The sequence below is a fragment of the Pituophis catenifer genome, unplaced genomic scaffold (assembly GCF_029215685.1).
Source record: "Pituophis catenifer annectens isolate HBS135680 unplaced genomic scaffold, rPitCat1.0.hap2 SCAF_18, whole genome shotgun sequence".
Classification (NCBI taxonomy): domain Eukaryota; kingdom Metazoa; phylum Chordata; class Lepidosauria; order Squamata; family Colubridae; genus Pituophis; species Pituophis catenifer.
In genome coordinates, this window is record NW_027256898.1 from 804,013 (window position 1) to 942,297 (window position 138,285).

A 138,285-nucleotide genomic window follows, 5' to 3' on the forward strand; every position below is an offset into this window, starting at 1 on the left:
AGGTCATGCTGCAGGTACCTTTAATCAACCCAGGAATTATTGCATAAATATATGTAGTAAGTGAATGAATAAAAAAATTCAGAAGAATCGGCCTGGGATTTTTTTATTTTTTTTTATTTTTAATTTGATTTATATGCCGCCCTTCTCCGAAGACTCAGGGCGGCTTACAATGTGCTCAGCAATAGCCTTCATCCTTTTGTATATTTATACAAAGTCAGCTTATTGCCCCCACAAACTGGGTCCTCATTTCACCTACCTTAGAAAGGATGGAAGGCTGAGTCAACCTTGAGCCTTGGCGAGATTCGAACCCTGCAGTAATTGCAGGCAGCTGGTCTTAAGCAGCTTAATAACAGGGTGCCTTAAACCCCTGTACCACCAAGGATGGGAGACCACAGGGAAAGCCCAGGAAAAAAAACTAGACTATCAGCCTTCCTCTGCCCAGTTGCACATTTGGTCTTCTGACTCTGGGCCAGCTCTGGGTTCAAATTCAGGTGTTGAAGAGCACAACAGCAAGCTGGGCTCAAGATCTTCGCTTCTCCCCCTCCCACAATTGAGCCGTCAGTGTGGCCTGGGGGCGGGGATCATTGAGGGAGGGTCTTTTGTGCTGTAGAGACCCTTCGCTTCGCCTCAGACCCTCGAGCTCAATCTGTGGCACGTGCTACAGCCAACCTTCTGTTGCTCCAACGGCCTTTTTCACAACTGGTAGTGGGCACAAGTGGGCGCAGCTGCCCCAGAGGGGGGGAGGTCTTAAAGGCAATGCAAATGACTGCTGGCCTCTATCAACAAAGATGGGTCGGGGGTCTGGAGCCTTGGTGGCGCAGCAGACTAAAGTGCTGCTAAATAGCACCAGCTGCCTGCAATTACTGCAAGTTCAAATCTCACCAGGTTCAAGGTTGACTCAGCCTTCCATCCTTCCGAGGTAGGTAAAATGAGGACCCGGATTGTGGGGGCAATAAACTGACTTTGTATAAAAAAGGACACCGCTTTGGGGGGGGGGGCAAAAAAGCCCTACTGGACAGTCATTTGTCCAAAATGGTCTAGGGTCTCCTGCTTGAGCTGGGGGTTGGACTAGAAGACCTCTAAGGTCCCTTCCAGCCTTGTGTGATTCTATGAATTGTGGCTGGAACTGTCTCGGTACAGATGACTGAAGCCACTAGCTTGGGTGTTCTTAAGAGGCTGGGCATACATATTGAACTGTTCTTTAGGTTTATTTTCTAGGCCCTACCTGATTTTTGCAAACCCCCTCCCCTACTTCTTAACAGGGACCACCCACCCAATTGGAAAGGGAGGGGGCGTGTCTCTTAAAAACTTTGCAAAATAAAGGAAGGAAGAGAACTTCTAATGAGCGAGGTGGCTTTTAATGGACGGTCTTTAGCGCCACCGTGTGGTCCAACCCAAGTATTGAAGCTTCCCTAACAGATTCCCTTACTGGATCTTTTGCAGATCGGAAAAATATTCCTTTCCTTCCTTCACCCAAGAGAGAAAGGGGAAAAAAAGAGGGGACCTTTCATTCTGGATCTTGTTTTGGGGAGACCTCGCTCCAATGGCGCGTTTCTCGAACTTTGAGAAGGGTGGACTTCAACTCCCAGAATTCCCCGGATATGGCTAGTCAGGAGAAGGTTTTAAGCCCAAGTCTATATTATAATTAGATAAAATTAATAAATGAATAATAAGATAAAATAAAAGGATGGAGTGAAATGAAATGAAATAAAAAGGTATAATATAAATATAATATAAATATAACTAAAATTAATTACATTAAGTTAAATTAAATTAAGTTTCACTTCATGGCCAGTTTTGCAAATTGGATTTTGCGTTCCTTCTAACTAAGCCAGGATTAAACCATTTTGCCTTATTATTCTTGCAACGGTCTGCTGAGTTTCTTTCTTGACTGTGTGCTCTTATGTCTCCCTCCCCTTTACTGCCCTGAGGATTCTGGGAGTTGAAGTCCATGCATGCTGGCTGGAGAATTCTGGGACTTGTAGTCCTTACCTGTTGGCTGGGGGATTCTGGGAGTTGAAGTCCACCCATTTTAAAGCAAACCAGCTTGAGGGTGGGGGGGAACCGCTGCCCAAAGGCACAACCGTTTGCCACGTTTCCGCTCGGAGTCCCTTTCCACCTCCCCCTTTAATCCTGCCCTGCATCTCCTCTTGGTCCCCTTTCCCTCCTCTCCTCTCCTCTCCTCCTCCCTCGCCAAAGCAGTTCCACCCCCTGCTGCGACCCCAGGACCACTTGCAAGGAAGGCGGGTACCCCCTGCCGAAGAGGGGGAGCCTCGGAACCAGCATTTTTCGATCCAGCTGCTCCCGAAGGGATGCAACTCTGTGTATGCTCAGACGCCGGAGCATCCAGGTGCTGAAGGACAGCGCCCGGAGGTTGCGCTAGTAGTCGGAGCAGGCATACAGGAGGAGGGAGGGGCCGGGTGGGTGGGTGGGTGGCCAAGGAGGGGCGTGGCCTCCCTCTAGTGGGCGGGGCCAGACCCCCACCCCTCTTCCCCTCCCTCCCTCCGGCCGAAGCTCCCGCAGAGCCGGCCGGGCGCCAGGCGAGCGCCATGGCCGGGGAGCGCGCACTGCTAGCGGCTCGCCAGGGCGATTTGGAGGCGCTGAAGGCGCTGCTGCCTCCGGCGGCCGAGCGGGGGGTCCCGCTGCTGCCCCCCGCCGCCCTCCGGGACCCGCTGGGCGCCTCGCCCGTCCACCACGCCGCCCGCGCCGGGAAACTGCGCTGCTTGCGCTACCTGGTGGAGGATGCCGCGCTGGGCGCGCAGGGGCGGGCGCGCAACGGGGCCACCCCGGCCCACGACGCCGCCGCCACCGGCCACCTGGCCTGCCTGCAGTGGCTGCTCGGGCCCGGCGGCTGCCGCGTCCAGGTGAGCCTCTGAGCATGGGCAGAGGGCGGGCGGGGAGGGAGGGAGGGAGGCAGGATCGCGGGAGAGGGGATCGCGGTGTGGGCGCTTCAGGGGACCCCAAGAACCGAAACGGGGGTGTCTCTTTCTTGTCCCCCCGCCTCTGTCCACCTGGCTTGCATGGGGTGGCTGCCCGGCCCGAGTCCAGGTTAGCCTCTGAGCACATACAGAGGGCGGGGAGCGAAGCGAAGAGCCAGGATCGTGGAGGGATCGCCGGCGCGGGCGCTTCAGACTGATGGGGACCCCTAAGAGGGGAAGTGGGGGGTCTTTTTCTCCACTTTTGGGGCCTGCGGTGGCTGTTCGGCTTCGGTCCAGGTGAGCCTCTGAGGTCGTGCAGAGGGCAGGAAACGAGGCGGAGGGTCAGGATCGCGGCGCGGGCGCTGGAGAAGGTTGGGGATGAGTGGGGGATCTTCCCTTCGTTTGCCCTTCTGTCCACCCAGGCTGCCTGCAGTGGCTGCCCCGCCCGGGTCCAGATGAGCCTCTGAGCACGTGCAGAGGGCAGCCAGGGGGGCGGGGCAAGAGACGGGTCGCGTCTGCTTCAGCCTCCATAGCGGGACACTTGGGCTCTCTACCCGGACAGGCCGGGAAAGGGGGATTCTCCCTCCCGCTGGGCTTGCACGAAGGTTGGCCAGAAAAGACCCGTGTTGGATTCACACAATCTCTCAACCCCGACTCTGATCGCAAGCCACGTGGCCGAGATCCCGTTGGGACGTTTGCTTGGGGAAGGAACCTGTCACAGGTCGCCCCGTTCCCAAGACACGGGGGAGACCCCTGGCCCAGATTCTCACAACACTTTGACCCGCATTGTGGCTTAACTAGCCTGTGGGACCAGTTCAACCTTCGGGCACCAGAGTGAAGGAGCAGAGCAAATATCCCCCCCCTCCAAATGTAGCCTATTGTAGAAGGCAAGGAGACCTTAGAGGTCATCTAGTCCAGCCCCTCCGCTGGGCCATTTTTTTAAAAAAAAAAAATTTAAAATTTGATTTATATGCCGCCCTTCTCCGGAGACTCAGGGCGGCTTACAATGCGTTAAGCAATAGCCTTCATCCTTTTGTATATTTATACAAAGTCAGCTTGTTGCCCCCACAAACTGGGTCCTCATTTCACCTACCTTAGAAAGGATGGAAGGCTGAGTCAACCTTGAGCCTGGGGAGATTCGAACTTACAGTAATTGCAGACAGCTGGTGTTAATCACAATGCTTTTAGTCTGCTGAGCCACCAGGCCCTTCCTTCCTTCCTTCCTTCCTTCCTTCCTTCCTTCCTTCCTTCCTTCCTTCCTTCCTTCCTTCCTTTCCTTTCCTTTCCTTTCCTTTCCTTTCCTTTCCTTTCCTTTCCTTTCCTTTCCTTGTCATGCACGGCCCACGTTTTGCTAAATCGCCTCGGAGTTGTGACGGTCTCGCCATATCCGTTCGTGCAGGATGTGGATCATTCGGGGGCCACCGTCCTGCACCTGGCGGCCCGCTTCGGCCACCACGACGTCATCGAATGGCTCTTGCGCTTCGGGAACGGCGACCCGCTTGTGCCCACCGAGACAGGCGCGTTGCCCGTCCACTACGCTGCCACCAAAGGAGATTTTCCTTCCCTGCATCTGATCCTCGGACACTGTCCCAGGTAAGGGACCGCCTCGCTGGGCCGGCGTTACTTTCCCAACGCAGAGTTGAGCGTGTGGGTGTTAAAAAGTGAAGCATCACAGGTAGTCCTCGAGTTACGACCGCCACGGAACCCCAAATTTCCTTTACTAAGCAAGGCCCTGTTTTACGACCTTTCTTTTGACACCGTTAAACGAACCGCTGCCGTTCTTAGTCACTCGGGAGTCAGCTGCCAAGGATCTGAATTTTGATCACGTGACCACGGGGATGGCTGCGACGGTCATAAGTGTGAAACACGGTCATAAGTCACTTTTTTCTTGGCCGTTGTAACTTTCAACGGTCGTTAAACGGACTTCTGTAAGTCAAGGACTGCCTGTCTCTCTTTTATTTTGTTTTTTTATTTTATTTCATTATTTTGTTTCAGATTTGGTTTTATTTTATTCCTCTATTATCCATGGTGGGTTTTGCCTCGGCATCGGGGGGGGTTTCCTAACCCCGGGGGCTTTTTAAAACCTTTCCGAAAGTTGAAAATTTTGTCCCTCTTCGAAAACCTTTTGGCCCCGGTTGGTAAGTGACTCAGTGCAGTTAAATCAGGGACACGGTTGTTAAATGGATCCATTTTGCTGCTCTCAAGGTCGCAAAAGGGGACCAGGTGACACTGCAACTGTCATAAGTCCATGCCAGTTGCCAAGCCTCCGAATTTTGGTCACGTGACCACAGGGATTTTGCTTCAGCAGGGGGTAGAACTCTATGATTCTGAGACAGATGGATAAGATGCACGACAGATGGACGGAAGGAAGGAAGGACGATTAGAGGAAGGAAGGAAGATTAGAAGAAGGAAGGGAGGAGTAAGGGAGGGAGGGAAAAGGGACATTAAAGGAGGGAAAGTGGGAGGGAGGGAAGGAAAGGAAGGGAAGAAAGAAGGAAGGAAGGAGGAAGCGGAGGAAGGAAGGAAAGAAGGAAGGAAGGAAGATTAGAAGAAGGAAGGGAGGAGAAAGGGAGGTGGAAAAGGAACATTAAAGGAGGGAAAGTGGGAGGGATGGAAGGAATGGAAGGAAGGAAGGAAGATTAGAAGAAGAAAGGGAGGAGAAAGGAACATTTGAGGAGGGAAAGTGGGAGGGAGGGAAGGAATGGAAGGAAGGAAGATTAGAAGAAGGAAGGGAGGAGAAAGGGAGGGGGAAAAGGAACATTAAAGGATGGAAAATGGGAGGGAGGAAAGGAAGGAAGGAAGGAGGGAAGGAAGATTAGAAGAAGGAAGGGAGGAGGAAGGGAGGGGGAAAAGGAACATTAAAGGAGGGAAAGTGGGAGGGAGGGAAGGAAGGAAGGAAGGAAGGAAGGAAGGAAGGAAGGAAGGAAGGAAGGAAGGAAGGAAGGTCTTCCAGAAGACATTGGACAGCCTTTATCCAGAATGGACGAGGGTTGGACTAGAAGACCTCCAAGGTCCCTTCCAGTCTGTGATTCTGGGTTCTGTCTGACGGATGATTCAATGTGTTATGTTGTCACGATGTTCTGCTCTCACGTACATGTTGGCACCCGGGCAGAAAATGCGTCTCCAGATTTCTCTGCGCGAAAGAGGGTTAGGCTAACCACAATGCCTTTTGTGCAAAGGAAGTTGGGTTAGGTCAGGTGCTCTGCAAACCAGGTTAAATGCTGGCCAAGCGAGGCCTTACACCCAGCCTCAAGGACTGGCCCCGTGCCTCAGTGTCCCCATTGCAGAAAGCCACCTCCCTTGGGGTCACGCTGCAGCCTCCCCCCCGCAAAGGATGTCACAAGCGTCTCGGGCACAATCCTGGCCTGGTTTTGCCCCCATCCTGGTTTGCCCGTATCATGGCTAGAATGATCTCTCCTTGGTTCGGATTGTTTTCGGCATCTCTGACAGCTTTATGGCGGGGGAGGGAGGAACGGGGGGGGCGGGGGGGGGGCTTCGGAGTCCCGATGGAAATATAGCCCATGGGGCTTTGCAAAGAGCTGATAACACAGCGGCCTTTGTGTCTGCGGTGTTGTGTAAAGGGATTGTGTGCCAGGCAGGGGCGGGAGGGCTCTTTGGATGGGGAGGACAGCCAAAATTTGGGTGGGCAGGGGAGGGAGGGGGAGGGCGGTCGGAGAGGGGGAGGCCTGAGGGAGGGAGATTGATGGAGCAGCTGTTTTCCTGAGAGGGTGGAGGGGTGTGTGTGAGCTGTCATTTGGGTGGCTTGAGAGACACACAACTTCCTTCCTTCCTTCCCCCTTCTCTTTCTCATCCATCCCTCTTTCCTTCTTTCCTCTCTCTCTCCTTCTTTTTTCTTTCTTGTCCATCCCTCTTTTCTAGTTTTCTCTATCTCTTTCCTTCCTTTTTTCTTTCCTAAACTCCTTCCTCCCCTTTTCTTTCTCATCCATTCATCTTTCCTTTTTATCCTCTCTCCCCTTCCTCCTTTCCTTCCTCCCTCCGTCCCACCCTTCCTTCCTTCCTTTCTCATCCCTCCCTTTTTTCTTTCCTATTTCTTCCCTCCCTCCAATCCTTCCTTCCTTCCCTTTTCTCATCTGTCCCTCTTCCCTTTCCTCTCTCTCCTTCCCTTCCTTCCTTCCCTCCCTTCTCTTTCTCATCCGTCCCTCTTTCCTTCTTTCATCTCTCTCTCTCTCTCCTTCTTTCTCATCCATCCCTCTTTTGGTTTTCTCTTTCCTTCCTTCTTTCCTTCCTAAACTCCTTCCTCCCCTTTTTTTCCTCATCCATCCCTCTTTTTTTCTTTCCTCTCTATTTCTTCCCTCCCTCCAATCCTTCCTTCCTTCCTTCCTTCTTTACTCATCCATCCCTCTTTTTTCTTTCTATCTCTTCCCTCCCTCCCTCCATTCATTCTTTCCTTCCTTCCCTCCTTCCTTCCTTCCTCTCTCTCTCTCTCTTTCTCTCTCTGCCTCCTTCCTTGCCTGCCTGCTTGTCTGCCTCCATTCTAATATATATATATATATATATATATATATATATATATATGTATGTATGTATGTATGTATGTATGTATGTACGTACGTACATACATACATACATACATACATACATACATATATATATATATATATATATATATATATATATATATATATATCGGAATGCAAGCCGTGGAAGGGAACTGAGAGGTCATCTAGCCCAACCCCACCCTCTCTGCCCAGGAAAAAAAGAGCACCCCCATAGCTTTCCCAGCCTCTGCTGAATACCTTACTTAAAATTAAACTCCAGCCGAAGAGCTAATATAAAATCACTCCAGCTGGGAAAATTAGGTCAGCAGGATCCTTTGGAACCACAAAAGTACAGTACATGACAGATTAAAAGGTTTTTAATCTCATTTGCCACGGCGAGCCGGTGTGGTTCGACCACAAATAGCCTTCGGAGCGAAGACGGCTCCTCGGAAGGGTAATTAAAAACCTGCCAGATACGTTATTCCTGCCAGCCAGAAACAGGCTTTTTTTTAAAAAAAACACAGGGTCTCTTGTAAACTTTGCAGCGTGGAAAGTCCAGTTTGCATCCAGCAGAAATCTCGTATTTACCCAAGGCCTCCATCTGCAGAATTAATTTTGGGGACGGTGGCCTGGTTTTTGCTCTTGATGGAGAGTTGGGAAGCCAAGCCTCTTTTAAAAAAAAAAAAGAATTCAAAATTTTTGGGGCGGTGTTAAACACGAGCTTCCCTCCCACCCCAAAATGCTAAGCAGCTTTTCAAAAAAAAAGTTTCCTCCTTTTTGGCTCACGGAAAACCAGCAAAAGGAGAAAATGAAAGCTGCAAAAATTATTTTCGGCTGGTTCTGCAGTTAGCTTTATAAATATTTTGCAATTGTCCAAAAAAAAAAAACTTTCTGCCATTTTCCTTGAATAGAATAGAATAGAAAATAAATAATAGAGAATAGAATAGAATAGAATAGAATAGAATAGAATAGAATAGAATAGAATAGAATAGAATAGAATTGAAAATAAATAATAGAGAATAGAATAGAATAGAATAGAATAGAAAATAAATAATAGAGAATAGAATAGAATAGAATAGAATAGAATACAAAATAAATAATAGAGAATAGAATAGAATAGAATAGAATAGAATAGAATAGAATAGAATAGAATAGAATACAAAATAAATAATAGAGAATAGAATAGAATAGAATAGAATAGAATAGAATAGAATAGAATAGAATAACAGAATTGGAAGGGACCTTGGAGGTCTTCTAGTCCAACCCCAAACCCTTCTTATGACCGTCATCTTCCTCGCTGGAGGGCTGAGTCAATCCAGAATGTGACGTACAGTTAGTCCTCTACTTATGACCATCATCTGTGGCTGAGTGGCAGTTTTGGGACTCGCGTCCGATTTTACAACTTTTTTGATAGTTAAGGGTTAATTGCTCCCCGTCATTAAATGAACCTGACTTTTTCCCCATTGCTTTTCACAAGGTCGTTAAAGGGGGAATCCCCTGACCCCTGGACATTTTGCACATACCGGGCGGTTTCCAATTTTGATCACGTGACTGCAACAGTCATAACTGCAAGGACATCAGTCACTTTTAGAACAAATGGTCCTAAGTCGAGGACTTCCCGCATCGATGCCCCAGATCTTTGAATTTAGGGCAAGGTTTCGAAGGGACGTTAAGCAGCCAAGCAAATTTCCCCCTTTTTTTCTCCAAATGTCTACATCCTTTCGCATCTCTCTCTTTTTCTCGTAGGAGATCTGAGGATTATGTCCGTTCAAAATCCGGCAAGAATTTGTAAGACCTTGATCAGATTAGCGAATTTATTGGCACGCCATTCCGCCGCGGTTCAAACTATCTTGGATTGAAGGTTTGCAAGTTTTAGGATAGAGAGATCCAGGTTACGTCGGTTTGCTTACCTCGTCTTCGTCGGGACGCCACATAATTACTATTTAAGAAAAAAAATAAATTAAATAGGTGATGTTAGATTTACTAGAGTGAATTTAGGTCCCTTCCACCTCTGTTTTCTATTCTATTCTATTCTATTCTATTCTATTCTATTCTATTCTATTCTATTCTATTCTATTCTAATTAGACATAACCGATTCCTGCAACCTTTCTTCGTCTATTTTATGCTCTAATTTGAATTTTTCTGAATGCTTTTTTTTTCTGCGACCATAAACCAACATGACTCCATTCCTCCCATGTTTTTGCCTGTCTTAGTTAAGGAACAACATGAATTATTTACAGCTGGGCAAGAACGATCTTTCACCGTACCTCCCCCGCACCCCCCCCCCCCAGTGACAGCTTGATCCCGGGCTCGGTTACCGGTTAGTGCAACCAGATCCTTCCAAGACTGCCAAGAAACACGGATGGTGGCTTATACAAAGAAGGTTTAGCTAACACAAACCGCCTTCGATTCGCCTTCACTTCTTGGTTTATTCTACGAATTTATGTATTATGTAATTTTATATATTATTGTGTTTTCTCCTATAACTATTGTATTTTATCCTATTTTCATTTTAAAATTTTATTGGTAATATGTGTTAGAACCTGTACGTTGATATGGCCCTATAATAAATATATATATATATATATATATATATATATATATATATATATATATATATATATATATATATATATATATATATAATTGTATATATTAAATTATAGATAGGGCTGTAAAAATCTCCCCTTATCTAAGAGTTGCAAGTGGTCCTTGACTTGTTGCTTCCTTTAGTGACCGTTTGAAGTGAACAAAGTGAATAAAATAAAATAAACAGAGTCGGAAGGGACCTTGGAGGTCTTCTAGTCCAACCCCCTGCCCAGGCAGGAAACCCCATGCCATTTCAGACAATGGTCCAATCTCTTCTTTAAAAAATTCAAGTGTTGGAGCACCCACAACTTCTGGTGGCAAGTTGTTCCACGGGTTAATTGTTCTCACTGTCAGGAAATTTCTCCTTAATTCCAGGTTGTTTCTCTCCTTGGTTAGTTAAGACCATGAGATGATTATAGGACCATTTTTTCACACTTACGACCGTTGCAGCATTCCCCGTGGTCACATGATCAAAATTCAAAGGCTTAGCAACTGGCAAGGACTTATGTCGGTTGCAATGTCCTGGGGACGCGACCTTCAGACCAGCAAAGTTGATTCATTTAACAACCGTGTGTTCCTGACTTAACTGCACCGATTCACTTACTCACCGGGGCTAAAAGGTCGTGAAATTGTGGGTGGGGGGGAACTCAGCGGACAACCGCTTCCCTTAGCCGCAGAAATGCTGCGCTCAACGGCCGTCACAAGTCAAGGACTACCTGCACAATAGAACTCAGGGATGGCACTTGGTTCTCTACGTCAAGCGTTTAGGCGGCTGGACTGGATGCTCTTCGAGACCCCCTTCCTAAACTTCACACCATCCTGGGCTTTCACTGGCAACGTGCCTTGGGTTCGGGGTTGGACTAGATGACCTCCAAGGAGCCCTTTCCAACTCTCTACATCCTTGACTGCAATTTTCTGCCTTCCAGCCGGCCTGGTAGCCACATCCTTTACTCCCTTAAAAATCATATTTAATTTTTTTGGCTCAAACTCACCAAATGTGCCAGGGAGGGGAGGGGAGGGGAGGGGGGGGCAGGCAGGACCAGCCCGGGGGGGGGAAGGAGGAGGGAAGGTGGGGGGGAGAGAGACCACCAGGTGTTCCATTGTCCCTGCCTGCTTTTTTTATCGCTGTGTCCTTTTCTTTGTTCCTGTAGCTAATTTGCAGCCGGGCACAATAGCAGCTGCCTGGAGGGATCTGATTTACGACGAAGCCCGCCTCGCCAAGCGACGGCCAGCTGCCTGTCTCCGGGGCACAGATAGCCCTTATCGCTGTCTTTGCAGCTTCCTGGGGAGGGGGTGGAACCTGGAAGGCCAGCCCCTCTGCCCAGGGGAGGAAGGACAGAAGCGCCTGGGAAGAGATTTGCCTTCGCCAGGTAGTCCTCGAGTTACGACCGCCACCTGTTGCACCCAAACTTTCCGTGGCACAGTGGAATGGGGAGGAGAAAGGTCGTAAAAGGGAGCAAAACTCACTTAACAACTGTCTCGCTTAGCAACGGAAATTTTGAGCCCAATTGTGGCCGTAAGTCGAGGATTACCTGTACCGTCCCTGTCCAGTCTCTTCTTGAATGGATGGATGGATGCACCCACAACCTCTGGGTGGGGAAGTCGTTCCACTGATTAATTGATCTGCGATTACAGAATGACGGAGAAGGAAGGGACCTCGGAGGTCATCTAATCCAGCCCCCTGCTTGAGCAGGAGACCCGGCCTAGACTATTCCAGAGAAATGGTTGGTCCAATCTCTTCTTAAAAACCTCCAGGGTTGAAGCAGCCGCAACTTCTGGAGATAAGCTGCATCATCCATCCATCCGTCCGTCCATCTATCCATCTGTCCGTCCGTCCATCCGTCTGTCTGTTCATATGCTTATCATGCAGCCTATCTCTATCAATCAGCTAGATAGCTAGATTGCTAGATGATAGCTAGAGATGATATCTATATATAATATCTATATCTAATCTATATCTATATCTATCTATCTATCTATCTATCTATCTATCTATCTATCTATCTATGTAGGTCTTTGGTTATTTGGGTTTTCTCCCGTGTAAAATTGGAAGCGTCTTGGCGACGTTTCGACGAAGTCTCATTCGTCATCTTCAGGCTGGTGTTTTCGGCTTCGTGCTTCTAGGAGCAATGTGTGATCGCAGCTGTTTCTTCCTTTTAACACATTGCTCCTAGAAGCACGATCACACATTGCTCCTAGAAGCACGAAGCCGAAAACACCAGCCTGAAGATGACGAATGAGACTTCGTCGAAACATTGCCAAGACACTTCCAATTTTATGCGGGAGAAAACCCGAATAACCAAAGACCTACATACAAACACCCGCGAAAACCTCAGAAAACAAATATATATATATATGTATCCTCTAGCTTTCTAGCTATCAATCTTCTACCTATCTACTTATCTAGTGCCATCCTGGACAAATGGTTCTCCAATGCAACTCCTCAACTTTACTCTCTCAATACAGGATAACGGGCTTGGACGGGACCTTGGAGGTCATCTAATCCAACCTTCTGCCTAAGCAGGAAACCCTACACCATTCGGGACAAATTATTGTGTAGTCTCTTCTTTAAAGCCAAGCAGTGATGAAGGACCCACAACCCATCATGTCAATCTGCTCCCTGCCCTCCGATCCAATGAAAGCACTTCCAGATCTCTCATTACAGCTGGAATAAATATTGTTTATTCCGTTTGAGAGGCTGAAGTTTTGGGACACACAACGCAGTTGTTTGTTCAGTTTTTGTGTGTTGCAGGCAAGAAAAAAAAACCCCTCACATTTAAGAGCGGATGGAAAGAGAATAAGGTTGCAAAGAACTCGGCATCTCCAAGAGATGCCGATCAATTATTAAAAAGCCCGGCTGAGTTTTTCTTAGGTTGCCTTTTTGAAATATTCAACAGGTGTTTCCGGAGAATTGAAATCGGCAGAGGGCATCCGAGTTGTGTGCGAATCCGGATTTTTCGGGGTTAAAAAATGAAACTTTCCAGCAAGATTAAGGCAGGGAAATTCTTTGCTCAATTCGTTTGGTTAGAATATTTACGCGTTGCAGGAAGTCCTCAGGTTACGACCGCCATGGAACCAGAAACTTTTGCTGTTGCTAAGTGAGACGTTTATGAAGTGAATTTTGTCCCCTGTTTCCGACCTTTCTTGCCACTGTTGTTAAACGAATCACTGCGGTTGATAAGTTAGTACAATTGACGGTGGAAAGGCTTAACGACTGTAATGGGGCAGTCTCTATTACGGTCGTTTGTTGAGGACTAGCTGGGAAAAATGATTTATTTAGTTGGAAGAAGGGAGGGGAACTCTAGTGGAAAAATGAACTTTTTCTCAGTTTTTCATCAATATTTGATTACAGATAGTCCTTGACTTACAATGGCTCACTTAGTGATGGTTCGAAGTTACATCACTGAAAAAAAGTGACCATTTTTCACACTTACGACCGTCACAGCACTCCCCAGGATCACGCAATCCCCTTTGGCGACCTTTGGACCAGCAAAGTCAATGGGGGAAGCTGGATTCGCTCAACGACCGTGTTTAAGAACATTTAAGAATGGCAGCAATTCACTCAATGACAGTCCTAAATCACTTTCGTGGGTGCCCTTGTGACTTCAAATAATCCCTCAATGAATGGTTGGAAACCGAGGACTGCCTGTATCGGGGTGTCGGGGAATCATTTGAGCGACTCCCTTAACCACGGTGGCAAGAAAAGTCTTTAAACGGGGCGACACGTCACTTCAAAAAAAAATGCCTCGCTTAAAGGCAGAAATGTTGGGCTCAGCTGCGGTCGTAGGTCGAGGACCCCCCGTGATAGATTCGATCGTTTCTCCAAAAAAAAAAAAAAAAAAAAAAAGGAACTTATTAAACATATTCAACAGATTAGCGTTGGAAGGGACTCTGCAGGTCATCTAGTCCAACCCACCGCCCAGCAACTTGATTTGAAAAATCTGAATTTTTTTCCTTACTTTTTTTCTCTTTCCAGTTCGGTCAACGCCCAAACCAAGAACGGTGCCACCCCACTGTATTTAGCCTGCCAAGAGGGTCACATGGAGATTGTCCAGTATTTGGTCAAGGAGTGTGGGGCTGACCCTCACTTACGCGCCAACGATGGCATGACGCCCCTCCACGCCGCAGCTCAGATGGGCCACAACTCCGTCATTGTCTGGCTGGTGAGCACGGGAGGCGGGGAAGTCACGTCGTGTGTGTGTGTGTGTGTGTGTGTGTCAGGAAGCTTTCCTTGCCGTCGTTCACAAACCCACGCAGACCCCATGGAGGTAGTCCCCGACTTACGGCCGTTCATTTAGCGACCGTCCGAAGCACCGAAAAAAGTCACTTAGATCCGGTTTTTCGGGTTTTTTTTATACCTACCTTGTTCATGCGACCAAAATTCGGACAGCTTGGCTGCTGTCTCGTATTTACGACGGTCGCAGCGTTCCCCCGGAGGGGGGGGGTCCCATGACCTTCTGACAAGTCGGTGGGGAAACCAGGTTCGCTGAACGAACCGCGGCACGAAGGGTCGTTAAAAGGGAGCGAAACTCACTCGGACCGACGTCTCGCTTCGCGGCGGAAATTCCGGGCCCCGTTGTGGTGGTCATAAGTCGAGGACCGCCTGCAGGGCGTCCTCTCCGGATGCGAGACTCCGGTCTTGATCGTTTATTTATTTTAATTTTTTTTTTTATCCTTCTGGCTACGCAGATGAGTTTCACCGACGTGAACCTGTCGGAGCAGGACGAAGACGGGGCCACGCCGATGCATTTCGCGGCCAGTCGGGGCCACGCCAAAGTCCTGAGTTGGCTGCTCTTACACGGAGGGGAGATCGTGGTGGACCAGTGGGGGGGGACCCCCTTGCACGACGCCGCGGAGAATGGGGAGCTGGAGGTGAGCACGCGGAGAGAAGATCGGGCGGTGAGGGATCGCCTCTTGGTGCCCTTTCCCTCGCGAGGAAGGAAGAATTGGAGCCAGCCGCAAGGGAAGGACGTGCTGGGTTCGGTTCAGCTCAGGGGATGCGAGGGCCCTCGCAAGTGGCTCTGCTGGTCCTTAGGAGTGGGAGAACTATAGAAAGGTTGGAAGGGACCCCAGAGGTCATCGAGTCCAACCCCCTGACTGGCGGAGGAATCCAAATTGAAATATAGGAGTTTAGGGTTGAAAGAGGCCTTAGAGGTTGTGTAGTCTGAATCCCTGCCTGGTGGAGGAACACGGAAGCCTAAGATTGGAAGGGAGACCTCGGGAGATCATCTACTCCAACCTCCTGCCCGGTGGAGGAATCCAAATTGAAATACAGAAGCCTAAAATGGGAAGGTTGGGAGGGGCTTCAGAGACTATCCAGCTCAACCCCACTGCTTGTGCCGTAATCTCAATGGAAATAGAAGGAAGAGAAGGGCTGAGAGGGGCCTCGAAGGTCATCCAGTCCAACCCCATGCCCGGTGAAGGAATCCAAATTAAAATATACAACTGGAAGGGTTGAGAGGGGCCTTGGAGGTCATCCAGTCCAACCCCCTGCCGGGGTATCATAATCCAAATTAAAATTCTAGATTCTAAACCCAAATTAAAAGAAGGATGCCTAAAACGGAAGGCTTGAGAGGGCCCTCAGAGATCATCCAGCCCAACCCGCTGCCCGGTGGGAGGAATCTCAATCAAAATGTAGACGCCTAGAATGAGTGGGAGGGAAGGGAGACCACCTGAGGTCATCTAGTTCACCCCCCACTCCCAGTCTTCCCTCTCTGCTCACCTATGTCCTCTTCTCTCCCCTCCCTCACAGTGCTGTCAGATCCTCGTGGTTAACGGCGTCGACCTCAGCCTGCGCGACCAAGATGGCTACACCGCCGCGGACCTTGCCGACTACAACGGCCACTCGCAGTGCGCCAAGTACCTGCGGACGGTGGAAAACATGGTGCAGAGGCGTGGCGGGGAGGGTGGCTTAGCCTTGCCCACGGGGAGGGGGGAGGGGCATGAAAAGGGGCTGGGATGAATATGGGGGCTCCTAAGGGGCATCTAGAGGGGTTCAACCTTGCCTCGGATTTATCCTTTCATCCCCCCAATGCGCTGATTGGAGCCACGCCTCTTAGCCTTACGACTGTAATCGGGACCAAAAAAACTTCAGCGTTCCAGTCTTTAAGTGAGGCACCCCTGATTTTAAAACCTTATTTTGCCATAGTTGTTCAGTGAATCCAGCTTCCTTTCTGTCTGTCTGTCTGTCTATCATCTATCATGTCTCTATCATCTGTCTGTCTATCATATATTAATCATCTATCATGTCTCTCTACATCTATCTATCTACTGTATCACTATCTATCTATCTATAACTATCTATCTATATCTATCTATATCTATCTATCTATCTATCTATCTATCTATCTATCTATCATCTATTGTCTGTCTGTCTAAGATAGATAGAAAGAGACAGAGAAAGAGAGAGACAGAGACAGAGAGATATGATAGATAGATAGATAGATAGATAGATAGATAGATAGATAGATAGATAGATAGATAGATAGATATGAAACATTAAATAGAGAGATATGAAACATTAGATAGGATAGACAGACAGACAGGCAGATAGATAGATAGATAGATAGATAGATAGATAGATATGAGATGATAGATAGATATGAAACATTAGATAGATAGATAGATAGATAGATAGATAGATAGATAGATAGATAGATAGATAGATAGATATGAAACATTAAATAGAGAGATATGAAACATTAGATAGGATAGACAGACAGACAGACAGACAGGCAGATAGATAGATAGATAGATATGAGATGATAGATAGATATGAGACATTATATAGATAGATAGATAGATAGATAGATAGATAGATAGATAGATAGATAGATATGAAACATTAAATAGAGAGATATGAAACATTAGATAGGATAGACAGACAGACAGGCAGATAGATAGATAGATAGATAGATAGATATGAGATGATAGATAGATATGAAACATTAGATAGATAGATAGATAGATAGATAGATAGATAGATAGATATAGATAGATGATAGATAGATAGATATGAGATGATAGATAGATAGATATGAAACATTAGATAGATAGATATAGATAGATAAATGATAGATAGATATGAGATGATAGATATAAAACATTAGATAGATGACAGATAGAAAGATAGATAGATATGAAGCATTAGATAAATAGAGAGATATGAAGCATTAGATAGAAAACAGATAGATAGATAGACAGTCAGACAGATAAATATAGAGATATGAAACATTAGAGAGAGAGAGAGAGAGAGATGCTATTTACATTATTGTATTATTTTTTCTCTGTTTTCCATTTAATTTTTGGTTTGTTGCTTTGCTTTTTAATCTCTTTGTTCTTGTATATATTTTTATGTGTTTTCTATTTCTGTTATGGCACCGATTGTTAACATTTCCGTTCCTCCTTCATTTCTTCCTTTCTCTTCCTTTCCTTTCTTCTTCTTGCTCCTCTTTCTGTTCTATTTATGTTCTGCCCTTGTTCTTTTTTCCTCCTCTTTTCTTTGTCCTTTTCCCGTTTTTTAAAAAAAACACATCTTTCCTATCTTCATTGTTCATTTACTTTTTCCTTTTATGGCTGTCCTGTTTTTTCTTTCTCTCTTTTTGCTCTGTTTTTCCATTCCTTCCCGTTTCTCATCGCCCTTTTATTTTATTTCTAATTTTTTAAACCTGTGGGTTATCTTATATTTTTCATTCCCATTTATTTTCCGTTTCACCTGTTATTTTTTCCCTCTGCTTTCCTTCCCTCTGTTTCCTCCTCCCCTCTCCTGTTGCATTAAACAACTCCAGAAAAATAACTATCGCCACAATTTTAAAAAAACGCCGGTCTTCCAGAGAAGCTGGGACAAGGCCACGGATGCCCTCGTCACTTACAAGGACCCCGTGGTACGTGCCACCTCTATGGCTTCCGTCTGTGCAACCATCTATTCTGTCTGTCTATCTGTCTGTCTGTCTATCATCTATCTTCTATCAATCTATATTTATCTATCATGTATATATTTATCTATCATCTATCTATAATCTATCTATCTATCTATAATCTATCTGTCATCTATCTATCATCTATCATCTATCAATCATCTATCATGTCCATATTTATCTATAATCTATCTATCTTTAATCTATCTGTCATCTATCACCTATCAATCATCTATCATGTCTATATTTATCTATCATCTATCTATCAATCATCTCTCTATGATCTATCTATCTATATATATATCATGTCTATATTTATCTATAATCTATCTATCTATAATCTATCTGTCATCTATCTATCATCTGTCAATCATCTATCATGTCTATATTTATTTATCATCTATCAACCATCTATCTATCAATCATCTATCTATCTATCTATATATCATGTCTATATTTATCTATAATCTATCTATCTATCTATAATCTATCTGTCATCTATCTATCATCTATCATCTGTCAATCATCTATCATGTCTATATTTATCTATCATCTATCTATATTATATCATGTCTATATTTATCTATCATCTATCTATAATCTATCTATCTGTCATCTATCTATCATCTATCAATCATCTATCTATCAATCATCTATCATGTCTATATTTATCTATCATCTATCTATAATCTATCTATAGCTATCATCTATCTATCATCTATCATTTATCTATCTATCTATCAATCATCTATCAATCATCTATCATGTCTATATTTATCTATCAACTATCTATCAATCATCTATCTATCAATCAATCCCGTGGTACGTGCCACATCCGTGGCTTCCTTCCGTGCAACCACTAAATGTTGCTTTGCAAACCAATGTGGCATTGATCCCGGCTCACCTAAAACAAACCGACGAAATTTCTTTGTCTTTTTTAATTTAATTTTAAATTTTGCATGGGTGACTTATTTTTTTTTTTTCTCGCCCATTCCCCATGCTGACTGGCAGTCTACCTCTTCCATTTTCAGGTGTTTCTGGCCCGTTTATTTCAGGGGGTGGGGGGGAATGTGCTTTTTGAAAGCTCCCCAATGCCAGGGGGAATTCACCAGCTGCTGGTTACCCAGGGCACCGGGTGTAAATCCTGCCAGGGCGACTGTGATGTCGCGCATCCCCCGGGGAGGTAAATAAACCTGTTATTTTACGCTGGATGTCGGTTGAGCTTTGGGCTGCGACAGAAGGAGAAGAAGCCTTTCCCCCGGCATCATGGGCAACGTAAGAGGGGTCCCTGGGTGGGTGGGTGGCCCTTTTAAGGAGGGGAGGCAATCTGCAGGAACGACTTGGGGGCCGAGGTGGCAATTTCGTAGGCACCCATCCTCTCCTTCCTTTAAATCCGGAAGGGAACCTGGCTTGCTTCCAGAAATTGTGAGTGCTCCAACATTGGAGGTTTTTAAGAAGAGATTGGACAGCCATATGTCTGAAATGGCCTCGGGTCTCTGGCTTGAGCAGGGGGTTGGACTAGATGACCTCCAAGGTCCCTTCCAGTATTCTATTCTATTCTATTTTTTTATTTTTTTATATGCTGCCCTTCTCTGGAGACTCAGGGCGGCTTACAATGCGTTAAGCAATAGCCTTCATACTTTGATTATACTATGATTCTATGAGAGATAAGAGACATGATAGACAGAGAGAAGGGAGAAAGGGAGGGAGGGAGGGAGGATGGAAGGAAGAAAGGAAAGAAAGAACGAAGGAAGGAAGGAAGGAAGAAAGGGGAAAGGAGGGAAAGGGAGGAAGGGAGGAAGGAAGGACAAGAAGTAACAGACGGAAACTAATCAAGTAGAGAAGCAATCTAGAATGAAGGAGAAATTTCCTGACAGTGAGAACAATTAATCAGTGGAACTGCTTGCCACTAGAAGTTGTGAGTGCTCCCATCGCTGGAGGTCTTCAAGAAGAGATTGGACAACCTTTGGACCAGAATGGTCCAGGGTCTCCAGCTTGAGCTGTGTCTTGGATTAGAAGAGCTGAGTGAAGAATCCAGACCAAAGTAGGAAATCTTAGAAGGGAGGGGACCCAGGAGGCCATCTACTCCAACCCCCTGCTCAGGGCAAAGAACCCAGACCAAGGCACGGAATCTTAGAACGGAAGGGATCTGGGAGGTCATATAGTCCAACCCCAACCCCTACAGAGTTCCAGTCCGGCAAAAACTGACATCCCCATGTCCCTTCTCCTCGGGGACCCCAAATTCCCCACTCAACCCGTCGAAAAGATTCTTTGAAGGAAAATCCTGAAGGCTGGTCTGCCTCTCCTGAAAATTGTATAGGGGCGCAGAAAGTCCAGGATGAGTTTAACAATCATTTCCGGGGAGGTTCTGGGTTCGAGTGAAGCCACCTCCTGCTTCCCTTCCTTAATCCTTCGTTTCCCCGTAGAGCGTGGAGCACCGGGTGTTGTCCCGAGACCCCTCGGCCGACATGGAACTCAAACAGCCGGATTCCGGCCTGTCCTCGCCCCACACCACCGTCTCGGCCCCCCAGACCCATTTCGACATGGGGTCTCCGAGCAGCATCTTCTCCAACTACAATTCCTCGCACTCGAGTCAATCCAGCACGGGGGAGAAGAGGAATTACACAGGGCCGCGTAAGCAACCGTCGGGGCCGCTTCCACGCTCAGCCATCCGACACGACTGACCAGTCGCGTCCAGAGCATGACACGGATAGCTTGTGACGTAAATCACTGGGTGGTGCCCTTTCCGATCGATCTTACAAAATTGCAAGAAGTGGGGAGAGAAAATCTTGCTTTTTAAGGAATGGTTGGCATACTGCCCTGTCTCTGTGCATCTGAAGGTTCCCCCGATCCCCCACCCCACCCCGGTGCTCTGCCAGTGCAGGCTGGGAACGAGGGGTTTTGTAGTCCAGCTAGGGCACCCGCTTGGGAAAAAACTGGTGCGGTTTTAGGCTCAGCGACTCTTTAAAGCAGCATGTGTTAAACTGAAAAGCAGCAGGCCTCATTCTGTGAAGCCAGCCAAAGAAACTCCTGCTTGTTATGAAGCAGAGCTCGCACGAGCATGTGCAGAGTGCCTTTTAGTGCAGAAACCTTGAAAAAAAAAAAAAGGCAAGTACTTACAAAAGGTGGTGGGATTTTCCCAAAGAAGCAAACGGGGCTTTTGCGACTGGCCAGAACAGCCCCACACCTTTCAAAACAACAGCCAGTCATCCAACTGGTAGAGTTCGTTTGCAAGCTGCTCTACCTGTTGAATATCAGTCAACTCCTTTTTTTTTTTGTTGTTGTATTATTCCAGGAGTCCCCGAAACGGCGCTCACCAATATGCAGACCTATATGGACATGCTAAACCCAGAACTGGCCCCGGGTCCCGCAAAGACAGGGAGCCAAACCTCTCCACCCCCACCTCCAAATTTCCCAGCGCCTTCTCCCCCCTCTCGCCCCAAGGGCCTCCCCCCACCACCAGGCTACCCGGCACCGAACCCCCCCGAAATGCCGCACACCGCCGAGATTTACGTCCAAGCCAAAAATAACCTTCGACATGTGGACAGTGAAACCCTCAAACAAGAGGTAAGGAATTTAAGGGGAGGGGCTTAGATGCCCCAGGGGGATTCTGGGACTGGAAGTCCGTCCCCCCCCCAACCCGGTTTTCAAGTTGCCATGTTTTGAGAAACATGTCCTCGACTTACGACCAAAACTGAGCCCGGAATTTTTGTTGCTAAGCGGGGCAGTTGCTAAGTGAGTCTCCCACCATTTTAGACCTTTCCTGCCACCGTTGTTAAGTGGATCGCTGCTGTTGTTAGGAACACCGTCGTTGAGTGAATCGGGCTTCCCCGTCGACTTTGCCAAAGGGGATCGCGTGACCCCCCCCCGGGATGCTGCGACCGTCATAAATATGGGTCAGTTGCCGAGAGTCTAAATTTTGACTCTTGTAAGTTTTGAAAACAGTCCCTGTTTTCAGTGCCGCGGTAACTAAACCGTCACTAAACAGACAGTTGTAAGTCGCTGAGATGTCCTGCCTTGAGGCTGGACAGCTCCGAGTTGTACGAAAGCAAAGAGGCCAGACAGGCATTGGTCTGGAATGGATCTCCTGTTTGAGCAGGGGGTTGGACTAGATGACCTCCAAGGTCCCTTCCAACCTTGTGATTCTGTCCTCCAGAAGCTGTGGGTGCTCCATCATTGGAGGTTTTAGAGAAAAGACCGGACAGCCATGACACAGAACAGTACACGGTCCCTTGCTTGAGCAGCGGGTTGGTCTACATGACCTCTGGGGTTCCCTCCAATTGTACGATTCCGTTAAACTTAGAAAATCCTTGGGTTTTTTGTTTTTAAAAAGAATTCAGCCTTTCCTCAGTCGGTCGGTCGGTCGGTTGGTCTGTCCGTCCAGCCCTGTTTGCAACTTTGCCAACTTTCATACTGCTTTACGCCGGGATATATAAAAAAAAAAACTGGTACGGACTTTGCATTTTGATTTTTTTTTTCCCCCTCGCGCGACGCTCTCGCCATCCCGACGCCGGAGTTGTGAAGCTGGACTTTGCTTGGGTGTGCGAGCAAACCAGACTCGCCCAGGATCTGAACCCAGATTTCTTTGGGGTCAAAGAAGGAGAATTGGGGAGGGGAGGAGAATCCAGAATTCCCCTCCCGTGAAAATCTCTTGGGATTTTCCCACGACTTGGCGGAGACAGACAGACAGACAGGTGTACGCTAGACACCCTACAGAGCTGCCATTGGTCCTCCCATCCAGGTGATGTCACCGGGGGGGGCAGCGAAGGGGTGTTGCTAATGGACTCGAAAGTCCCTGTAACCAGAGAGGCCGGCTCACCTGTCTCAGGTGTGCCATAGGCAGGTATCAGGTGTCTTCTGTCTTTCAAGGCAGCTGGAAAAGCAACTCAGAGGGGCACGTCGCTCACCTGCCCAGGTAAGACAACCTGCAACAGCAGAATTATTCATATGGTTTTAAAGAAAAAAAACATATATTTTCTTTCTGGCTCGCTCAGGTGAGAAGGATCGGCGATGCAAAAGAGATGCAAACTTTTGAAAGCAAGGCAGAAAAATACATATATATATATTTTAAAAGTCTTGGAGGCTTTTTTAGAGCTTTGCTTGGGATTAGAACGACGGGGGAAAAAAACACTTTTGTGGCATTAGGAGCGGAATCTGGCAGGGATGATGTGCGAAAATGGAAGGGTTTGAGCGCAAAATAATTTGCAAATAAAGGAAATGGCCACATGGGTTGATCTATTGAGGCGCTTCAATTGATCTGGGAAAATAGGCAGGGGACGAAGGCGTTGGTGGCTTTTGAAAAGGAGGTTTTTTTTTAAAAAAAAATAATCCACTTTTTGTGCTTTGCCAAGAGTTTTTTTTTTCTTTTTTAAACATGGACGGTCTGAGTGTCTTTTGCAAAAAAAAAAAAGAGGAAGGAAAAACGGAGCGTAGAAGGGATGGAGACGGAGGGCTGCTTGCAAACGGAAAAATGGTAGCTCAAAACACGGCGAATTTTATTCCTTTTATTGGTTCGGTTTTCCCGGCAAAGGCTGCCGAATGGAGCATGAGTGTGCAAACTCCCACTGTTTCACTATTGTTCACAACTAGTCTTCAACTTACAACCGTCCGTTCGGTGACCGACGTTTTAGCGACTTAAGTTCTCACACGTACGACCGTCGCAGCTTCCCCCAGGGTCACGTGATCAAAATCTGGCCGCTTGGCAACGGACTCATATTTATGACGGTCGCAGAGTCCCGGAGTCATGTGATTCTCTTTTGCAACCTGCGGACCAGCAAAGCCAATGGGGGAAGCCCGATTCGCTTAACAACCGGGGCAAGAAAAGTCACAAAACGGAGCAAAGCACGCTTAACAACTTAGCAATGGAAATGGGTGCCAGGGCTGCAAAGGAGAATAAATGACACTGCGGCCCAGGGCCTCAGTGCGAATTGTGCTGAAAAGACAAAAATGAAAGGGCAGAAAAATTGCTTTCTGATAACAGAAGGTGGAATTTGGCCCTGCGTGTGGAGAGAAAGGACAATGCCAGCGAGGCTTTTGTTATTGGCATTTTCTCCAATAACATTTGACATATAATGGTAGAGAAACTGAGGGAGAGAGAAGGATTGAGAGAGAGAGAGAGAGGGAGGGAGGGAGGGAGGGAGGGAGGGATATTGTATGGGATTATAAACTACGGAAGGTGAAGAGAAAATCGGAAAGGGGGGGGAAATATGAAAAGATAAAAAGTGGAAAACAGTACAAGACAGGAAGGAAGGAAGGAAAAAAATAAAAGAAAGAAAGAAAGAAAAAGAAAGAGGGAGGGAGGGAGGCAGGGATGGAAGGAAGGAAGGGGGAGGGAGGGAAGGAAAGAAAGAGAGAGAGGGAGGCAGAGAGGGAGGGATGGAAGGAAGGAAGGGGGAGGGAGGGAGGAAAAAAAGGAAGAAAAGAAAGGAAGAAAGAGGAAGGCAGAGAGGGAGGGAGGGAGGATGGGAAAGAAAGAAAAAGAAAGAAAGAAAGAAAGAAAGAAAGAAAGAAAGAAAGAAAGAAAGAAAGAAAGAAAGAAAGAAAAGAAAGAGGGAGGGAAGGAACGAAGGAAGGAAGGGAAGGAAGGAAAAAGTAAAATATGTCCAAAAAAATATCATTTGGTGCAAATCTTTGCCAACTGCCAAAGTTAGTTTCCCTCTCGGCATCCGGGATCCAACTTAACAAAGCTGGTTATTATTATTATTATTTTTTAGCTCACCTGCCAACAACTGCAACGGACGGATTCCAGCAGGAGATCCAGAAGATTCAGCAAACAGCCGAGTACGGGGGATTACTACAAACGTCTGGATAACGGCGGAGGTGGAGAGCAGAACAGGAGAACGTCCAGGATGGCCCACAGCGAGGAGGTGAGAATCTGTTTTTGGGGATCCAGTCAGAACCACAGACAGACGGCCCGGGAATTCTGCAGAACCAGAACGGATCCCAATTCTCCACTTGAGTTTTTCTCCAATCTGGCAAAACTGCAATCTAGGCCACGGTTAGATAAGAGGCAGCTGAGCCCTCAGAAGGAAAAAAAAAGGGCCCAGGAAGCATCTTGGAAGGAACCCTCCCTAGTTTCTTGGGCTGTAAAGAGGAGGGGGCAGAAATATTGTAATGGTCTGTGGGAAAGACCTTGAGAAATAGGAGGAAGAGACACAGACTAGACAATAATCAGATAAGAGGCAGCTGAGCCCATGGATGAAAAAGGGACACAGGAAGCACTCAGAAGGGATCCTCCCTAGTTTCTTTGACTATAAAGAGGAGGGGGCAGAAATATAGTTGGTGTGAATGGCCTTGGGAGACAGGAGGAAGAGACTCAGACTAGACAATGGTTAGATAGAGGCAGCTGAGCCCCCCAGAAAGAAAAGGGTGTGTGGGGGGGGTTAAAGTTAGGGTTGTGGGGTGGGGGAAGCACCTCAGAAGGGACCCTCCCTAGTTTCTTAGGCTGTAAACATGGGGGCGGAGAAAGGCACTTTCAGAATTGTGAGATTCTCTCAACGCAACCTTACATTAAAGTAACAACTAGTACTTCCGAGCGTGTGTTTACTCAGGACTACCTCGCAGGGCTGATAGCGGGATATAGATATATATAATTTAAATAAAAGCAGATGGCTTGATTGGTTAAATGGGACCGGTGGCAAGCATTTGGGGGGGGTCTTTTCATTGCTGATTTTTCTTTTCATGCCCCCCCTCCAGGCTCCGCTTCTCTCCAGCCAGAAAGTACACAACGGAAGCACGGCGGAGAAGACGCCCACCGGAGAGGCCCCTCCCCCGCCTCCCCCCCTCCCCGAGGGGGGCTGCTCCCCGCCTCCCCCTCCTCCCCTGCCTGCGGAGCACACACCCCCCTCAACCGGCCAGCGAAGGTCCTCTTCTTCCACTGGAAGTAAGTCTTTTCCCTTCAGACCCCCCACTCAAAATCTTAGAAGCGGTCCTGGGTGCAAATTCAGCCACCCAAAAGTCCTCAACTTGCAACTCATTCATTTGGTGAAAGTTCGGCACTGAAAAGAAGTGACTTATGACCTCTCCTCGCCCTTACGACCATTGCAGCATCCCTGGGTCAAATTCTGCCCAGCCCAGCGTCTTTTGGCATGTCAGGTAGACTGCTCCTAAGAAAGAGGCTCGATTTTGTGCTTTCTGGGCCAGTGATAGGTTTGGTTTTCCGTCATTTGATTTGGGGGCAGGTGGTTTCCAGGAACAGAAAGATGAGAAAATGTCTGTGGGTTTGTTTTTTTTTGACTGGCTGAGTCATCTTTCTGGGTTTTTTTCCCTTCTCTCTCTTTCGCCAAGCAGTCTTGATATGCAAAAATCAGAGAAATTGTTGATGAAGGAAATTATAAGTTTCATTTTCTTAAAAAAACAGCCTGTTGGCCAAACCAGAAACATTACCATGTATTTAAGGTAAAAAACCTCAAATGAAAATCTTTTTCTTTCTTTTTCTTTCCTTCCTTCTTCCTTCCTTTCCTTCCCTCCTTCTTTCTTGTTTCTTTTTTACTTTCTCTCCCTCCTTCATTTATTTTCTCTCCCTCCTTCCTCCCTCCTCTTCCTTTTTTCTTTCGTTTGTCGTTTACTTTTTTTCTTTCCTTCCTTTCTTCCTCGTTTCTTTCTTGTTTTGTTTACTTTTTTCCTTCCTTCCTTTCTTTTTTTCTCTCCTTTTCTCCCTCTCTCCCTCCCTTCTTTTTTTCTTTCTCTCTTCCCTCTTTTATTTTCTCTCCTTCCTTCCTCCCTCTTCTCCTCTTCCTTTTTTCTTTCTTGTCTTGTTTACTCTTTTTTCTTTCCTTCCTTTCTTCCTCCTTTGTTTCTTTCTTGTTTTGTTTACTTTTTTCCTTCCTTCCTTCTTTTCTCTCTCTTTCTCTCTCCTTTTCTTTCTTTCTCTCTCCTTTTCTCCCTCCCTCCCTCCCTTTTTTTCTTTCTTTCTCTCTTCCCTCTCTCCTTCCATTGAGCCAGAACCTCCAATCCTGGGTGCCCTTTCTGTTTTCCACCCAAACCTTTTTCTCTTGTTTCTCCACCCAGGAGAAATTCAACCAGGGCTCTTTTCAAGCGTGCACGATGCTCAGCCGAGGGCCCCCACGTGACTTTCCTCACATTTGTTTGGTCCCCAGAGCTTCCTGGAGGTCCCAGCTTGGCTGGCATCCCTGCCGTGTGCCAATTAGCCCTGGAACCCAGCCTCGGTTGGCATCTCTTAATGGCATCTCGTTTTCCCAAAGTAGACTGTTAATGCCTTCCCCTTTTTGCGACTCCTGCTCTTTTCAACCTCTCCCCACAGGAGGTTTTGACACTTGTCAGTATCCTGAGATCTCCCCCTCCCTGGCCCAGGAGGATGGGCTTTGTTGCACTCCCTTGGCAAGCCTGAAGATTGCCATTATAAATGGAGAAAAAGAAATATTTCCCTACCCTCTTATAAAGGGTTGATGTTCTCTCTGGTTCATTTTTTCTCTTTCATCATTTATTTCTTTTCCTTTGTTTATTTTCTTTATTCATTTCTGCCTCTGGTCTGGGCTAAGAAAGAGGGATTGGCTCAGAGTCTCCCAGCTGGCTTTCATGCCTAAAGTGGGACTAGAACTCCCAGTCTCCTAGAATAGAATAGAATAGAATAGAATAGAATAGAATAGAATAGAATAGAATAGAATAGAATAGAATAGAATAGAATAGAATAGAATATTAGGATAGGATAGGAATATAGAATAGAAAAGAAATAGAGAAATAGAATAGAATATAGAATATAGGATAGGATAGAAAATATGGAATGGAATGGAATGGAATGGAATGGAATGGAATAGACTAGACTAGACTAGACTAGACTAGACTAGACTAGAATAGAAGATAGGATAGGATAGGATAGGATAGGACAGGACAGGACAGCAGAATAACATACATAATAATAGGATAGGATAGGAATATAGGATAGAATAGAAAAGAAATAGAGAAATAGAATATAGGATAGAATAGAATAGAACAGAATAGAATGTTGGAAGGGACCTTGGAGGTCTTCTAGTCCAACCCCCTGCTCAGGCACGAAACCCTGTCTCATCGATTGACCCAAAGTCACCCAGCTGGCTACAGAATGGAAACTGAATTCTTGGGAACTCGGCTTTTAAACTTTGCATCCCCGACGGGCTGATTTTCCAACTTCCCTGCAGGTCCTGAATCGGCCCAATGTAGACAAAGGTTTCTGATTTGCATAGGTGCCAAACACACACACACACACAAAGGTTTAAAATTTGCATTGTTTCCCAGCTGGACCGATCAGCCTGCTTAGCTTTTAAATTCCGTGTTATTGTTTTAGGAAAATATATCTTTGGCCTTTGAGACAGCCACAAGCCCAGCTGCAGAAAAGCAGATTTTAAAAATGTTGTAAAAAGGGACCCATAGATAGTCCTTGATTTACGTCATTTAGTGACCGTTGAAAGTTATAACGGCTTTGAAAAAAAGGGGATTTAACAGATTAACAGAGTTGGAAGGGACCTTGGAGAGGTCTATTCTATTCTATTCTATTCTATTCTATTCTATTCTATTCTATTCTATTCTATTCTATTCTATTCTATTCTTATTTTCTATATTCTATTCTATTCTTATTATTTTCTGTTCTATTTTCTATTCTATTCATTATTTTACGTTTTATTTTATTTATTTATTTTATCATATGACTTTAGTCTATTTTTATTTATTTTTATTTCTATACCTGCCCATCTCAGCAAACAACTCCGGGCAACTCACCATTCAGAAACATACATTATAATTAAAATCTTTAAAAACACTTGAAAGCAATGAAAACCATCATTTGAATTGCAAACGGCCAGTTTTCTGCATTTTGTCTTTCGTTTCCCCCGTGCTCCTTCCCGTCTCTTTGCCCGCGTCCTTCCCAAGTGCCCTGATGTCAACCATGGCTTCCTTTCTTCTCCTGCCCCACAGGCACCAAATCTTTTAACATGATGTCCCCGACGGCCGACAATTCGGAGCTGCTGGCCGAAATCAAAGCCGGGAAGAATTTGAAGCCAACCCCTCAAAGTAAGGGATTCACCACCATCTTCTTCGGCTGTGGCCAAGCGGGCACCAACGTAAGTTCTGCCTGGAAATTGGGTCCCTCTTCATCCGGTCTGTTTTTATTTCTCTTCCTTGAGCCTGGAGTAGAAATAATTCCTGACTTGCAATCCTTCGTTTAGTGACTGTTCGAAGTTCCCTGGCTTCCATGGCTAAGGCAGGAAGGTGTTTGTAAAAATAACTAAAGGCAGTTTAAGGTATGAATGAATGAATGAATGAATGAATGAATGAATGAGAAGAAAGAAAGAAAGAAAGAAAGAAAGAAAGAAAGAAAGGGAGAGAGAGAGAGAGAGAGAGAGAAAGGCAATAAGCCAGAAAGAAAGAAAAAAAGAAAGACAATAAACCTGAAAGAAAAAAGAAAGAAGGAAAGAGAGAGGGAGAGAAAGAAAGACAACAAACCAGAAAGAAAGAAAGAAAGACAATAAACCTGAAAGAAAAAAGAAAGAAGGAAGGAAGGAAGGAAGGAAGGAAGGAAGGAAGGAAGGAAGGAAGGAAGGAAGGACAATAAAACAGAAAGAAAAAAGGAAGGAAGGAAGGAAGACAATAAGAAAGAAAAAAGAAAGAGGAAGGAAGGAAAGAATAAAAGAAAGAAAGAAAGAGATAGAAAGACAATAAGACAGAAAGAAAAAAGAAAGAAGGAAGGAAAGAAAAGAAAGAAAGAAAATGTCAAGCATCCAAATTGTAGTCACATGACTTCAGAGAGAAGTTGGGCAGCCATCAGAACTTCATATCCATGTCAAAAGTTCCTCCTAGGTAGGTCCATCCTAACTTCAGTCACTAAGTGAGCAGTTGTAAATTGGGGGCTACTTTTAAAGATAAAAGCTAGAATTATTTCCAAGCTCTGCTTTTCGCTGACGCCGCCCACTTTTTCCCCTTCTTCAATAGGCTGAGTTCCCTACAGCTTCCTCGTCTCCCGCGGGGACGCCAACGCCCCCCTCTACTCCCGAGGAAGCCTCCGGATTCAGAGCTTCCGGCTCGCCCAAGCTGGAGATCAACGGTTCTATGAGCCCCTTCGGGACCCCAACCGGCCACACGGACCTGGAGGGCCTGATCCCCACGCACGATGAGCAGGGGAGGCCCCTCCCAGAGTGGAAAAGACAAGTGATGCTGCGTAAGCTACAGATGAAGGTCCAGGAAGAGGAAGAGCAGAGACGCCAGGTAAATGGCTCAGACACGGGGCGGTCGCTCAGCGGCATGGTGTGATGGTGTGCTGTGACCCCATTTCCGTGGTGTGTGGATCCTCAATCCGGACCCCAAGAAAAACATAAACCTAGATCTTGTCTTCAAAGGCAAGAAGATGGTCCAGTAGGAGCACGTGGGGGGGGGAGTAGGGTTTCAAGATCAGTTGGTTCCGTGGCCAGACTGTTGATTCCACTAACGTACACTTGACTCCTGCTGGTTCTGTGGGGTCCTTGGTGGTCTCTGAGTTTGGGGGTTTTCTTGAAGAGGTTTCATTACCCAGCTAGGTGATGTCATCAGGGCTAGAAGGGAGTGGGGTTTGCAGAGAGGGGGAGGGAGAGGAGGAGGTGGAGGAGGAGGAGGACGACGACAATGACAACGATGATAATGGGAGTGGCGGTGACTGTAGGGTTTTTGGTGTTCTCTGAGCTTGGTTGTTTTCTTGCAGACGATTTATTACCCAGCTAGGTGATGTCATCAGAGCTAGAAGGGAGGGGGGTTTGCAGAGAGGGGGAGGGAGAGGAGGAGGAGGAGGAGGAGGAGGAGGAGGACAACGACAATGACAACGATGATAATGGCAGTGGCGGTGACTGTAGGGTTTTTGGTGTTCTCTGAGCTTGGTTGTTTTCTTGCAGACGATTTATTACCCAGCTAGGTGATGTCATCAGAGCTAGAAGGGAGGGGGGTTTGAAGAAAGGAGGAGGAGGAGGAGGAGGAGGAGGAGGAGGACTGTGGGGTCCTTGGAGCTCTCTAAACTTGGTGGTTTTATTTGCAGACATTTCATGGCCCAACTAGGTCACATTGTCAGTGTTAGAACTGAGTGGGGTTTGCAGGGAGGAGGAGGAGGAGGAGGAGGAGGAAGGCTGAAGGCTCCTTGGTGTTCTCTGAGATTGGCAAGGTCTGTGGCCCCGTAAATGGAGATTCACAGTCAAAAAGTCTTTTGCAGACCCTGAAGGCCATATTGAGAGAAAGTGGGGTCCTTCCTTTCTGACTTGTCTCTACTTTGCTTGCGGTGCTCCGGCGTGTTCTCTGCATGGCTGTGTGTGCTGACCTGGTGTGACCAACTCTGAAGCTCATTTAACCTGCACTATGGGCCAGGCGAGGACTGGTATCACTCTGCACAGCGGTGGTGGCGGTGAAAATGTCCGCCGCAGATATTCGGCGACTTCCCAAAACCTTTCCCACCAGATTACCGAATTCGACCTGTGCATCCAAAAGCTCTCTTCGACACCTTGCTGCCAGATACTGCAGGAATTAAATGCCTTACATGACCGCTTCATGGTGTAACGTGTGAATGCTTCTCGCGGCACCTGCCATTAATGCCGTGGTGTCCTTGCGCGATTCTCTTGCATGCCTATCCACCCGATCAGACAAGTATTGGTCTTTCTCTCCCGATACGGCCGTCCAGTTTTCCACTCACCTTCTCCGGGCAGGCTTGTCTCACCCGCACGGAGTTTTTAGCCAAGCACTCCGTTCTCATTACACCACGAAGTAACATGTAAGGCGAAGAGGGTGTGCAGAACGCGGATGATGTAGTGGCCCGTCCTGAGGGACCCTCCTCGCCCTCTGGGTTGTGCTTTCTTTTTGTCTTGCGTAGCTACGATCTGGGAATTGCTACCCCCAGGAAGGCTGGCGGTATTCCCATGCTCACAACGCCATTTTGGGACCTTTCGGGGAACTGATGACCGAAGACGACATCCTTCGTATCGAGAAGCAGATCCAGAACCTTCAAGTCGTGCACAAGGTGCAGAAAGTCGAGACCGAACTGGAACAGCTGGAACAGGAGCTGCAGCAGCTGTTGCCTGTCTCGGCTGCCTTAGTGAAGGAACACTTCACCGTCAACCCCAAGTGCATGCACGGCCGGGCGGAGGACCTCCCGGGTTGGTGCAACAAGATCTCCATCCTCTTGAAAAGCATGTCCATCCTGCTGGCCACGCTGGGTGGCAAAGCCACCAGCCTGGCTGACATGGTGACCTCTGAAGTGTTGGCGCAGAAGACAGAAGATGCCCAGGCGCTCCCCTCCGCAGCTCCAACGTTCAAAGACGGCCCGAGCCACATAGCCCGTTCTCAGTCCTTCAGTTGCACCAGGGAGGAGGTGGAGAAGGAGATCATGCAGTGGGGGGTGTCGGTGAAGAATCTGAAAGCCAACTACGAGGTCCATGTGCAGGCGCAGCTGATCAGCGAAGCAACCAATCGGGTGTACAAAAGGAAGCGTTCTCTGCCGGTGGGAACAGCCCAGTTCACTCTCGGATGCGAGCCCATTTTGGAAGAAGACTACGTCATGGGCCTGGAGCCATTCACTGTCCTGGAAGATGAGGAAGCCTCCATCGGTGGTCTGGAACCCCCCATTCAGCTGTCCCATGCGCCTCTTCTGTACGAGGTGAGACCCAGCTCGTTCTCCAGAGGAGACTCCTTCGCAGAAACCATGTTCAGCCCTGACCACATGACTAGGAGCCTCCCAGTGCAGACGGACCTGAGTTGCATCCAAGACTACATCGACCTGAGAAAGGAACGGATTGTCTACCTTTTCCTGGAGCACTGGAAGAGGTGGACCTTCATCTATTCGAGCAGGCAGGTCCAGCCAAGGAGGATAAGGGAGATGTCGGGTCCTGATTTGGAGGTAGACGACCAAGCGTATAACCGGTCTGCGTTGATAGTCTCAGAGCCGAAACCCAGTGAGGACCACCAGCTCTTGTACTTCATGAAGCAGCGTCAAGTGGTGGGCAAGCTGCTCACTCACTGGAGAAGTATCATCAGCCAGGTTCCTACCAGACAGATCCGCCGCCTGAGCCACGTTGACATTTTCTACTGGCCCGAACATTTTTTGCCGCACGTCGACGGCTCACCGGTGGAGTACGATAGCCTCACCTTGGACCTCTTCATGCTAGGTTACTTCCAGCTGCTGGAGATGGACATGAGCCGGGAGGAACGCAAGTTTCGCCACCTGCTCTGCTACGAGATGTTCGACCGTCTGGGCAGCCACAGCTGGGACTTCATCCGCCACTTTCACAAAGTGGTGATGGAGGAAGTGGAGGCTGGGAAGCGGGATTGGCTGGATGGCTTTGAGGACCTCAAGCAGAGGTTCTTCAGAGACAACCTGGTGGTGGATCATGGGACCACACCCAGTGTGGATGTCCCGGCCGAAACCCTACATTCTCCCCCTATTCTCTCCCACCAGGAATCCTCTCAGTCCTTGATCAGTAGCACCCAAGAGCCCACGTCCGTTGCAGATGAGCTAGCTGTTGTTCCAGCTCTAAAGAGTAGGAAGAATTCCATCCAGATCATTTCAGAGCTTGGAGAATTCAGCAACGATGACATTTGCCGCTATATAGACCGTAGCTTCTCGTTTTGGAAAGAGAAGGAGGCCGAGATGTTTGACATCTGAGGCTCCAGCTTCCTGGGTGGTTGGAGAATATATTTGCAGAAGATAGCTTCTTAAACACGGATCTGTTCAATCTAGAACCGGTCCTTCACCAATCCAGAAAGCTCCCAAATAACATTGGTAAGACGGTTAGGTTCTCCTAACTAGGACTTTGGCTGGTCTTGGTGGACCATGCGAATGGACCACAGTTGAGTTCCCTCAAGATCTGCTGCACCCGATTCTCAGATCAACCAAGAACATCACTACCGTTCCAAGGCATACGTAGAGCTGCAGCCCTGAACGGAACTCACTCTTCATCTTTGTGATGTGCTCCTTGCACATACAACGACAGCAGAACTTGTGTGGGACCTTTGGGCAGGTGGAAAGAAAGCTACCGTAATCCACTTTGCTACTCAACTCTTGAGTAGAAGGAACAACAAATAGAAGAGTTGTACTGTACAAGGACGCTTAGTTATTGGACAATTTGGGAATCAAGAAAGTTTGAAGCAGATAAAGGCACAATCAGACAGGGAGGGCGTTTAGGACCAAACAGGACCCCATATCTAGGTTTTTTTTTAAAAAAAATCAATTTATGCCAGATGTGCAACACACTCAGTCACCAAAACTGATTAGGTAGCTCAGTGACTAAGACACTGAGCTTGTCAATCAGAAAGGTCAGGAGTTCGAATCCCTAGTACAGGTGTCCTGCGCGAGCAGGGGGTTGGACTAAATGACCTCCAAGGTCCCTTCCAACTCTGTTACTGCTACTAAGCAGGATCCATTGTACCTTAGCCATGTTGTGCAGATTCAACGCATGGGATTAATGTGTGGTGCGTAGAGTGTGCATGGACAAGCTTCCACAGGGCAGGAAACTGAAGCTTTGTGCACCGTGATGCCAAATGACATCCGTGCCTCATCCACGTAGCTTGCGTGACGATCACGTGTTCCACGCAACGTCATTCAGACGTCACGGTAGAGTTCCAGCAAGTCATTTTGCAGCGAATGAGGTGGTTTTAGAGTTGATGGTGTGTCAATGTAATTTATTTCAGAAATATTGATTATCCTTCCCTTAATAGTTCCATCAATTCTCTTTTCAACCCCTTCCCCCCCCCCACCAGAGAAGGATGGTAGGATCCTGAAACTATTTACTTTGCCACAATTTTAATGCGAAGAGACAAATTAACATCTCTTTGGCCCCCGAGTGTGCGATTTGTTGGCGTGCTCTCCTATCCTGGCCAGAGTGTAATGGCTCCTTTTTGTGTGTGTGTTATTATGCAAGTTTTTCTAATTATTTTCTTATGATTATCATCACTTACTACTAAAAATAGGGGGACATCCTCAATTAAATTGGGGAACCGGCTTCATTTTGATGGAAATTTGCTTTTTTTTTTTTCCCCTGAAGTTTGTCTGAAGAAATAAAATATTGTTGTGTGCAAAAAAAAAATGGGCATTTTTTGTCATTGCAGAGAGAGAGACAAAGGAGCTAAAATGCATCAGGGTATTTTCATTTCTACGCCCTGTGTTTGTTTAGACTTTACAAATCTTGATCCTAGCCTCCAATCAACGATTGAAGAGCCAAACACCGCATAAAAAAATAATCTGAATAATTCATTTTTGACTCTGACTTCCAAACACAATGGAAGCAAATTTTAGTGGCACAGATTCTCGACGTTTTAGAGATCTTTTTTATTCAGGGATAAAAAGCGAACGAATTAAAAAAGCAGCTCTTTTTTGTCTAAACCTTGAACCTCAGTGAAATCGATAGCTTTATGTCCAGTGGGAATTTTAATTTCATTTACCATTGTATCAGATCGTTGTACAGCGAAGTTTTAAAAGTACCCAACATTAGAAGTATTTTTAAAGTGAAACGGGGGCTCCAACTTGCTTTAAAATAGCATTTTACAACCTTGGCAATTTTAAGAGGGGTGGACTTCAAACTCCCAGAATTTCCCCAGCTCACAGATCAATCCAATTTTATGGCCTTTTTGCGTGGTGGTTGTTAAACGAACACCGCAATTGTTAAGTGATTTAACAATTGTTAATGATTTGTTAGGATGCCTCTGAATTTTGATCACCTGCACTGGTCATAAGCGTGCAAAATGGTCCTAAGTCACTTTTGCAGTGCAGTAGTAACTTTTGCTTTTGCAGAATAGCACAGTTGGAAGGTACCTGGGAGGTCATCTAGTCCATCCCCCTGCTCGAGGCAAAGGGGATGTGGATTAGCTAGAAAATCCACGTAATTCGAAAACGGGTCACACCCCTTGAAAAAGTTGCAGACGAACGAGCTACAGATAAATAAGAAGAAAAATAGATTTGGGGTTACCCCACCACTGTCGGCCGCCCCGTGAAATTTATTTCCACCCCCATCTTCCTCTAAAAAGAAATCCTTCACCCTCCTACCCATTAAAAGATACTGCTACACAGGTAGTCCTCGACTTACGACAACAATGGAGACCAGAATTTCCCTTGCTAAGTGAGTCACATCCAATTTTTTGACTTTTTGTGTGTGTGTGTGTGTTATGGGAATGGCTGCCGTGGTTAAGTGAGTCACATGGTCGTTATACGAATCTGGCTTCCCCATTGACTTATCGGAAACCGGCTGGGAAATCGCGAATGCAACCAGAGGAGGGTTTCACATTTTGTTACTACTGGTTGTAGTAGTAACGGTTGTAAATACATGCCCAGATTTGACTATGGGGATGCGGCAAAAGTCATAAGGGACGGTAAGTCACTTTCCCCAGGACTTGTAAAGGTCGGTAAACGAATGATTATAAGTCAAGGACTACCTGTATTTTATTGAGATTGGTTATAATGAGAGAACAAGCCTAATTGTGCTGAATTTCACCCCCTTATACTTCTGCAGAGTAGGGAGGTGTTTGTCCGAATCGCCTCCAAAATGTTATCCTTTTCTCTGGACCTAAAAAACGTTTCATCCGTTTTTCATTTACTGAAAGGTAATATTGCATATTTCCAGCAAGGTCACCGCTCTCTTTCCTTCCGGCATCTCCCCGTCTTCTTTTCTCAACGCCTTCCTACTCGGTGGGTGTTGATTCTTCTTCTTCCTTTCTTCGTCTTGTCTCTCCAGGAAAGAGAAGATGAGGCCCGTCTGGCTGGCATGCCAGCTTGGAGACGGGATATTTTCCGGAAAAAGATGGAAGAGGAGAGGTAAGAATCGATAGGAGAGAAGATTTTGTAGCTCGGGGTTGAACTCGGCGGGTCCTTGGTCCTCTCTGGGCTTGGTGGTTTCCTTGCAGACGTCTTATGACCCAACTAGGTAACATCCTCAGTGTTTTGGTGCTTCTTCCGAAATTGATCCGGGAGAAACAAAGAAGTGTGCGATTGTTGTTCCCGCATTTTGCGATAGCATCGAACCTATCAGTCTGTTCGGCGTGGTGTGAAATCACACAACGCACTTCTACTTTTCAAGACTAACCTGTCTGTTGTGGTTTGTTTCTTTCTTTTGCAGGTTGCAAAAACGGTGAGTCTCGGCAAGGCGGCTAAATGTTTTGGTTTGCGTGCCCGTTTTCTCTGCATAAGGCGTCTGAGTCCCTGGACCCATCAGGCACAGCCTTAGGCTGGATAGGACGTGGATCCAGATGAAAGAGCGTTCGAGGGTTGGAAAACATCACCGCTGGACGGGAAGAAGATAATAAAACCTGGCCAGAGTCACCTTGTAGGGGTGATGGGTGCCATAAAAATTTAATTATATATTCAATTATACATTATATTTATATATACATATTGCAAACTATTCTAAAAATACGAGTTCCAGGTATATTTGTAAAACAAAGAAGTACAGCAAAAAGACATTTTGCGAGCTCCGGAACTAATGGCATATTATTTATTTATTTATTTATTTATTTATTATTTATTTATTTATTTATTTTGTATACCGCCCTACTCCCGAAGGACTCAGGGCGGTGAACAGCCATAAAATAAAACATATAGATACAAAATTTAAAATAGAGATAAAACAAATTAAATAAATTTGGCTGAACCATTTTAAAATCCCAATAATTTAAAACCAAAATTTAAAATTCCCATTTAAAAGAGGAAAATCTAGGTCAGGCCAGCTTGATGAAATAGGAACGTATTATAATATACGAATATAAAAGCAGAGATCTCTGTAATGGTAGTTTAATACTCTTGACGATGTCAGCAGATGGCTGAGGAAAGCTTAGTAGAGTAAAATTTGAATTATTTTAGTTCCAGAGCTCGCAAAATGTCTGTTTTTTTGTTTTACACACATATATATAAATATAAATTTGGTGTAAAATGGTTTGTCGTGAATGCGACTGCTTGAGGGTTCCTGCATTGGAGCTGAAAGGCGAAAGGGAAGCAGGATGCTCCCTCCCACATGCTGGGGTAGACCAGGTGCCTCGATAGAAAAACACATATATATTGAATTAGCTTGTCGGAAGGTCATAAAAAGAGGATCACTCGGGACACTGCGACCGTCATAAATATGAGCCAGTTGGTTGCCAAGTGTCTCAATTTGGATCACACAACCCTGGGGATAACTACAACGGTTGTAAGGGTGAAAAACAGCCCTAAATTCCTTTTTCAGGACTGTTGTAACTTTGAATAGTCACTAAACGCTGGGCATGTCACTAACTCTATCGGCCTCTAGCTTCTTTTCTTTTTTTTAAATAAAGTTTTATTAATTTTCTACTATTACATGCTTTCTTTAAAAAAAAAAAGTTTTTTATTAGTAATACAAATTAAAAACATTGGACATGGTGTGGCGTCTCCCGTTTAACCATTTTCGTCAAGTTTTGCCTTATAATTAATACAACGCCTTATCTCTATACAAGTTTATACTATTTATCACGTTTCAAACATGTAGATTCTTACATCTGTGAAAGTTACATTGCATATTACATGCTTAATAAACATTTGTGTTGTCTGGGTTGTATAAATAAAATAAAATAAAATAAAATAAAATATATTCCTAATCTTTACCCCTTTTTTCCCCAGCCATTGATAAAATAAATTCCACGTTTGGTAGCATTCTGTATCTTCTTTCTGTTTAATCTTCTGTTTCTTTCTTTCGTTTCTTTTCCGACAGACAAGAGGAAGAAAAACTGCGACGGATCGAGGAAGAGAAGGAGAAGGAACAAGTGGAGAAACTAAAGACTCTCGGCTTTGACGAGAACAAACTGACCCCGTGGCAAAGGCAGATTATCCTCAAAAAAGGAGATATGGTGAAATATTAACCCTTCTCCGCACTTTGGGGGATGCCCGTTTTGATCCTGGAGCCTGGCAGCTGCGGGAAAAGCAAAGATCCGTGTCTTCTGGTTCGCAGTCTCCAGATCTTCTACGCTTGTCACCGGATCCATCCAGGGTCTCTCCCTCTCGATCAGTCGTTCTGTTAAATTTTCATTTGTTCAACTCCAAATTCTTTTGGGATCTGTCCCTCTCGATCGCTCGTTCTGCGAAATGTCCGCTTGCTCAACCCAAACCCAGATCCACCAAGGATGTCTTCCTCTCTATCACTCGTTTTGTTAAATTTCCATTCGTTCGATCTCAAATCCTTTTGGGATCCGTCCCTCTCGATCACTTGTTTGGTTAAATTTCCATTTGTTGAACCCCAAATCCTCTTGGGATCTGTCCCTCTCGATCTCTCGTTTTGCGAAATGTCTACTCGTTCAACCCAAACCCAAATCCTTTTGGGATCTGTCCCTCTCGTTCACTCGTTTCGCTAAATGTCCGTCAACCCAAACTCAGATCCTTTCAGGATCTTTCCCTTTCGATTCCTCATTTATCTAAATTTCTTTTGTTCAAATGCTGGTCTTTTGTCCATTCAATACAGGCGACTTTAATCATGCAAACTGCAAAGATTTAATTTTAAACCAACATCTGGTCTGTTCTGAAGATCGACCCTGTCTTAAAGCAAATTCTGGGGGAAAAAAAGAAAAAAAAATTTGCAAATGGCCCAAATTTTCCATAGCTGGCACTGCTGAGCACCGATTGGCCAATGCTGGTGAGGTCACTACAAGTAGTCCTGGACTTACAACCATTCACTTAGTGGCTGTTTGAAGTTACACTGAAAAAAGTGACTCAGGACCATTTTTCACACTTACGACCCTTGGGCATGTGATCAGAATTCAGGGGCTTGGCAACTGGCATGTACTTATGACAGTTGCACTGTCCCGGAAGGTCATGTGATCCCCTGACCAGCAAAGTGAATGGGGAAGCCAGATTCAGTTAACAACTGGGTTACTAACTTAACAACGGCAGGGATTCACTGTGACAAGCAAGGTCGTAAAACGGGGGCAAAACTCACTTCACAACCATCTCGCTTAGCAACCGAAATTTCGGGCTGAATTGTCGTAAATCGAAGACTACCGGTATGTAAAACTGACTTCCTGGAAACATCAGCCTTTAAAGCAAGATTTGTTTGCATGCAAAGCACCGGCTTAACTACGATTCAACAGCCTGCCTTAATTTATCAATTCAATTTTATTTATTGATCAGCCCTTTGGGCCATATCAAGTGCAGAATTACAAAGACAAATCATTACAAAGGTTTGGTAAAACCTTAATTTATCACCATTCTTAATTGTGGAACTCCAGGCACCTTGCAGATCAAAGAATTCACAGGTGGGACCAGCAAATGTATTAAAGTTTTATTATTATTATTATTAAGTGCATGAAGAGGCACTCCAAAAAGGCTGGAGTTAATACACAGAGACACACACACACACACAAACATATATATACACACACACCGTGTTTGTCTCTAAAAATTTTTTTGTGATTCACAGTAAGAAAAAACTGCTCTCCAGAATAACGTTGCCTTGTCCTCCAGGAGGACAGATTAAACGTTGATTTAAAAAGTGACATACAATGTCTACTACACCTGTTGCAGTGCCTGAACCCACCAGAGCGAGCAAGCCTCGAAACCTCGTCACAACAGCCCTGTGAGGTAGGGTTGTTAAGCTTTTCGAATGTGAGCCAGCGGGGTTGTCGCAAGGCGGATCAAGGACTACAGATTCACATTTAGAATGGTTCTACGTCGAGAATTACTTGCATTCTGGCGTTCAAAACAGAAATGCCGTAATAAAATTCAAGTAATACCTCGAGTTGGCTAGCGTTATATCGGACTGATCTGTCTCAACGGCAGTATTGACCCTATTTGGTAGGCAAAACAAGATTGTTGGCTCTGCCAGTAAGGTAGTGAGTTGCCCTCCGGCAGGCAATATGTTTTTGATGGCTCGGTCGATATCGGTAGCGCGTCGCCCGCTGTCCGCTCGTATTTTCCCTTCACAGGGAGAGCTATGGGGTATTTTTTGCACAGAAGACGAACGAGCAAGTTGTGAACGAGGCCGAGGGTTCAAGCAACTGGGTACCGTCCATTGGAGTTCAGTCCTGAACATTTCCAGCTTGGAGCTGTACGTCAGCAACACTACGCTCGTGGGTCTAGGACAACTCACCACGGAAAAATTCCCCGCAGGATAACTCAACGCAATAAGTGTTATCCACTGTTTCTTCGACATAATTTCTATTTTGCCCATTACCACAAAAATGGAAATAATGTTCAAGAAACAGTGTCGGGTAATATTTATCACGTTGAGTTATCCCGCATAGAATTTTCCCGCGGCGACTTGTTCTGTGGTGCGTTTTCTGCACCAAGTTGTCCCATGGTGAGTTGGCTGCGGCAAGATGATTGTGGCGAGTTGGTTGTAGCGAGTGGACTGCGGCGAGATGGTCATGGCTGCACGAGTTGTCTCATTCCGCCACTCGTACACCGACTCGACCGCGAGGTATCTTCCCGTATGAGGACAGCCTCCCCGTTACCGTCAGCCCTTAGGAGTTGCACCACAGATGCTCCACCTGCAGCTTCTCCCTCAGTTCCTGGGCGCAGCCGCCCAACTGCATGGCCTCCAGGGTGTCCAAAATGGCCTCCAACGAGGCGCCCCGCTGCTGACACCAGCGTTTCAACATCTCGTACTGCTGCTCGCGGAACTGAGAGTGCTCCAGTTCCACCAGCTCGATTTCGCCGTCCTGCAGCCCCAGGCCCCTCACAAACTCTTTCCACCGTCGGACGGGCACAGCGTTGATGACGGTGTAGAGATTCCGCCCTTGTTGCAGTGAGCGGGACGGTGGGGGCGCTTTGTCCATCAGCAAGACTGTCTCGGGAAGGGAGGAAACGGGACTGCCTGGAAAACAGCAGGGAATCAGTGCCATTGATTTACGGAACCGGGGGCCCCAGTCTAACACCCCCAATATGAGTCCCTCCAGACGGGTTCGATTACAGATCCCATCAGGCTGGCAGAAGGGTGACGGAGGCAGGGTGGGATCTGGGAACAAGCCATGAATACCACTTGATCTCCGCTAGCGAAGTCAGGAGCGTTGCATTCTCAAGAGCCACAGGCAGTGCAAAATAGGTAATCCTCAACTTACAAGCATTCGTTTATTTTTTCTAATGTTTTTTCTTTGGTCATTTAATGACTCTGTAATCTCTTGTGGGGTGGAGACGAGGCAATTGAATGGAGCTGAGTGTTTACTAGCTGGATGCCCTTCCTGTCACCAATGTGGAGTTCACAGCAGATATATTCTCATCGTGCCCAGAGAGAGAAATATCTGCCTCTGCCTAGGATCGAACTCACGGCCTCCTGATTGTGAGGCGAGAGCTCCACCACTCGTACAAGCATTTGTTTAATGACCATTCGAAATGAGAACAGCACTGAAAAAAAAGTGACTTAGAGTCGTTTTTCACACTTATGACCGTTTTGATCAAAATTCGGATGCATGGCCACCGACTCGTACTTATGACGGTTGCAGTTTTCCCAGGGGGGTGTCATGCAATTCCCTTTTTATGACCATCTGACCGGCAAAGTCGGGGGGGGAGGGAAAGACAGATACACTTCGCACTTAACTTGCAGCGATTCGCTTAGCAACCGTGGCATGAAAGGTCGTAAAACAAGACAACCTTCCCTTAGCAACTGTCTCGCTTAGAATAAAATCTAAAATAGAGTAAAATCTAAAATAAAACGAAGGCAATGCTGGGCTCAGCTGGCGGTCGTAAGTCGAGGACGACCTGTAGCGAATAAACAGCAGAAGGACAATCGAGAAAATTTACCAAAATGGGGTTTGCTAATGTAGATATTCGGAGGAGGGATTGGCTTCGGAACAGAAGTAATTTTCCTCTTCTTAAAATAGAGAACCAGAGCTCCGGCCAGGATGAAAATACACCCACAGGCACCTACGGCTGAGACCATAAGAAGAGCGAAATCAAGCAAAAATCAATATTTTTCAGATTTTCCAGGAGCGATGGGTCAGCCAATTCACACCGTATTCGGAATTGGCTTCTTTGCATAAATGCAGAAAAATTAAATATCAGATCAATTAAGCAAACGCATACGGGGTTTTTTCCCCCTTAAGCTTGTTTGCAAGACCCCGGAGTTAAAACGTGTCTCGTTTCCTCTATGAAATTAAAATAAAATAAAAGCACAAGGCAAGGGCAAGACAATGAAACGAACATCTAAAATAAAATTCTAAAATAGGATAAAAATCCAAAGCCAAATAAAACCCAATATATGAAAAGTAAAAATCTAAAGTAAAATAAAATAAAAAAAACTAATATAAAACATAAAATAAAATCTAAAATAAAGAATAAACATGGGGGGAAAAAAGTCTAAACTAAGAAGCTAAAGTAAAATAAAGTAAAAATCTAAAATAAAATAAATATCTGAAATAAAACAAAGGTCTAACAAAATAAGAATCTAACCTAAAGCAAAAAGAAATATCTAAAATAAAATAGAAATCTAAAATAAAGTAAAAATCTAAGCTAAAATAAAATAAAAATCTAAACCAAAAGGAAGTAAAAATCTGAACTAGAATAAAATGAAAACCTAAGCAAAAATAAAAGTGTAAAATAAAATACAATAAAAAACTAACATTCGAAGGTGTTTTTCAGCTTCAAAGACTTACCTTCTTCTCTGGGATCTCCTGGTGGTGTCCCATCCCAACCAGACAAATTCGCCTAGGCCTTTACCCCCAAGCCCTGAATCTCGGCTCTCTTCCTATCTCCGTCAACCGCGGCTTCGGCGTGCCACAAATGGGAGGGAAAAAATAATCACCGAGACTACGTACCGATTTTACAGACTATGTTGCACTGCTCATTTTCGGGGATCCCGCTAGGAGAGAGAATGGAAGGTTAGAAAAGGTAGCGTTGCTTTTCCACGGGGTGAAGTGGACGGGGTGCGAATCCTACCGCGCACGTTGGGTGAAGGCGGGATTTGCATCCCAGAAAGAATTAGGAGGTTTGCAGGCGGTCCTCGACTTATGACCACCATTGGGAACCAAAACTCCTGTTGCTAAGCGATGCGGCACTTCAATGAGCCGGGCTTAATTTGCACATCTTGTTTTCTGCTCCGATTGCTAAGTGAATCGTTGAAGTTGTTCCGTGAACCCTGCGGTGTTTAAATGAATCACCCGCTCGGCAACTGACTCGTATTTACGACGGTGGCAATGTCCCAGGATCACTTGATTCCCCCTTTGGTGACCTTCCCACGAGCCAAGTCAAGGGGGAAATTCACTTAACGACGGTGTTCTTCACTTAACAACTGCAGAGATTCACTGAACAACGGGGGCAGGAGAGGTCATCAGATGGGGCAAAACTCTCTTGATCACTGTCTCGTTTAGCAACGGAGATTTTTGGCTCAGTGGTGGTCGTATGGCGAGGACCATCTCTAGTAAAATTTAGTGAATTTAGTAAAATTGCAGCTTGAGAGCCAGGTGTTTAAACAAGGATTCCTCAGGCTGGGGGGACCTTAGGGGGACGAGGGAGGATTGGTTGGTCTGGGCAACATGGGGGGGGCGGGTGAGGGAAGATTGGCGGGGTCTGGAGAAGATTGGGGGACTGAGGGAGCATTGGAGAGTTAGGGGAGTTTGAGGGGGCTGAGGGAAGATTAGGGAGTCTGGGGGAGATTGGGAGGGGCTGAGGGAGGATTGGGGGTCTGGGGGAGATGGGGGCTGAGGGAGATTGGGGGGGGGCTGTCCATTTACCGGGGAGTCAGGCTGATTCTATCAGGAGCCATCATGGAGGTGAACACTTGAACTCTGCTCTGTGGTCTTTCTCCAAATAAAAGAAATACATTATTAATAAATAAAAAATATTATTCTGAGCTCAGGGCACCCTAACTCCTTCTTCACCCCACCCCAAATTGGCTGAGGGGCGGGGGGGGCTTACGTCAGACACGGCCCGCAGGTCTCTCCAGATTCGCAGAAGCCGGAAAAGCAGGATCCGCACTCGGCGTCGGCGTCTCGGCGACCTTAAAAGATTTAAAAGGTTCGGCCACATTTTCTAGCCGCTTTCCCTTAACGACCTGGTGACTCAAGGCAGGGATTCGTTTAACGACCGTAGCAAGGAAGCTCGTAAAACGAGCTTAACCACCCGTCTTGCAAATGAAACGAACTTAAGCAGCGATTCGCTTAACGACAGGCGGCAAGAAAGGTCGTAATGGGAGGCCAAAACTTATTTAACGACTGTCCCGCGGGAAAATTTGGCCCTCAGTTGTGGTCGAACGTCGAGGGCTGCCTATACCTCTAATAATCGTTAAATTATTATTTATTTTTTTAAAATCTAAAAAAAAAATCTAAAATTAACGCCGTCCGCATGTACATACAGGCCTGCAGCGTCTCCCTGCGCTGAGAGCTGCAGTTGGTGCATTTCATGCAGTTTAATAGAGAGGGAACGTTCTCTTGGTTGAAATAGCCTTCCGCGCAGCCGCACTCCGTGTCCTGGTTGTCTCTGCACTCCTGCACCAAAATTGTGTTAGCGCCTGCAAAACAAAGCATTTTTCGACGGGCGAAAACCATTTACGCCTCCTAATAACTGCGGGGAGTGGGTGGCATTGAATTGGGGAGGGAAGGAGCCAGTTTCCCAGAATCCCCCTCCGCCTTTGCAATCGGCATGCGTGCACACGGATGCCAACACACCAGTGCCACTTTTTTGTGTGTGTGTGTGGCTGGGAGGGGTGCAAAGTTTGGGAAAACTGAGCACGCTCTCTCCTGCCAGTCGCCCAATGCCCCCCCACCCCCCCACCCAGGTCCACGCTACCCGTTCTCCTCACCTGTGCAAGATTTGCACACTGAACAGTTCTCACTGTCGAAGTGGTAGCTTCCTTTGGGGCAGGGGACGGGTTTCGCTGCGCTATCGGGAGGCCTCGAGGAGGAGGGTCCTTGCAGGGGGGGAAAAGGGGATGAGGAGCGAGTGAGAAAGATGCTTTCCCCCCCCTGGAATGGTTGCAGTAAGAGTAATGCATACTTTAAAAGGCCTGAAGGTTGCCCTATCCAGCTTTCTTTCTTTCTTTCTTTCTTTCTTTCTTTCTTTCTTTCTTTCTTTCTTTCTTTCTTTCTTTCTTCTTTCTTCCTTCTTTCTTTCTCTTTCCTTCCTTCCTTCCCTGCTTCCCTCCTTTCCTTCCTGTTTCTTCCTCCCTCACTCCCTCCCACCTTCCTTCCATCTATATCATCTATCATCTCTTTCTCTCTCTCATCCATCTATCTATCCATCCATCCATCCATCTTTCCTTCCTTCCCTCCTTCCTTCTCTGCTTCCCTCTTTTCCTTCCTTTCTTCCTCCCTCCCTCCCTCCTTCCTTCCTTCCACTTTCATCTATCATCTCTCTCTCTCCCTCTCTCTTATCTATGTATCTATGTATCTATGTATCTATCTATCTATGTATCTATGTATCTATCTATGTATCTATGTATCTATCTATGTATCTATGTATCTATCTATGTATCTATGTATCTATCTATCTATGTATCTATCTATCTATCTATCTATCTATCTATCTATCTATCTATCTATCTATCTATCATCTTTCTTTCTTTCTATCTTTCTATCCCACCTTCATTTTTACAAATAACTCAAGGTAGCAAACCTATCCAACATACATTCCTCCTCCTATTTTCTCCATAACAACAACCTTGTAAGGTTGGGCTGAGCTGAGAGAGAGAAAGGGAGGAATTGGCCCAAAGTTACCCAGCCAGTTTTCATGGCTAAGGAAGGACGAGAACTTGCAGTCTCCCACACTTACCCAGCATTCATTTTTATGGACTCTTGTTCAAACAGAACTCAGAGATCATCTAGACCAACCATGTTTTGTTTAATGGGGGGGGGGGAAGAAATCACATGACTTACCAGGGTTGCTCTGATTTTCTGATCCTACAGATCTCAAGCTTTTTTTCCTCCTAAAAGCCGATCCTTCCACTTCTCGGAATATCTTCTTGGCATCCTTCATGCCATCCAGGACTTGTGATCCAGCAGAGAACAGCAAAAAAATCACCAGGAAGATCTAAAAGGAAAGGAGGGGAGATGAGAAGTCCTGTCTGGGGTTCGGGGTTGGACTACATGACCTTTAGGGTTCCTTCGAAACCCTCATGACTCCATGAGACGGGAAAGAGGCAGACAATAATTTTTTTTGGCCCAAAAAGAGGTGTTTGGAGATTGTCTAGACCAGCTTTCTCAATCGTAGCAACTCTTATGATGAGCGGACTTCAACTCCCAGAATTCCCTACTCAGCTGACTGGGGAATGCTGGGAATTGAAGTCCACCCATCTTTACAGTTGCCAAGGTTGATAAATACGAGGTAACCCTCGACTTACGACCACAACGGAGCCCCAAACTTCCATTGCAAAGCGACACACCTTTGTGAAGCGGGTTTTAAGCCCCGTTTTACAACTTCCCTGGCTACAATCGTTAAGCGAACCATTGCCGTTGCTAAGTGAGTCACACCGTGATTAAGCGAACGTTGACTTTGCTTGTCGCAAAAGGAGATCGTGTGACACCCCCCCACACCCCCCTAGGATGCTGCGACCGTCATAAATACGAGTCGGTTGCCGAAATGTTAAATCACGTAATCACGGGGGATGTTGCGATGGTCACATTTGCTTACGCTTACATGACGGACGCAATCAAAGGTCATTAAATTTGGCACGATCACGTGAAGAAGACCCACTTAACGACCGGCATGGCTTACGGTCATAAGTCGAGGGCTCCCTATCTTTCCCATGAACTCCGCTTCAAAACGGACATGGTTTTGTACCTCGCCGAGGATACTCGCCTCTTTATCCATGCGTCTCCCTAAAATCGCGCACCTTCCAACGTCTTCTTCCTCTCCAGATTTCTTTTATCGAGACTTTTCTGGAGAAGAAAAAAACAAGACCAAATACAAATAAGGACCCTCTCCTTCCCAAACACAGCTAGTCCTCATCTTACAACATCTTGGGTTTATTTTTTTTAGACCCTCGTTTCTTTTGTTCCTCGAGGGAGGAACGCCTGCTGCCCATCTCGCCACGAGACGAATATGTTTTCCTTTCTGGTTTTTTACATTGATTTAATTTTTGCCCTTTGGTCACATCCGGTATTCTTCTTACCACATTGAACACCTGTTGGCATGAACTTCGACTGCAATTTTTCAAAAAAAGAACCCGGCAGGATATAAAATGAGACACGAAAAGACTTTTAAAAAGGACGAGTTCTTTCCAGGAAAATTCGGAGCAATTTCGGTCAAGCGGAAACTTTTAGCTGGAGCCGCTCAAAAAAAAAAAAAAGCTATTAAAAAGCTGGTATTCAGATTTGGGTTTTTTTTTTTTCTTTCCTCATCCCTCCCCGTCATTTTTCCTTTAGAGCTAGGCCTTCAGAAGCATAAACCCAATTTTCTAACATCGTACCAAGAATTCAGAGTTTTTAGAAGACATTTTTTCCCCCATTTCTGCCCCACCCTGAGCAATAGTTTCTAGAGCTATTCACCCTGCTTTGAGCATCAAAGCTATTTCCAAAATAGATTACCTCGTAGTAGCAGCAGCGTGGGCCCTGCCCTAGGAGATTCTTATCGGGGGTACAGTCAGCTCCAGATTAAATCTACTTCCTTTCCCGAAATACGATCTCCTCCCCCGTTTAACCCTTTCCCGCTCAGAAAGGAGGAGGAGGAGGAGGGCACTTTGCACATGGTTTTTTTACCTCTCGTGCATGGAACCCAGAGTCTTGTTTTTGTACTTATATGATCTTCACGTGTTTGCCGGGTAGGGCAGTCCAAGCCTATCTCACTCTGCAAACATTTGAAGGGCATGAAGTGCAAAAAACAGCAAAAATATGAGGACTAGCATCTTGGCCAGGATTAACAGGGCAGGTCCCCCCATGTGTTACAAACTCCCCATCTTCAATCTCAGGCTGGGATCTGAAATGCCTCTGATGGTTCTTTTTTTAAAAAAGAGAATAGGATGGTTTCAAATCTCGGCTGCATTAATCCTAGATGACCACCAGGGGGCCAACGGATGCCACTTCGATGGCCCTCTAGTGGCCCTCGGCAGAATTGCAACTCCAATCTTGCAATCCTAGGGGAGAAAAGCTCATTATCAGGGCACCCTGGTGGCCATTGGAGGCCTACGCATTAACAATGGCACACACAACATACAACATGCACGTAATAATTGTGCGTACAAGCACAACCTACTTCAGGAATAAAATACACAAGCTTTTTGCAGGCTCCTGAATCCAGGAACCAGGTTTAGCTGATACACCCGAGAATCTCAAAAACAAGGTTAACAGTATGTGTCCTTTAACAACTTAACCTGGTGGTTGAAATTAAGCTGCCTCTCAGGTTGTCAAAAGACCTTGACATGTGTGTGTGTGTAATTGTGTGATCAAATATCTCTACCTTCCTGACGTTTGATTATCCAACCATCTTTGGTAGCTTGAGAGAAACAGGACAGTCCCTTCTTATGGAGGGGTTACTGGGTGCCTTGCATGCTACAGAGGGCTGGACTAGATGATCCTTGGGCGTCTCTTCCAGTTGCACTGTCCTGATTCCCATTTCTCTGTCCTGCTTCCACTTCACAAGATCTGTCTGCTTCCTTTGCCAAAAAACCCCAAAGTTTTCAGAAGAGATAGTGGCCTTTAAACATCACTTTCTGTGCATTTATTAAAATGCACCAGAATTCTCCCAAGGTGAAAAAAAAAAACATTAATATTAAAAATCCCCAAACCAAACCCTCCAGAAATGAATTTTTTGAGAGATATTTGAGAGTCTTCAAAAAATATTGTTAAAAGATTTTACAAGAACTTTAAAAAACTTCTTCCAAGGTATTTAAGATTTTTAAAGTTTTCTTTTAAAAAAAGTTTTAAAAAGTTTTTCAAGATTCTTAAAAACTTTCAAAGGTTTTTTTTTTTTTAAAAAAGGTTTTAAAAACGTCTTTAATAGTTTTTAAAGATTCTTAAAAACATTCGAAGGTTTTTTTTTTTAAAAAAAAGCAAGCAATTTTTAAAACCTTTTTCCAAGGTATTTAAGATTTTTTAAAGTTTTTTTTTTAAAAAAATGGTTTTAAAAAGTTTTTAAAGCGTTAAAAAAAGTTTTTAAAGGTTCTTAAGTTTTAAAAGTTTCAAGTATTTTCTAAACGGTTTTGAAAAAGGATTTTAAACTTTTCTTTTTTATTTAAAGTTTTTTTTTTTAAAAAAAGATATTTAAAAAGTTCTTAACATTTTTAAGAGAGGGTGGTTTTCAAGATTCTTTTTTCGAAGGAGGAAAGTCCCCTCCAATTAAATTGGGACAGATGGAGAAAACAGGGAAGAAACACAAACTATCAGAGACTCCCCATTCTCAAGGCTCCTGTTAGAACGAGGCAGGAAGCCTCTTTGCAAGAATCAAAGTAAGAAGTGACAGCAAAATCTCACTTACCTTTATGAATGAAGACAGCTGAGCCTCGGCTTCATCGACCAGGTGCCTCGTTGAGAATTAACCCGGCAGTTTTCCCCGTCTGCGTAAATGAAGTTTTGCAAAATCGGGACAGCCGCTGGTACTTACCGCAGCAGCTGATGCCATGAAGAGACCCCACCGCGCATCGCTCGCGTTAAAAGTTCAGCCACCGCCACTACCAGAAGGCTCAGGAAATCAGCCCCCCACCTCAACACCTGCCCCCCAAGCCTTGTCCCCCAGATGTCTTCGAAGGAAAGTGAATACCAACCGGCAGAAGCAACCTTTCAAGTCTGTACGGCAGGAAGGAAATGCAATTTTTTTTGAAAAAAAAAAAGAACAAAAAAAAAAATAATAATTAAAAGTGCAAGCTCTTTTTTTTAAGCCGAGGGATCCAGCGGGAAACTTTTGAAAAAGTTGGGGAAAGGGAAAGAAAGAGAGAGAGAGAGAGAGAGAGAGAGAGAGAGAGAGAGAGAGAGAGAGAGAGAATTAAAAAAAAATTAAGGGATGGGTGAGGATGATAAAAATTTCATTCCTCCCTTTCTTTTCAATTTTCTTGAAGATCGAATTCGGGGAGGAAAAAAACTCGGCCGCTTTTAAGGGTTCCAGAGGAAGATTATTAAAAAAAAGTTAAGAGTGCCGGAGTTTTTTGTTTTGTTTTGAGAATGTGATTTGGTGAACTTTGCTGAAGAGCTAGCTTTTTTTTCTCGACAAAAAAGGGAAAGAGAATGAAAAAACAAAAAACAAAAAAACGACACCGCCTTTTATGCAAATGGATCAAAGGCTCGGTTTGCAACGGGGCTGAAAGACAGATGGGAAATTATGAGTGGAGGCAGTGACTGACGCACAGGACTTGGGGGGGGGTTTCCCCCTCCCTCGTAGAAAAAGAAGGGGGGCGGTACGGCGATCACCCCAGATAACTGTGGTTAAAAAGGGGCACCGGATTGACAGCTATGGTTACAGGTGGTCCTCAGTTTATAACCAAAACCGGGAGCAGAATTTCCATCCTTCTAAGCAAGATGTTTGTTAAGCGATCTGCGTCCGATTGTACTTTTTTTTTGGCCACTGTCGTTAAATGAATCAGCTCAGTTGTTAAGCAAATCAGACAGTCGTTAAGTGAAGTCTGTCTCCCCCATTGGCTTTGCTCATCAGAAGGTCGCCAAAGGGGAATCACGTGACCTCTGGACATTGAGACGGTCATAAATACGAGCTGATTGCCAAGCGTCTGAATTTGGATCACGGGAGAGGCTGCGATGGTCATAAGCGTGAAAAACGGTCCTAAGGGGGCTTTTTTTCAGTGACGTTGTTAAACCCGGTCACTAAACGAATGGTCGCAAGTCGAGGACTGCCGGTCCCAAAGCAATATTGGCAAGGAATTCCACCAAAGGAAACAGGCAAATGCCCCATCTGCGAAAACTCACGCCGATTGTGTTTCGTATCCATATCCTGGTTTGTGGAGCAAGCCACCATGGGCTGCATTTCCCACCCTAACCCAGCAAGCAATGATGGTTTGCTGTCACGCCCAAAACTAGCAACAAACCCCCACCACCACCACCACCACATCCCTCCTCCACAATTCCACCCCAGGACAGGAAAAAAAAATATCATTAAGATTTAATCGGCCTTTAATTACGCCAAGCAATCACATTTGCAAAAAAAAAAAAGGGGGGGGATGTTTTGCAAAATCAAGACCCCTCCCCACAGCGTCTCTGGGGAGGGCAGCCACAAGAGCCACGGCACGCCACGGTAGGGAAGAAACTGAACTAGTTACACCCCCCCCTCTTCTCCTGCCCCATTGAAAAATGGGGCCCGGGGAGGGGGTCCGCGAGAATATAAGCGTAATAAATAAGCAATGTTATAAGCCAACGCAAAACGCAACACACCCTGATTTTAAAAAGGGGGGGGGAGGTTGCTAGGGAAAAAAATGCATCGTTTCGGAGTTACGTCCAGTGGCCGTATATTTATATTTGGGGGTGGGCTTTGCTTCCGCCGTCCGAGCGGGGCCCCATTTAGTTTTTCGTTCACGGAAGAAGTCAGCTTTGGAATCAAACAATTGTCATCCCAAAACTGTAAGGGCCACGGTGTCCCCGACAGAAGGGGGGGGCAGAGGGGCACCGACGTCCCGAAATATGGCCTCGATTTCACAGTTCAACTCAACAGGCTGCTGTTCCATTTTTCCTTTTTCCGATACACCCGGCTTGCAAAATTCGGCAGAAACTTCATCCTTTCCGCAACTGTCTGCTTTCCCGTTCCTCCGATCCCTTTTGTCGTCCTTCTTTACTCGTTTCCCTTCTCCGACCTTCCGGTTCTTTCTCCTTTCTTTCTTTCCGAAAAACAGCCCAACCTCGGCTTGAACCTGTTCCTTCCCTCTCTCGGGATGCTGGGGTTGGATTAGATGACCTCTACGTTGTTCTGTACAATGCTTTTCTGGTTTGCTGTGTGCACCTCCTCGGCAGGGAAAAACACTCCCAAGGAGAGGGAAGGGGAGTCTTTATTTTTCTCCTGCTGGATGGGAAGACCCCATACCGCAACGGGAGTAAGACAAGGATGGGGCGGGGGGTTCGTACCCATTGCCCAGGCAGGATAATCGAGGCTGGAAAGTCTTTTTGGTGCTCCGCTGTGCATGGCATGGAGCGAGCACGAACGAGCAAAATTTAGGTCGACTGGAAAGTGGATTTGGGGAGGGGTGACAATGGCTGTTGGGGCCCACGTCCAAGAGGGAGTCACGAGGCTCAATTTCTGACATGGGGAGATTTGGAGTAACGGGGGAACCATAGTTAAGAGGGAGGAAGAGCTGAGTGAGAAAAACAGAGAGACAAAACATTGCACGGAGATCCATTTGAATTATCTTTCTCCATCCTTTGTCCAGAGAGGAGAATTGAGCAAGGAGGAGTGAACAGTGCAAAAGGTAAAACTTGGGGTTCAAATTCGAAGTTCCTGGGAAGCTGTTGTTGCTGGGGGGGGCACCCTCTGGCCCCCCCACTTTTCCTTTGTCTGTCATGTCCTCGGGCCAAGGGTGCACAGTAGCCGCAAACACATCGATTGGGAGCACACACGTACAGAGAAGTGGTACCCGTTTGGGATGCTGTGCTCTGTCCTTGTGCCCACCCCCTTGGGGTGTCTGGGTGGTCTTGATGCCCACGGGGGGTGGGCGGGACCGCAAAACCGGTCCTTTGTCTCGCACTCGGTTCTCTTCCTCCGACGCTTCTCATACCTCCCTGCAAGAGACGAGAATGTGGGATATTACAGGTAGTCCCTGACTCACAATCATTCATTTAGTGACCGTTCGAAGTTACAGTGGTACTGAAGAAAGTGACGGATGACAATTTTTCACACTTACGACCATTTCACACTTACGACATCGCAGGTCATGTTAAGCAAGACAGTTGTTAGGTGAGCTTTGCCCCATTTTACGGGCCTTTCTTGCCACCGTTAAGTGAATCACTGCAGCTGTTAAGTTAGGTCGTTAAGGGAATCTGGCTCCCCCCCTTCACTTTGCTCGTCAGGTCACAAAAGGGGAATCACATGACCCCCGAGACACTGCGACCGTCATATATATGAGTCGGTTAACAAGTGTCTGAATGTGGGATCACATGACCGCAAGGATGCTTCAACGGTCATAAGTGTGAAAACCGGCCCTAAGTCACTTTTTTGTTGTTGTCGCTTCAGTCACTAAACCAATGTTTGTTAGAGAAAGTCTGTTAGCGAACAGAACACAGAATAGCCTTGTAACTTCGAACGGTTGCTAAACGAATTGTTGTAAGTCAAGAACGACGTGTAAAGAAGAAGGAATTCATCGGGGCATGTTTCCTGCCTGACTACCCTACCACAATTCAGTATCCTGTCTCCCCCCCCTGCCCCCCGCCTTTGAGAACAGCCCAGGGGTCCCCTCAGCCCGGCTCAAAGTCCCACCCGCCACCCACACTCACGAGGCCGTAAGCGTGGAGTTGAGCAGCAGCGTGGTGTGGAGGCGGTACAGCTGGCCCAGAGTCAACTTCCGGTGCTGAATCGTCGGCGGGTCCGAAAACGCCTGCTGCTCCTCCGACAGCTCCTCGCTCGTAGCCTCCTCGTCCGGCCAGCACGGCGACCCGCTCGCGACGGTAACCACCAACCCCGGAGAGACGCAGATCCCCAGCGAGGACGTCTCCTCCGCTTCGGAGAGCTCGGAAGCGCTGCTGTTATTGCTGCTGCTGCTAAAGACTCTGCGGAGGGGCTGGCCTTGAGGCTCCTGCATGGGGGGACCCCCGGACACCATGCCCGGAGGAGAAAGTTCGGACAAACTTTGACTCTGGATGAGGAACAGCGAGGGAGATAGCACCTGCGCGAGGTTGGCTTCCGATTTGGACTTCAGCACCTTGGTCTTGGCGGGGAGGAGCTGGACGGGGGTCTGGCGGCGCAGCTTGGGGGAACCAGTCTTGGCGACATCCTCCTCCTCCTCTTCTTCCTCCTCGGCAGCCGCCGTTCCCCCCTGCGGCAGCGAGGACTCCGCCAGTTCGTGTAGCGAGCCGAGCGAGAGGGTCCCGTAGGCGCTGTCGAACGACGAGCAGCTGCAGGGGCTGGGTTCCGGTTTCGACAAGGGTCCGGGGGTATCGGGGAGCGGGTCTCCCACCTCCAAGGAGGGCGTGGCGGAATCGGGGAGGGGGCCGATGCTCAATTCCTCCGCTGGGGGGAGGAACTGGCTCCCGTCGAAGGAAGGCGAAAGGAATTCCTCGCCGGTCTCAGCCGCGATCACGGAGATGGTGTCGGTGGAGCCGTCGGAGAGGCTACAAACCAAGAGAGGAGTTGGGTGAGGGTCACCTCCAGTGATTTTTTTAAACCCCCAACTCCAACCCCCGGGGACTTACCACTGCTGGGAGTCCAAGCTGCTGGTGCTCTTCCGGAGGGTGGGAGGGGAGCTGGCTTCCGAGGAGTCTCTGTTGTTGCCTTCCTCCTCCCCTTCTACTTCCTCCTCCTCCTCTTCCTCTTCCGCCTTGGCTTCCATGACCTGAGGAAGCCGCTGGTGGCGTTGGAGCTCCTGCAGACGCAGCTGCTGCAGCTTATTCTGTGGGAGGGAGAGCAGAGCAGGGTCGCCAAGATAGACTGTCTCGGGATAAGGGAGATCCTCTGGACCCAGAGCCAACGGGTGGGTTGGCTCGAGAAGGGAGCAGAGGACAGGAAATACGATCGCTGAACAGGGGGGGCTCTTGGAAGGGATTTTGAAAAAAATAAAAAAACAAGACGAACACAAGAAAAAAAAGATATATATAGCCTAACGTATATATACAGGAAGGAAGGGAGGGAGGAAGGAGAAAAAAGTAAAGGAGGGAAGGAAGGAAGGATCAGAAAGGGAAGGAAGGAAGGAGGAGGAGGGAGGGAGGAAGGAAGAAAGGAAAGAAGAAAGGAAGGAGAAAAAAGTAAAGGAGGGAAGGAAGGAAGGATCAGAAAGGGAAGGAAGGAAGGAGGAGAAGGGAGGGAGGAAGGAAGAAAGGATAGAAGAAAAAAGGAAAGGAGGGAAGGAAGGAAGGATCAGAAAGGGAGGGAAGGAAGGAAGGAGGAGGAGGGAGGGAGGAAGGAAGGAGAAAAAAGGAAAGAAGGGAGGGAAGGAAGGAAGGATCAGAAAGGGAAGGAAGGAAGGAAGGAAGGAGGAGGAGGGAGGGAGGAAGGAAGGAGAAAAAAGGAAAGAAGGGAGGGAAGGAAGGAAGGATCAGAAAGGGAAGGAAGGAAGGAAGGAAGGAGGAGGAGGGAGGGAGGAAGGAAGGAGAAAAAAGGAAAGAAGGGAGGGAAGGAAGGAAGGATCAGAAAGGGAAGGAAGGAGGAGGAGGGAGGAAGGAAGGAAGGAAGGAAGGAAAGAAGGGAGGAAGGAGAAAAAAGGAAAGAAGGGAGGGAGGGAAGGAAGGGAGGAAGAGGAGGGAGGAGGGAAGGAGAAAAAAGGGAAGAAGGGAGGGAAGGAAGGGAGGGAGGAAGGAGAAAAAAGAAGAGAGGAAGGAAGGAAGGAAGAGAAAGAAAGAAAGAAAGAAAGAAAGAAAGAAAGAAAGAAAGAAAGAAAGAAAGAAAGAAAGGACTGTATTATGCTAATCAGCGTTCAGCTAGAGGGGATGTTCTGTGCATCCATGTTAAGACTTCGTTTTGTTTTGTTCTGAGCTCCCTGGGGAAGAGCCTCCAGAGTCCAGCAGTGCCTACCTGAGCGTTACAGACAGCCTCCACCCAGCTCCGGCACAGTGACTGCCCGCTGGTCTGGAAGGTGTAGGCACACACGGCGCAGCCAAACTCGTTCAGGTAGATGAGCAGGAAGGATCCTTGGGGCAGGAACAGATCAAAAAAAAAAAAGAAGAAAAAAGCTTATAAAAAACCAAACTACAGGCAGTCCCCAACTTACAACCTGTGGCAGGAAAAGTCGTGACATGGGGCAAAACTCGCTTAACGGCTGCCTCGCTTAACAAACATAAATTTTGGGGCACAATTGTGGTCGTAAGTCGAGGACGAGCGGGGATCAGGATCTCGAATACGACGAATAAAGAAAAGTTTCTTAAAGTTGGGAATTTAGATGGGGAGCCCGGGAGAGCCTTATTATGCTCCCATTTGGGGGGGGGTGTCTTACCTGGATCCCTGAGTGCCCGACACACCAGCTTGTCGATGAGGAGGGGCTGACGGACGACCCGGGTGCGTTCGGCCTTCTTGGCCGGCTTGGTGATGAGGAAGAGGTCGGTGAAGAGGAAGCAGTAGACGTCCATCTGGCCAGAGAGAGAGAGAGAGAGAGAAAGAGCCAAGAGAGGGGTGAGGAGAAGCAGGCGGGGGGGGGGGGGAATCTCCTTGCCATGGAGACCCCTGAGGAGGGACAGGACCCCGGTGGGTTTGGGGATGTCTGTGGATGGATGGATGGATGGGAGGGAGGAAAGGAGGGAGGGAGGAAAGAAAAGAAAGGAAAAGAAAGGGGAGGGAGGGAGGAAGGAAGGAAATAGGAATGAATGAAAGAAATATAGCAAGGAGGGAGGGAGAGAGGAAAGAAGGAAAGGAAGAAAGAGGGAGGGAGGGAGGAATAAGAAAGAAAGAAAGAAAGAAAGAAAGAAAGAAAGAAAGAAAGAAAGAAAGAAAGGGAAAGAAAGAAAGAAAGAAAGAAAGAAAGGAAGGATGGGTGGATGGATCAGAAAGGAGAGGGAGGGAGGGAGGAAAGGAAGAAAGAGGAAAGGAGGGAGGAATAAGAAAGAAAGAAGGAAAGGAAGGAAGGAAGGAAGAGGGATGAAGCAGAGAGAGAGAGAGGAAGGAAGGAAGGAAGGAAGGAAGGATCAGAAAGGAGAGGGAGAAAGAGAGGAAGGAAAGAAAGAAATAGGAAGGAATGAAAAAAATATAGAAAGGAGGGAGGGAGGAAAGAAGGGAAGGAGAAAGAGGGAGGGAAGGAGGAAAAAGAAAGAAAGAAAGAAAGAAAGAAAGAAAGAAAGAAAGAAAGAAAGAAAGAAAGAAAAAGGAAGGAAGGAAGGAAGAAAGAAAGAAAGAAAGGAAGGAAGGAAGGAAGGAAGGAAGGACCGACAAGAAAATGCCAATCGCAGCTAAATTATGCATTTGAGACTTTCTCTGGAAGGGAGAGAAGTTTGGGGCACTTGGGAGACCTGACATGTTCCCATCATCCCCGCAAGCAGAAAGCTAGCACGCATATCCCTTCCCACAACTCCTCCTTTCTCCCGTCAGCCCCAAAGCGGAGCCAGCGCCCCCCTCTCGCCGGCCCTTTGCCAGCCCCCCCACAACCCTTTTCGGGGACCCACCTTGCTGTCTCTGCCTTCCCTCATCTTGAGGGGCCCCTCCAGCAGCAGCTGTCGCGTCTCCTCTCGGGACGTCCCGGGGATCGGGCCCGTCAGATCCAGGTGCTGGAACTCCTTCAAGATCTGGGGGGGGGGGGGGAGAAAGAAGAGGAAGCAAAGGGGGGGGGTGTCACTTTTGGCCCTGAACCCCAAAAGCTCCATTTGCAAATGAGAGAAGCAAAGACAAACACAAACCGAGTTGGGTTGGGATTAACCATGGTTAGTTTCAAGCTGGATCTCGGCTTCTCCTCCCACTCAGATGGCTCCATATACAAATAGTCCTTGATTTACAACCCATTCTAGTCTAGCCTTGGCCATGAAAGCCAATTGGGTGACTTTGGGCCAATCCCCAGGCGACTGAGAGTTATAGTTCCTCTTTAATCATGAAAGCTGGGTGACTTGGGGCCAATCACACCAGGAGACGGTGAGTTCTAGTCCCTCTTTAGGCACGAAGTTTGACTGAGTAACTAGAACTCCCAGTCACTAGGAGACTGGGAGTTATAGTCCCGATTTAAGCATAAAAGCCAGCTAGGTGACTTCGAGCCACTCACCAGGAGACTGGGAATTCTAGTCTTGCCTTAGACCTGAAAGCCTAGTGGGTGACTTTGGCCCAATCACCAGGAGACGGTGAGTTCTAGTCACTCCTAGGCAACCCGTCGTAAGTCGAGGACTACCTGTGTAAGAGCTTTGGGGCTGGTCTTCCTTGTGCCCCGCCCACCCGGTCCCCGCCTCACCTTGTCCACTTCGTCGGTGCTGCCCTCCACCACTTCATAGGCGTCGATGCGGTTGACGGTTGTGGCCAGGCGCTGCTGCTCCTGGTGCTGGCGCATCCGCGAGTTGACGTGGTTGATGAACTGCTCCACTGCGTTGATCTGCGGAGAAAGAAGAGCCAGATATCACTCGTTTTGTCCTCAGGAGTCTGAGCAGCAGGAAACCTCGCTGAGTTTCTCTGAGGTAGACTGCGACGGAACATGGAAGCTCTGCTAAGCTTTCGGGATTGATCGGCAGGGAGCTGGAAGGGGGTGAAACCGAGCCCACTTTTCGAATGAGATTTCCCCGATGTTCTTGCTGTACGTATGTAGGTATGTATTTCTATTTTTATTCATTTGTATCCCACCTTTTTTAATTTTATTTTTACAAATAACTGGAGGTGGTGAATGTATATAACGCTTCTTCTTCCGCCTATTTTCCCCAAAACAACAACCCTGTGAGGTGAGCGGGGCTGAGAGCTTTCATGGCTGAGGCAGGACTAGAACTCCCAGTCTCCTGGTGACTGGCCCAAAGTCACCCAACTAGCTTTTTATGCTTTAAAGAGGAACTATAACTCCCAGCTTCCTGGTGATTGGCCCAAAGTCACCCACTTGGCATTCATGCCTCAGGAGAGACTAGAATTCCCAGTCTCCTGGTGAGTGGCTCAAAGTCACCCAGTTTCAACTCCCTCCGAAATATTCATTTCCGTTGCTTAATTGCATTTGGCCTCTTCAATTTTTTCCCTCTCAGTGTTCGGAGTACAAAATTGCCGAAAACAGAAGTTTTTCCCCCCCCCCCCCGATTGAAGGCAAAGAGAATTGAGGAACTTTTTTTTTTTAAAAAAAAATAAAAAATAAAAATCAACCCACTCTCAAAATTGGTGGCCAGTGGCAGGAAGTTCCCTAGGTTAACTCGGGGCGGTGAGAAAATCCAGGTTTCTCACCCCGCCCCCTTACTTTCTGAATTCTCACCGGTGGACCTTCCGTTCTAACCGAGAAAGTCGGCTTATCAAAGGACAGTAAGGCTTTTTCGTCTTTTCTTATCAGTCCCTCGCGAAAGAGAAAGATTGAAAGGAGTTTTGAGCACAGATTATCTGCTCCTTTATCTGATTTATTCATCTTATTTCCGGGTAAGAGGAGATCGGCCCTGTTAACGGGTGGGGTGGATTGCAAACGATTCAGACTTTTTCTCCTATTAAGCTGCCCAAGCTTTCGCAAGGACACCACTTCTCTCGGCTGTGGGAAATGCAGATTAAGGAATCACAGAGTTGGAAGGGACCCGTGAGGTCATCCAGCCCAACCCCCCCCCTCCCCGCTTGCTCGGGCAGGAGACTCTCTACAATCCAGGGCAAATGGCCTGTCCAGTCTCTTCTTGAAAACCTCCAGTGATGGAGCATCCACAAGGCAAGACGTTCCACAGATTAACTGATCTGGGATTACAAAATCACAGAGTTGGAAGGTACCCTAGAGGTCATCTAACCCAACCCCCTGCTCGCACAGGAGTACCTTGTACCTGATCCATTCTTGATCCTTGGGCTTGCTTGCGTTGGTGAGTTTCGTTAAAACGGGGGTGCAAAAGGATCCCCCCCCACCCCACCCCACCCAACTCTCTAGCCATCATCCGAGAACTCGGTTTATCCGCTTACCATGTCGATGATGGCTTCTCGCGCCTCGGGGTCCTCCGTTTTCTTCAACACGGACTTCAGGAGCAGAGGGTACTTGGTCAGGCGCTGGTGCGGCTTCACCAACATGTCGCTCAGCTTCAGGCGGTTGCACTGTTTGTGCTTCTCGGCCCACTGCGAGAGAAAGGGATTGTAAGAGAATAGTCACGAACGGAGCCACCAAACAGGGAGACCCCGCCAGTTCGGAGTCCCGAAACGGGGGCAGATTCTCCGCTGCATTGGAGTCGTAAGTTGAGGACTTTCTCTACTGGCCCGGGGGGGGGACAGGATGGACGGATGGGGGGGACATCCAGCCTCGCTTCTCCTTACCGTCACATACAGGCGAAAAAGTTCGTTTTGCCGCAGCAAATTCCTCATGTATTCCATGCAAGCTTCTTCTTCCATACAGTAACGGACGTAAGGCTGGAAGTGGGAGCCGAACTGTGGGGGAGGGGAGAGAGACCCAGAGTTAACCATGGACGAGGTCAGAAGCTGGGATTATCTAGCATTGGCCGAGCTTGGTGGTTTTCTTGCAGACGTCTTGTGACCCAACTAGGTAGCATCATCAGTGCTTAAAAGGGAGTTAAGATTTGCAGAGAGGAGGAGGAGGAAGAGGAGAAGGAGGAAGAGGATTGTGGGGTCCTTGGTGCTCTCTGAGCTTGGTGGTTTTCTTACAGACGTCTCGTGTCCCAACTAGGGACCATCATCAGTTCTAGAAGGGAGAGGGGTTTGCTCTGTTTATATACAGTAGTGGCCAAAATTGTGGAAACCTTTTGGGAGAAATATAATATAATAACACCACTTTTTGGGGGAGTACTACCATAAAATTATATATCCATGGAAAGACAATTTAATCAAGAATGTAACGCCATAGCTTTTATGAAGGATTTGCTATTAGAATAGCCGTTACGGTATAAAGTAGAAAAGTGAAATATGTAGGAAAAAACAAGACAAGACAAAAATGATCCCCACCGAAAAAACGAGATATGCAAAAATGATCCCCATGTCAGTTAATCCTTCGTTGGGTAACCTTTAGCATGAATGACGGCCTTACAACGTCTTCCCACGGAGGGAACCAAGCCTTTTGACTTCTGCAGCTGTTATCATGTGAAACCAAGATGGAATGATGGCTTCTATTAACTGGGTTTTATTGCTGGGTCGCTTCTGACTAACCAGTTTCTTGAGTCACCTCCATAGATTTTCCATTGGGTTCAGGGCTATTCCCAGGCCATTCCAGCAAGTGGAATAGAATTATCTTAAAACTCCAAAAAAAAAAGTGGTGTTATTAACCATCAAACCTCAAAAATATAACTTTTCCCAAAAGGTGTCCACAATTTTGGCCGCTACTGTACTTGACTCTTCTCTTCCCCAGGCCCGACATCTGCTTCCAAGCTCAGCTCCAAATGCAGAGGTCCTCTGAGCATACTGTAAGGGCCTGGAAGAGCCTACCCCACCGTCTAACTCTTATGCAGCCCTCTTTCCCCCTCACCGTCTTAAAGCCCTTGGAGAAATCGGTGGGGTCCAGCAAATTTTGCGTCAATCGGGCCTTCTCCAAAATGGGGGCCATGACAGTCCTCCAGAGGCTGCGATGAACCCGAATAATTTCTTGAATGTTGCTGAAAAGACGCTCGGCTTCCACCTGAAAGAGACACCCCACCCCGCAAAAAAAAAAAAGCAGCTTAAGGCCAATTCGTTTTTCCTTTCTGAAAAAAAATTAAATTAAATTAAAATCCTTCCTGGCTATTTTTCAAATCTTTGAAATCCCTTCCCCACGCTCAGCCCTTCGAGGTGAAGATTTTCAATCTCGATCAATGCAATAATAGACGGTTAAAAGAAGGATTTGAAATTTCAATCTTGTCTTTTTTTTTTTTTGTGGTTTCATTTAGTGACGGTTTGAAGTCACAATGGCACTAAAAAAAAAGGGGGGGACTTAGAACTGTTTGTCACACTTACGACCGTCGCGGCCATCAAAATTCTGATGCTTGGCCAATGGACTCATACTTATGACGGTTGCAGAGTCCCCGGGGTCACGCAATCCCCTTTTGCGACCTACTGACCAGTAAAGTCAAGGGAGAAACCGTATTCGTTTAACGGCTGTGTTGCTGACTTCACAACTGCAGTGTTTCACTTAACAACCCTGGCAAGCCAGGTTGTAAAAAGGAGGCAAAACTCACTTAACGCCTGTCTGGCTCATTAAGACAAATTTTGGGCTCGATTGCGGTCGTAAGTCGAGGATTACTTGTACTAGATGCCTATAAGCACGGATTTTGTGCTGAACGCAACATTTCTGTTCTTTAATCCAAAAATTGGAAATCTGACTTTTGAGCCCTCTGTTTCCCAGCTGAGTTTTTAATTGGGGAGGGGGGTGGGGGGCTTACCTCGCACAAGAGACCTGAATCCTGCAAATTTAAAAGACAGCACAGGAAGAGCTGCAGAGAGAAAGAAAATAAATAAATAAATGTATTAATCCGTTAGAAGTGTTTCTCCAATTTAGCAACGTTTAAGGTTTGTGGACTTCAACTCCCAGAATTCCCCAGCCAGCTGGCTGGGGAATTCTGGGAGTTGAAGTCCACACAGCTTTAAATGGCGGGAATGGAGAAAACCTGTGGTAAGATTTGCACTGGGCACCGGAAAGGTTCTGGAGGAATAACTCCGGACTTACATCCGTGATCACTTTCAGTTTCTTGATGTAAGACGCTTCGGTGTGTAGCAACTCCCAAATCGCTTCCTGCTGGTGACACTGACGTCGCGTCAAGGCCTGGAAACAAACCATGATTAGATTTAAATCTTAGTTGTTGTGTAGAAAAAAGGAAAGGAACGAAGGAAGGAAGGAAGAGAAAGGAAGGAAGGAAGGAAGGAAGGAAGGGAGGGAGGGAGGGAGGAAGGAAGGAAGGAAGGAAGAAAGAAAAGGGAGCAGAGAGAGAAAGGAAGGAAGGAAGGAAGGAAGGAAGGAAGGAAGGAAGGAAGGAAGGAAGGAAGGAAAGAAAGCCCACCTCGGTGCCCTGGATGATCTGCTGCCAGCTGTCCTCCATCCGAAGGCCGGCCTCGTCCTCCTCCTCTCCATCCTCCCAGGAGTCCTGGTCGAAGCGCAGCTGGTCGGGCAGCCGGGGGAGGCCGAAGAGGCCGTAGGACTGCAGCTTGCTCTCCAACTGTTCCGTCTTGTCCAGCTCCTGCGGGGGGACAGAGAGAGGGGGGGCTGAGAGAGAGCCATACTGGAGGAGGGATGGAAGAAGGAAAGAAGAGAGGGAGGGAAGGAAAGAAGAAAAAGGGTATGGAAGGAAGAAAGGGGGTAAGGGAGGGAGTGAAGGAGGGAGGGAGGGAAAAGAATAGGGAAAGAAGGGAGGACGGAAGGAAAAGGATAGGGAGGGAGGGAAGGAAGGGAAAGAATAGGGAAGGGAGGGAAAGAAAGAGGAAGGAAGGAAAAGAGTAGGGAAGGGAGGAAGGAAGGAAGGAAAAGGATAGGGAGGGAGGGAGGAAGGGAAAGAACAGGGAAGGAAGGAAGGAAGGAAAAGGGTAGGGAGGGAGGGAAGGAAGGGAAAGAATAGGGAAGGGAGGGAAGGAGGAAGGAAGGAAGGAAAAGGGTAGGGAAGGAAGGAAGGAAGGAAGGGGGGAAAAGAATAGGGAAGGAAAGGAGGGAAGGAGGGAGGAAGAGAAGAAAGGAAGGAAATTCCCTTCACCTAGAAACTAAATTCCTTTTCCCTTGTATTTCCCCCCCTTTGCCTAATTCCCTTCCCTTCTCTCGTCTCCCTCCCTCCCCTCCAAAAAGCCCAAAGGACCCAATTCCTCCTGCCTCCAACTGCACTTCCCCAACCCATTGCTATTTCCTGATAGACTGCTCTTGCACAGGGAGGCTCTATCTCAGGGGAGGGGGGGAAGACCCAGGCAAATGCCTTCCAGGAAGGGATCAAAATCCTTTTTCTTTTTCTTTCTTTTTTTCTTTGGCAGCGGAATAAACTTGGGGCGCAGGCTGGCAATAAAGCGGGGGACGCACCCTGGCGAAGGAGCTGGCGCTGTTGCCCGACCCGAAGAAGCCGCTGAAGCGGCTGGCCCCTCGGTTCTTCCGCGTGTCCGGCCCGTTGGGGACCGGGGAAGGGGCTGCGGGAGGCAAAAGGTCCGGATTTGGGATCCTGGCATCACCGAGAAATTCATTCATGTTCTTCCTTTGACGTCCAGGGCCCTGCAAAGGGGGTTTGGGTGGGGGGGCAGAAAGAATTAAGTGGGGGGATCAGAGGCAGACAGATGGGGGGGGGCGGGGGCAAAAATGGCAATTAGAAACGAAAAAAAAAATCAAACTTCCAATCTGGGTAGCCGCATCTTTTGCAAACCGGAGCCGATAAGCTCAAACCATCATTGTTGGTTTGTTTGGATGCTGGCGGGAAAAAGCGCCCCTCCTTTGCTAAGCCTACCTTTCAACCCACGATGATGGCTAGTGTGTTACAGCTCCAAAGCCAGACACCGCTCCAAAGTGGAGCATGTGCAGTTTCTCTGCATTTTAGCTTTTTATTAATTAATCTGACATTTCCCCCCCACCCCCGCTCTCTGTTGGTTGGTTGGTTGATTGTAAGGGAAGAACAAATAAAAAAGAATTTTAAAAAAGGAATAATTGTAATGCATTGGTGCAAAGCTTCTTTTAAAAGGAAACATATTGAAAGTGTCTTTATTAAAAAAAAGTGTAAAAGGAAACACATAACAGAAAAAGAATATAATATTGTTATAAGTTACAATTCTGCCTATAACTTTATCTAATGTAAATATTATTCAAGTACGCAGGAATTTGTTTCTTTAAAAAATATATAGTTACAACAGTTACAATTCTGCCTATAACTTTATCTAATGTAAATATTATTCAAGTACGCAGGAATTTGTATCTAAAAAAAATAATATTGTTATAACAGTTACAATTCTGCCTATATTTATCTAATTTAAATTTTACTCAAGTACATAAACATTTGTTTCAAAAAAAGGTATATTACACATCACAATAGCATTTATGTGTTTATTTATATATACATTTCATATATTTATCTGATGTAAATTTTACTCAAGTATAAACCCATTTGTTCCTAAAAATAAGATTATCTTTCTTTCTCTTTTTCTTTCTTTCTTTCTATCTAATCATCTATGTATCTATCTACTATCAATCATCTATCTATCTATCATCTATCTATACCATCTATCTATGTATCTATCAATCATCTATCATCCATCAATCATCTATCTCTAACATCTCTATATCTATCATCCATCTATCAATCATTTATCTCTATCATCTCTCTCTATCATCCATATATCTATCAATCATCTATCTATCTATCTATCTATCTATCTATCTATCTATCTATCTATCTATCTAATCATCTATGTATCTATCTACTATCAATCATCTATCTATCTATCATCTATCTATACCATCTATCTATGTATCTATCTATCAATCATCTATCATCCATCAATCATCTATCTCTAACATCTCTATATCTATCATCCATCTATCAATCATTTATCTCTATCATCTCTCTCTATCATCCATATATCTATCAATCATCTATCTATCTATCTATCTATCTATCTATCTATCTATCTATCTATCTAATCATCTATGTATCTATCTACTATCAATCATCTATCTATCTATCATCTATCTATACCATCTATCTATGTATCTATCTATCAATCATCTATCATCCATCTATCAATCATTTATCTCTATCATCTATCATCTATCATCCATCCATCCATCCATCCATCCATCCATCCATCTATCTATCTATCTATCTAATCATCTATGTATCTATCTACTATCAATCATCTATCTATCTATGTTTCCTATCTATCTACCTACCTACCACATAACATTTATATGTATCTATTTAAATATTGATTTCATTTAGTTATAAATACATTTACAAATATATAACCTACTTAGATATTCAACCAGTTATATAAATGATAGTTTTTCAGTCTCAAAATTTAAATGTGAGGACTTCAACCCCCAGAAATCCCCAACTAGATTATAAAGACTTCCGTTCCCAGAATTCTCCAGCCAGAATGCTTGCAAGAACCTCAACTCCCATCATTCCCCAGCCAGCCTTGTGTGAATTCCCCTCTCTTATATAGGATCAGATGTAATTTCAACCATCCTTGCAAGCAGAAGATGAAGTGGCTGGAGAAAGAGGATGCAATGCAAAGACTCTCCTTGCAGAGCTAGCTTTCTACATGCAGGGTTCCCAACCATCCTGCAGGGAAGTTTTCCCTCTGCCTGGGTTCCGGTCTCTGAATTTTCGGGGTTGATGTTTGTTTGCTTGCCACGTCCCAAAAAAAAAAAAGAAAAAAAAAAAGGGTGTGCCCCTTTGGTTTTGCTCCTTCGACAAATTTACACAGCAAAGTTTATTTCATGCCTGGATCAATACAATCGTGCAACTGAACGCAGGAGCAGAGCGAAAAAGAGGAAATATAAAATTATAACGTTATAGAGATGAAGTCCTCTCCGGAAAAAAAAAAAACCCTCCCTTTATTTCCAAGACAAAAACGTTTACGGGGAGTCCTCGCATTACGACCACAAGCGAGCCCGAAATTTCTGCTGCTAAGCGAGACCGTCGTATAAGTGAGTTTTGGGAACTCTCTTGCCACGGTTGCTAAGCGAATCACTGCCGTTGATAAGTTAGGAACACGGTTGTTAAGTGAATCCGGCTTTCCTGTTGACTTCGCTTGTCAGAATGTGGCCGAAGGGAATCACGTGACACCCCCCGGGACGCTACGACCGTCATAAATGTGAGCCAGTTGCCAGGTGTCTGAATTTTGATCATGTGACCATTGGGATGCTGGAACGGTCGGTCGTAAGTGTGAAAAAACGGTTCTAAGTTACTCTTTTCAGTATCGTTGGGGGTTGGACTAGAAGACCTCCAAGGTCCCTTCCAACACTCTTCTCCTGTATTCTGAACTCAAAGGGTTTCAAAGAACCATAAAATGATAAAAACCGACAGGTTGACAAGTTGTAAAACCATCCGTGTTTATCTAAAGAACCATAAAGCAAACGGAACGAACTATGTCCTCTGACACAAACGAAGACAAGAAAAATTATATCACACGGGCCCAGAGAGAGAGAGAAAGAAAGAGAGAAAGAGAGAGACAAAGAGAGAGAAAGAGAGAAAGAGAAAGGGAGAGAAAGGGAGAGAAAGAGAAAAAGAAAAAGAAAAAGAAAAAGAAAGAGAAAGCGAGAGAAAGAAAAAGAGAGAAAGAGAAAGAGAGAGAAAGAGAAAGAGTGAGAGAGAAAGAAAGAGAGAAAGAGAAAGAGGCCCAGGACGGATGACGGGTGGTTGAAAAGAGCACGGGGGACCACAAAATAAAATGTAAAAAAAATGTTTTAATCAGCTTGAGTTTTATTTTAAAACGATTTGATGTGTCTTTTAAGCTTTGATTCAACCAACCCAAACTTGGTTGAAAAATGGGTGGATGAATGAATGACAAGGAAGGAAGGAAGTGAAAGAGGAGAGAAGAGGATAGAAGAGAGGAGGAAAGGAAAAGAAAGAAAGAAAAAGAAAGGAGCGGGGGAGGAAGAGAAAGAAAGAAAAAAGAAAGGAAGGAAGGAAGGAGGGAGGGAGGAAGGAAATGAAAGAAGAGAAGAGAGGAAAGGAAGGAAGAAAAAGAAAGAAAAAGAAAAGAAAGAAAAGAGGGAGGGAGGGAGGGAGAAAGGGAGAGAGGAGGAGAGGAAAGGAAGAGAAAAAACAAAGGAAGGAAGACGAGGAATAAATAAATAAAAATACTGAAACTATCCCAGTGATGAATAGGAAATTGCAATTTGCACAAAGCAAGTCAAATTTGGCTCATCCTTGATTTAAAAAATAAAAGAGACGGTGACATGGGTCAGCCCACGTAAATTGGATTCACACAACGCCCGTGACCAGCTCATTGAAAAACCTAGAAGCCACATTCCCCTGTGTCATGCAAAGCTGGTTTAATGTCGGTTAACTTTGTAGCAGCTTCACGACACTCGGGTTCTGCTGCAGTAAGCAAACTCAGGTTTCCGATCTCTTTTAGCCCTAAACGGCCCAGGAAATACAGACTTACATACTGTTTGGGTATCCAACATCCAGGCTGACCGTGGGGATTGTCCCGGGATGGGCACCCTTGTCCCTCGGGCTCCCCCTGACTGGCTTCTTCTGCACCGTGGCAAAAATCCCTGCTTGGTTTTGCTAGCCGGGAAGGAACTCCAGAAATCTTGGATTGAGAATTATACTGCTGTATTCGAGCAGCGACAAACCCCGGTGTGACGGTCAGCTTTCGGCCAAAGGGCTCGTCCAGTAGATGTTGGAAACGGGCATAATGCAGCACCGACCAATCGCTGTTTGTCGGAAGGTCCCACCTTCTCCACTTGGGACCGAACATGGCCTCTAATCCCGCATGATTTTCGACGAAGGAATTTGTTTTTCCAGCGTCCAAACAGCGGAGAGCAAATTGTCTTTTTGAGAGTTTGGGCGGAGACGTCGCAGCTCTGAATCCGAACTCAGCCGAGGGCGATAATTCAAAAGATCTTAAGTGGGGAGGATGATGGGCTTTAGCAGCCTCGTTTTACTCAAAAAGGCATCCGATAGAGTAGAGTGGCTCAGCTGCAAAACGATGAGAAGCTCACCTGGCAAAGGCTCGGTCGATGCAGGCGGAGTACAGATTTTCAAACGGGCACCAGGCTGGCAAGGTGTTGGCACTTCCTGGTTCTTGGGGGAACTGGGCAGGGTGGAGAACTTGTAAACGACTCCAAAGTTCAGGCTTTGGAGCAGTGATAGGGATCTGATATACACCCATCAATCAGTCAAAAGAATTTATTTACTGTCCAAATAATAGGAACCAAACGGCTCACCTAAGAGGCAACGACAAGTAACTTCTGAATATATATGTTTTTTCTCTTGCACTAGATTGTAATTTTTGTCCTTTTGGCTTGAATCACAAATAATCAGAAGCCTTTTAAGTAAATGGACAATAGGCTGAATTGTAACATTAAGCCAAGCCCCAAAATGTTGGAGGTCACCAGGAGTTGTAGCACAGGGCAAGCAAAAAGCTCTGTTTTTAAAATAAAATAATAATAATAAAAAAATAATACTAAATGTCAATCAAAAATAAAGGTTAAAAAGTAAAAGTAAGCATAAATTAAAAATAAAAGTAAAAAATAAGTGAAATATAAATTAAAATAAAATATTAGTTAAGTATAAATTAAATATAAAGAAAAAGTGAATTAAAAAAAATAAATATTAGTTAAAAATGAATAAAAGATAAAATGAAAGATAAGTTAAATACAAAGATAAATTTAAATATATTGAAAATCAAATGAAAAAAATATAAATTGAAAATAAAATTAATATCAATTAAAAATCAAATCAAATATAAATTGAAAATAAAATAAAATATAAACTCAAAGTAAAATCAAACAAATTAAAAAAATCAAAATGAAATATACGATAAAAGTCCAATCAAATTTAAATTCAAAATAAAATAACACCACCTCTCTTGAGTCGAACTCTGGGACCCACCCATCCATTTTAGGAATCCTAAGGAAGTGAGTTGTCACGGCTTTCTTTTAACCTCCTGGCCCAGGTCTTCAATTAAGGGATCTCCTGTTGGTCTTCCATCCCAGCATTTAACAACTTCCTGCCAGTTTTCCAGAATCCATCAAAGTTGGTTGTGTGCTGCCACCTGCTGGCTGGTGGTAATAAATAACAGGCATAAAGAGCAACCTTCCTTTCTCGTTGGGGAGGAGTGGTTCCATCCTGGTTTGTCCAGTACAAAGAAGGTTTTTCTCTCAGGGAGACGCAAAGTTCAACCAGCGCATCCATTTCTGCCACTTTGCTGAAGGAACAGTCGTAAATCGAGGACTACCTGTATGGTTCACCTCTCATTGCTCCCTTCCCCAATGAAGCTAAACAGATGACTGCAACTCATGGTTTCTCTCCCACCACCTTGAGATTGTCCAATTTGGGACCAATTGTAATCATCTGAAACATGATCTAGTCAGTTTCACCACGCTGGTAGAAATTTCCAGCTTGTTTTTCCTCACTGGTAGAGCAGTTTCTTAACCGCGGCAACTTGAATTGGACTTTTAACTCCTGAAATGTTTGATAGATCGCCCCAACGGAGGCATTCTCCACCTCGGCCTGAGAAGGGAACAACATCCAGACAAGGTAGTCCATTCCCCAGACAGCAATCCTGCATGCAACTCTTTCTCCCTGGCGGGTCAGTCCCTGATTCATCTGCTTCTAGACATGGGGAGGCCACCCCACACCTGTCCCCCAACTCACCCCGGCGTCCGTACTCTCTCGTCGAAGCGAGATTTGCTCCAGTCGATCCAAAGACGGGGTGGCGAGGAAGGAGGGGCTGATGCCCGCTGGGCGCAGGATGGGCAAACTCAGGGATTTGCTGTCCTTCACCCCCTCTTCCACCTTGAGATCGTTTCCTGGTTTGGCTGAAACAGAGAAAAGGAAAACATGGTTTATGTGGACCACTTCCTAGCGGCCTACTTAGGGGCAGCTGCAAATATGGGTGCTTGTCCTACTCGGTTCTCCAAGCAGATTCCCTCCGGATCTGTCCCAGGGGGAATCATTCAATATTGTGGTGACGTCGTTTCTTCCGGCAAGGTGAAACTGACTAGATCACGTTTCTGTTTGGGCGAAAATTGGAAAATACTGAGGCGGCGGGAGAGAAATGATGATCGACAGTCCTTGATCACAATCCTCTGACTAGAAATGGGCTGTAAATCCATCGTTTCTCTCCCACCGTCTCTGGATATTTCCTGGTTTTTGGGGGCCAAACAGTAACATGATCTAGTCAGTTTCACCACGCTCGGAAAAACATCCAGCTTGATTTTTCCTTCCTTTTTGTAGAGCAGTTTCTCAAAACTTGGCAACTTTGAAGATGGGTGGAATTCAACTCCCAGAATTCTGGCTGGGGAATTCTGGGGGTTGAAGTCCACTCTAAGCGACCCGTCGTAAATCAAGGACTACCCGTCATGAGGTTAAGCTCGTGGATCGAATCCCGGTGTTACCTTTCACACGCAGGTAATGTCCTCCGAAGCGATAGGCTTCAAAGTTGAGCGACAGTGGGGTGTTGGACTGGTCCAAATAAATGTTTACTTTCGACAGGTCGATGCCTTTCCGTTCGAAGACCGGAAGCAAAACCTCCCTGGATTGTCCAAATAGAAACAGGCAGAAATTCAACAGGTGACAACGCTTGACAGACAGATATCTGCCCCCCAAAGAATATCGGACTCAAACTCCCGTGTGAAAACATGCACTTTTCACTTATTATTATTTTAAATGTATTAATGTATTCATTTTATTTATCGCTCATTTATGGGGTAATCGATGCATATTTTTTATCCATGATTAATTAATGGATTAGAGTCATTTCGATATGAGATGGGCAGCAAAGACGTTTAATAAATATTTTATTTTATTTAGGAAATGTACAAGCAGTCCTCGACTTAACGACTGCCACTGGGGCCGGAATTTCCGTTGCTAAACAAAGCCAAATTTCTTGAGCAACTTGGACCTTTCTTGCCCCCCGTGGCTGAGTGCAATCGCTGCCGTCGTTAAATTAGTAACGAGGTCGTAAAGCGAATCCGGCTTTCCCGTTGAAACTTTGCCTGTGGGGAGGTCAGAAAAGAGGCTCGCTGCCACCGTCGTAAATGCGAGTCAGTTCCCAACTGTCTGAATTTTGATCCCGTGACTGTGGGGATGTTGCAACGGCCATAAGTGTGAAAAACGGTGCCAACTTATTTTTTTTTCAGTGCCGCTGTAAGTTCGGTCACTAAACGAACGGTCGCATGTCGAGGACTACCTATAGAATCATTCGGAAATATTTGACGGGGCAGCAGGTCACGGAATTACGACACGGAAACCGTTCTCACCCTAAAGATTTCTTCTTCATGGCTGGGGCAATCTCCGTTTCGACGTCCACGTTCAAATCAAATTTCAGAGTGAAATATTCCCTGCTGGGATCCTGGAGAAGAAATATAACTTTTTTTTTTTTTTTAAGTTGGTAAGTTGGGTTTTTAATGTGTTTTTAAATTGGGTTTTTAAAGTAGTCTTTTTTTTTTTTTTTTAAGATGATGTCTTACACAGATTCGTTTAGCAGAGTGTTTTGCAAACGTGGCCCCTTTAAGACGGATGGACTTCAACTCCCAGAATTCCACAGCTGGCTGGCTCGGGAATTCTGGGAGTTGAAGTCCACCCGTCTTAAAAGTGCCCCACTTTGAACAAGCAAGGATTTAGCGCGGAATTAAACTTCAAACGATCTGCTTCTTGAGCAGGGGGTTGGACTAGAAGACCTCTGAGGTCCCTTCCGACTCCGTGATTCTGTATTCTGTTTTTTTACAGGCGACTCAGAAGCTGAAAGATTCCCCTGCCCATCTGTTTGAGAGGTGACAGACATTACAGGAGGAATAGGTTGGACTGAGCTGGGGGGGGTTGGACTGGATGACCTCTGAGGGGACCCTATCGACAATCTTGCGAGAGCTGCCGTTTGGCCTCTGGATCCCATTCAAAAGTTGCCAAACGGTATCTATTTAATAGATTCTGGATAGAAGCAAGGTACGATCGGCAGCCTTACGTCCGTATGTCTCCTTGTTCCTTTCTTGGGCTTTCGAGCTAAATTTCGTTTTTCTCTGCAAGAAACAAGGAAGAAAACGGAATTGGGGTTACAACACAGCGTCTCTGCCCATCTGGCAGAGAAATATATAGATATATATAGATCACCATCTTTCCATGCCTTCTGAAAGCTAGCTCTCCAGGAAATGAGATCGGTTGACCCTGAGGAACTAGCTTTCTGAAGTGCGGGGGTGTCTGCTGAATGGCTCTTCCCTACACTCACCCTCTCCCGTCAATCAGCGGTTCATCATCCTCTTCCACATCGGAGGCGGGGCTAGTGCGTGGCGGGCAGGACCGGGTGGAGACGTTACGCGCCAGGATAGACCCTGAGGATTAAGAGTTATGGGCCGGTTAATCCCTGCATTGGGACTCGGAGTCCCTTTCACACGTTACTCTTCCCTCCGAGAGATTCCCTATCCAGCCACATTACTTTCGACTCAGTGAGCCGACGAACGGCGGCTCACTTCTTCCGAGGCATGGGCAGAATTCTGCATCGGGTGCAAATCCTGCATCGTACAAATTGGCATCTCTACATCAGTGCTTCTCAACCTTGACTATCTTAAGATGAGCGGACTTCAATTCCCAGAATTCCCTGGTGATAAATGCATTCCTTTCCTTATTCTCTGGTAATCCCTTCCTCTGCAATCTCGCCACTGCAGGAAGTGGAGACATACTTATTCTCTTGTAATCCCTTCCTCTGCAATCTCGCCACTATAGGAAGTGGAGACATACTTATTCTCTTGTAATCCCTTCCGCTGCAATCTCTCTGCCCTAGGGAGTAAGAAACAGAAAAAACGGGCACAGCTGGCTGGGGAATTCTGGGAGTTGAAGTCCATCCGTTTTAAAGCAGGCAAGGTTTATTTATTTATGTGTTGAATGCCTTTCTCGTAAATTAACAATTCTGGGCGGATTAGTTGAAAAAACACCGCTCTCTGTGGTCACTTAAAAATCACTTAAAATTGGACAAATCAATAAGTAGAGAGTGCCGTGCGTGAGAACCAGGCCCCGCTATGCCTCGGTGGTCACCTGGAGGCGGAAGGTCGAAGCGGATATGTCGGTCAAAGTGCATCGCCCCGTGGATCTGCCCGTCGCACTCCTCGCACAGGTGCAGGGGGCTGTGGTGATTGAGCTGCTCACATTTGGCGTGGTGACAGACCTGGAGAGGAGGGGCAGAGAAGAGAGGAGAGAAGGGAAGATGGCGGTTTACGAATTATAATCCTCCCGGAGTGGGGCGGGGGGGACGACGACTTATTTTTAGACCCCTTTCCAAGTTAAGGAAAAGTTAGTTATAGAAATTTGGCCCATGGATCTGTTTGGTCTATAGCTTCACATACTGTCGCAACCGGTTTGCCCGGCACCGGAAATGTGACCATGCGCCATCCACGCATTCGTGCAGCATCACAAAACATGGCAATTCGCTCACACACGCCGTCCGGACATGCATGTGACGTCAAAACCACAGCGATATGGGACGGGATTGAGCCTGCAGGTCGCCACTACCGATTCCTCCGAACCGGCTGAATTCCACCTCTGGTCTATAGGGATAAACAGAGCAAGGCTTCTGAAGGGTATTCAAATGAAGGAAGAGGCATTCTCTCGCAGATATAAGAAGAAAGAAGAATGATCTTGCACAGAAGTGAACGGAGAGGCATTCTCTCGCGGAAATTAGAAGCAGGAGAAATTATTTCGCAGACACAAGAAAGAAGAGGCATTCTCTCGCGGAAATGAGAAGCAGGAGACATTATTTCACAGGCACGAAAAAGAAGAGGCATTCTCTCGCGGACATGAGAAGCACGAAAAATTATTTCACAGGCGCGAGAAAGAAGAGGCATTCTCTCGCGGAAATGAGAAGCAGGAGAAATTATTTCACAGACACAAGAAGGAAGAGGCATTCTCTCGCGGAAATGAGAAGCAGGAGACATTATTTCACAGGCACGAAAAAGAAGAGGCATTCTCTCGCGGACATGAGAAGCACGAAAAATTATTTCACAGGCGCGAGAAAGAAGAGGCATTCTCCCAGACATAAGAAAGGAAATTCTTCCCGCAGAAAAGGGAAAAGAGAGGCATTCTCTTGCAGACATCCGAAGGAGGAGAAATGATCTTGCAGATGGGCGAAGGAGGCAAAATAAAATTGCCGGCTAGTGAAGCAAGAGGCATTCTCTTGCAAGCAAACTATGGACCTCTGTGAAGGAAGCGGCTTCCCCCGATGTTCAAATAAAGGAAGCACTCCCTTGCATACAAGTCAAGGAAGAGGCATCTTCTGGCAGAGGTCCATCCACTGATCGCGCAGCCCTCGAGAACTCAGCTCCAACCTCTCGTGTTTTCCACTACTTAGAAAGCACCCCCCCAACCATAAGCTGGGAGGAACCTCAGAGGCCATTTAGTCCATCCCCATGCTCAGTGCAGAGCCTGCTTCAGGATTTGAAGCGGTTGTGTCCCAATTTGTGGCGTTTGCGAGTTTGATCCCCACCCCCAACCCCTCGCTTCACCCAGCTCTCTCTAATCCGACACTCGACACTCAAGACCTTTGTAACTGCACCCCTGAGGCCTTTCGTTGCAGGTCGTCCTCGACTTATGACAGCGATGGAGCCCAAAATTTCAGAGCGAGACCATTGTTAAGCGAGTTTTGCTCCATTTTACGAACTTCCTTGCCACAGTTGTTACGGGAATCACTGCAGTTAAATTAGTAACTGGTCGTTAAGCGAATCTGGCTTGCCCCCTTGACTCCGCCTGTCAGGAAGTTGCAAAAGAGGATCACGTGACCCCGGGAATACTGCAACCATCATAAATACGAGTCGGTTGCCCAGCGGCCGAATTTTGATCACGCGACTGTGAAGATTCTACGACGATTGTTCAGTGTGAAAAATGGTTGTAGGTCACTGTTTTCAAGATCCATTTAACAATTGCAGTGTTTCACTTAAGAACTGCGGCAAGAAAGGTCGTAAAATGGGGACAAAACCCACTTAAGAAATGTTTCACATAGCAACAGAAATCTTGGGCTCAATTGTGGTCGTAAGTCGAGGACTGCCTATAAATGAAGTAATATAAAATATGCAGTGGTGGGATTCAGCCGGTTCGCACCTATTCGGGAGAACCGGTTGTTAACTTTCTAAGCAGTTCAGAGAACCAGTTGTTGGAAGAAATCTTATTTTGTGTTTCCCCACTTTACAGGGCTAATCCTGTAAGGAAGGCAGGACGGAAACATTCTGCTGGTGTTTCTAGCCTAATCTTTACTGCCCTGCCTACAGAAACTGCCTCTACGGCTAACCCTTATTACATTGTAACAGCTCAGGCGAAGCGCCCATCGACTTGAGTGACATTGAGTTGCCCACGCCCACATGGTCACATGACCACCAAGCCATGTTACCCAGCTGGTCATTAGGGCAGAGAACCGGTTGTTAAATTATTTGAATCCCACCACTGAAAATATGGCAGGATCAAGATATATTTTTGGCCACATTTTAATACAAAATAAAATATAGCATAGCATAGCATAGCATAGCGGAATGGAATGGAACAGAACGGAGAACAGGACAACATAGCATAGCATAGCATAGCATAGCATAGCATAGCATAGCATAGCATAGCATAGCATAGCATAGCATAGCATAACATAACATAACATAACATAACATAACATAACATAACATAACATAACACAACACAATACAACACAACACAACACATTACACGCAGGGCCAAAACACTTTGCTCAAATTTCTATGGAGATTCTCAGTCATCCAGGTCATCATAAGCACCTTTTGCCAAAATTCCTCCATATTTCCCCCCCCTTTCAAAATTCAGTTTTTCCCAGCCAATCCAGATCAGACAGCACCCCCAACCCCCGATTTTGGAACTTAAAAGACTCCCCCCCAAACGGAGAACATTCATCCTCCACCCCCTGGCACTCTTGTAAAATCTGAAACAAAATCTGAATTCTTGGTTGATCCTCCAATTTTGATTTTTTTTTTGCTTTTGGTTTTTCCCAGCCGGCTGCTTCCTTCTTCGGAAGGAGATTTTTCAAAGCAGCCTGGGCAGAATTCCCAAAACCCATTCTAACAGAAAGAGGGAGGGGGTGTCTGCTCTCTTTAGTTGCCAATAAAATCTGAATTCCTCTCCCCCCCACACACACACCGGGCTTTAACCCTGTGGAGCAAAGGGTGGAGTGGAGGGCACCCCTGGCTCTCCAACCTGCCCAGACAGCCTCCGGTGGGTGACGCTGCCTTCCTTCCTGCCAGCCAGCCAGCCTTGAAAGACCCATCTAACCCCCACTCCTCATTTCAAACCCAGAAAAAAAAATTGGGGGGGAGGGGGTTGAGAGACAGATTGAGGTGTCCAGAAGGAGACCCCCCTTTCCCAGCACCCCAAAAACTCGCGTTTCCCCCGACGCCCGCGATAGGTGCAAGGGAGCCCCCTCTCCACGACCCCCTCCCCTTGCCCGGCTTCTTCCTCCGCTGGGGTGGAGGAGACCCCTGTCTCCCCAACCTGTCCAGACAGCCTCTGGTGACGCTGCCTTCCTTCCTTCCTGCCAGCCATCTAAACCCCCCTCCCCATTTCAAAACCCCATCCATGCACGGGAAAATCCAGGTTTATTTGAGGGTGGGTGGGAGAACAGAGACCCCCGTCTCAGGAAACCCCCCCCCCCAAAAAAAACCTCCCCGGTCTGCTTCCTTGCGAGCTCTGAATCGCTTCTCTCCAGCTAACCCGCGTTCCCCCGACGCGCCTGATCTTGGAAGACCCCCCGCTCCTCCTCTCCACGACCCCCTCTAGGCCCTCCGCCACCCTTTCTTTCCCCCCCTCCCCACCCTTCCCGGCTTTCAGCGCCGGCGAGCCTATAGCAGGCCGCGGGCAGGCGAACAAAGGCCCGGAGGGGAAGCGGAAAGCAAGCAGCCCCCAGACTCACCTGGCCCGGCAAAGAAGCGGTGGCGCTTGGCCAGGGGCGCGCGCGGGCGCAGCGCTCTGGATGGGGCTGCGGCTTGACTCAGCGGCGGCAATTGGGAATGGGGGGGGGGGGTAGGGGAGGAGGCAGGCAGGCAGGCAGGCAGGGCAGCCGATAGCTGAGCCAAACGGATCTCCGCCTGCTTTGCCTGCCCGAGCTTGCAGCCGTCTCTGGCCGGGTGCCTTAATCGCACCCGGCCCTTGCTGCGTTTTTACGCGCCGGCTTGCTGGCTCCTGCCGCTGTCTCCGGTGCTCCCCCAGCGGCCGGCTTGGGAAGCCCCCCTCCCCCTGGCTGGCATGCAAAGGATGAGTGGGGGGGAGGCTGGAAGCTTGGCTCCGGGGCTTAGCAGGGATTTTAGCTGGTGGAGGGAGAAAGGGGGGGAAGAAGCTTCCGGAGGCAGCTGGAGAGGCTAGCTGGCCGTGGGGAGGCGCTGCGCAATCGTGCCAGCTGTAGCTGGGGGCGGTGGGGTGGGTGGGAAACCGTCTGGACTGTGCCCTTGCAAAGCCAAGGCTGGGGTGGGGTGGGGGGGACTCAGAGCTGGAGAAAGCCAACCCCCCCCAAGGGTATTTTATGTCTCCCCCGCCCCCGCTTCCCCAGCAAGCGCGTATCGGCTTTTGCATTCACACAAAACAAACGCTGCCCAACATACCCAACGAGACAGACTTGGGCAGCGAGTGGAAAACTGGGGGAGGGGAGGAGGATGGGACCACCACAAGGTGGGGAATGGCAAGACACCCCCTCCCCCGGATCAGGTTTGGGGGAGGTGCGGGGAGGGGGGATGGAGAAATGGAGAAATGAGACACAGAGAGAAAATTTATTATACTCTTCTAAAGGTGGTTTTGAAAAGAGATTTTAATGGGCTGTTTTAGTTTTTAGGGTTTTGCTTAGATTTTTTTAAAAACGTATTCTTTAGATTTTTTTCTTAAAAATGTTTTTTAAAGGTTTCTTTTAAAAGGCAGGTTTTAGATTTATTTTGAGAAGTTAGTTTTTTCAGGTTTCTTTAAAAGATACAGATTAAAAAGTGTTTTTTTAATTATTAAAAATTATTAAAAAGATTTAAAAGTATTTAAAAGGCACTGGAGTCGGGAACGACTAGCACATACGTGCAAGGGGAACCTTTACCTTTAAAAGGTACAGGTGGTCCTCGACTTCACTTAGTGACCGTTCAAAGTTACGACGGCGCTGGCAAAAGGGACTTAGGCCTGTTTTTCACACTTAATGACCGTCGCAGCATTCCCCACCGTCACGTCATCAAAATTTGGGGGGGGCTTCACAACTGACTTAGGTTTATGACAGCTGCAGAAACCAGGAGACAGGGAATTAATAGTTCTAGCCTCAGGCACGAAAGGATCCCCGTGGTCACGGGATCCAAATTTGGAGGCTTGGCAACTGGTTTCGTAGTTATGATGGTCACTGTGTGTGTGTGTGTGTCCCAAGGTCACGTGATACCCTTGTGCGACCTTCTGACTTAGCAAAGTCAACGGGGAAAGAAAGATTCACTTAACGACTGTGGCGAGAAAGGTCGCAAAGTGGGGCAAAACCCGTTCAACAAGTGTCTCGCTTAACAACAGAAATGTTGGGCTCAATTGTGGTCGTAAGTCGAGGACTTGCTTGTATTTTAAGAAGCCCAGCCCTGTGAATCCGGGGAACAGCTGGGATGAGTAAACCTGGCCAGTTGAACCGATAAAAAGCTCAGAACAGTGACTCATGCAGAGAGTCAACAGACACTCCCGTCCTGAAAAGCCTGTAGGAGCACGCTCAGTCTACACCTAGCCTCCTTTGTTGTTCTCCGTTGCCACGGCAACGTTCAAAGGGGTGGGGTGGGGCTGTAAAGCTCCATTTCGGAAACAGCTGTCAAGGGTTCAGAGGCCAGCTTGAGATTTTCCCACAATCCTTTGCGCCTGGAGATGCCAAGAGAGCTCTGAGCGCACAGTGCCACCTGTGGGTGCCAGGAGGGAAATGCAGCTCTGTGTCATCAAGGAGAGCTCGGTGGCGGAATGATGCCATGAAGTTGTCATGCGGTAATGATGTGACAGACAGGCCTTGGGAGAGAGGAGAAGAGACGCCGCCGACGGGACAGTCTGATAAGAGTCAGCGGAGCCCAGGGCTGGATAATAGAAGGGGCGAGAAATTCAGAGGGGACCCTCCCTAGTTTCTCAGGCTGTAAAGGAGACGGCGGGAGAATTGTAATTTCAGACTTGCAAGGTTCTTGTAATAGTATGTGGGAGATAGAGGAAAAGAGACACAGCCACGGGGAACAGGCAGAAAAGAGACAGCGTAACTCACAGCTGAATAACGGGCAAAGAAAGTAGCTCAGAAGGGACCCTCCCTAGTTTATCAGGCTGTAAAGGAGACGGCGGGAGAATTGTATTTTCACACTTGCAAGGTTCTTGTAGTAAGTGGGAAAGACCTTGGGACACCAGGGAAAAAGACACAACCAAGGGAACAGGCAGCTGAGCCCGCAGCTGAATAATGGATGGAGAGAGAGACTCATAAGGGACCCTCCCTAGTTTCCCAGGCTGTAAAAGAGACTGTGGGAGAATTATACTTTCAGACTTGCAAGAATTCTTTTAGAGGTAGGTGAGAAGGACCTTGGGGGATGAGAAAAAGAGACACAGCCAAGGGAATGGTCAGATAAGAGACTCCATATTCTGCCCCTGGATATCGAAAGGGGTAAGAAGCTCAGAAGGGACCCTCCCTAGTTTCTCAGGCTGTAAAAAAGAGAGGGGAAGGATTGTATTTGCAAAGCTCTTCTTGTGGTCCATGGGAAAGACCTTTTGAGATAGGGAAAAGAGACACATAGCCACCTTATTAACAGCTGCAGCGATTCACTTAACAACCGTAGCCAGCAAGGTCATAAAATGGAGCGAGGCTCCCTTAACAACTTTTTTGTTTAGCAGCAGAAACGTTTGGGCTCCATTGTGGTCACAAGTTGAGGATGGCCCGTCGCTAAACAAATGGTCATAAGCCGAGGAGTACCTTGTCTTCAACTGAAGGCTCCTAAGGGGAGAATCCTTGAGCAGGCAACCCACAAAGCACCACTGGGTTAGGCAGATCGGAAGGAAATATAAATAATCGAATTAATAAAACAATTAGCAAATAATTCGTAATTCACAAATAAATGCCGATCAGTAAAAGAGGAGAGAAAGGGGAAATTATGAGCCAAAGCGATGTTTTAAAGCAAGGGGGGAAAAAACAGAAGTGAGGTCAGGAAAGGACTTAAAGCGTCACCCCCCAAAATTTAAGAAAAGCCACCCCCCCAAAACTTCCAACACAGCTGAGTCTTCATCCAGGGAGAATAAAATGCAGTTTTATTACGGGAAGAGGCGGTCCGATTAAAGCAGGGGAACAGACAGTCTTCCCCGCGGCTAATTTGCAGGCAGACACACAAATTACGATCTGGCGGCAGAATCCGCCAGGAAAATTGTGGGTATCAGCGCTGCGCCTGGGTCTGGCCGAGGGAAGGGCTGGCGTGCAGCCAATTCACACATTACGAGAGGGTTGACCCGGGTCGGACGTCTGCATTTTGGCAGGAGTCCGCAGACGAGCCCGGGGAATTGCCGCTTTTGCGGAATGCTTAACACGCCGCCACGTCCCTTAGGAGAGCAAGATGGGCCCTAGCTGGGGAGGATGGGCAGGAGGAGGGGGTGTCGAGAAAAAAAATCACCCCAAGGAATGGAGCAGGGAGAATGATTCGCTTAAGAACGGCGGAGGGAAAAGCTCACTTAACAAAGGCTTCACTTAGCAGCGTAACTTTTGGGCTCGGTCGTAACCTGAAGGCCACCTGTTATTCCTTGTTGGCAAGCGGAGTTCTTCCATGCTGCAAATTGGAAATATCCCATGTTTCTAAATTTGGGGGAGAGGGGTTAGAAGTGACATGATAGCATCTTCCAGTATTTGAGGGGCTCCCCAGAAAGAAGAGGGGCGGGGGTCTACCTATTCTCCAAAGCACCTGATGGCAGGACGAGAAGCAACGCAAGCACTCAGTTTTAGAATGATGATGAACCTATCTGGCCAGGATAGATCCCAAAGCCCATGGGGCACTGCTGGTGGACAGGGGAATTACCTTGACGGCCCCCTGGTTCTCCGTACAGCTGGGATTTTGGCACTGGGGGAGGGTCTCCTCCACTCCGGCTTCTTCTTCATCTGGAATTGAAAAGAGAAGAGGGAGAGACGGTTTAATCGGTCTGGAGACAGTTGGTCTCCGTAGACACAGGGAGTCCTCAACTTAAGGGCCACAACTGGGCCCCAAATTTCTGTTGCTCAGCGAGACCGTTAAATTGAGTTTTGCTCCGTTTTGCAAGAGAAAGAGAGAAAAGGTGAGAAAGAGAGATAGAGAAAGAGGGAGGGAGGGAAGAGAAAGAGAAGGAGAGAGAGAGAGAGAGAGAAGGCGAGAAAGAAGGGAGAGAAGAAGAAAGATGGAGAGAAAGAGATGGAGAGAGGTGAGAAAGGGAGAGAGATGGAGAGAAAGAGGAGGAGGGAAGGAGACAGAGAGAGAAAGGGAGGGAGGGAGAGGAGAGAGATGGAGAAAGAGAGAGAGGAGGAGAGAGATGGAGAGAAAGATGGAGAGAGGTGAGAAAGGGAGAGAAAGAGATGGAGAGAAAAGAGAAGGGAGGGAGACAGAGAGAAAGGGAGGGAGGGGAGAGAGATGGAGAATGAGAAAAAGAGGGAGGGAGAGAGGAGAGAGATGGAGAGGTGAGAAAGGAGGGAGAGATGGAGAGAGAGAGAGAGAGAGGAGGGAAGGAGACAGAAGGAGGGGGAGAGAGAGACAGAAAGAGAAGGGGAGAGAGAGAGAGAGAGAGATGGAGAAAGAGAGACGGGCTGCCCACGCTTCCAAATTTTTCTGGCCAAACCCCCCACCCCTTCAGACAAAGGCCCCTCTGTCTCCATGTCTATCCTCAAGCACTTAGTGACAGCCTCGCTATTGGCCAAACGGCCGGGCAAAATTATTTCTGCCCGACAATCTATTATGAATAACAAGGAAAGTGGAAATGGGCAGCTTTTCAGCCAAGAAAAAGGCCACCAAATGAGGAAATCCAGTTTCAACACTGGGATAAACTGGGGGACAATAGGAGAGGAATGGGTGGGGGGGGGAAAGAAAGTTCCCTAAATTGTAGCCAACAGTGTGGTGTATTGTGTGTGTGTGTTGCTTCTCAATATTGTGGATATTTCTTTTTAAAAAAACAAACAAACACCATTGAGGTCATCTAGTCCATCCCCGTCAGGATACGGGTCAAAGTGTGTGAATGCAGCCACGAGCACTGGGTACAAAACACAGGCGACTTTGCAGCTGTACTGAGCGGAACAAACCTAAGATAATTTGGTTTTTTCGATAGATGAAGACGGATGAATTTGGCCTTCGGTGCACAAGGCCGGTTTTTTTTAAAAAAAGTGAAATTCACCGGTCAATTTCCTCAGATGTGGTCAATTTCGCCAGATCAGTTTTCCCAACTTTTTTTTTAACAGAGGCGAGTCAATTTCATCGTCTCTTCCTATAGATAGCCTTACAACCATTGCTTTGTCACTCACCTGGTTTTCCTGCCTGAGGCAGGACTAGAACTCACTGTCACCTGGTGATCGGCCCAGTCACCCAGCCGGCTTTCATGCCTAAGGCGGGACTAGAACTCAACGTCTCCTGGTGATTGGCCCAAAGTTACCTACGTGGTTTTCATGCTTAAGGCAGGACTAGAACTCCCTGCCCCCTGGTGATTGGCCCAAAGTCTCCCAGCTGATTTCATGCCTAAGGCAGAACTAGAACTCACCATTTCCTGGTGATCGGCCCAAAGTTACTAAGCTGATTTCATGCCTAAGGCGGAACTAGAACTCACCATCTCCTGGTGATCGGCCCAAAGTTACTAAGCTGATTTCATGCCTAAAGCGGAACTAGAACTCCCTGTCCCCTGGTGATTGGCCCAAAGTCTCCCAGTTGATTTCATGCCTAAAGCGGGACTAGAACTCACCATCTCCTGGTTTCTAGCCTGACGTCTTTAACCATCAGTTCAGACCCGCCGCATTAAATGCATTATTAAGTCAATCAAGGACCACCTGTACGGTCGGTCGTAGGTCGAGGACCCCCTGCATAAACCCCGCAGACCAAACGCTGGCTTCATCTCACAACTGCGTCTCTCCCTCGTCGAAAAACCAGAAATCTCCGAAAAGGTTTCGCATTTCAACCGTCCCACAAACCCAGATCGCATAATTACGCCATTATGTCTTCCTCAGAGGAGGAGGAGGAGGAGGAGAATATAATGTTGTAAAACAGAAACGGCCTCCCAGCTGGGCCGAAATGCACGAAGGGGAGGGGGGAGGGTGGCTGTCCCGTCCTTTTCATCTCCCCCCCCCTCCTTTCCGACGCAGACCCCAAGCAACAAAAGAGGTTTTGTGACGCCAGCATCTGGAACGGAGCACCAAACGTACAGAATTCTACAGAATGGGGAAGGGACCTCAGGGGTCATCTAGACCGACCCCGCCCCCGCTCGGGCAAGAGAGCCTATCACGAGGGAAGCGTTCTGCACTCTCCCATTGGTCAGCCGGAGAGAGACAGGGAGACTGGCCATTGGTCCCAGGAAGGTAGGGTGAAAGTCTGCAAGGTTGCCTTGGAAACGCTTGCAGCCATCTTGACTTTTTTGACCTCTCCTTCCCACCCACCCCCAAGCAAGGATATTCCTGCCTGGAGATCCCATCACACACGGCCTCGTTTCCAAACCCAGCAAGAATCAGACAATTGTGCAGGGGAAAAAAAAAAAAAACCTGTTCAATTCTCACAATGGATAAACTTTGTCCTGTGAGATTTCTTCCTGCACTGCCGACAGTCCTCGACTTACGACACTTCGCTTAGTGACCACTGGAAGTTACAATGGCACTGACCCCAACTGTGGGCGGCATCCCCTGTGGTCGCGAGATCAAAATTCAGAACGCTGGACCACGTTAAGTGGGCCGGGTCACTTTTTTTCAATGCCGTTGTTAACTTCGAACCGTCACTAAACGAATGGTTGTAAATCAAGGACAATCTGTAGTTCCCCTACCACCACCACCACCTTTGCAAGAAGAGCGGGAAACCAGTCTTTAGGGCGCTGGAGGTTTTGACTAAGAGACTGAAAAGACTATTTGTCTGGAATGGTTTAGGCGCTAGGGTCTACGGTCTCTCCTACTTGAGCAGGGGGCTGGACTAGATGACCCCCAAGGTCCCTTCCTACGCCGTTATTCTGTAATCCCCGATCAATTAAGCAGTGGAATTGGCTTCCAGAGGTGGTGGGGGAATCCATCCCTGGAGGTTTTCAAGAAGTCCCTTTGAGTCCCTTTGGGAGAAGGACGGTATATAAATTAATTAATTAATTAATTAATTAATTAATTAATTAATTAATTAATAAATAAGAAGCAATTGGACAATCATTTGTCTGAAAATGGCCTAGGGTCTCCTGCTTGAGCAAAGGGTGGTCAGACTAGAAGACCTCCAGGGACCCTTCCAACTCTTTGTCCTTCTGTTAAAGCCGTCCCAATTCTAGCCGTCTCCCTCCCTCCCTAGCGGACTTACCCTCCAGATCCTGGGCAATGTTCAGGGTGGAACTCCAGGAGAACTTTTCCACCAGGCTTGCCTCCAGATCCGTCAAATCGGGGGGCAGCGCCTCCAACTCGTAAGCCCCCCTCTTCTTCCAGTAGAGAAACATCTCGGAGCAGCCGAAGGAAGGAGGCGCCGACTTTTTGACGTTCTTCTCCTTCGCAATCGTCCGAAGCGGCTTTCTTGCTAACCCACTTAGGTGGGTCGCCCCCCCCTCTCCCAAAGACGAGACACCCTCCCCCCCTCACTCAACGTGGCCGTGCCAAAGAGCTGTTTTTTTGGGGGGTACAAGGAGCCCCTTCAGCCCCTGCGAGCCGAAGTTTTCTGGGAACCGAGTCGGACTCGCGAAGAAACCCAAGCAATGTTCGTCAACTCTTGTCTGGACAAAGAGCCCTTTTCTTTCGCCTCCTACGGACATCGTCCGTCCGTCATGAAAGGGATCTCGAGCCCGAGACAAGACGGACAGACGGAGGGCGGGCGGGCGGGTGGGTGGGTGGGGGGTCTGGGAGACAGACCGGATGGGGAAGGCCTGATCCCCCCACTCCCCGTCCGAGGAGAGGCAAGAGCAAGCCACGTTCCTTTGATGGGAGTTTGCAACGACTAGCCACCATGGGCTGGCTTTCCGAGCTTGATTAAAAGAGATTAAACCACCATACAAGCCAGCATACAAACTTCAGAACGATGGGCGAATCTGAGAACAGGCAGTCCTCGGCTTAACGACCGCAGTTGGCAGAATTCCCACGCTGCTAGAACACCGACAGCTAAAACGAGTCGACGGTGATTTTTACGACGGTTTTTGCTACGGCTGCTAAATGCAGCTGTGGTTGTTAAGTGAGTCACATGGCTGTTAAGTGAATTTGGCTTCTCCACTAACTCGGCTTGTCCGAAGGTCGCAAAAGGAGATCACCTGACCCCCTGGGACACTGTGACCGTCATAAGTATGAGTCAGCTGCCAAGCATCTGAATTTCGATCACGTGTCCGGCGTGGATGCGGCGACGGTTGTAAGTGGGGAAAAAACGGTCCTAAGTCCCTTTTTTTCAGTGCCGTTGTAACTATGAACGGTCACTAAATGAACTGTCGTAAGTTGAGGATTACCTGCACATCTTAAATTCTAATTATTTTAATATTTGGAGAAGCCAGTCTTGACTGTGTGATTCCCTTCGACAACTCGATCCACCCCAGCAAGAGAAATTTCCTCTCCGGCCTCACCCCAGTTTACGCCCGACCTCGCACAAGACGCGCCGTATATCGGACGAAGCGAGCAGCCGCCCATGAAATTGGGAGGTTTTGAAATCGGTCTGGTGGGCCGGAAAAAATCAGAGCGGGCTCCCGCTGAATTTTTTGTCATTGTGGATTCTGCTCTCTTGCACCATCAAACCTGAGGAATTTCAGCTGGTGGAGAGAGAGAAGGACGGGATAAATATCTCCAGGTCAATTAAAAGGCACCGGGGTAGAAACTAGGAGATGGCGAATTCTAGTTCTGCTTTAAAGGTGTTAAAGGCGGCTGGGTGACTTTGGGCCAATCACCAGGAGACGGTGAGTTCTAGTTCTGCAATCGGTATCAAGGCTAATGGGGTGACTTTGGGCCAATCACCAGGAGACGGTGAGTTCTAGTTCTGCAATCGGTATTAAGGCTAATGGGGTGACTTTGGGCCTATCACCAGGAGACGGTGAGTTCTAGTTCTGCAATCGGTATTAAGGCTAATGGGGTGACTTTGGGCCTATCACCAGGAGACGGTGAGTTCTAGTTCTGCAATTGGTATTAACGCCGACAGGGTGACTTTTGAGCCAATCACCAGGAGACGGTGAGTTCTAGTTCTGCAATCGGTATTAAGGCTAATGGGGTGACTTTGGGCCTATCACCAGGAGACGGTGAGTTCTAGTTCTGCAATCGGTATTAAAAGCCGACAGGGTGACTTTTGAGCCAATCACCAAGCGACACGATAGATGGGGTATCCATGAGGTCCCCCCCCCAAAGGAATGAAGCTGGGGAGGGGGGGGGAAGGTGTCAGGTGACCCAGAGGGAAAAGTGGAGCGTTGTGCAGCCCTTCCAGCAACAGGAAAGCCTTCTGGGATTAATTCCTCCAGATTTGGCACATTTTCAACCTAAATTTTGCTGTTTCTGCTTAATGTTTGTTTTCTTTGCTTCGGGGCAGACGGCCGGCCGCTGGACATAATCCCTTTTTCCGATGATGGAGAGAATAAAAGGGATTATACATTTTAAAAAAAAAACACCCAGCGTGGCGCTATTGTTCTGGGCATCGCACACCGAACCCACAATTTCGCGGCCTCCTTAACAAGCACAATTTAGCAGCCGATTGCACAAGAGGGTGTGTGCAAAGGAAAGTCAATGTGGGGGGGGCGGGGGAAAGCCGGATTCATTTAACAACCACGTTACTAATTTAACAACTGCGGTGATTCACTTAACAACGGGGACAAGAATGGTCGCAAAATGGGGGAGACAACAAATGTCTCACTTAACAACAGAAATGTTGGGCTCCATTGTTGTCCATAAGTCAAGGACTGCCTGTATAACAGTCTCCAATTAGGGGGTATAATACGTGTATATGTGCTTGTGTTCATTTTTTTATGCGATTCTTTTAATCTTGTTTGTTTTTGTTTCTGTAAAAAAAAATCTTTTTCGGAGTTTCGGTTTATCTTTTTTTAAAAAAAAAATACTTTTTTTAAAAATAAAAAATACTTTTTTAAAAAATAAAAATACTTTTTTTAAAAATAAAAATACTTTTTTTAAAAATAAAAAATACTTAAAAAAAAACAAAACAAGTTTTCCAATTTTGATTTCACAGCCTTCCAACGTTGCTCAAAGCCGACACGGAGAGTGAGATACCCGTCAGGTTTGTACAAAATGTTTTTAATTTGAATATCGTGATAAAAAAAACAAAAAACAAAAAACAATCCCACTAACTGGAGAAGGGAGGATGCAAATTTCGCCGAGGGGGAAGACACCACGCCGGTTCAAAACAAGAGAAAGTCCGCTGGGTCCCGAAGACGAAATCTTCCGAAGGAGGAATTCACGGGCAACGGTGCTCTCGCCTCTGCAGATGCTTCTTAATTTTTAATTTCCCAGCACCGGAGATGTCGTAGTTGTAATCCGAGGTGACGTATGGGATCTCCCCATCGGTCCTGGCCTGGAAACAGAGAAAGGTATGGGGAGAATGGACCAGGACGCTGTTACGGGACGCTCGTCCTTAAGGAGATGCTTCGAGACGCTGAAAATCCAGGAGACGGATTCCCAAATGCCCTCAGAGACCCCTTTTATCTGGCAGGGAAGGGGTGGTACGGGATGCTATGGGGCAGTTTGTCCCCCAAGGCTACTGATCATCTCAATCCGTAAGAATGGAAACTCATCAAGGAGAGGAACAACCTAGAATTAAGGGGGAATTTCTTGACAATCAATGGAAGGGATTGCCACCAGAAATTGTGGGTTCTCCATCACTGGAGGTCTTCAAGAAGAGACTGAACAGAGACTTCTCTGAAATGGTCCTAGGGTCTCCTGAATGAGCAGGGGGTTGGACTAGAAGATCTCCAAGCTTCCTTCCAGCCCTATGATTCTGAGATAGATAGATAAGATACATGACAGATGGATGGATGGATGGATGGATGGATGGATGGATGGATGGATGGAACAGCTTCTCTCCAGAAGTTGTGCGTTCTCCATCACTGGAGGTCTTCAAGAAGAGATTGGACAGAGACTTCTCTGAAATGGTCCTAGGGTCTCCTGCTTGAGCAGGAGGTTGGACTAGAAGATCTCCAAGGTCCCAACTCGGTTATTCTGAGATAGATAGATAGATAGATAGATAGATAGATAGATAGATAGATAGAGATATTGGATGGATGGATGGATGGATGGATGGATGGATGGATGGATGGATGGAAGGAAGGATGGATGGATGGAACAGCTTGCCTCCAGAAGTTGTGGGGGCTCCATCACTGGAAGTCTTCAAGAAAAGATCGGACAACCGTTTGACCCTGATGATATAAGGTTTTTGTCAGCACTTCAAGCTGCATTTACTCTAACGCTGACATAAGGAGGAGAGGCGGAGGCGTCTGGAAAGGGACGTTTGACTTTTCACCTACTTATTTTCCCTGGAGATAATATCCCCTAGGAGATGGGATGGGAGGGGGGAAATTCCTTTGAGCTGGAGCAGTAGATTAGGGGTAGAGTGACTTGGAAGATGGCCAATGAGTGCAGGGGAGTGGGGAACGGAAAGGGAGGGTTTTGGGGCTGGAAGTCAGTGTTGGCTTCGTTTGGAGTCGGAATTAGAATGTCGTGCTTAATAAATAGGGAGTTTTTCTTCAAAGACTTTGTTTGAAATGCAATTTATTTGAGACGACCTCGAAACCTGACAGTTTCCTGCTCAAACAAGGGGTTGGATTAGAGGACCTCCAATTTCCCTTCCAACTTTGTTGTTAACAACAGGATATGATAGCAGCCTTCCAGAATTTGACGGCCGCCCCCCCAAAAAAACGGGTGAACTTATTCTCCAAAGCATGTAAAGGCAGGGCAAGAAGGAACGGATGGAAACTAATCCAGGAGAGAGAAGCAATCTAGAATTAAGGAGAAATTCCCTGACCAAACGGCTTAATGACCGTGTGATTCATTTAATGACCTTAACCACCACAAGAAAAATAAGAGCGCAGAGTCTCTTTAACAACTCTTTACTCAGCAATAAAAATGATGACCGCTTTTGGGATTGTTAAGTAAAGAATTACTGTACTTTTCGGCTATTAACTGCAGCCATGAGGACTAGAAACTTGGGGAGTTTTTTTTCTTTTTTTTTTATATGAAGCACAAACTGACGTCGCACGAGATGCATTCTCCTCCTCCTACGGGATCGTGTGCTAAGACCACACACTCCCATTCAGGGCCTTCCCCATAATTCATTCTCTCCCTATGGAAAGTCGTGCCCCTTTTACAAACAGGAGTATGCCCTCGCTTTGATCTTCTGCGTGGCTGCGTGGCACGTTGAGATGTTTGAACTCAAACCTGCCGGCCGGCCGGCCAAGGAGCAGCATCCCATGGTGCATAACGAAAGCGCAGCGAAAGGGATTAGAAGAGATCAGCGTCAGCGAGAGGGATTAAAAGAGATCAGGTCTCTGCTGCCCGTCGGCATTTATCTCGGCGTCCCGGCGTCCCACTTACTTGGTTCAAAAAGACGCAATTGGGGATGGCGATGTTGCCGATCAGCAAACAGTTGACGCGGTGTAAGTTCTCCGGAGCCACCGGTGTCAGGATGTAGTAAAGCTTTTTGGTCATGTCAACCCCTCGGACAATTCCTGTTTTAAAAAGAAATGGAAAATTTCGGATTTGGTGATTTAGCAAAGGATGCAGCTGGATCCAAAACAGGTCAAAAAAAGGGGGGGGAAAAGCAGAAGTGTCCAACGAATGGCGGTTTTAAAACTTGTGGACTTCGGCTCCCAGAATCCCCCAGCCAGCCAGGGGAATTCTGGGAGTTGAAGTCCCCAAGGCTTAAATGTTTCTAAGGTTGGACCCCCTTAAATCAGGATTTTAAGGCAGGAAGTTGGCAGACGTAATTTTCAGCGGAGAGACGTTCTCTGGGAAGCGGAGGCGGCCACCACACTGTGAGAGAATAGATTTTGCGTTTTTATCTTTTAAGGTTTTGTTTATCTGGATATTTCCCATTTCTGAAAGGAGCATCGCTTAACAAGACGCCAAAAATTAAAATAAATTTACACTGTAGACGAACCAATCAGAGGGTCAAAACATTGCAGGAAAGGAAATGACGAGCAGAAGAGAGATTTTGGGGTACCGAGCGGCTCGCTCCATTACTACGGGGCAGTCCTCGAGTTACGATCGCTTAGGGACCGTTTGAAGTTGGGGCGACACTGAAAAAAAAAAGGGACCCAGGTGACACTTACAACCACGACGGCATCGACAATGAGCCGCATCCGATTCTGCCACCATTTTCGGGACGGTCGCTAAGGGAGTCCCTGAAGTTGTTACGCGGATCGTGGGTCGTTAAGCGAATCTGTCTTCCTCTGTTGATTTCGCTTGTCGGGAAGGCCGCAAATGGGAGATCACATGATCCCGTTGGCCAGCACCTGAATTCTGATCACACGACTGCGGGGGGTGGGGGGTACGGGACACGCTGCGAGGGTCGTAAGTGTGAGGACCGGTGGTAAGTGTGAGGGCCGGCCATAAGTCCCTTTCTTCAGTGCCGCTGTAAACTTTGAAGGGGCCCTGAGGAAGCGGTCGTAAACCGAGGACGATTTGCACAGGCTATCCGGCCTCTCCCGCACGCGAGGAGGACGACTCGCTGATGATACGGACTCTTTTGTGTAAAAGCCAAAAGTTGTGATTGTCTTGTTGTTCCCTTTTACTGTGCTAAAGAAGTCGGTGCCTTTGTCCCGTTACACTAATATCCTTCTCCCCTTTCTCTCTTTTTACTTTTTCAGCCTTTTTTAATTTCCTTTGTATTTTTATTCTTCGATAAACTGATTAAAAAAAAAAAAGCAAAATTGTGACGAGACGAGCTCTTCGGTTCGCCCCGAATCCACGTAAACAATTCGTGCCAATCATCCGCGCCCCGCTTACCGAAGCCCAGGCAGTCGCAGAGGGGCGTCTGCGACGACGACAACACCACCGGCCCCTCTGCTTTACACGGCACCTGATCCGGCAGGTGACACAGGCCGACCCAACTGGCGTTGAGGGAACACAAGATGTGAGTCGGGGCCACGTCCATGTGGATCACCTTGAGGGCAGTGGCGGTGAAGGGCACCTGGGAGGGGAAAAACAGGAGGTCAATTCGTTGGGGTTTTTTGGTCCGGGTGACGAATACGTCATCGAACCAAGATTTGATGCCGCGGCCAAAATAATACCTGAATTTAGGGTAGGAAGGAGGAGTAAGAGGGAGACAGGCGTTCAGGAAATGTTCAGGAAGTCCCTCGGGTGGCAGAGATGGAGAAGGAGGGATTTAGTTTTAGGGAGATGTTAACCAGGTAAAGGAAATTCATATATATATATATATATACATATATGTCAAGTTTCCGAAAGATGCCCTAATTAATTCATGAGCCATGATCCAAACTTCAAAGGAAATATATTCATTTATTAGGAGCAACATTCCAGCAATACTGGGATGCAGTTAGGACTGATCCCGCGTAGATTTACGTTCCTCTATGACCCTGTCTCTCCCCTCCTCTCTGGCCGTGTCATAAATCACATTCTCCAATTAACCACTTTGGCTGGCTGTGAAACCTAACACCCTCCTTCTGATTGCGGTCAGAAAGAATGTACGGAATTCACTTCAGTTCTCCCTCCCTCCTGCTCATGGCAACTTGAAAGCTTTGCAAGTTGACAATATATATATATTTGTTTTCTGAGGTTTTCGCAGGTGTTTGTATGTAGGTCTTTGGTTATTCGGGTTTTCTCCCGCGTAAAATTGGAGGTGTCTTGGCGACATTTCGACGAAGTCTCATTCGTCATCTTCAGGCTGGTGTTTTCGGCTTCGTGCTTCTAGGAGCAATGTGTGATCGCAGCTGTTTCTTCCTTTTAACACATTGCTCCTAGAAGCACGAAGCCGAAAACACCAGCCTGAAGATGACGAATGAGACTTTGTCGAAACGTCGCCAATTTTACGCGGGAGAAAACCCGAATAACCAAAGAGCTCTGCAGCGATAGCTAAATAAGCACTTCTATCTTTCTTGGGATTAAAATATTTCCGGAGCCGCCTGGAGATTTATTTGCTCAGCCTCAATTCCCTCTGCCTGTCAATTCTACCCCAGGCAGGGCCTTACCTGATAGGGCACCAGGCTGGGCAGGGGGACCACCGGTTTCACGTTGGGGGGCTGCAGCTGGCCCAGGTATCCCACCATGGTGAGGTTCCTCAGGGTGCTGCTGTGCGCTCGCCTGCAAGGACCGAAGCGGAGGTACATCAACGACGGGAGTCCTCGACTTACGACCACAACAGAGACCCCCCCCCAAAAAAAATCTTTGTTGCTAAGGGAGATCACGTAACTCCGGGACACTGTGACCCTTGTAAATACTAGTCAGTGGCCGAGCGAATTTTGGATCACGTGACCAATGCTGCGACGGCCATAAGTGTGAAAAATCAGTCTTAAGTCGCTTTTTCCCAGTGCCGTCGTGACTTGGAATGGTCACTAAACGAACGGTTGTAAGTGGAGGAGCGCCTGTATTAGTTTGTACAAGATGTGCATGAGGTAGAAGGTAAAACGTTTCTCAATCTCAAGGGGCAGTGAGACAATGACGGGGAGTCCTCTTCTTACGACCACCAGCGGGCAGTGGCTTTTCCCTTGTCGTTAAGTGTGAAAAACGGTTCGTCCGTCACTTTTCCCCCCCCTCCCAAAGGACTTATGACCGTTTTTCTCACACTTACACGACACTGGGAATTCTGGTCGCCGTGGCATATAAGCATTGTAAGCCGCCCTTGAGTCTCCGAACTAATAAGTAAATAATAAAAATAAATAAATAAATAAATAAATAAATAAATAAATAAATAAATAATATATATATATATATATATAATTGGTCACTAAACGAATGGCTGTAAATCGAGGACTTTGGGTACCCTATAAATTCAACCCAGAAAATATCAGGCAATCTGCAAAATAAAAATTAAAAAAATGATGCGATCGGGACAGCTGGAAGAAAAACTTAACTTTATAATCTGAATTTTATTTTTCTTTTTTCTCCTGCCTTTCCCGTCTCTGAGCTGGTACGTACCCTATGCCGGGGACTCCGGCGCCCGGAAATTTGGCGTGGACACACAGCAACTGATGCCCAGGCTGTGGAGCATGGGTGCCTCCGTGGTTCTGGCAGTGTTGCCAGCTTTCGCCGGGATGTTTCCTTTTGAGGGAGGGCTTCCCCCGGGTGTGCAGGCCGGCGTTGCCGCGGATGTAGTCGGCGGAGAGCTGAGGCAGCTCTTTGAAATCCTCGGCGCTGAGCTGGACGACGTGGGTGGGCGACAGCGAGCGGATGACGTCGATCAGGAGCAGCAAGCCGGCCCCTGGGAGACGGGGTGGGGGGGGGAGAGAAGGAGTGGGGAGGACAAGAGTGAGAAGGAAACCAGGGATCGCCCACTGAGAGGGTCTTGCTTTGTGAAGGCCTGAGGTCGGTGGTTTTCTTGTGGACGTTTCATGACCTGACTAGGTTACATCATCAGTGCCAATTGCAGAAAGGAGGAGAAGGGAGGGAGGGCTGTGGGGACCTCTGGGTGTTCTTTGAGCTTGACCTTATTTTAAACCCTGATTTCAAAATCTCTGGAGCCATTCTAACAACTTGGGACCCAGCAAAGTCATGGAGCGCCGAGGGATAGAAGACCCCTCCCCGCTGTTAAAAAAAATAAAATAAAATAGACGTGGGAAGGAGGAAGACTGGCTTGGCAGACCCACCCGCCCTCCCGCCTACCTTTCACCCAGCCCATGGTGTTGATCAGCAGAGGGACGTCTCTCTCGTAGCCTCCGAAGACGTATTTTAGGGTGTCGAGGTATCGCTCGGTGTCATGCTCGCAAGAGGCGTCCCCGTAGTACGCCATTTTGCGAGGGGGGCGCTGGTGGGCGAACGGCGGACCTGAAGCGAAAAGAGGCAGCGGGGATGAAAATTGCATCTATCCATCTATCTCCTATCCATCCATCCATCCATCTCCATCTATCCATCTTCTATCATCCATCTTCTATCCATCCATCCATCCATCTCCACCCATCTATCCATCCATCTCCTATCCATCCATCTCCTATCCATCCATCCATCTTCTATCCATCCATCCATCCATCCACCTATCCATCCATCCATCTTCTATCCATCCATCCATCCATCCATCCACCTATCCATCCATCCATCTCCTATCCATCCATCTCCACCCATCTATCCATCCATCTCCTATCCATCCATCCATCTTCTATCCATCCATCCATCCATCCACCTATCCATCCATCCATCCATCTCCTATCCATCCATCCATCTTCTATCCATCCATCCATCCATCCATCCATCCATCCATCTATCCATCTATCCATCCATCCATCTCCTATCCCTCCCTCCCTCTCTCCCCCCCTCTAGATAGATATACATATACATATACATATATACGTATGTATGTATGTATGTATGTATGTATGTATGTATATTTCTTAACTGTCCATCACCCTCCCTTAATGACCAACTTGCTTAGCAACAGAAATTCTGGGTCCCACTTTTTTTTTTATTTTGCTCCTCATTTTTCTCTACTGCCCGTCATCCTAATGTCAAAAGTTCCTCAGGCTGTTTCTTTGTTTTTTCAAAGCTGTTTTTTTTTTAGATTCTGCAAGGCACCTACCCAAAAGGGGTTCCCGCACATTCACCAGGGAAATGCAGCCCGGTGGGGTGAACTCCGGCTGCCCCAAATCGCATTCCAAGTATTCGAGGCAGGGAAGGCTGGAATTGAAAAAAAAGAGAGAAAAACAATCTGGGAATAATTCAAGAAAAATACAAAACAACAGACCGAGTTTAAGAGAGCCAGAAAGGGGCCCGGGGGGGGGGGGAGGGATCACTCACCGGTTTAGTAAAAGATTCATCAGGTATCTGTTAAATGTTGATTTTCCGATGCTTTTCGGGCCACAAACTAAGATAACCGGGCAGCCTTCATCTTCCACTAAAAAAGCAAGCAAAGAACTTTTGGGGTGAAGATTCAAGAATTCAGCACGGGGAGGGAATTCGGAGCACGGGGGGTCCTCAACTTATGACCGCAATAAGGGAATGCACCAACCCTTTCCTCTGCGCTTTTTTCCTCTTTTCCTTTTTGGCTCCCGTTTTCCCGTTGCTTTCTTTGCGTTTCTATGTTTTGTATTTTGATCAACTCATAGAAAATATTCGAGGAAAAGGGCCCTCCCAAGGGGATATTTCTAAAGACAAAACAGCAACCGCCACGAAGCCCAACCACTGTTCCTGAGCTACTCACCCTGGCAAGCGTGGATCAGCTCCCCGATGGCCGAACGCATGCTCTGGGATACCAGCAGGCCACTGCCGGGGTCCAGCTGCCCAAGGCCGGCAGAAGCCAGCACTGGATCTTCTGGGATGACGGGGAAAGCATCTTGTTTCTAGAGAGGAAAAGAGGGGAGGGGGATTAGCCAAAAGGGACCTTGGGCGACGGAGGGGAGGCAAAAATCAGAAGGAAGGCACGCTGTGGTTTCACTCTTCTACACAGGAGCAACCGTCACTCCGGACACAATATTTTTCCCTTCCTTTCCTTTCCTTTCCCTCATTCTCCTCTTCCCTCTCCTCTTCCCTTCCGTTCCCTTCCCTTCTTCTATCTTCCTTTCCTTTCCTTTCCTTTCCTTCCCTTCTTTCCTTTCCTTCCCTTCTTTCCTTTCCTTTCCCTTTCTTTCTTTCTTTCTTTCTTTCTTGCTTGCTTGCTTATTGTCTGTCTGTCTCTCTCTCTCTTCCTTCCTTTCCTTTCCTTTTTGTCTTCTTTCTTCCTTCCTTCCTTTTTTCTTTCTTATTGTCTGTTTCTTCCTTTCTTTTTCTTTTCTTTCCCTCTTTCCTTTCTTTCTTCCTTTCTTTCCCTCTCTTTCTTTCCTTTTTCTTTCTTCCCTTTCTTTTTTCTTTTCTTTCCCTCTTTTCTTTCTCTTTCTTTCTTCCCTTTCTTTCTTCCTTTCTTTTCTTTCCCTCTTTCCTTTCTTTCTTTCTTCCGTTTCTTTTTCTTTCTTTTCTTTCCCTCTCTTTCTTTTCCTTCCTTCCTTCCTTCCCTTTTCTCTCCCTTTCTCCTTTTATTTATTTATCAATTTCTACAGCCACCTATGTAAAACCAAAGGTGTTTTTTCCAAAAGGCAACTGAACTTTCTAGCTTTTTCTTCTTCTTTCTCCTTTTTAGAAAACGCTTCGCCTCTCATCCAAAGAAGCTTCTTCAATTGTTCAGTGAACTTGGTTTAAAGCGGCTGTTCAAAAATTACTGAAAATTTAGCGATCGTTTCAACCGTGGGTTGTTAAGTGCCGAAGAGCAGCTGTACTTTTAGGCCACCGCGGAACTCACTTTCGCTCTGAAGATCTGGGCGAATTCCGGGTGGCTGAGAATGAACTGGGTCACCGGTGTGTCCAGCTGTTCTAGCAAAAGGATGGAGCAGTCTGGCCCAAAGCTTTTGAGCAGTCGGACTCGGGACTCTGAAAAACAAAGGAGGAAGCCAGAGATTTAATTCACTTATTAAATTGATTTGCTGCCCAGCTCATCACAAGGCAACACGTGACATTGTTATATCTATATATAGTCTAGTTGGACCTAGCGATGGAGACAAGGACGAGAAACCAGGAGATGGTGAGTTCCAGTTCCGCCTGAGGCACGAAAGGCAGCTGGGTGTCTTTGGGCCAATGACCAGGAGACGGTGAGTTCTAGTTTCTCCTTAGGCCTGAAAGCCAGCTGGGTGTCTTTACGCCGGCCTCTCTCTCTCTTTCAGCCCAGCCCACCACGCAGGATCGTTGTTACGTGGCGAACAGGAGGAGGAAGGTGTGTCGGATATGTTGAGTTAGTTGTCAACCCAATAAAGGTGGGATATGAATAAGCAGATATATGGAATTAAACGAACCTGGTCACCTCGCACTCCTTACCCTGGGGTACACGGTGTGCTCGCAGGAGGGCCTTGGCCTCCAGTTTTACCTCCTTCTCCGATTTTCCCGGGTCCTCAATGCCGGCGGCAGCTTCGATGGTGAGGGCACAGTAGGTGTGCGGGGAGTAGAGGTCGTAAGGGGGCTGGTCCGGAGCGATGGTGAACCCCAAAACCTGCACGGATCCATACAGGCACGTCAGGCGACATTTGCCTGTGAAGGTCAGAGTCTGGAGGGGAAAAAAACCAGAACAAGCTGTTACGGGTGATCCCCGACTTACGATTCATTTAGCGACCAAAGTTATGACAAAACACTTAAAAAACAAGTGACTTTGGAACACTTTTCACAGTTTACGACCATTTTGCGCATCCCTGTGTGGTCACTTGATCAAAATTGGGGCCCTTGGCAACGGATTCATACTTATGACGGTCGCGGTGTCCCCTCATCCCGTTTTGCAGACCTTCCCAATAAGCAAAGTGAACAAGGGAAGGCAGATTTCACTTATGAAACCCTGTTGCTAACTTAAAAACAGCAGGGATTCACTTAACGACCAAGGTCGTAAAATGGGGCAAAAAAAACTCACTTAACAACCCTTAAATGAGAATTTTTGGGCTCGATTGTGGTCGTAAGTCCAGGACTGCCTGTATTTGTTATGTAGTCCTGGGGGGGGGGATCCAGCGGGGAAGACACAAAAAGACCCTCCCCCAAAAAAGGGGAGGAGCCCCCCCAAGATCCACCCACAACGACCTGCCACTCAAATAGCAGCAAGAGAAGGAAACAGCTTATAAACAAACTAGGCCCCGCCCCCTAAGGAAATTTGCATGGCCCCGCCCCTCTCGTTTGCATGGCCCCGCCCCCGCGCTCACTTGCTCCGCAGGGAGCAGCACCACCGCGCGGCCTTCGCGGTCTTCGGCGGCCCTCAGCGTGGCCGGCTCAGCGGGAAGCTCCGGCGGAGGCGGCTTTTCTCGGCGAGGTGCCCCGTTTTGGAGCCGCTTCGGGCCGGCCAAGCGGCGGCGGCGGCGCCGACTCGCCATCCGAGCCTCCCCGGTGCAGCGAGGAGGTCTCCACAGCGACGTCTCGCGAAATCTCGGGGACTCTCGCGAGAGCACGGCCCGCCACGCCTCTCGCCTCCTCCTCCTCCTTTTTTGATGTTGATAGAGCTGCGAAATATAGACAAGCCCCTTCTTCACTTGGATTCCACCTTTCGGGAATGTTTTAGCGAGTTGAATTAAAAAGAAGCCCCTAAAGATTTGCAAAGAGCAAAATTATTTATTTTTTTATTTTTTTATGGAGATATTTTATTTTATTTTATTTCGAATTTATATACCGCACCTTCTCCCCAGGGACTCAGGGCGGTGTACAGCCAGATAAAAACATACAATACAAACATTAAAAACAATTAAAAGGATATATATTAATTTGATGATGGGAGGGGGAAACCTTTTCCTAAATATTCATTTCCCCTCCTTTGCAGTTTCAATCCAAGGAGATGAAAAAAAATCACATAGAATAGAGGAGGAGATTAGGGACTTTGAAAAAATGGGTGGGCTTCCACTCCCCAAAATTCCCCACCTTAGCAAAAGCTGCTGCAAAAAGTTTATACTGATTAAATCTTAATATTAAGAATTGATATCAAAAAATATAATATACTAGTATAAAAAACTAAAAAAAATATAAGTTTTAAAGATATTTAATCTATTTTAAAACAGGTTAAAAATAGAGGGCAAAAAAATAATCATTTTTTAAAAATCAATTCCTGCCCTGGGATCACCAATCCCATCCATTGGGTTGGCTGGGAAGCATGGGCTGCGTGGTGCTCCCGCCTGCCTTCTTTGCAAAAAGCAGAATCCGCGCGTGGGCGTGGCCGGAGGGGGCGTGGCCCGCACCCCCTCATTAGCATGCCGCGCCCCCCCACCTAATGACGTCACGCACGTCTCTGCCCGGGCCAAGATGGCGGCGCTGTGCTTTTTATGCCGGCGGTCGCAGTGAGTGGGGGGCGCGCAGGCGAGGTGAGGCGGGGGTCCTGGGGTGGGGGTGGGGTCTTTGCCGGCTGGGGAGGAGCCTTTCTGCGGGTTGCTCTGCCGGGCTGAGGATGATGGGACCGTCCCTACAGGCAGAGCTGGTTTGCAACCATTGGGGACTCCAGGACCCATGCGCCCCTGCCGGCCCTTGCACGCCCATTGAACCAGGACCGCCTTTGCAAAGGCTCAGCCTCTCCCTCCCCTAGACCGAACTGGAGTTTGCACCAAGGTTGGTGGGAGGGTGGGACTCCAAGACCCATGCGCCACTTCTGGCCCTCGCGTGCCCGTTGCCTACCTTTTGCACGCTCATTGCGCACCCCATTGAACGAGGACCACCTTTGCAAAGACAGCCCCCCCCTTTTTCCCAGGCCGAGTTGCACCAAGGTTGGTGGGAGGGTGGGACTCCAAGACCCATGCGCCACTTCTGGCCCTCGCGTGCCCGTTGCCTACCTTTTGCACGCTCATTGCGCACCCCATTGAACGAGAACCACCTTTGCAAAGACAGCCCCCCCCCTTTTCCCCAGGCCGAGTTGCACCAAGGTTGGTGGGAGGGTGGGACTCCAAGACCCATGTGCCTCTTCTGGCCCTTGGGAAGGGCCCCTTTCATACCTTTTGCACGTTCATTGCACACCCCATTGCACGGGGACTCTCCTCTTCCCATCTTTGCAAAGACCCACACACACAAACGCTGCCGAGCTGGAGTTTGCACCACAGTTGGTGGGGGTGGGACTCCGAGACCCATGCGCCTCTTCTGGCCCTTGGGGAGCATTGCATACCATTTGCACGCTCATTTGCACACCCCCTTGCACGGGGACCTTCTTCCTGTCTTTGCAAAGGGTACCCCAGGTCGAGCTGGAGTTTGCGCCAAGGTTGGTGGTGGGTGGGTGGGACTCCAAGGCCCATGTGCCTCTTCTGGCCTTTGGGCAGCATTGCATACCATTTGCACGCTCATTTGCACACCCCGTTGCATGGGGAGCTTCTTCCTGTCTTTGCAAAGAGCCCCGGGCCGAGCTACACAAATGTAGAGGGGGAAAGACCGTCGTCCTTTCTCTTCCAGCGTGCCATGGAGGGGGGCATCTTTGCCCAGCACAGCGTGCGAATCCTTCAAGAGCTCAACCGCCAGCGCCAGAGAGGCCAATTTTGCGATGCCACCCTCTCCGTGGGCAGCCTGGTTTTCAAAGCCCACTGGAGCGTCCTGGCTTGCTGCAGTGCCTTTTTCCAAACCACTTACGACGACGGCGGCATGGCCGCCAGCAAAATCATCCTCCCGGACACCTTCGTGGAAGCCTTCACCCTCCTCCTCGACTTCTTCTACACCGGCCACCTGGACGTCACCTCGGACAACCGGGACAAGCTGCTGGAGACGGCCAAGGAGCTCTGCGTCCCCGAGGCCATCCAGCTGTGCCAGGAGTTTCAAGCCGGCCTCTCGCAGAGCGGCGAAGTTCCCGACGCCACTTCGCCGGCGGAGGAATCGATTTGCGAGGCTGAGCCCCCCAACCCCCCCGCCTCGGAAAGTCCCCAGACCCGGGGCGTCAAAGGAGCTCAGGGGCCACGAGACGGCCCCGCCCTCCCTCGGGGGAAGTTGAAAAGGCTCCCCCAAACTAACGTTGTAAGCCGCGCAGGCGACGTAAAGGATACCCCGGAATGTAAGGAACTTAAACGGCCCCTGAAAAACGAAGCCGCCGAGGACGCGGGCGCCAGTCACGAGGTGGCGTGCGGAGTAACGTGCTCTCTAGGAATTGCCCTTGTCTGCTCCTGGCCCAGAAAAATGGGGGGAAGAGAAGAGGGGAGGGGATGGACAGGGGCGGGGGAAGGTGTGATGGAAGCAGGGAAAATTATGGGGGTCTTGAAAATATCGCGGGCAATTTGATGCAGGTTGCTCTGTTTGGAGAGGGGCAAATTTGGGGTGCCACTATCCTTATTTTTTTTTAAAAAAAAGAAATGTTTACATGTTTGGACTGGTCAAGTAACCAGCCCTCATTGAGGTCCTGAGACAATCTAGTGCAATTCTGCTTTCGAGGGCGGGGGAGATATTCTACAAGCAGCCATGTTCTTCCTTCCCAGCAGGAGACTCCAGAGGTCCTGGGATCGAGCGATCTCCCTTCCGAAGATCACAATGGAGGAAGAGAAAAAGATGACACGGATGAAGATTACGTCCCTGATCAAAAGAGCGTCCGGGCGAGAAAAAGACCGTCTTTAACCAGAGCCTCTCGAAGCAGCAGCAACGGCGGCTCCAAAAGCACCGGAAATGGCCACCATCACAAAGCTGCGGCCCTCAGACCCCGCAGAGGCACGGCTGAACCGGTTGAATGTCCCACCTGCCATAAGTCTTTCCTCAGCAAATATTATCTGAAGGTCCACAACAGGTAAGTTTGGGGCGTCTGTGGAGGGAGGAAAGAAGGGTCTCGGGGTTCCCACGGATGCCCTAATTATGTCATGAGCCTCGAGCCAAGCGTTAAAAGAAATGCAGTTATTTATTAGGAGCTTCATGTCAGCACGTTCCCAAGTGAAGCCAGCTCTGACCCTACGTAATTTACGCTCCAATTATGACCCTGTTTCCCCCCTCCCACCCAGGGTGTATCATCAATCACATTCATGGGTTGTAGAGATCACTCCCCTCCGGCTGCTGTGGGTCACCCTGGGATACAGCCTTGAGAGAGAGAAGCGTGGAATCTATTTTTGGCTGCTGTGCCATTTTCGCCATTTTTGTGATGTTTTCCTCCACCCCTTGAAAGGAAGCACACGGGAGAGAAGCCCTTTGAATGTTCCAAGTGCGGGAAGTGCTACTTCCGGAAGGAAAACCTGCTGGATCACGAAGCCAGGAATTGCGTGAGCCGGTCGGAGCAGGTATTTGGAATGGCAGGTCCCTTCTCCTGGTTGGAGAGTTGGAGGGTCACGGACTTTGGGAAAGCGACCCATTGGAGGACCCAATGTTGCACGGAAGCCCCAACCTTTGGCCAAGTAGTCAACTTTGGAAAAAGAAAGCTGGCTTGTGTTGCAAACCTGGCTTGTGTTGCAAAGCTGGTCTTGGAAGTTCTCCAGAACCTCCTCCTAAGAGGAAACCAGCTACTTCACAGGGCTGGGAAGGTGGGTGGAGTAAGATGGAAAGCTTGTTAGTGGTTCCAGCTTGACTCATCTCTCTCGTCTTCCCCACCTCCCCTCTTCTCCCCCGCCAGGTGCACACCTGTTCTGTCTGTCAAGAGGTCTTCAAGAAGCGGGTCGAACTCCGGCTGCACATGGTGACCCACACGGGTGAGATGCCTTACAAGGTGAGCCTGCCTTGCGCTCGAGTGTCTTGCTGGGCACGGACGGGTGGCGCGCTGAGAAATTGCTCCTGACAGCCCGGCTGTGGCTGGACCCATGCTTCCCAGCCCTTACAGCTGTGTGTGAAAACCGACATGCATGTCGTAGAAACCGCCATTGAGGGAGAATTCCGCTTCTGTTGTGCGTCTTGGTTGCGTTCTGCTGTTCCCAGCCGGGATTTCCCAACCCAGCCCAATCGAAGCATGCTGGGGTGGGGGAGGGGGGGTAAACGGCTCCAGTCCTCACCCTGTCTCGGTGGCCCTTTGGCGCTGAGCGACGCCCGCCTGTTTTGCAGTGCTGTTCCTGCATCCAGCAGTTCATGCAGAAGAAGGAACTGCAAAGCCATCTCATCAAGCTGCACGGCGCCCCCAAGCCGCACGCGGTGAGCAAGCATCAGCGGGGTGTTCCATTCCCAGAGATGGTATTCAGCCGGTTCGGGCGAATCCGTAGCGTCGACTGTGTTTGGGCCACAGCACCGCCCCGGCGTAATGCCGTCCTATTTAGCTACATTTTCGAGGCCGGGTGCGTGCGCAAAGGCACGCGGGCGTGGCAAACCAGTAGTAAGAATATTGGAAACCCACCGTTCCCCCTCCCCCGACAAGCCACTTGAGACTTGGCGGGAGGAAGGAATGCCCCCAACACCGACAGAATAGAAGCAACCTGCCCCTTTCCTCATCCCGGCCCATCTCTTCTCCTCCAGTGCTCCTCCTGCTCCAAATGCTTCCTCTCGCGCACGGAGCTGAGCCTCCACGAGGCCTTCAAACACCGGGGCGAGAAGCTCTTCGTCTGCGAAGAGTGCGGCCACCGCGCTTCCAGCCGAAACGGTTTGCAGATGCACGTCAAGGCCAAGCACAGGTGCCGGCAGGGGAAGGAAGAGGCGAGCTTCAGCTTGCTGGGGACGCCGCAGTCTATCTGACGGGGTGCTTCCTCTCCCCGCCAGGAACGAACGGCCTCACGTCTGCGAGTTCTGCCAGCACGCCTTCACCCAGAAAGCCAACCTCAACATGCACCTTCGGACCCACACGGGCGAGAAGCCCTTCCAGTGTCACCTCTGCGGGAAAACCTTCCGCACGCAAGGTACGGGGAGACGTAGTTCTCGGCTGCCTCCTCTCTGGCGATCTGCCTGTAGCACGGGGGCCAGGTGTTGACTCCACCGCAGGGGTGGGATTCGCCTACCTTTGCTACCGCTTCAAAATGTGAGCGCGCATAATTAGCCACCTCGGTGCATGCGCAGGGAGCGTCAAAAACAGGATGTGATTACATCCGGGTGGGTGGGCGGAGCCACCCTCAGTTGCCGCTACCAGTTTGCTCGAACCGGATAGAACTGGCTGAATACCAACATTGCTCCACCGGCTGAACGGGAAGCGAGCTGGATCGTCTGGACAGAGCAGGATTCTTTCCGGCTCTGCTCAGGTACTCCTCGAGTTATGGCCACAGTGGAGCCCCAGATTTCGGTTGTTAAGTGAGACATTCGTTAAGTGAGCTTCGCCCCATTTTACGACCTTCCTCGCCAGGGTGGTTAAAGGGTATCCCTGCGGTTGTTAAGGTAGTAATACACAATATTGCTAATTGAACAGTATTGATTTTGCTTGCCAGAAGTTTGCAAAACTTGACCCTCGGGACGCTGCAACCGTCATAAAGATGAGTCACTGGCCAAGCGTCTGAATTTTGATCACGTGAGCGTGGGGATGCTAAAAACGGTCGTCAGTGTGAAAAACGGTCCTAAGTCACTAAGCGAAACTCACTTAACTGTCTCACTCAGCATCCAAAACCTGGGGATCAATTGTGGTCGTAAGTTGAGGACTACCTGTTGATGGCACGCGCTAAATTAATAACAATCAGGCAACCAGGATCAGGTGTGTAGGAGTGGTGCAGTGGTGTCGAGGTGGCACTCTCGCCTCACAATCAGGAGGCTGTGAGTTCGATCCCAGGTAGAGGCAGATATTTCTCTCTCTCTGGGCACAATGAGAATATATATATTTGCCGAACAACACTCCGTACTGGCAACAGGAAGGGCATGTGGCCATTCAACACTCTGCTAGCTCCATTCAGTTGCCCAGACTGCACCCCGCAAGGGATTACGGGGTCTTTAAAAGATAATGATGATGATGAACCAGGATCAGGTGTGTCTCTCCGTCCAAGCTGGGAAAGACGCCCAAGAGATCCGGTCGCAAGTGTGAGACAAAGCCACCTCCATCCTGTAGGTTCATCTCTTGTCTGATTTTTGTCCTTGCCCCCAGCGAGCCTGGATAAGCACAACCGGACCCACACGGGGGAGCGCCCCTTCAGCTGCGAGTTTTGCGCCCAGAGGTTCACCGAACGCGGCCCGCTCCTCAGGCACGTGGCCAGCCGACATCAGGAAGGACGGCCCCATTTCTGCCAGATCTGCGGGAAAACGTTCAAAGGTAACGGCCGGATCGGGGAAAACCCGTGCCGCGTTTCTCCCACGCTGCAAAGGAAGGAACTCACCCAATGGCGCCCTTTCCTTGAGGGGAGGAGCAGGGAAGGCCTGCCTGACTCCAGACTCTCTCTCTCTCTCTGTGGGGATCAAAGGTGTGGGATCCCGCTTAACCGGTTTTCTCCTCGTAGCGGTGGAACAGCTGCGGGTCCACGTCCGTCGACACAAAGGGATGCGGAAGTTTGAGTGCACGGAATGCGGGTACAAATTCACACGGCAGGTATTGTGTGTGCTGTGTTCTTTCCGCCTTCTATGAGCCACGGTGGCGCAGTGGTTAGAATGCAGAACGGCAGGCAAAGTCTGCCCACTGCCTGGAGTTCAATCCTGACCGGTTCAAAGTTTGACTCGGCCTTCCGTCCTTCCGAGGTGGGTAAAATGAGGACCCAAAATTGTTGGGGGGCAATAATGCTGACTCTTTAAATCGCTTAGAGGGGGCTGTAAAAGCACTGTGAAGTGGTATATAAGTCTTAAGTCAGGGGTCAGCAACCTGCGGCTCCGGAGCCGCATGTGGCTCTTTGGGCCCTGTGCTGTGGCTTCCTGTCAGGTGATCCCACCACTGGGTGGCCCCACCCCTCACCGTCTCTCTCTCTCTCTCTCCGCCAGGCTCACCTGAGGCGCCACATGGAAATCCACGACCGAGTCAAGAATTACAATCCTCGCCAGAGGAAGCTGCGCAACCTGGTTATCGAGGACGAGAAAGTGGTGGTGGTGGCTTTGCAGGCCCCCAACGTCCTGGAGGTGGGCTCCGCGGAGGTGATCATGGAGGCCCTGGCCCAGAGCGGCCCCAACGTGGGTCTCCCCGCCGGACAGAGACTTTGCTCCGACGAGAATTTGGGCCCCGCCGAAGTCACGGAACAGGCCTTCCTCATCACGATCCCGAACAGCTGTGGGATGTAGCGGTGTGCTTCCCATAATAATAAAAAAAGATTAGCCAACCGTTTTGTCTGGAATGGTTTAAGGTTGGGCAGGGGGTTGGACTAGAAGACCTCCCGAGGTCCCTTCCAAATGTTAATTCTGTAATCCCAGATCCATTAATTCAGCGGAATGGCTTGCCTCCAGAGGATGTGGGTGCTCCCATCACTGGAGGTTTCCAAGAAGAGACGAGACTTAAGTTGTCTGAAATGGCGTAGGGTCTCTTGAGCAGGGGGGTTGGACTAGATGACCCCACCAAGCTCCCTTCCTAGAGAGGCTCTGGAGCCTGGGGAGGGCGAAAACGGCCTTCCCCAACCTCCGGAGTCCCTCTGGAGGCCAGAAACGGCCTGTTTGCCAACTTCCGGTGGTACCGGAAGGCCCGTTTTTTGCTCTCCTCAGGTCCCAGAGCTTCTCTAGGAGCCTGGGGAGGGCGAAAATAGCCTTCCCCACCCTCCTGGAGGCCCTCCAGAGAGGCCAGAAACAGCCAGTTTGCCAACTTCCGATGCCGGAAGTTCCGCAGACTGTTTCCGGCCTCCGGAGGGCCTCTGGAGGAGAAGGCTGTTTTCGCCCTCCCCAGGCTCCTAGAGAGGCTCTGGAGCCTGGGGAGAGCAAAAAACGGGCCTACCAGGCCCACTGTGCGGGGCACATAAAATTATGGGTGTGTATGAAACCCCCTCCCCCCCCCAGCTCTCCTCACTTTTGGCACACGATGGCAAAAACGTTAGCCATCACTGCTATAGAGGGTCTCCTGCCTGAGCAGTGGGTTGGACTAGAAGACTTCCAAACGCAGTTTCTGTGTTCTGATTTTTTTCAGCAAAAAATGGGAATATTTTTCTCTCTCATCAAACTATTCATGCCCCTTGTTACACAACCTTGTTGCAAACGCATTATCTGATTTTACGATTTTTTCCCCCCTCTCACCGCAGAGGAAGAAACACCCCCCCACCCCACCCCACCCACGCAGCAAGGCAAACCAGGAATGATGGCTTATTCCAGCTCTGAAAGCAGGCAACAAAACGCAGAGATTTGGACCGATAAATTACATTTTTTTCCCCTGCTTTCGAAATAAGTGAATTTTCGCCCAGCGGGGACGGGATGGAGACCCCCTCCGTGTAAAACGCACCCCCTGTGGTCTCTCTCTCCCCCGCCTCCCCCCCCGGCCTTCCCCAAGCAGATTCCGGCAGTGTCAACACGCATCATTTTATTTGGCACGTTTCAAGTTTTTCGAAAGCTGCTTTACCGAAACCAGAATATTATTTTTGCTTCGAAGGAGAAAGAAATCTACAGTACGTTTGGCCGAGTGCAAAGGACTACATTTAAAACATTCAAATAAATACAAAAAGTCGCCCGGACGTCCCACTCGGGAAACAAGAGGTTGCAGGTCCCCCCTTCTTCTTGAAACAGCCCCCCAACCTCAAAATATAATAATTATTCTCGTACATCGGAAGGTATCAAAAGCAGAACCACGTAAAACAGCCACGACCACGTAAAAAAACAAGCCCGTCTTTAAATACAGGGCAGTCCTCAACGACCGCGATGGAGCCCAACATTTCTGTGAAGCGAAAACAGTTTTGTGAATTTTGCCATCGTAACTTTGGATGGTCACTAAGTGAACTGTTGTAAGTGGAGGACTTATTGGGGGGGGTTTGCAATTGCAAGTTTCAGTGGGTAAAATGGAGAACGAAGCAGCAATGGAGGAAGAAGAAAATTTTTTTCTTCCTGCGTTGCTGTTGCGATCTCTCTGTTTTACCTCCGTTCGAGAGCCACGCTACATCCGTTCTAGGCCAGTGCGTAGAAATTAAAATGTCTATTAAAAAAATATCTTTTTCTCCATCGTAGAGATTACAGGCCATGGGGAGTAATAGTCTTAAAAAAACTGCAAAAGGGTAATTTTTTTTCCCAAGACGCTAGTCCTCTTGAATGAATGGCAGAGGGAAGGCGTCAATTCAGCCTTAAAAAAAAAAAAAAAACTTTAAAAATCCCTTCATTTGGTAAAATGTAAGGGGTCTTTGTCTGGCTGAGGAGAGAAGAGCCAGGTGCAAATGAAACCGTGAATGAAATTAAACCAGGATTATCCACCTGGAAGAAGGGAAGATGCTGGGGATATCCCCTTGTTCTGCAGAGGATCCATAATCCATGTTTATGTTTTTAATTTTGCAAAAATCCACTGGCAAAATGCAAGCAGGGTGCCACATATGGCAAAAATCAAGGCTCCCCCTCAATCTAAGGCACACCCAAAGTGGGGTTCAGCAGGGTTTCCGTTCACACATCCTGCACAGCAGCTCAATTTCAGCTGGTGCGCCATATAACCCATCATTCATGGTTTATTACCTAGGCATTAACACGAGGCTTTCTTTTCGCCTCCAAGGCACACTGGCTCAATGTGCAATTACTTCCAGAAAAAAAAAAAAGTTATGGCCTCTCTCTCTCCAGATGCAGAACGACAGAAATGTAAAGGGGAAGGGGGCCATAGAGGACATCCAGTCCAGCCCCTTGCTCAGTGCGGGACAGGCAACACGATCCATCCCCCCCCACCCACCCCCCTCCAGCAAATACCAAGGAATGGATGGCACGGCGTGTCAAAAGACAGAAGCTCTGGTCAACTTGACTGGGTGATGACAAGAGAAGCAGAATCCGGGAAAGGGTCTCCTTGAGGTCATCCATCCCAACCCCGGATGGAAAACAAAAAACCTCCCTCGGCTAACCCACAGCGGACCAATCTCCCCATCCAGACCCTTCTTTCTGGGACCATCCAGATTGTGAGAAACGGGAAGGGTGGGGAGAAGGCAGGAGGAGAACCCGGGAAGGGTCACCTTGAGGTCATCTATCCCATTTTTAAGATCAATACAGAAAACTTGACCTATGAATTCTGAATTATGTCCAGACTCAAAAAAGGGGAATGGACACATTCTGGTTTGGCTTTTACACCCCAGGCTGCATTTCTGACCCTCCCCTGGCACGGAAGGCCTTCCCTTCAAAGGTTTCCCCCTTCCACCCCCGTGTCTGAACCCCAAAACCTCTGTTCACCCCCTCAATTAATCGTTCGGGCACCGCCCTGCAACACCACCCCGTTCCTGGAGCTGCAGGACAGGACCAAGCGTGCCAACCAACTTGGACAATGGGGTACCATCACCTCCCAACCCCCAAGGGGTACTACGAGACCACCGACAAGCTACAACAGCCGACAACAACCTCTCGACCCCTTAACGCAGCTCCTGCAAGTCTTGTCGCGGAGGGTTGGGGACGAAGGGGTCTTCCCGCTTCTCCTCCTCTTCCTCCTCCAGGGCCGTCGGCATGAACTGACGGAAGATGCTAACGCTGTTGTGCCAAAAAATGGGCTCCGGCAACTGGCCGGCCACGCTCCACTTCCGGGTCTCGGGATCGTACGATTCCACCATGCTGGAGAGTTCAAAAGTATTGTCGTAACCGCCGGAGACATAAAGTTTACCTCCGAGCACGGCCAAGCTTCCTCCGACGTGCACCTAGAATGGAGAAAAGGAAAGAAAACGTACCGAAAATTATTATTTATGATGATTGCACGGTTAGACAGGCTGGATCTGGCATTTTTACCCAGCTGTTGAGTCCGTCCCAAGAACGTGGGAGAGGCAGAGGTGATCGACAGGGAATTTGTCGCAGGATTTAAGCCGTTCCAAGCCAAAGTTGCCTTTCTGCAATTGACCGATGGTGATTTTTGTCAATGCCAATGGTATTCGGATGGTCGGCCGCACAATCAGCCAGATGTTTAGACTGGAGTTGGCGATTCTGATCACCCATCAAACCTTGGAACAGGCAGATGATGTTGTTTGATGTTGTTAGGGGATTTTAGTGCAGTTTAAGCCGTTCCAAGCTAAGCTGCCTTTTGCAATTGACCGAAGGTGATTTTTGTCAATGCCGATGGTATAATTATGGTTGGTCACAGATTCGGACAGATGTCGAGGCCGGATTGGGCAATTCTGATCACCTATTGACTCCTTATCGAGGAGCTGAGATAGACAGGTGTTGTGGTATGATGTTAAGGGGTTTGCTGCAGGATTTAAGCTGTTCTAAGCCAAGCTGCCTTTTGCAATTGACTGATGGGGATTTTGTCAATGCCAATGGTATTGACAATGGTTGCACAATCAGCCAGAGATGTTTAGAGTGGATTTGGCATTTTTATCCACCCATTGAGTCCTTCCCAAGGATAGGCAGAGGTTGCTGTTTGATGGCGCTAAAGGTAATTATAGTTTATACAGTAGTTTATAGTTTATTGTCATTGCACACGGTACAACGAAATTAAATGCCGTCTTCACAGTGTACATTATAACTATAAAAATAAGAACACAAACGTACATCCTTTACATTCTATATAATTGAAATTGAAAACCCGATATTGCAATATGGTTAGTACCCTGGGATAGAGGCTGTTTTTCAGCCTATTTCTCCTTGTTTTTTATCGACCTGTACCGTCTGCCAGATGGTAATAGTTCAAAAAAAAAAAAAAAAGGGTGAGATCCAGGATGAGATGGATCTTTAAGGATGTTTTGAACTTTCTTAAGGCAGCGGGAGCTATAAAGCTCTTCCAAGGAGGGGAGGGGGCAAACCATGATCCTCTGGGCAATGACGTTGACCCTCTGGAGTGCTGTCAATTGAGAGTTAAAGTCCACTCCTCTTAAATTTGCAAGACCCCCCTACCTACCTGGAGCATCGGAGGGATTTTGTCCCATTGATTCTTGGCGGGGTTGTAGACATCAACTTCAGCCGAATCATCTCTGCAGGACAAGAAAAAGAATTGATTATAATTAATTAATAATTACTCATGGCTAAGGCGGGACTAGAACTCACCGTCTCCACGATTTCTAGCCTGACGCCTTAAACCCGACACCCAACTAGCTCTCCCTACCCGAATATCCTTGTTATTAATCGAGGTTTTAGGATGTGTGAAGTAAAGCTTCAGATTTCTTGATGGAAAGGAAACTTTTTCAGAAAATGCAAGTTTCCCCCCACTCACCCCCTTAATATCCCTAGTAATCAGGCGGCTTACGAAACACCCCAAATGCACGCAACGCAAAATGAGACCTTCTTCCTTTGCCTGCTTTTCGTTTCCGCAAGAACCTTCTAGAGGAGTTGTCGGTCAGGAGTTGTGAGTTAAGCACAGAATGTTCCTTCAGCCGGTTCCGATTGCCAAGTGTGAGAGCAACAGGTGTGACCCGGGGGTGGGGGTGGGGGGGCGGGGAAGAGAGGATGGTGAAAAAAAAATTCATTTGTCACCTCCAAGCCAGAGACAAAATCCAACCACGTTAAGATGTAGTCCTCCACTTACGACCACAACATTTCTGCTGCTAAGTGAGACATTCGTGAAGCAAATTTTACGACTTTCCTTGCCACGGTTATTAAGCGAACCACTGAGGTTCTTAAGCTAGTAACACGGTCGTTAAACGAATCTGGCTTCCCCGTGGACTCCGCTCGTCAGAAAGTCGCCAAAGCGGGATGACGCGACCCCAGGGACGCTACGACCGTCATAAATACGAGTCCATCGGCGAGCGCCTTTTAATTTTAATCACGCGATCGTCGGGATGCAGTGACGGTCCTAAAAGTGCGAAACACGGCCCTAATTCTGAATAACGGTCCTAAATCAAGTTTTCCAGTGTTGGTGTAATTATGGTCACTAAACGAATGTTTATAAGTCGAGGTGTTTTTTTAAAAAAAAAACAAAAAAAACCAATGCAGCCCATATCAATTTGGGAAATTCGCGGGAAAATTTGGTCTGTTTTTTTTCCCCGTTGGAAGAAACTTTGGGAGGAAATTATGCCATGGAGAATCCAGAGGGAAAGGATAAATCGGCGGGTTTTTTTTTTCCCGTCTGCTTCAACAACAGGGAAGGTTTTTCTTGGGTTCGGCGAGGAATTCGAAGCATGCTTTAAACCCGGCTCCGGAGAGCTGCGCGGCGAGAAAATCCGCGGGGACCAGCTGCTAATTTCAGTTCTGGAAAGGCCCGCAAAAAAAATCCTTGGCATGCATTCCTCGTTTGTCTCCAGAGCCCACAAAGGGGGGTGGGGGGGGTGGGAGAAGAGGGGCTGGAGCCAAATCCCTCTTAGCAGCGGTGGTGGTGGTGCCCGTGCCTGTTTGCACGCCAACCGTGCGGAAATGCCAACGAGGTTCTTAGCAATCCACCGTCCGCAAACACAACCGTTATCTGAATGATAAGAGAAGGGGAACGAGTTCCAGGCCTCGTCACCTGAAAGGCCATTTTTGGCTAAAACCCTCGAGGGGTCTGGCTGGCAGCGATAAGACCACCGAAAGCAGCTCACGTCGTCCGCCCGAAGATTTAGGACCCAGAAAACGGGGGTCCTTTTCTCCCCATCTGATTCAGGGAGGGGAGGCTCCCCAAAAACCTGTGCAATGCAGGCCCGCCCCCCGAGAGCAGAGAAAATTTGCAATATTCTCATTTCTTTATTTTTTTAATTTTTCAAATCAAGAGCGGGTTTCTTTTCCAACAAGGGAAAAACTGCCAGCCAGCCAGATAACCTTAACAGCCTCTGGAAAACGGGGGCTATTTTTATAGTCTCTGGAAGGGCGGACTTGTAAAAATCTTCATTTTGCAAACTTTGTTCTACTTTTAGCAACCGGTCCTTTTTTTAAAAAAATAAATAAATAAATAAATAAAAATAAAAATGTTCTTTTAAGGCTAAAAAAACCGCAGAAGAGGCCAACCACAGAAAAGTGGATCGACCCAGTTACAGCTCGTCCTCAAATTACAACCATTCATTCAGCGACTGTTCGAAGTGATGATGGCACTGAGAAAAAAGTGACTTAGGGCCGTCTTTCACACTTACGACCATTGGTCACAAGATCAAAATTCGGGCGTTTGGCGTCGTATTTATGACGGCGGCAGTGTCCCGGGGACACGTGACTCCCCCTTTTGCGACCGTCTGACAAGTGAAGTCAATGGGGAAAGCCGGATTCACTTAACAACCATGTAAAATAAAAGTGTAAAAAAAACCAGTTGCGTTGTAACTTCGAACGGTCGCTAAACAAACCATTGTAAGCCGAGAACTGCCTGTATTTTCTTTCTGGACTATCTGATAATAGTCTATAATATAAAATAAAATATAAAATAATATAGTAATGCAATACAATATAATTAATATAATGTAATAGTTTAATACTATAATACTATACCGGGGGTCTCCAACCTTGGGAACTTTAAGCCTGGAGGACTTCAACTCCCAGAATTCCCCAGCCTTAAAGTTCCCAAGGTTGGAGACCCCTATACTATACTATAATACTATAATATACATATCCTAATATCCTAATTTTATACTTATACTCTTATATTATACTATACTACCCGTGTTTTCCCGAAAGTAAGACCCTTTCTTATATTTTTTTGAACCCTGAAATAAGCGCTTGGCCTTATTTTCGGGGAGTCTTATTATTTTGGGGCGCGTGGAGGAAACCAGAGGAAATGGCGGGGAGTGGCTGCGCGTGCGTTTAAATATTTTCGGGGGGGGGGGGCTTATTTTAGTGCATGCGCTCAAAAGCGCAATTGGGCTTATTATCAGGGGATGTCTTTTAGGGGAAACATACTATACCCGTGATGGCGAATCTATGGCACGTGTGTCACAGGTGGCACGTGGAATGTTGCCCTAGCTCATCTCCAGCGCACATGTGCACACCAGCCAGCAGATTTTCGGGCCTTCCAGGCCCACTGGAAGTTGGGAAACGGGCTGTTTCCGGCCTCCGGAGAGGTGGGGAAGGCTGTTTTTGCCCTCCCCAGGCACCAAGAAAGTCTCTGGAGCCTGGGGAGGGTGAAAAATGGGCCTACCAGGCCCACCGTGCCATCACATTGTAAAAGCGGGGGGGGAGAACAGGGGGTCGCACACACATGTGCGGGGTGCACTGAATTATGGGTGTGGGCACGTGCACATGTGATCCCCCCCCGCTTTGGCACGCGATGGCAAAAAGGTTAGCCATCACTGTACTATACTATTTCTATTTCTATTTCTATTATTTCTATTTCTATTTCTATTTCTATTTCTATTTCTATTTCTATTTCTATTTCTATTTCTATTTCTATTACTATTACTCTACTCTACTCTACTGGCTGTTTTGGGACTCCGCTCTCAGTTCCTGATGCCCTAATAGGGGGTTTTTCTGCATCTCTTCCATCGGAGACCCTCCCTGTTACCTGACGAAGTACATGAGCCCTCCGAGAGTGACCGCCTTGGGTGCGAAGGACCAAGGGGGCAGAGGCCCACAGTTCACCAGAGACCACAGGTCCGACTCGGGGTCGTAGCACTGCATGACCATGGACTCCTTGCCGGCCAGAGAGCCGGTAGCGTAGAGCTTCCCGCGGTAGGTGATGGTGGAGCAGTCGTCCATGGGGTAGAGCATGGGCTGCAACACCTCCCAGCTGTCCAGCGTGTGGTCGTAACGCTCGGTGCTGTCGGCCGCCACGATGTAGAGCAGGCCATCCAAGACGGCCGAGCTGTGGTACTCGCGGGCCTTCAGCATGGGGGACACCTCCGTCCACTCGTTCACGCTGGAGTTGTAGCGCCAGACGCAGTCGTAGAGCCGCGAGCCGTCGGAGCCGCCTGCAGAGAAGAGCGGCCATGTAGAGAGGTCAGTAGGGGTGGCAGAGAGCCAGCTGTGGGCTAGTGGGGAAGGCGCCAGGCTTAGAAACCAGGAGAGGGTGAGTTCTAGTCCCGGCTTACGCATTAAAATATGGCTGGTAAATGGGGAGTTTCTAGTTCCACTTTAGGCAGGAAAGCCAGCTGGGAGTCGGTGAGTTCTAGTCCCACCTTAGGTAGCTTCCATGCCTAAGGTGGAACTAGAACTCACTGACTCCCAGTGACTGGGCCACCTGGCTTTCTGGCCTATTACCAAACTAGAACTCACTGACTCCTGGTGATGGATTCAAAGTCACTCAGCTGGCTTTCCTACCCAAGGTGGGACTAGACTTCCCTGTCTCCCAGTGACTGGGCCAAAGTCACCCAGCTGGCTTTCCTGCCTATTACCAAACTAGAACTCACTGACTCCTGGTGACGGGTTCAAAGTTACCCAGCTAGCTTTCCTGCCCAAGGTGGGACTAGACTTCCCTGTCTCCCAGTGACTGGGCCAAAGTCACCCACCCGGCTTTCTGGCCTATTACCAAACTAGAACTCACTGACTCCTGGTGATGGATTCAAAGTCACTCAGCTGGCTTTCCTACCCAAGGTGGGACTAGACTTCCCTGTCTCCCAGTGACTGGGCCAAAGTCACCCAGCTGGCTTTCCTGCCTATTACCAAACTAGAACTCACTGACTCCTGGTGACGGGTTCAAAGTTACCCAGCTAGCTTTCCTGCCCAAGGTGGGACTAGACTTCCCTGTCTCCCAGTGACTGGGCCAAAGTCACCCACCCGGCTTTCTGGCCTATTACCAAACTAGAACTCACTGACTCCTGGTGACGGGTTCAAAGTCACCCAGCTGGCTTTCCTGCCCAAGGTGGGACTAGACTTCCCTGTCTCCCAGTGACTGGGCCCAAGTCACCCACCCAGCTTGCCTGCCTATTACCGAACTAGAACTCGCTGACTCCTGGTGACGGGTTCAAAGTCACCCAGCTGGCCGAACTACAACTCCTGGTTTCCCGCTCTGGGTTCAAGGAAAGCCTCCACTTTCAAAACCCCACCCGCGCAGGTGCGATCCTAACCCACCCAACCGGCGCAAGAAGAGCGGCCGCGGGTCTACTCACCAGTGACGTAGACGTCGTTGCCCAGGGCCACAGCGCTGTAGCCTCCTCCCAGGTGCTCGGGGAACTCGGCCAGGTAGCGCCAGTGTCCCGTGCGCGGGTTGAAGCCATCCACGATGACCAGCTCGTCGCAATCGCGGTCGCATCCGCCCAGCACCACCAGCAGCTCGGCCAAGCCGGTGGAAGGGCGCGGGCGCAGCCGGGCGCAGGGCGCTCTCTCGTGCCGATCCAAGCGGCCGGCTTGGAAGAGCCTGGCTTCGGCCACCAGGCGCAGGCAAGCCGAGGATCGCGCCACCAGCGGCTCGCCTTCCACCTGGGCCAGCAGGGCGAAGCGCCGGACGAAAGGCAGGCGCACGTGGGCCAGCAGCTGGGGCAGGAGCCCTGCGCGCGATCCGGGCTCGGCGCGCACCCAGCGCAGGGCCAGGGCGAAGGCGGCTTCTTCCTTGGGGACGCGCAGCGCGTCCTCGCGCAGGTAGGAGACCAGCCTGGCCAAGGGGACGCTCTCCAGCTGGGCGCCCAGCTCCCCGTCGGGCTCGGCGGCGTGGCGCAGGACGCAGCGGCGGGCGGCTTCGGCCAGCGGGGCGCAGGCGAAGGTCTCGCCGAAGTCCTGCATGTCCAGGGCGGCCGAGGGCTCCAGGCGGGCGGCCAGCCAGGCTCCGCAGGCGGCTTTGACGGCCGGGAACTGCAGCAGGTCGGCCGCGCGGAGGAGCCGCTCGGCCAGCTGAGGCTCCTCGCCGCTCAGGGCGCCCAGCCGGCCGCTGTAGGCGAAGTCCAGCAGCAGCGCCAGGCAGTCCGGCTCCACCCCGTGCAGCCTCACCCGCGAGGCGCGGGCTTCCCGCAAGCCGCCGCCGAACATGGCTCGGAAGTAACCCGACGCCGCCGCCAGCACCGCCCGGTGCGCCCCGAATTCCTCGCCCGTGCCGGCCAGCAGCGTCACGTCCAGCAGAGCCCGCTCCGAGCGCAGCGAAGCCAGGCCGCGCAGGAGAGCCGCGCCGTGCGCCGCTTCCGCCTCCATGGCTGGGAAGGGGCGGACTGAGCGCGCAGGGGAGGGGAGGGAGGGGAGGGGGCTCGGGTCGCGCAACCGGACCGCCCTCCTGGGAGGGGCCTCGGAGGGCGGGGGAGGGCTGGGGGGTCGTCTTCCCCTCCGTCCCCAGGCTGCCCTGCGAGGATTTCCCACCCATCATCCACCCATCCAGCATCCACAGCGCTGATTAATTCTTGCAAAGCGCAGTGGGTTGTTGTTTTTTTTTTTTTTGCGGGCGCCCGCTTGGAGATGGAGGAGCCCCCAGTTGAGTCCCGCTGGCTTTTTTGGGGGGGGGGAAGGCTGGGGAGGGGGTTGCACGGATCTTTCCTTCCCCCTCCCTCTCCTGCGCTGATTTAAGCGGGGCCGTCCCCGAAAGTTCTTTTCCCTGTTGGGGAAGGGGAGGGGAGAGGGGATCTTCTTCCCCTCCATCTCTTGGGGAGGGGGCGGGCTGCCCTGCGGGGATTTCTCACCCACCCACCCATCCATCATCCACAGCGCTGATTAATTCTTGCAAAGCGCAGTGGGGGGTTTTTGGGGGGGCACCCGCTTGGGGATGGAGGAGCTGTCAGTTGAGTCCCGCTGGCTTTTGGGGGGAGGGCTGGGGATGGGGCTGCACAGACCTTTCCCACACACACACACCGCTCCCTCCCTCTCCTGCGCTGATTTAAGTGGGGCCCTCCCCAAAAGTTCTTGTAAAGTGGGCGCCCTGTTGGGGAACAAGGCCTTGGCTCGCCCCGTGACTTCACCCCGGTGCCAACGTGGCACTTAGGCAAGGAGGCACCCAAGCTGTCAACAACACCCCACCCCTGAGATTGGGGGAGGGGAGGGGAAGGGAAGCTGTGTGCCAGCTTGGTGCCAACTGCTAAGAGAGGTTGTTCTAAGACCACAATGGAATTCAAAGGAATTTCTGTTGCTTAAATGAGACGGTCGTTTAGTGGGGTTTGCCCCGTTTTACGCCCTTTCTTGCCACAGTCGTTAAGTGAATCCGTGCAGGTTGTTAAGTGAAACTGTCTTCCCCCCTTTGACTTTGCTCGTCAGAAGGGGATCACGTGACCCCCCCCGGGGACACTGCCGCCGTCGTAAGTACAAGTCAGTTGCCGAGAGTCTGAATTTTGATCACGCGACCACACAGGGGATGCTGGGATCGGTCGTAAGTGTGGGAAAACATTCTAAATCCCATTTTTCATTGTAACTTCAAACCGTCACTACACGAAGCTGCTTCTGCATCAATTCAATCCCCCCCCCAATTATTTTTCAAGCCCCTTTTAGAGGCTACGATTAAAAGCTGCAGTGAACTGGAACTCAAGACTCTCCTCTTCTCTTTCTAGATTATTACTTTTTTCTTTATTGTTGTTGCTAGGGTTGAAAAACGGTCAGGCGCCCCTTTTTCGCTGGAAGTCTGAACGGTCACTAAGAGAATGGTTCTAAGTCGAGGACTAACTGTATGAAGCGTCTTCTGCATTAATTCCATTCTGCTTTTTTGTTTCGTTTTTTTACTTTTTAGAATAAAGCAATATACAACAGCAATAATAAAGAAGAAGGAGGGAGGGAGGAAAGGAGGAGGAGGAGGAGATTATTTGCATTTGTAGATGAGGGAGGGAGGGAGAAGGAGGAAGAGAAGAAGAAGAGGAGGAGGAGATGAAGAAGAGGAAGAGGGGAAGGGAAGAAGGAAGATAGAGAAGAAGAAGAAGAAAAAGAAGGAAGGAAGGAAGGAAGGAAGGAAGGAAGGAATACTACTACTAGTACTGTTGGTGATTCCTGATCCTTGAAGGGGATCTGGGGACTCCCGGTGAGACCAGGTTCAAGGACAGAGGCGGGGCTGTTATTTTGGGTGGTCCCTGACATTTCTAACTTCGGAGGTTGCTTCTGGGCTCTTCTTTCCCAGCCTCACCTGTTCGTGTCCTTCTGAAGTTGTTTACACCGAACAAAGCCAGAACGGAAATTTAATACAGGTAGTCCGCGCGGCTTACAAACAGTTCACCATTCGAAGTTACAAAGGCACTGAAAAAAAGCGTCTCGTGACCGTTTTTCACACTTACGACCGTTTGCGGCATCCCCGTGGGTCAGGGGCTTGGCATCCGGCATGTACTTATGACGGTTCCCCGTGTCCTGGGATCAGGGGATTTCCCCCCCCTCCCCTCCTTTTGTGACCCTCTGACGAGCGGAGTCAAGGGGGGAAGCTGGATTCGCTTAACAACCGTTGTGACGCTTAACAATGGCAGGGATTCACCGACAACATCCGTGGCAAAGTGGGACGGAGCTTCCCTTCACCTCTGTCTCGTTTTAGCAACAGGAAATCCGGGGGCTCGGTCGTGGTCGTAAATCGAGGACTGCCGGTAAAATTGCTTCGGAATCCATTTGAGGGGAAAAGCTTTTGACCCCCCCGAGTTGGGCGTTTGCAACAGAGGCAAATTTGTGGAGATTGTTAAATCTTGTCCAGGGCACCCCAAAGAAATGCGGATGGACCAGGTTATAACACCCCCCCTCCCTCCCCCCCTCCCAAGGATCCCAGGTGATGCACTGGAGGCCAAACCCCTCCAACTTCAGTCACACACACATACACACAGACACACAAAAGCAAGAAACTTAAAGCAAGACAAAAGGTGTCAATCCTTCCATTCTCCTCTTTGGGGACATCAGCTTTCTCCCAAGCTATGGCCCATCATCTCTCCTTTCTTTGCTGCTGAGCACCCGGACTTGAAATGCAAATGAGCGCCATTCATTTTAAGAGGAAGGTGCCAAGAAGGCAAGTTTCTAGTCCTCATGGGGGGGGGAAGGAACACTCCCCCACCCACCCACTGCCCATCGCATCCCCTCGGCTTCGGGTGCAGGATCCAGAAAAGAGCCCTATTCGACGAAGAAACCCCAAGGGAAAATTAAATTAAATAATTAAATTAAATTAAATTAAAAAAAATAAAAATCTTTGCTCCATTTTAGCAAAGGGGGAACTGCTGGTAAAGCCTAGTGGAGGCTTGGGACTACGTTCTCCGGCATGCCCTGCGCGTGGACCACGCCTCTCCGGCGGTGCGCATGCGCTTACTGGGGAGTTGAGTTTACGAACTACGATTCCCGGCAGGCCTGGCGCGCCGCGCAGACGCACCAGCTGCGAATAGAGGCGGAGCCCAGGACGGGCGGAGGGGGGGCAAGTCTCCCCCTTAGCCTGGCAGGGCGGGGCTCCCCCTCTCCCCGCCCACCCCAGACCCCGCTGCCGGTACCGGGCGACGCCGCCGGAGGAGACCCCCGCCATGGACTCGGACTCCTGCGCTTCCCCGCCGCCCCCCGAAGTGAGTCGTGTCCCCCTCCCCAAAAAAAAACCGGGGCATCCCCCTTCCCGGGGGTCTGACACTGGGCACCCCTGGCCACGCCCACGGAGATGGGGGGAGTGGGAGCAATCAGCCCCCCCTGCTGCAAAAGGGACCCCCCCCCATGGGCAGATTTGCTGGAATGCAACGGGGAGGGGGCGCTTGCATGGGGAGGAGAGGGTCCCCCCTTTCTCTCCCCCTCCCCCGGGGCAGCTTTTTCGCTTTTCTGCGCCCCCCCCAACCTTTGATTGCAGGCTTTGAGAATGGGTGGGGGGGCATTGAGACCCTCCCCTCCCCAGGCTTGATCGGTGAGTGGTGGGTGGGGGCAGGTTGCAATTGCACCGTCCCTTTTGAGAGGGTCCCGGGTTAGCTTGACGCCCCCCGCCCCGATTTCTTCCTTCCGTGGGTGGGGAGGGGGGGAAGCTCCTCCTGCTTGCAAAGCGGCCCCCTCCCCACCCGCGGGCGTTGCAAAGCGCAAAGCCCCCCTCCCTCCCTTCGGGGGGGAAAGGATCCCCCCACCACCAGTCCACCGCCCCCCCTCCTCCCTCCCCTGCGCCTTTCCTCGCCTGCCGCGCACTGACCACCGCCCCCCCCCCGCCCCCTCCTCAAATCATCCCCGCCCCCTCCCCGCCTCTCTTTTCGCAGGATTTTGCTCCGGGCTCCAAGCGCTGCCGGACGGTGGAAGATTTCAACAACTTTTGCACCTTTGTCCTGGCCTACGCGGGGTACATCCCATACCCGCACGAGGTGGGTGGGGGGCTTTTTAATTCGGGGTGGGGAGGGGGGTTTGGGGTAGCTGGGAAAGGGTGGGGGTCTTGAAAAGCCCTGGCTCCGGGAGTGGGGGAAGCTACCCTGGGCATTTTCATCGGGTGTCTTGTCCTTCGAATAGCTGATGGGGGGGGGGAAGGTTGGGGAGATAAAGGAGAATTTGGGGTGGGGGGGGTTGAAGCCCCGGTTTGGGAGGCTTTGTCTCGAACTGCAAAGGGACAAAGATCGGCTTCCCCTCCCTGGAAAACCAGTTGGGGCTGTAAAGGGATGGTGGGAGCTCTTTAAAGCAGCCACATCTTTTTCTGCTGTCCCATCTTTTTGTGCCGGTGCACAGCCGCCGAGAGCGGCTGTTTCCCTTCTCCCCACTCTTGCAGCGGAGGAGAAAAGATTCAGAAGGGTGGATGGGAACTTGGGGGCACGGCTGGCACTCCTGAAAGCAGCTGCGTCTTTTGTGACGGCAGCTGAATCTTGCTTGCAAAAGGGCACGGCCATGAAGAGGGGCTGTTTGTCAGGACCCTTGTTAGGGATTTGAGAAAACATGCAGAAATAGGGGGGCAGTGGATGTGGGTCACAGCTGGACTCATTAAAGCTGCCATGTCTTTTCTGCAATTGGACAGCCACAAAGAGTGGCTGTTCCCCCCCCCCACACACACACAACCCGGGATCCTTGTGGTATATGAGAAAAGATGCAGAAATGGATGGTGGTGAGGGAACTGGGCCATGGCTGGCGCTCTTTAAAGCTGCCGTGTCTTTTCTGCCATTGCATCTTGTCTGCAAATACACAGCCACCAAGTGTGGCTGTTCCCCGGGATCTTTGTAGGGCTTTTGAAAAGATGCAGAAACAGGGCGGGGCGAGAGGAAAGGAAATGTGGGACACAATTGGAACTGTTTAAAGCAGCCATATCTCTCCTGTGCAATTTCCTTCGAATTGCACAGCCACTAAGGAACTTTTTCTCAGGATCCCTTGTGGTGCTTGAGAAAAGATCCAGAAATAGGCTGGGGGTGGGGGAAATGTGGGCCAAGTCTGGAACTCATTAAAGTTGCCGCATCTTTACTGCAAATGCTGCCGAGAGGATCCTTGTGGTACTGGAGAAAATATCCAGAAACAGAGCAGGAGAAGGGGGAAGGAAAGAGCTAACGTTGGAACTCTTTAAAGCCACTGCATCTTTCCTGCAATCACACAGCCATCCTTGATGACTCCTCCCACATCCTTGGAAATGCTCTGGCAGCTTTAAAGAGCTGCAAACAGGAGGTGCTTTTCTCCCCTTCCCCCCCCCCGCCTCAAATTTCCAGGCCGCCTTGGTCCATAGCAGTTTCTAAAGAAAATAACTTGATGTGGCTGTTTTAAAGAGTTTTCCCGTGCTTGCAGGATACATCCGGTTGGAGCAGCGCCAGTTCCCCCAACAGTACCCGGGAGGCCATTGACAGCGATGGAGGGGACCCCCCTTTGGGACACCTCTCAAAAGCCCGGAAGAGCTTCAGCCAACTCAAACATGGCAAGGCTTACTCCTCGCTCTACCAGTGGACAAAGCCCAACGGATTTTTGGTGGACCGGAATAAAATGGAGAAGTTCCGGAAGAAACGGCGGCTTGTGAGGAAGGATGCGGTGCTGCCGGACGTCAAATATCCCGAAGAAGACGAAGAAGAGGAAGGTCTGAGGGAGAGAGAAGAAGAGCCGTACGCCGAGACCCCGCTCAGCCCGTCCTCCGAAGGGGATGCCCAGTCTTCCACAGGCCGCGGCTCGGCCTGGGATTCGGACACTCCGTCGAATCCCCCCTACCCAGTCGCCGCGCCGGAGGAGCAGAGTCTCGTCCAAACGGTGGGCAAGAGGACCATCATACGGCAAGGGAAACAGGTGGTCTTCCGGGATGAGGACGGCAGCGGAGACGATGAGGACATCATGGTAGATTCAGGTAACCCTTGTGGGAACCTCTCGCCCTCGGAGCCCCGGATGAAGATGGCGGGGAGCGGGAAAGGAAAGGGGTCAGTGGGGTTACCAGGCCCTTGGAAGACAGGGTATCTCCTCGGCAGCGTTTCTCAATCTTGGTGGTTTTTAAGATGGGTCGATTTCAATTCCCCAGAATTCCCCAGCCGGTACCCGTGGACTTCGACTCCCAGAATTCTCCAGGCTGCCTGAGGAATTCTGGGAGTTGAAGTCCATGCATGTTGAAGGTTAAGAAATGCTGCTGTACAAGAGGTGGGTGATGCGGAGAAGGAAGTAAAGTGATGTCATTTGGAACAAGGCTGGAAACCTGGAGACGGTGAGTTCTAATCCTGCCATAGGCATGAAAGCTGGCTGGGTGACTTTGGACCAATCACCAGGAGATGATGAGTTCTAGTTCCGCCTTAGCCATAAAAGCCAATTGGGTGACCTTGGACCAGTCCCTCTCTCTCAGCTTAACCTACCTCAAAAGGTTGTTGTTGGGAGGAAAATAGGAAGAGGGAGGACTATTGGGTATGTCTGCCGCCCTGAAATATTTATGGAAATAATAAACGTGGGATAATAAATAAATTAATATGCCAAAAGCAGAGAAACAGATGCCAATCGGGTGGCACTGAACCCTGCTCGCTCTAGAACTGAAAAGCAATTTAATCCCCTAAAGTTTCCCACTTTTTCTGATGCTCCTGGAAATTCTCTTCCACTGAACCCCCCTTTTTTCTGGACGTTGGCAGATGACGACTCATGGGATCTGGTCACCTGCTTCTGCATGAAACCTTTCGCCGGGCGGCCCATGATCGAATGCAAAGAATGCCACACCTGGATCCACCTGTCCTGTGCCAAGATTCGCAAATCCAACGTTCCCGAAGTTTACGTCTGCCAGAAATGCCGGGATTCCAAATTCGACATCCGGCGGTCCAGTCGGTCCCGGATGGGTTCCCGCCGGCACTTCCTGGAGTAAACCAGCTGGAGAGCTGGTGATGCCAAACCTCGAAAATTGGGAGTTTTGGGAGTCGGTAGGGCCGGGGGGTGGGTGAAGAAGCGAGCGAGACCCCAGGCCCGCCGATCTTCCGAATCGCCGGATTTCCCGCTGAAGTCAGAACTGATCCCCGGCTGCAAAAGTTGGGGCAAAGGGGGGGAGGGACTGGGAGGGTCTTCCCCGTTTCCTTGTCTTTGGAGCACCAAGGGAAATAACTGGGAGCTGACCAGTCACCCCATTCGCGGAGGGATTGAGGTGCAAAAACAGCGAAAGGATCTCTAAAGGAGATGAGAGGGAGGGGGAAAAAAAAATCTCTCGCTTTTCGAAAGCACAGATTTGGAGATCCGGACGGTATGTAGAATTTGAGACTCTTTCCCCGCAGAGGTTTAGTCCAAAGATTTGGGAAGCCCCTCAATCCCCCGAGCTGAGCTTGGAAGGACAAGAACGATGAAAAAAAAAAAAAAAAAAGATATTATTTGGACCGCACGTGCATTGGGAAACCTTCCCATCTAACTGATCCTCTCCAGCCGAGTGCTGAGATTTAGCCGATTTTGGACTTCAAGGCTGAAAAAAAAAAGGGAATTGGGAGGAAGATCATTTTTTTCCCACTGGTGCTTCGAGAGCGAGCCGAGGGTCCGAAAAGCTGGACAGCCCAGCAGGATGAGGGCGAGGAGGGGCTAGGGAGGGGTTGGACTTTGGCCGTCGGTGCTGCCTATGAACTTTCAGAGACTGCCTTTGTCTCCTCCGATGGGGGGGGGGGCGGAGAAAGCATGGGGAAGACCCCCCCCTCCCCGTAATCTTTGATCGATTAAGTATGACATTCCTGGTCCGTTTCTGGTGTTGTGATGTGAAGCCTTTGGCCACGTCCCAAAAGTCTGTACGGAGAAGGGTGGATTCCTGGATCCTGCGAGATCCACTAGGGTCCCTCTCTTAAATGTGGGAGCCATCCAGCCATCCCTACTGTGCCTGGTGGAGATTTCCGGTTTCTTTTGGGACTTTACAGCCTGGACTGATTTTCCGTTCTTTTTCTTCTTTGGTTATCCACGTCGGGCGGGCGGGCGGGCGGGGGGACGGGGGTCCCTATAGCCAAAACCGCTGGGTCTTCGGCCCCCGAAGCAGCCGCGTATCAAGGGGTTTCGTCTGTGTACAATCTCAGTTCAAGAGCTTTAATTTTTTAAAAGGAACAATTAAAATTATTTGTTTTATGGAATGGGGTCTCTTGAGTTCGAATCCCTCGCTCGGCTGTCTGCCAGCTGCGTTCTCTGCCCCCCCCCCCAAAAAAAGGCTTAAAAATAATACAAAGAAATCAGGTGACCTAATAATTTGGGGGTATATTGCACCCCCCCCTCCATCAATAAACCAACATTTTCTTTTAGGTTACAGGTAGTCCTCGGCTTACGACCCCAATGGAGCCCACAATTTCTGTTGCTAAGTGAATCGTTCGTTGCGTGAGCCTTGCCCCAATTCTATGACTTTTCTCACCACCGTTGTTAAAATGAATGAATTAAAATGAATCTTTGCCGAACACGGGATGTTAAATGAATCTGGCTTCCCCATCGACTTTGCTCATCAGAAGGTCGCAAAAGGAGAACATGTGACAGCCCCCCCCCCAGGAAACTGCGACTGTCGTAAATATGAGTGTTGCCAAAGGATGCTGTCAACGGCCATAAGTCACTTTTCCCAGTGCTTTTGTAGCTTTTGAAGGGTCACTAAATGAGCAAAAGTCCAAAAAAAAAAAAAACTTGAAAAGGACAGCCCTGGTCTACTCTGCAGGGCTGTTGTGTAGCAATTTGCAACGGGGGGAATAATAAGCCCCCTTGCCAAAAAAAACCAAAACAAAACAAAACAGCCAACTTGCAATGAATGCGGGGCAAAATGGATGCTTTTCAGCTACTCAAGATTGCAAAGTTTGAGGGGTGGGGGGCGTCTTTGCAAGAAAGAACCCCAAGGTTTGCAGGCCCAGTGGGGAGCACGACTCACCAAGGCCTCTGAGCATGTGCAAAAGGACCCCAGCACCCTGGGCTTTTCTGCAAAGAGGGCAGGGCACAGAGGGGCCAGCCAAAGTGAAGGGAATCCAAGGGGAAGGAAGCCACGGCCACCATTTTTGGTGAGGGCGACGCCCAATGCTAAGCGAATGTCGGCTTTGCAGGCGGATAACCACCCGGTCAAGAAACCAGCCGGTCTGCGGGGGACCGACAGGAATGAATGCGGAGGAGAAAGCGCTTCCACCCCGTGGGATCCCACTGCTATCCTCCTCCTGGGTGGCAAAGTTCGCATGGCAACCGGAAAGCGGGGTTGCAAAATCCCTTTTCCTCGCTCTAACTCTATGAGGCTTGTCGGCGGATGCGCATGTGTGCAGCTCCCAGGCTCGAGAAGCCCAAAGAAGTTGTGTGCAGCCCACTACGACCGGCTCCCAAGCGGAGCCCTAGGAATGCGGGGCGGGGATGGACAAACACTTGGCTGGCTGGGGAATTCTGGGAGTTGAAGTCCACTTATCTTAAAATGTGGGGAAAGGTGAACATTTAAAAGAAAGGGACTACGTACAATTTGTTTAAAGGGCTTGGAAAGCTTTACAAATGTAGGTTGACGTATGGATTTTGTTTCTTGGGTCATTACCGTCATCCCGGGAAGGTGCCATATTTTAATTTGCAAGTGTGTGAAGAAAAGGGCTGGTCTCTTTTTTTCCCTTTCTCTACAAACAGGACCGAGAAAATCCAGCTTTCCTGCATCCCCCAGAGGGTGGTATCTCCATAGGGAAGCTACAATGCATCCAATAATGTTGGCTTATGCCTTAACCCAGTGCAAACCTGGATAAATCCCTCCAGACTGGACCAAAAGTTTGTTTTGTTTGTCATTTATCATTTAATTTGTATCTCATCTTTATTATTGTTCTAAGTAACTCAAGGTGGTAAACATCTGTTTCTTCCTCCTATATTCTTCAAAACAATCCTGTGAGGTGGGCTGGGCTGGGCTGGGAGAGGGACTGGCCTAAAATCATCCAGCCAGCTTTCAAATCTAAGGCAGGACTAGAACTCACTGTCTCCTGGTGATTGGCCCATACTCAACCAGCTGGTTTTCCTGCCTAAGGCGGGACTAGAACTCCCGTCTCCTGGTGATTGGCCCATAGACACCCAGCTGGTTTTCCTGCCTAAGGCAGGACTAGAACTCACCGTCTCCTGGTGATTGGCCCATAGTCACCCAGCTGGCTTTCATGCCTCAGGTGGGACTAGAACTCCCCGTCTCCTGGTGATTGGTCACCTAGCTGACATTCATGTCTAAGACGGGACTACAACTCACTGTCTCCTGGTGATTGGCCCTATGTCACCCATCCAGCTTTCATGCCCAAGGGCTTGGACTAGAACTCACTCTCTCCCAGTTGGTGCCTTAACTACTAGACCCCAACCACCCAATTCCAGCAGTCAATTCAAGTGTTGGTAAAATTAAAAAAGAAAAAAAAAGAAAAAAAGAGGTTGGGGTATCAACCTGTTAACCCAACCAAGGTGTCTTACGAAAGACTGGACAGCCAGTTTGACCTGGGTGGCGTATAAAGGCTCCTGCTTCAGCAGGGGGGGGGGTTTGGACTGGATGACCTCTGGAGGGCCCTTCCCAACTTTGCGATTCTATGTTCCAAACGGTAAATCCACCCAGAACTTTTTGCCCCCCCTTTTCTCTCTTCTGGTGGTGCCAACCCCAAACCCCCTTTTTTTGGGGTGGGGGGGAGACACCCATCTCACACGGACTCCGTCCTTCACAAAACGGGGTTGTTTTTATTGTCCTTGGGTGTTACAGAAAAAACCAGAGGCAACCCTCCCGCCCCACAGCCCCCCCCCCCCCCCCCCGGTCAGGAGCTCATTGATGGGGAGGGGAGGAAGGGGAGGGCCACGACATTGCTGTTTGTCACCAAAGACGCCCCCTCCCCACCCCAGCAGCGGCTGGATCTCGATCAATCGCAAAGATCTGGGCGTGCCGCGTAGCGGCGAACGGGAATAAAACAGCAGCGGGTGGAATATCCGGCACCAAACAGGTCTGCGATGATGATTATCCCAACCCCTGGAAGTTGAAAAAAATTAGGTTCGCAGCGCGAGGGAGAGAAAGGACGATTTGGGAAGTGTGCGTGAACCAAAACACCATTTTTTTTTTTTCCTGGCCCGGCGGGCGTTTGCTTAAAATCCGCGAGAAATACCTTGTTTAAAGAGTTGACCGCACGGCCTTCGCGGCGTCGAGGAGAAGCGGAGAGTTTTCTGGCGTCGGAGCATCTGAGACGGTTTTTCGGAAGGGGAAGGGGCCGCGATTCAGAAACTCAAGGTGGGTGGGTCTTTTTCCCGAAGAGCCCACCCGCCAAGGAAGGGGACGACAGCCGCGGTCTTGCCTCTGGGTTTATCGTCCTCGCGGTTCAGCGAGCCCTGCGGGGTCGAGCGGTTGGGAGTCTTAAATAGCCTGTTTTTTTCCAGGTGAGGGTGGAATTAACTTCCTTTGGTTTCCACCGAAAAGAGGATCCTGGTTTGATCGAGAAAGAAGGCTAGCAGGATCCCTTCGGGTCAGCGACGCAGCGAGTGGGTCAAACTGCCTGTCTCTGGTACCTAATCGGGTGGATGGCTAATTCCCCCCCCCCTTTCTTTTTCATGTTTTTATGATGCTTGGTTAGAGAGAGGTGGGATCAACAAGGTTTACATGCTGTAGATGACGAGAATCCGAAATAAGATGGAGGTCCAAGAAATGCAGGGTGCCGGAAGTGTTGGGACGACTGAGTGGTTAAAACTGGCCTTGCCTCTTTGACAAGCGGGAGGTTGTTGGGGGGGGGGGGCGGAGGAGGTTGATCCTGGACCCTCCTGCCCCACAGCATGCCCGGGTGATGGAGGAATGGGAGAAAGTACCTCTGGGCACCTGTAAAATAAGTTGGCTGTGGTTCAATCCCAGGGTCACGGGTGCGAAAGCCACTTAATTTTTCTTTTCTCTCTCCGAAGGGCGTGAAGGTGTTTCGAATCCAAGAAAGTCGCAGCGGTCGCTCTCCGCTGCTGCATTAGCTGTCTATATCGATCCGGTGGGCTGTCGGGGAAGCAAGCAAGCAAGGAAGAAGAGAAAAATAAAAGAGAAATTAAAATAGGCCGGATGGTTATGGGGAGAGGGAGCACATGGGGGTGGTAGATCAACCGTCTTCTGTCTCACAAGATGGAGAAAAATTACACCCACCCAAAACAGGGAAGTCTCCTCTCATAAGGAGGTCCATCTACTGGGACCAAGAAGAAGGGACTTCTCCGCGGTGGCTCCCAGCCAGCTTTCATGCCTAAGGCGGGACTAGAACTCCCAGGCTCTTGGCGATTGGCCTAAAGTTATGGTTTTGATTTGGCACGGAGGGCCTGTTTTTTCACCCTCCCCAGGCTCCAGCGCCTTTCTAGGAGCCCAGGAGGCCCTCCAGAGGCCGGAAATGGCCCATTTGCTGACTTCCGGTGGGATTGGAAGGCCCGTTTTTTGCTCTCCCCAGCCTCCAGAGCCTTTCTAGGAGCCTGGGGAGAGCGAAAAATGGGCCTTCCTCATGCCCCCAGGCCCTCCGGAGGCCGGAAACAGCCTGTTTCCCTACTTCCGGTGGGCCCAGAAGGCCCGAAAATCAGCTGGCCGGCGTGCGCATGCGTTCCAGAGCTGAGCTCACGTGCCCACTAATACGGTGCCATACGTTCGCCATCTCGGCACTAGGCCAAACTGGCTTTTGACTTTGTAAAAGTAGCCCCGAGTTTGGCTGCCAGATACACATTTTCTTAATAATAAAGTTTGATTTGATAATTGAGAAATAAAATGTTCATGAACTTCCGATTCGGATCTCAGTTTCACCCTTCCGGTACTCTTAAATCTAGGACTGAATCCGAACACAGACCCTAGCTACAAAGAAGGGACATCTTATAATCGATCCGTGTTTTAATGTTTTTTTTTTAATGCTTTTAAATAATATGTGCTAGTCGTTCCCGACTCTAGGGGGCGGTGCTCATCTCCGTTTCAAAGCCGAAGAGCCAGCGCTGTCCGAAGACGTCTCCATGGTCATGTGGCCAGCATGACTCAACGCCAAAGGCGCACAGAACGCTGTTACCTTCCCACCAAAGGGGGTCCCTATTTTTCTACTTGCATTTTTTACGTGCTTTCGAACTGCTAGGTTGGCAGAAGCTGGGACAAGGAATGGGAGCTCACCCTGTTACACGGCACTAGGGATTCGAACCGCTGAACTGCCGACCTTTCGATCAACAAGCTCAGCGTCTTAGCCACTGAGCCATCGCAGCCCCTTATTAATTTATTAATTTATTAATAATTTATTAATAATAGAAAGCTAATTGAATTTAAGTTGGGGTAGCAATATTTAATAGCATTAGCCCTTAAGACTTATATACAGCTTCACAATGTTTTCCAGCTCTCTCTAAGCGGTTTACAGAGTCAGCCTCTTGCCCCCAACAGTCTGGGTCCTCGTTTTACCCACCTCGGAAGGACGGAAGGCTGAGTCAACCTTCCAACTAATTTAAAGGTTTATCGAAAGGACTCACACTGCTTTGGTATCCGAAGGGCCTCGTTGTCCGCCGACATCACTTGGTGCAGAACGCCGCGAAACTGGTACAGCACTTTCAAGTTCTTGTCTTCGCCAACGCAGGGGTCGTAGAAGCCGGGCAGGCCAGCCTGCAGGGAGTAAAAACGAGGGTTTCCTGGAAGCGGCTCCACCGTGGGAGAACAGAGCTCCTGAGCTCGTGCAGAGCAACAACCCAGAATGGAATGGAATGGAATGGAATGGAAATTAGAATTACAATAAAGAATAGAATAGAATAGAATAGAATAGAATAGAATAGAATAGAATAGAATAGAATAGAATAGAATATGGAATGGAAATTAGAATTAGAATAAAATAGAATATGGAATGGAATGGAAATTAGAATTAGAATTACAATAAAGAATAGAATAGAATAGAATAGAATAGAATAGAATAGAATAGAATAGAATAGAACAGAATAGAACAGAGATTAGAATAGAATAGAATAGAATAGAATAGAATAGAATAGAATAGAATAGAATATGGAATGGAAATTAGAATTAGAATTACAATAAAGAATAGAATAGAATAGAATAGAATAGAATAGAATAGAATAGAATAGAATAGAACAGAGATTAGAATAGAATAGAATAGAATAGAATAGAATAGAATAGAATAGAATAGAATATGGAATGGAAATTAGAATTAGAATTACAATAAAGAATAGAATAGAATAGAATAGAATAGAATAGAACAGAGATTAGAATAGAATAGAATAGAATAGAATAGAATAGAATAGAATAGAATATGGAATGGAAATTAGAATTAGAATAGAATAGAATATGGAATGGAATGGAAATTAGAATTAGAATTACAATAAAGAATAGAATAGAATAGAATAGAGAATAGATTAGATTAGATTAGATTAAAATAATAGAATAGAATAGAATAGAATAGAATAGAATAGAATAGAATAGAATAGAATAGAACAGAACAGAATATGGAATGGGAATGGGAATGGGAATAGGAAAGGAATAGAGCTGGAAGGGACCTTGGAGGTCTTCTAGTCCTACCCCCTGCTCAAAGCTATCATGTCTCCCCTAGTCCTTCTTTTCATGAAACTAGACATACCCAGTTCCAGCAGCCGTTCTTTCTTTCTCTGTTTTAGCCTCCAGTCCCCTAAATCCTCTTTGAATCCTTCGCCCTGAGCCGAAAAGGAAAACCAGGGAAACCTCTCTCTGTTAGCTTCACTCCGTGGTGGCACCGTCCTTACCTTGGAGGCTTCGGTGAGGATGAGCTTCGAGTCCTTAACCAGGCACTGTAAGGGCACCGTCACGTCGATGACCTTGGCTCTCTCGTCTCGCCTGCTCTGGTCGTTGACAAACTTCCCGTACCAGGCGTTGACGATAATCAGGCCTTTTGAGGAACGAGAAGGCAAACGGGGTCAGATTGGGGGTGGTGGTGGAGTTTTGGCCCAAGCAAGGCCTGCCAAGAACCCCCCCCCCCTTATCCCTCAGCCTCCCCAAAGCAAGGAACATCCCCCCTCCCCCCCAGAGACAAATCTGCCCCTCATTTGACAAGCGGGGAGGGCTAAAGAGACAAACCAGGTTTACGCACCCATCCTAGCTTCCTCGGCTTCGATGATCCTCCGGACGGATTCTTGCATCAACCGGACCTGCGTAACAAGGTTAAGGATGTCAGGCTGTGGATTGGGACGTTATTACCAAGCCACGATCGGGCCTGTTTGTGGCTTAAGTTTGCTTGGCAGGCTGTTGGGGGCGTCCCGATATAGAAAGATATAGCGCGCTTCTCTGATTCAGGAGAACTTCGATCTCTTCTGGAGTTTCTCAACGTTTTAAGACCGGTGGACTTCAACTCCCAGAATTCCCCAGCCAGCCACGGGGAATTCTGGGAGCTGAAGTCCACAGGCCATTGTTGAGAAGCACGGCTGTAAATATTCCTGGCTGGGATTCAAAGGAAGGCGGAGACTTACAGCAGCTTCGGCTTCCTGTTTCTTCTGGAAGGTGTCGCTGGCGCAGCTCTCTCGTTGCTTCTCCAAGTCCCTAATGCGAGAAAGAAGGGGGTTTTGTGGGGTCCAGATCAGCTCCTCCCTCCCTCCCTCCCTCTCTGCCAAGCCCCTGGAGGGGAGGCCTGCCAGGAACACTGGGACCCCTGGCAATGCCTGCCTGCTTGCTTGTCTGTCTGTCTGTCTGTCTGTCTACCTATCTTATCTATCTATCTATCTATCTATCTATCTATCTATCTATCTATCTATCTATCTATCTATCATCTATCTATCTATTCTATCTATTCTATCTACCTATTCTCTCCCTCTCTCTTATCTATCCTATCTATCTTATCTATCTCTTTAGCTATTTAATCTATCTATTATGTATCTATCTATCCATCCGTCTACCTATTATCTAATTATCTGTCTGTCTGTCTACCTATAATCAATCAATCTATCTATCTATATCTATCTATCATCTATCTATCTATCCATCCGTCTACCTATTATCTAATTATCTGTCTGTCTACCTATAATCTATCTATCTATCTATCTATCTATCTATCTATCTATCTATCTATCTATCTATCTATCTATCTTCTGTCTGTCTACCTATTATCTATCAATCTAATCTAATCTAATCTAATCTAATCTAATCTAATCTAATCTAATCTAATCTAATCTAATCTAATCTAATCTAATCTATCTCTCTCCCTCACTCCAAGCCATTCCTGGCCTGTCCAGAAACTACAAATGACAAAGCTGCCAACGTCACAGCCCTCAGCCCTGGTGGTCAGCTTCCATCACAGCTAGGCGAGAGACCCCCCCACCCCCCACCCACAGCTCTGGGCCACTCACTTCTCCTTCTGCGCCCGGAGATAGGGTTGGATGATCAGCCGGTCCATGGCGAAGTAGAAGATCAGAGGCCCAGCCGTGGCATAGAAAACGGCGCTGGGCAGGAGTTGGTCGGTCAAGTGAACGGGGAAGAAATACGTCTGGCTGGCTCTGTTTAGCCTAGAAGGCAGGAGAAAAAAGAAGGAGGAGGAAGAAATATGTTAGCATGCACGAATTATAATTTCTTTGGTTGCTGTACATATATATCTATATATATTATTTCTGGACAGGTAGTTTCCAAATCAAGCTTTTTTTGCACACTGCAATGGTGGTTTCTCCTTGAAAGCAGCTGCGGATTTGCACCCTGGCATCCGTGGATCTATGAAAGAATTCCTCATTGTGGAAATGGAGCTCCTCTGACATGCCGCCCCACTCCTGCCCCGATGCGCCAACTAAGCATGGTCCGTCAGAGCCAAGCGGGTGCAAAGAGGCTTTAGACTTAGGCGATGCCCTTCTATGCCAACCGTCCTGGCATTTACACACAGGTGAGACCTCTGCCCCTCCACCCTGCCAGCTCTGGCAAGAACGAGCCGAAATTCAGTGACGGAGGGCAGGGTGAGCATCTGACTCACTTGATCTTCAAAGAGACGCCTTGGGGCACCCCGACGCTGACCGTGGCCCCCAGGACGCTGTGCTTGGAAATCCTCCGCTCCGCTCCGTACTCCACGATGGTGCCGAAAAAGCCAGCCCTTGGAAGGAACAAACAAGCGGATGCCGTAAAGGAATTTAGAATGGCGGAGTGAGAAGGGCCCTCGGAGGTCTTCTAGTCCAACCCTAAACCGTTTCAGACAGGTGGCTGTCCAGTCTCTTCTTAAAAGCCTCCAATGATGGAGCATTCACAACTTCTGGAACGGGAGCTCACCCCGTTACGCGGCACTGGGGATTCGAACCGCTGAACTGCCGACCTTTCGATCGACAAGCCCAGCGTCTTAGTCAATGAGCCACCGCGTTCCCCCTAATCATCATCTAATGACCCCATAGTCCCTTGCATCGGGGTGGAGTCTGGGCAACTGAATGGAGCTAGCACAGTGTTTTACTGGCCGGATGCCCTTCTTGTCACCGATGCGGAGTTTTGTTCAGCAGATCTATTTCTCATTCTGCCCAGAGAGAGAAAAATAGCTGCCTCTATGTAGGATCGAACTCACAAGCCTCCTGATTGTGAGGCCAGAGCTCCACCTCTAGGCCATAGACAAATGGTTGTCTAATCTCTGCTTATAAACCTGCAGTGATGGAGCGCTCACAACGTCTGAAGGCAAGTCGTTCCATCCAACCATCCTTCCTTCCTTCCCTCCCTCTGTCTGTCTGTCTGTCATGCATCTTACCTTCTATGATCTCAGAATCATAGAATTACAGGGTTGGAAAGGACTTTGGAGGTCATCTACTCCATCCCTCTGCTTGTCTCTTCTATCTGTATACCCCACTGGCTTTCCTTGATTTGGGGCACCACTGGGAAGTTTTTGATGCTGTATCCCACCCCTAATCCAGCCCCAAACTTCAGAAGGATTTTTTTTAAAAATCAATAATAAAGATGATATCAGTGTTTGCCAATCTTTGGAACTGGGGAATTCTGGGAGCTGAAGTTCACACATCTTAAGGTTGCCAAGGTAGGAGAAGAGACAGAGACTCCAGTGCCCCACATCTTCCTCCAGAGATCAACAGCTCTAAGGGCTTCCCTGACCCAATTTCACACCCCCCCACCCCCAAACTAGGGCCCGTTCAGCGCCCAGCCGCCGGTTCTGACATACTTCAGGGATCCTTTGACCCGCGTCTGATCTTCATCCTGAAACTTGTGCTGGTAGCTGACCATGACGAAGGAGTGAGGGATGCCCAGCTGCAAGATTGCAAAAATAAAAATGAAATAAAATTAAATTAAACATGGCGAACGTCAAAGTCAAGGCCAAAAGTCACCCAGCTGGCTTTCATGCCTAAGGCGGGACTAGAACTCCCTGTCTCCTAGTAATTGACCCAAAGTTACCCAGTTGGCTTTCATGGCTAAGGCGGGACTAGAACTCACCGTCTCCTAGTGATTGGCCCAAAGTCACCCACTTGGGTTTCATGCCTAAGGAGGAACTAGAACTCCCAGGCTCTTGGTTTCTAGGCCAGCACCTTACTGCTGCACCCAACTGAATTCCTCAGCCAGCAAGTCCACCTCTCTTAAATTTGCCAATTTGCCTGCTCTGTACAAATTAACTACACGTTGTCCTCGACTTACGATCGTTCACTGAGCGGCCATTCCAAGTTTAAAAAAAAAAACTGAAAAAAGTGACTTTACAGCCGGGTCCTCGCACTTACAACCGTCAGAGCCACGATTCTATGACCAAAAATTCAGGGGTTTGGCATCCGGCGTGTTACTTGTGACGGTTTCAGAGTCTCTGGGCCACGTAAAGGCCGATTTTGACCTTCCGACAACCAAAGTCGATGGGGGGAGAAAGCCAGATTCATTTAAGGGCCGTGCGATTCGCTTAACGACGGCACCGGTTCGCTACTGCTGTCTTAAAAAGGAGCAAAGAGTAAACCGTCTCACCTGGAAGGCCATGGTGAAGTGGCTGGTTTTGGTATCCCGGACGACGCTGGTGTTCATGGCGGATTGGATGCCCCAACGCCACTGGAGGTAACCCATGGTGTTCTTGTCCAGGTTTCGAGCCAGGACCGTCGTAAGACCGGGACGGATGCCGCGCGAGGAGAACTGGAGGGCGCAGTTAGTGGTGACGAAGCTGCCCAACATGCCAGGACAGAAAGAAATGGAGCAGAAGTGAGAATTAAGCCCTAAAAAATATCAATCGCGGCTCGTCCTCGACTGACGGACCACAAATGGAGCCCGACGTTTCTGTCGGTAAGTTTGTTGAGTTTTGCCCCCATTTCACGGCCTTTCTTGCCACGGTTGCTAAGTGAATCACCCGCCGTTTAGTGAGTCCGCAATGGCCGTGAAGGGAATCCGGCTTCCCTCTCGACTCTGCCTGTCGGACGGTCGCCAAGAGGGGAACGAAGGTCACACAGAATCTTTTGGGGTTAACCCTTCGCCAAAATCTTACCATCGTTGCGTGAGATTGCGAAACATTTTCAGGCCGAAAACAGGACCCTGCAGGTCTCCGGCTCCGAATTCTAGCTGCAGAAACGGAAGAGAAGAAAGAGGAGTTATAGGCAGTCCTCGTCTTACGGCTGTTTCTGTTCTGTTCTGTTCTATTTTCTCCATTCTATTCTATTCTATATTATTTATTTTCTATTCTATATTATTTATTTTCTGTTCTGTTCTGTTCTATTCTATATTCTATTCTATTATTTTCTATTCTGTCCTGTCCTGTCCTATTCTATTCTATTCTATATTATTTCTTTTCTTTTTTTTCTTTTCTTCTTTCTTTTCTTTTCTTCTTCTCTTCTTTTCTCCTCTTCTCTTCTCTTTTCTTTTCTTTTCTCTTTTCTTCTTTTCTTTTCTTTTCTTTTTCTTCTATTCTATTCTATTCTATTCTATTCTATTCTATTCTATTCTATTCTATTCTATTCTATTCTATTCTATTCTATTATTCTATTCTTCTCTTTTCTATTATTTTCTGTTCTGTCCTGTCCCGTCCTGTCCTCCTTTTCCTCCTCTTCGTCCTTCTCCTTCTCCTCCTTTTTTCTGCAAACCACACTCCGTTCTAGAACTGATGATGTTACCTAGTTGGGTCATGAGACGTCTGCAAGAAAACCCTCCAGCTCAGAAGCGCCAAGGATCCCAACCCAATTTCTTCCACCTTCGAAGCAAATCAAATCAGCCTCAAAACTTCTTTCCTCCCCCCCCCACCGCCCCATTTACCTCTCCCCATCCTTTGGCGGAGGTCACCCGTCGGAGGCCCAGGCTGACGGAGCCGCCGCCGTTGCCGTTCTGGGTCGAGAGGTTTCCCGAGAGGATGGCGGTGTCCGTGGTGGTGAGCGGGGCCTGTGCAAGGCGAAGGGATCGAGCAAGCGAGCCAAGTTAGAGAAGAGCCAGACGAGGTGGGGGATGAAATGGGGAAAACAAGACACAGGCCTCCTACCTCGATGGACTGTGATATGTGCATGCGGTTGATTTCGATGTGGGGGAAAGGGCTGGCCGACACATCTTCGAACTCCTCGTCGTAGCGGTCGAACAGGTCGGTCGCGTCCACTCCGACGCTAATCGTACCCTGCGGAATGGGGACAGATCCTTGCGGTTAACAAGACAGTGCGAGCCTTCATGTCTGGATCGCAGGCAGTCCTCAACCTACGACCACAAGTGAGCCCAACCGTTCGGGTCGCTAAGCCGGACGGTTGTTAAGTGAGTTCTGCCCCGTTTTTACGACCTTTTCTTGTCACCGCTGTTAAGCGAATCCCTGCAGGTGTTCAGGGAGTCACATGGTCGTCAAAGCGAATCTAGCTTTCCCCG

General features: G+C 48.3%; 8 protein-coding genes across 11 annotated transcripts in view; 3 read left to right on the top strand and 5 right to left on the bottom strand.

The window, feature by feature from the left end:
* Positions 1-2,549: 2,549 nt before the first annotated feature.
* On the top strand, positions 2,550-38,739 carry ESPN (espin). The gene is made up of 14 exons (XM_070956335.1): positions 2,550-2,864; positions 4,318-4,511; positions 13,984-14,170; positions 14,697-14,879; positions 15,760-15,891; positions 20,350-20,557; positions 21,222-21,490; positions 24,637-24,789; positions 25,619-25,805; positions 28,832-28,977; positions 29,846-30,118; positions 36,586-36,665; positions 36,967-36,978; positions 38,569-38,739. The coding sequence occupies exons 1-14, from the start codon at positions 2,550-2,552 to the stop codon at positions 38,714-38,716; spliced, it is 2,487 nt and encodes an 828-aa protein (XP_070812436.1). The 3' UTR covers positions 38,717-38,739.
* A 2,569-nt stretch (positions 38,740-41,308) lies between these two features.
* On the bottom strand, positions 41,309-47,585 carry TNFRSF25 (TNF receptor superfamily member 25). The gene is made up of 8 exons (XM_070956270.1): positions 47,574-47,585; positions 46,652-46,805; positions 45,580-45,687; positions 45,133-45,288; positions 44,697-44,778; positions 43,598-43,641; positions 42,585-42,713; positions 41,309-41,661 (listed from the first exon to the last, which is right to left on the bottom strand). Exons 1-8 carry the CDS (start codon positions 47,583-47,585, stop codon positions 41,309-41,311), a joined length of 1,038 nt encoding a protein of 345 aa, XP_070812371.1.
* A 4,286-nt stretch (positions 47,586-51,871) lies between these two features.
* PLEKHG5 (pleckstrin homology and RhoGEF domain containing G5) lies at positions 51,872-74,458 on the bottom strand. Its single transcript, XM_070956334.1, has 21 exons — positions 74,350-74,458; positions 74,042-74,171; positions 73,239-73,341; positions 72,978-73,032; positions 72,277-72,368; positions 71,413-71,549; positions 70,670-70,833; positions 64,375-64,560; positions 63,377-63,553; positions 63,046-63,141; positions 62,762-62,812; positions 61,873-62,022; positions 60,714-60,824; positions 60,369-60,518; positions 58,708-58,845; positions 57,938-58,057; positions 56,779-56,911; positions 56,361-56,476; positions 55,046-55,242; positions 54,131-54,964; positions 51,872-53,419 (listed from the first exon to the last, which is right to left on the bottom strand). The coding sequence occupies exons 1-21, from the start codon at positions 74,422-74,424 to the stop codon at positions 53,410-53,412; spliced, it is 3,225 nt and encodes a 1,074-aa protein (XP_070812435.1). The 5' UTR covers positions 74,425-74,458; the 3' UTR covers positions 51,872-53,409.
* Positions 74,459-88,325: 13,867 nt separating this feature from the next.
* Positions 88,326-99,213, bottom strand: NOL9 (nucleolar protein 9). The gene is made up of 12 exons (XM_070956339.1): positions 98,954-99,213; positions 98,091-98,316; positions 97,522-97,649; positions 96,451-96,589; positions 96,048-96,144; positions 95,830-95,927; positions 94,923-95,084; positions 94,239-94,521; positions 93,293-93,404; positions 92,091-92,274; positions 90,678-90,811; positions 88,326-88,662 (listed from the first exon to the last, which is right to left on the bottom strand). Exons 1-12 carry the CDS (start codon positions 99,119-99,121, stop codon positions 88,546-88,548), a joined length of 1,848 nt encoding a protein of 615 aa, XP_070812440.1. The 5' UTR covers positions 99,122-99,213; the 3' UTR covers positions 88,326-88,545.
* An 812-nt stretch (positions 99,214-100,025) lies between these two features.
* On the top strand, positions 100,026-106,795 carry ZBTB48 (zinc finger and BTB domain containing 48). Of its 3 annotated transcripts, XM_070955970.1 has the most exons (12): positions 100,026-100,096; positions 100,201-100,337; positions 101,166-101,816; positions 102,176-102,474; positions 102,844-102,955; positions 103,285-103,377; positions 103,707-103,793; positions 104,112-104,266; positions 104,352-104,488; positions 105,652-105,816; positions 106,001-106,089; positions 106,473-106,795. In XM_070955970.1, exons 3-12 carry the CDS (start codon positions 101,172-101,174, stop codon positions 106,764-106,766), a joined length of 2,076 nt encoding a protein of 691 aa, XP_070812071.1. In that variant the 5' UTR covers positions 100,026-100,096; positions 100,201-100,337; positions 101,166-101,171; the 3' UTR covers positions 106,767-106,795. The 3 variants fall into 3 exon arrangements, with proteins under 3 accessions (XP_070812071.1, XP_070812070.1, XP_070812072.1); XM_070955969.1 differs by lacking the exon at positions 100,201-100,337 and having other exon boundaries at positions 100,033-100,096; XM_070955971.1 differs by lacking the exon at positions 100,026-100,096 and having other exon boundaries at positions 100,178-100,337.
* A 1,184-nt stretch (positions 106,796-107,979) lies between these two features.
* Positions 107,980-117,503, bottom strand: KLHL21 (kelch like family member 21). Its single transcript, XM_070956136.1, has 4 exons — positions 116,492-117,503; positions 114,949-115,354; positions 111,457-111,529; positions 107,980-110,263 (listed from the first exon to the last, which is right to left on the bottom strand). The coding sequence occupies exons 1-4, from the start codon at positions 117,501-117,503 to the stop codon at positions 109,985-109,987; spliced, it is 1,770 nt and encodes a 589-aa protein (XP_070812237.1). The 3' UTR covers positions 107,980-109,984.
* Positions 117,504-120,714: 3,211 nt separating this feature from the next.
* PHF13 (PHD finger protein 13) lies at positions 120,715-125,544 on the top strand. Its single transcript, XM_070956048.1, has 4 exons — positions 120,715-120,796; positions 121,460-121,561; positions 122,952-123,495; positions 124,256-125,544. Exons 1-4 carry the CDS (start codon positions 120,758-120,760, stop codon positions 124,480-124,482), a joined length of 912 nt encoding a protein of 303 aa, XP_070812149.1. The 5' UTR covers positions 120,715-120,757; the 3' UTR covers positions 124,483-125,544.
* A 2,810-nt stretch (positions 125,545-128,354) lies between these two features.
* DNAJC11 (DnaJ heat shock protein family (Hsp40) member C11) overlaps positions 128,355-138,285 on the bottom strand; it is a 26,697-nt gene continuing 16,766 nt past the window's right edge. The window contains exons 5-17 of one of the 2 annotated variants that reach the window (XR_011601137.1): positions 137,918-138,046; positions 137,698-137,820; positions 136,937-137,010; positions 136,429-136,618; positions 135,650-135,735; positions 134,477-134,593; positions 133,869-134,024; positions 132,996-133,065; positions 132,620-132,677; positions 132,276-132,418; positions 131,025-131,154; positions 128,684-129,546; positions 128,355-128,550 (exon numbers count right to left, since the gene is read on the bottom strand). Coding sequence is in view for 1 of the 2 variants with exons in the window: in XM_070956340.1 (XP_070812441.1) it covers positions 129,521-129,546; positions 131,025-131,154; positions 132,276-132,418; positions 132,620-132,677; positions 132,996-133,065; positions 133,869-134,024; positions 134,477-134,593; positions 135,650-135,735; positions 136,429-136,618; positions 136,937-137,010; positions 137,698-137,820; positions 137,918-138,046 (1,302 nt within the window). In the remaining variant the exon portion in view is untranslated. Of the gene's footprint in view, positions 128,551-128,611; positions 129,547-131,024; positions 131,155-132,275; positions 132,419-132,619; positions 132,678-132,995; positions 133,066-133,868; positions 134,025-134,476; positions 134,594-135,649; positions 135,736-136,428; positions 136,619-136,936; positions 137,011-137,697; positions 137,821-137,917; positions 138,047-138,285 lie in introns of those variants that run through there. The other variant, XM_070956340.1, reaches the window with a different exon arrangement.

Coding starts and splice junctions, on each gene's coding strand:
- ESPN (XM_070956335.1), top strand. CDS start 2,550: ATGGCCGGGGAGCGCGCACTGCTAGCGGCTCGCCAGGGCGATTTGGAG. Junction 4,512..13,983: donor ATCCTCGGACACTGTCCCAG/GTAAGGGACCGC, acceptor TTCTCTTTCCAG/TTCGGTCAACGCCCAAACCA. Junction 14,171..14,696: donor ACTCCGTCATTGTCTGGCTG/GTGAGCACGGGA, acceptor CTGGCTACGCAG/ATGAGTTTCACCGACGTGAA.
- TNFRSF25 (XM_070956270.1), bottom strand. Junction 45,688..46,651: donor AGAAAATCAGAGCAACCCTG/GTAAGTCATGTG, acceptor CCCCCCTGCAAG/GACCCTCCTCCTCGAGGCCT. Junction 45,289..45,579: donor AGTGTGCAAATCTTGCACAG/GTGAGGAGAACG, acceptor TTTGTTTTGCAG/GCGCTAACACAATTTTGGTG.
- PLEKHG5 (XM_070956334.1), bottom strand. CDS start 74,424: ATGTTTTGTGATGCTGCACGAATGCGTGGATGGCGCATGGTCACATTT. Junction 62,813..63,045: donor AACTGAAAGTGATCACGGAT/GTAAGTCCGGAG, acceptor TTCTCTCTGCAG/CTCTTCCTGTGCTGTCTTTT. Junction 62,023..62,761: donor ATTCAGGTCTCTTGTGCGAG/GTAAGCCCCCCA, acceptor TGTCTCTTTCAG/GTGGAAGCCGAGCGTCTTTT.
- NOL9 (XM_070956339.1), bottom strand. CDS start 99,121: ATGGCGAGTCGGCGCCGCCGCCGCCGCTTGGCCGGCCCGAAGCGGCTC. Junction 95,085..95,829: donor TGTGCGGGAACCCCTTTTGG/GTAGGTGCCTTG, acceptor TTTTCGCTTCAG/GTCCGCCGTTCGCCCACCAG. Junction 93,405..94,238: donor GCCGGAGTCCCCGGCATAGG/GTACGTACCAGC, acceptor CGGTCCTTGCAG/GCGAGCGCACAGCAGCACCC.
- ZBTB48 (XM_070955969.1), top strand. CDS start 100,058: ATGCCGGCGGTCGCAGTGAGTGGGGGGCGCGCAGGCGAG. Junction 103,378..103,706: donor CGGGTGAGATGCCTTACAAG/GTGAGCCTGCCT, acceptor CCTGTTTTGCAG/TGCTGTTCCTGCATCCAGCA. Junction 106,090..106,472: donor GGTACAAATTCACACGGCAG/GTATTGTGTGTG, acceptor TCTCTCCGCCAG/GCTCACCTGAGGCGCCACAT.
- KLHL21 (XM_070956136.1), bottom strand. CDS start 117,503: ATGGAGGCGGAAGCGGCGCACGGCGCGGCTCTCCTGCGCGGCCTGGCT. Junction 115,355..116,491: donor CAACGACGTCTACGTCACTG/GTGAGTAGACCC, acceptor TCTTCTCTGCAG/GCGGCTCCGACGGCTCGCGG. Junction 110,264..111,456: donor AAATCCCTCCGATGCTCCAG/GTAGGTAGGGGG, acceptor TCTCCATTCTAG/GTGCACGTCGGAGGAAGCTT.
- PHF13 (XM_070956048.1), top strand. CDS start 120,758: ATGGACTCGGACTCCTGCGCTTCCCCGCCGCCCCCCGAA. Junction 120,797..121,459: donor CTTCCCCGCCGCCCCCCGAA/GTGAGTCGTGTC, acceptor CTCTTTTCGCAG/GATTTTGCTCCGGGCTCCAA. Junction 123,496..124,255: donor GGACATCATGGTAGATTCAG/GTAACCCTTGTG, acceptor GGACGTTGGCAG/ATGACGACTCATGGGATCTG.